This window comes from Cololabis saira, chromosome 3 (genome assembly GCF_033807715.1).
Source record: "Cololabis saira isolate AMF1-May2022 chromosome 3, fColSai1.1, whole genome shotgun sequence".
Classification (NCBI taxonomy): Eukaryota; Metazoa; Chordata; class Actinopteri; order Beloniformes; family Belonidae; genus Cololabis; species Cololabis saira.
This window is the reverse complement of record NC_084589.1, coordinates 41,439,324-41,557,042: the sequence shown is the minus strand read 5'-3', so window position 1 is coordinate 41,557,042 and position 117,719 is coordinate 41,439,324. Positions and strand designations below refer to the sequence as shown.

At 38.9% G+C, this 117,719-nt stretch overlaps 2 protein-coding genes across 9 annotated transcripts; both read right to left on the bottom strand.

Moving 5' to 3' along the window:
• Positions 1-20,790: 20,790 nt before the first annotated feature.
• On the bottom strand, positions 20,791-54,377 carry smarcc1a (SWI/SNF related, matrix associated, actin dependent regulator of chromatin, subfamily c, member 1a). 7 transcript variants are annotated; one of them, XM_061717524.1, is made up of 28 exons: positions 54,140-54,377; positions 51,605-51,724; positions 51,412-51,497; positions 51,211-51,292; positions 51,023-51,115; positions 50,835-50,904; positions 50,533-50,602; positions 50,237-50,312; positions 48,389-48,514; positions 47,357-47,475; positions 46,066-46,196; positions 43,825-43,884; positions 43,677-43,714; positions 42,751-42,872; positions 42,319-42,390; positions 42,081-42,194; positions 40,949-41,102; positions 40,356-40,463; positions 40,158-40,220; positions 39,675-39,933; positions 37,065-37,226; positions 32,740-32,795; positions 31,296-31,467; positions 29,877-30,055; positions 28,793-28,927; positions 27,266-27,620; positions 25,840-25,965; positions 20,791-23,831 (listed from the first exon to the last, which is right to left on the bottom strand). In XM_061717524.1, exons 1-28 carry the CDS (start codon positions 54,326-54,328, stop codon positions 23,740-23,742), a joined length of 3,429 nt encoding a protein of 1,142 aa, XP_061573508.1. In that variant the 5' UTR covers positions 54,329-54,377; the 3' UTR covers positions 20,791-23,739. The 7 variants fall into 7 exon arrangements, with proteins under 7 accessions (XP_061573508.1, XP_061573510.1, XP_061573509.1 ...); XM_061717526.1 differs by having other exon boundaries at positions 31,314-31,467; XM_061717525.1 differs by having other exon boundaries at positions 40,158-40,217.
• Positions 54,378-74,179: 19,802 nt separating this feature from the next.
• On the bottom strand, positions 74,180-108,223 carry dpy19l1l (dpy-19-like 1, like (H. sapiens)). 2 transcript variants are annotated; one of them, XM_061718569.1, is made up of 22 exons: positions 107,915-108,223; positions 107,642-107,666; positions 107,470-107,557; positions 102,036-102,173; positions 100,293-100,413; positions 97,568-97,661; positions 95,991-96,048; positions 95,534-95,625; positions 91,565-91,664; positions 88,558-88,635; positions 86,625-86,711; positions 86,417-86,476; positions 84,634-84,714; positions 83,916-84,017; positions 82,352-82,423; positions 81,144-81,220; positions 81,012-81,036; positions 79,180-79,299; positions 78,316-78,490; positions 77,816-77,915; positions 75,330-75,455; positions 74,180-75,224 (listed from the first exon to the last, which is right to left on the bottom strand). In XM_061718569.1, the coding sequence occupies exons 1-22, from the start codon at positions 108,120-108,122 to the stop codon at positions 75,053-75,055; spliced, it is 2,199 nt and encodes a 732-aa protein (XP_061574553.1). In that variant the 5' UTR covers positions 108,123-108,223; the 3' UTR covers positions 74,180-75,052. The 2 variants fall into 2 exon arrangements, with proteins under 2 accessions (XP_061574553.1, XP_061574552.1); XM_061718568.1 differs by lacking the exon at positions 107,642-107,666 and having other exon boundaries at positions 107,470-107,594.
• Positions 108,224-117,719: the final 9,496 nt, after the last annotated feature.

Sequence of the window (117,719 nt, the reverse complement as noted above, 5' to 3'; positions counted from 1 at the left end):
CATCTGGCTGTGCAAAAACACACGGGTGGAGCCGCGCCGAGCCGGGCTGAGGCGAGACTAGTGGAAAAGTGGCACTAGTGTATCTCTCCGTTGTCTTGAACAGGCTGTGTGCTGCAAAATGTGCTGCATTTACGGGCCGGAATTTCCCGCGCTGTCCTGCAGATGTGACGTCACATGACGCTGCATGCACGTTCTCCCCGTTCTCCCGTGCCGGCTTCACTGTTGGCTGCAGTACCCCTGACGGCCGTCGTGGCGAAGGGTGGCGCTAGAGAGTCTCATTTCTTAAAAGGAGCCTCATGCTCCTTTAAAACTGTAACTTGGGGGTGGTAACTACATGACTGACAAGTTCAAGTACATCCACAGACTGTGCGACTTTTCATGTCATCATTCCATGATGCCGTTATGTTGCTCACTACCGCTACACATGGCAGAAACTGGTATTACGAGATGGACGGGCCGAACCTAGTTCGCTAACTTGGCAGATATCTCAGTAGCCAAATACACACTTTTTGTGACATGACTGCACTTATTTTTTCCTCATTCTCTTGATGTCTAGGTTTTTCGGGATAGTTTAACCTACAATCTTGCACATTGCTCCTTTTAAGAGAGTCTCTTCGGGAATAAACATGGGCAGACACTCAGCAATGTGCACAAAAGTTGTGGCTACAAAATGGGAAACAATTTCACAATATTGTTCCTCAATATAAAATTGATAATAGATCATTTGGAGATATCTCTGTGAGCATGGGGCCGTATTATTGGATGCCCACCATCTTTCAGCCTTAGCTACAACATACATGCAGCTGGTTTTGAAAGATGCTGATTCAGGGGAAAAACGTATCTGTTAGAATTTAACTTCTGGATCCATGACAGAGATTTATACCATAGTTATGAAAAACAAAATAAACAGTAGGAAAAGCAACGGTAAAAGCAAAATCCTTGAGAAACAATTATCCAAGATTAGCTTAAAAAAATCTTCCTTTAATTTTAAACTTCCAGGAACCAATGCTCTTGTGAAACATGCTTCATGGCCAAATTCTGTTTTCATTATTGCATATTTGTCTGAGAAACCAAACAAGCTTATCTTATCTATACCGATTTATAGAGTTTTCGGCCACAAACTAACTATAATTCAAGTATTAAACACTCGGTTCGGTCCAGTAGACTAGTTTGTTCTGTAGGTTCACTTACCTGATGATATGGTAGCCTTTAACTGCATCAAACATTATTTGGCAAAAATAATGCAGGGTGCAGCAGATATCTGAGAAGCAGTTAATGAAGCCAAGAAACTACACGTTTTGTTTTGTTTTGTTTTTTATTTTGGATCCCCATTAGCGGACGCAAAACGCCAACTAGTCTTCCTGGGGTCCATGAATACGTTAATGGCTAAAGATGCAATCTGGGGATCTATCTGACAGAAAAAACACCAACACATCCTTTTTTCTACAGCTTAAAACCAGAACTGTGTTGCTGTTGTCTCAGAACAATCTTACCAACAGTAGTTGGTTTCATGACCCTGCATGGTTAATGTGCGGGAATAAAATAATTGTGACGTAGCCACTTATTACTAATATGTGTCAGATCAAACAACCTAAAGCCTAAAATCTCAAATTATATCATGTCCTTGCTCTCCGTCAACCCCGCTTTATCCTTTCCCAGCACGCAAGGTGAAATGCTCTCTGGCAAACTACAGGCATGCAGCATTTATTTGTTTTATTTGATTTTGTGTGCAGTTGCGTCTTCTGTGTTATTGAGCCACAGATACCCTGACTGTTCAAGGACTTACGCATGGTCGACTCATGGGCAGAGATCTTTTTCAGTTCCAGTGATGTCTTCAAGTCTTAATTTGTTTCTCATGGTTTCTATTTACCTCATTGAGGATTCTGTGTGGTGGCTTTAGAGATATGTTGGCAGAGTGCCCACCTTTAAGAGTAGCCATGGCACCAAACTGTCTCCACACTTGGATTGTGGACTCATGGATGTCTAAATGATATATATCTAAGAGATATACACATTAAAATAATTCAGGTGAGCTCTCTTGTTGGATAACATGAATGGTAACATCAAAAAGCTCAATATCAGATCCAATCTTTCACATTAACATCTCTAGGATTATACCAGTTGTTTTCACTACTGTCCAGACTTGTAGTTCTCGAGACCGGTCTTGGTCTCAAGACCACTTTTTTGTGGTCTTGGTCTTGTCTCGGTCTCAGGTCTCTCCATGTCTCGGAGTCCCATAACTGAGATGCCATTGCACACACCAATGACAGAATCTTGTGATCACCAGTTCTTCCTCTTGTTAATGGACAGTTTTTTAAACTATTTGTATTTTGCATTTGCTTTAATATGTTGGTGCATCTGGATGTGTGTCTGTATTTAATTACAGTATTGTGTTTATAATGGCCTTGTTTGAATAAATATATGGCATCATTGGCCTTTGAATAATATTATCATATCGAAGTGATGCTTATATATACGGTGTAATCTGGCTACTATAATGGTAAATAATGCAATTTCAGGTCGATAATTGTGTGTATCTTTAATATTTAAAATTCACCTTTCATCCCTAAATTAAGTCCAATTTAAATCAGTAACATTTACTATTCATAAACATTTTTCTGAGGTGGAGGGGGGTGTTGGAGGCTGGTTATGTTGTTAGATGACTTTGGGACTAGTTAGTAGTCAAGAGAATCCAAAAACCCACTGGAGTCAATCCTCCAATAGTGTTTATTTGTTTATTTGTTTATTTAAAAAGGATCCCCATTAGTCTTCGCCATGGGAAGACTATTCTTCCTGGGGTCCACACATAGACATACAAAAGATAATATAAAAGATGATAATATAATATTAATATAATAACATAACAATAAAGATGACAATAATCCAACTCAAAAAGGGTGAAACTTCACTATAATTCCTGAAATAATAAATTGAACCAAAATAAAAGATTAGGTAACCAACCATCCACATCATAGAAGTATATATATATATATAGAAGCATAAATATATATTACATATCATAATATACTCATACATTATAATATACTCATACTTCTAAACCATATATACACTCAAAGCCTACAGAGATTTAGAATATATTTACTATTAATTTATAATAGTGTAGAAATAGCGGTAGTGCAGTCGCCACACATATTTGATCTCAGGTAATGGATGGAAACATTTATAGCGAGTTCAACATAAGACATCCACTTCTCTGTGTTATTGTGCTGCAGTTGAATATAACCTCATATGGAAACTAGCTGAACCAGGATGGTGCTGATGTTCTACACCTCAAGCAGGATGACAAATTAACCAAGTTTTTTTTGGTCTCGGTCTTGAACTGAACTAGTCTTAGTCTTGACACTTTCTGTTCTTGGTAGGGTCTTGGTTTAAGCGCTCTTGACTACAAGTCTATCCAGTAGTAAACCAGTTCACCCCCTGTAGCCCCCTCTGCCCCACAGTGCTGTGTGAACGGTACAGGAGAGGTAGCATTTAATTCTGCAGGTGTGATGCCTGGGGAAGTACAGGACTGTCTCAGAAAATTAGAATATTGTGATAAAGTTCTTTATTTTCTGTAATGCAATTAAAAAAACAAAAATGTCATACATTCTGGATTCATTACAAATCAACTGAAATATTGCAAGCCTTTTATTATTTTAATATTGCTGATCATGGTTTACAGCTTAAGAAAACTCAAATATCCTATCTCAAAAAATTATAATATTCTGGGAATCTTAGTCTTAAACTGTAAACTATAATCAGCAATATTAGAATAATAAAAGGCTTGCAATATTTCAGTTGATTTGTAATGAATCCAGAATGTATAACATTTTTGTTTTTTTAATTGCATTACAGAAAATAAAGAACTTTATCACAATATTCTAATTCTAAGACAGTCCTGTAGTAATAGGGCCATAATGAGCGCAAGGTGAATGGGCATTGACTTGGAAAGTATTTTGTATATTGGCTCTATATTCATCTGTGCTCTTAACCCATCCATTTTATTTGCAAGTGATCTTACCGTCCCTTTGGCGCTTGATGGAAGAAAAAGTTCACTTTTTTTCCCCTCCTCCTTTGTCTCCATTTATCTCCTGCCCTATATCAGTGAAGTCTCCTCCTCAGCTCATCGGGGATTCTGGGCTTTTGGAAACTTCAATCATTTACTGCATATTAACAACCCCTGAATAATTCTCTGTAATTCATCCCAAAATTATTAGACATGGAATCAGATTTATTCATCTCTTATGTATTAATTGTCCCTTAGTAGAGAGAGCATATGGCACAACCGTGCAGGTGTATTTCAATCAAAATGACTGTCAATAAATGAATGCAGGTTGTATTGTGGAAATCTTTGCAGAATCCTTTAGACTTTACTCAACGAGGCAGACGATGGAGAAACGACAGGAAAACAAGACAAAAGAAGAGAGAAGGAAGGAAAGATGGGAGTCTCTGTGCCTCCTTCGCTCCACAAGCCCCCCCCCCCCCCACCGTGCTTGTAAACCCCTGGCCTACTTTAACCTTCTCCATTTTTTATGACCCTCACACAGTTAGCAGCAAATGTGCACACAGAGACAGTCGTCATGATGCTCTGCGAGTGTGATTTGCACGGATAGACACAATGCTGCCTCACTGATGCCATTATGAGCATCAAGACCTAGAAATGGAAACATACATGACCAAACAGAGAGAGGATCCCATGCTCAGTCTATATGCTAGACATGTACTATAGACCCATGAATGTGTGTCATGGTGGTTCTGGGAAATCATACTGGCTCTTCAAGTGTCCCGTCTTGTCCCTGGTTTGTCCTTTGTCAGAGAACAGTCATCAGAAGATAGATGGAGGCAATCCCACGCCCAGACAGCTCAGTGTTTGACTAATGTTTTAGACAAAGTCTGGGCTTTTGTCACTTTTAACTCAATGGAGACCCTTATAAAGGCACCGCGGTTCAGTCGCTTTTACGCCGCTGTCCAGGATGACTTGTTTGCTCTTGTTTTGGGTTCTCCAGGCCTCAACGTCCACCCTGCCTGTTTTTAAAAAAAAAAATGTATTTAAAAGGGACAACGCACATTGATTGACATGAGCACTTGAGTCCATCATGTAAATGTGCCAGATTTAGCCAAACAGGCTAATTTACATCTGCAGTCCCTGGCAGGTTGATGGCATATGTAAAAACACACACTAAAACCTTAAAACACAGAGTACAAACAATTAGTAAAACCATGACACTCCGAATAATGACAGACAACATAAAATAATTATAGCACACAAACCCATTTGCTCACATAAAAGCACATAAACACAAACAGGTATAAAAACCATAAACTGAGCCCTATACCAGATTATGACAGCATGTTTGATTATCAAGTAACCACTGTTTTATGTTTTTAGAGAATGAATGAAGAGATGTGATGTTCCTTAGTTGTACAGGTATAGTGTTCCAGGTACGAGCTGCTCGATAGGAAAAGGCCGACTGCCCAAAGGCACTTTTTTTATGTGCAGTTTTATAATCTCCTCTGGTGGCAGCTCTGGTAGATGAGTTTTGATTTTGTTTAATAAACTCATTGAGTGGAGGGGGGGCCAGACCATGAAGGACTTTATAAACAAGTAAAATGTCTGCAAACTTAATCATATTTCCCCAGTTTAAAAAAACATATTTAGTTAAAATATTACAATGATGATAAAAATTAGACTTTTTGTCCAATGTTTTCAAAGCCTGCTTATAGAGTTTTTCCACTGATTGAAATGCGGTCCTACCTGTCTGGACCAGCTGGTAAGACAGTAGTTCATGTGCGAGAGAATCATGGCGTTGATGTATAATTTTGCAGTCTCAGTTGTTAGATTATTCCTGATGTGTTTAAAATTTACCAGATTAAATTTAATTCTATTCACAACTTTTTTAACTTGGGTTTTAAATGTGAGTTTAAATGTGAGTTGTGAATCTATTACTATGCCTAAATGTTTGATGCCATCCAGGAAGTAGGCAAAGTTGCAGTTCATCAACTGACCACATATGATCGACGAATTGATCGCAATAAACAACTTCTGACCTGCAAGTCTTTTAAAAGAAGTGTTACATAAGCAGAAAATAAATATTGCATCGGTTATCAGAGGCCATTATGTTTTACATATTCAGACAAAACAGTAATGTCTCAATTCTACTTCCTTTTTATTTGGAAATGTTATCTTTTAAGAGTTCAGGTTGGTTTTTAACCATGAATTTATTTAATCCTTCAGGTGGATGGACATGTGGGCAGCTACAGTCATCATTAACTCTGCAACCTCCCAGATTTATCTGCCAGACGAAGCCCCGGGAGCCACAGGCACTATAAATATGGGAGCGTTGCTGTGGCAACAGCATCCTCCAACAAAAGGGCAGGGACCTGTGGCTGTTCCAGCTGCAGCAGGATTTAAGAAGCTCACACGCAGCTCAACGCATTCAGAGATGAAAACACACCTAATCACAGAAACACATGAGATAACACATCCAGGCTATGAGCACAGATGGCCGATGCTGCTTTCCATTTGCAATCGAAATTGTATCCCCAAGTTGTTTTCTCAGGCGAAGGCCTGAAGTGACAAATGAAATGTTCCCTGTTTCCGAACTTCCAACTCATCAACTGGAATAAACTTGTAAGACACCGGCTTCAGTAATTATGATGTCCACATAAATCACCTTACTAAAAATCTACTCCAGGTTCACAAACGGTGTGTAAAACTCGGGTTTGAATGTGAGAACATGTGTATATCGTCATGAATGGAAAACACCCACAGATTAACACTTCTAAGCGTAAAAAACCCTGCCCAGGAACCACCACAAAAGGAGGTGTAAAGGTGCATCCTCACCTGCAGGTAGACCTGTAAAAAAGAGCGAGAAAGAGAAGAAGAGACATTTTTCGGATACTGTGATAGGTGTCACTGGTGTCAAAAGCAAACTCAGGATGTTAACTCATCCTCACACACTTAAGCTCATATTAGGCGTTATAGCACTGTACATTGTGGCAGCCAGTGCATGGTTTCTGTTCAACACACATTTCCAGTACTCGAGTTGAGGGGGGATGGCATCCCCCCTGAAATAAAAACGGTCAAAATCATCCCCCCTGTAAAACTGCCATCCCCCCTTTCCATCCCTTATGTCATTTCATCAATGAATGTGGTTTTACTGCTATTTCAACATTTAGAGTCATCACCAGAAAAATAACACCAGAAAAATGTGACAATTTTCACCTGTTTCAGGTAAATTTTCACTTGAAATAAGTAGGAAAATCTGCCAAGATTTATCTTCTTACAAGCAAAAAAATCTTGTTCCACTGGCAGATTTTTCTACTTATTTCAAGTGAAAATCTACTTGAAACAGGTGAAAATTGTTGTTTTGAAAATTGTCTTGTTTTAAGTGTAATGAGATTTTTTTACTAAAATGAGACATTTTAACTAGAAATAAGACAAATATTCTTGTTAAGATTTTGAGTTTTTGCAGTGATCCATTTTATTTATCCTGTGAAGGACAGAGGCATATTGATAAATTAAAAAAAAAAAAGATAATTTCAGAAAACTGTTTTTTATTGTTATGTTTTGATGTATTTGATGTAAGCCCAGTGGATATTTAAAGCTTACAGAAGGCTGCATTTAACTGCTGCTATGTCATTCCTGCAGTATTTCTGCAGGTGTTTTGGTCACTGCTATTATTTGTAATATATTATATTATTTGTAATCAGCACAAATTATCTGTCCCCATATGATAAAATCCACCATCCCCCCTGATTTCTTTTTACAACTTGAGTACTGCACATTTCACAAAATTTCAGGGAAGAAAAAGATTTATGGAACAATTATTTCTTTAACTTTAGTTTATTTGATGTTTGTTGGCCCACAAACTTTCTGCTCTTTTTGAAGCGATAAGTTATTAATCTCCAAACAAAGGGAACTTTCAAAAAACAGACAATACTATGAATTTGTTTATAATTTAATTCTTATTCAAGTATTTTTGTGGTTGGAAGCAATCCCTATTTCAGCTGGCACGTGTCACCTGCTGCTCCTGAACAATGTGAAATTCCCAACAATTAGGTTAAATGTTATATTTTTAATTTCTTCTTTATGTTTAAAGACGATAGTTGAAATGTCACAGACGTATTGTTTGCACTAGTTTCTGACAGATATGATGTTTGCCTGAGTCCCAACTACTGAGTCCAAATAGAACACAGCGTTTGTGACTCTTTCATTTCCACAGAAATTTTCTACTGAAGCTGTTTTTAAAAATGTATGACTTCAGGGTAACAATAAGAGCAATAAGTACCCGAGCTAAAATCTGTTATGCTGCAGGGCACTCTATACACATTTGGGATATAAAAAAAAAGAAAATCAGTCCTCGAGGTTCAACTTAACTGTCTAAAATTGAGAAAATTAAAGGCACCAGATGCAACAGTGATGACAAGACTCAGAAATGTTTTAGGAGTGAATAAAATGTGTCCACACAGCCATCGAAGACAGTCCACACCCACCGTTTTACATCCATGTTTTCCATATTGACAGTGTCAGGTGGAAACTTTTTTTCTTAAATTCAAAGCCATCACATTATTTAAATGTGTATTTCACGAAGAAATTCCTAATAAATATCAACATAAACTCAATCCTAACCTGCAAGAGGTCACAACTCCACCTTGCATCTACTGTACAATGAATGAAGTGACAGGAAAATCCAAATGTCAAATTAGTCCATGATTCCTGAGAAGTAAAGCTCTTTAGCCTTACACCTGAAGCCTAGAAATATTTCAACATTCAAATGTTCACAAATGTACGACGGAGTATTAGGGCCAAACTAAGACAAAAAAAAAAAAGAAGGAAATTACGAGAATAACGTCATAATAATATGAGAATAAAGTCGTAGAATTACGAGACTAAGGTCATAATATTACGAGAATAAAGTCGTAATATTTCGAGAATAAAGTCGTAATATTACGAGAATAAAGTCGTAATATTAAATATATTATTAATATAACTTCACAAGATGCTCGAAGTTCCTCATTTTATCATAGGGAGAAGACTGCCTTTCCTGTTAGAGTTCTCATAAATTATATTCTCATAATATTACGACTTTATTCTCATAATATTACGACTTTATTCTCATAATGTTACGACTTTATTCTCGTAATGTTACGACTTTATTCTTATAATGTTACGACTTTATTCTCGTAATGTTACGACTTTATTCGCATAATATTACGACTTTATTCTCGTAATATTACGACTTTATTCTCATAATATTACGACTTTATTCTCATAATATTACGACTTTATTCTATTACGACTTAATTCTCTCAACATCATGACTTTATACGACTTTATTCTCATTAAATTATGACTTTATTCTTGTAATTTCCAATTTTTTTTGTCTTAGTTTGGCCCTAATACTCCGTCATACAAATGAACAGGGCAACAAAGGTATAAATACCTTTCCACACATTTCCATAAAGCTAGAAATGTTTATTTACACAAATTGATCAAAGTGCACGCTCCCTAACAAAGTAAACATCATCAACTTGAGATGCAAAGCCTTACATGTATGTTAGATGTGGGATAGTGTGCACTCTGAGCATGTCTGGATGAAAGTGTGTGTGCAAGTGAACACACTCTGTCCCCAGAATGTTTCATAATTAACGTGCTGCTCCCTCCAGCATCCCTCATCTGCACTAAATCTGCCACTACTGATGAGCTTTACACTTTACAGCTCAACCGTTCCCTCCATTTCCGTCCCTGCATTTCATCTGTCAATCCGTACAATCCCTCTGCTTTTAACCTCCCCGCCCGGTCCTCCCACCTTTAGCTTTAAAGATAAATAACCTAACGCTGGATGTTCTGCCATGATTTTCACTCCGATGGTATTTCCAGCCTCGACGTGATGCCAAGTAACGTCTCGACATGTGAACAGACATCAGCCACAACGTTCAAGTATATACTGTAGCCTACCAAGTCAAGTGTAAATGTGAATCTACTTATTTATTGAGCAACCGTGACATAACGGTCTACGGTGGTTACAGCTAGCTGACATATTTTGGTGAACTCTTACTGCTTGCTGAACAGTCTGGCTCTGGGTCGGCCTGACGGGGGTCTGGGGGCGTCGGACCGGGGCAGAACCGGCAGCCTGGACCTGCTGAATGGCCTTCGCCCTTTTTAGCTCTGGCAGTACTCGTTTGAAATTCTGCCACCAAAACGACACCTGAAACACGGATGGAGGGACAGATTGCAGAGCTGACAATTTTTCACAAAACCTTGGAGTTACTCAAAGTATTCGCTAAAATAACCCAAGTTATTATAGTAAATAACTGTAAATTATAGACGGAAGATATTTGAAAAAAAAAGGAACTAAAAAAAATTTAAAAAAATTTATAAATCTAAAATAATAGATAAATATAGAACACTAATATAAATCATCTTCATATCAAACTGTCTAAATTATGCAACTTTCTTCCTGCAGCTATCCTCAATCGTGAGCAGAGGTGGACAGAGTACTCGACCCCAGTACTTGAGTAAGAGTACAAATACTACTGGTCAAAATTTACTCCGTTACAAGTAAAAGTAGCTCAGTCAAAATATTACTTGAGTAAGAGTAGAAAAGTACTTGCTTTTAAAGGTACTTAAGTATCCAAAAGTAAAAGCTTTTAAATGTACTTTAAGTAAAAGTAAGAGTAAATTTCTTATTTTCCACATCAGTAAATTTCTTCAAATTCGATGTTGAGTTGTTGAAAGCAGAGAGGTAGTTCTGCTTCGGTAGACACAATAAACATTTGAAAATAAATGTCTGTGGTTTGTCTGTGCCCTCGTTTTTTACTCGGTCGAACTCAAACATTGAGTTAAGATACGGCCAAGGATTTTGTGAAAGTCCCTGCTCCGAGTCCGGCTCATTATCAGACTCAGACGACTCAGCGGATTGTCTTTCTTCTCCTGACGCAGGCGTAGCCATTGCTCTGTCTTGACAAACGCAGGCTACTTTGGCGGTATCGTTTTGAGGAGGCTTGACGTATTTCCGCTTTACGTACATCCCAGTGGAGAGCGTGCACTGTGATAGGTCTCCTCCTTTGACAAAAACAGCTTGTGTCCAATAGGATTTTATGGAAGAAGAAAAAAGAGCAGACCTGAAAGTAACGAGTACTTTTCAGCCTTCCTAGAAATTTACTCGAGTAAAAGTAAAAATATTTGTCTTGGAAATGTATTCAAGTAAGAGTAATAAGTACCAAAGAAATCTAATACTCAAGTAAAGTACAAATCCTCTGGATATGTACTTAAGTACAGTACTCAAGTAAATTTACTCCATTACTGTCCACCACTGATCGTGAGTGACCACATTTATTTTCTTCTCTTCTTTGTTCCTTTTCTTTGTTTTGTTCGTTCGTTTCGTTTTCTTCTTATTAGTATCTTTTTGTTTCTGAAGTCTGCCTTTTGTTGAAAAGGATAGGCAAAATAAGCCATTAGGCTTCAGCCTATACCTTTTTGGTCAAAAAAAAAAAAAAGGAAATGTGTACATATATATATTTATACCTGTGTGTATACATATACAGTGTGTATATGCAAACATCTTAAAATGTAAATGACCAAAACAAACTAAACTAAACAAAAATTTGTGATGGAAGGAAGGATAAGATGATGTATTTCTGTTATTTAATCTGACTGCAGAACAATGGCAGACATAACTCCTACAAAAGGAATCCGGCAGCTACAACGGATGGACGCACTAAAATATCTTATTCTATTCTATTCTCATCCTAAAGATATTTCCATCCATCCATGTTCTACACCTGTTTTATTCTTTGCAGGGACACGGGGGTCTGCTGGAGCCTATCCCAGCTCATTACAGGTGAGAGGTAGGGGTTCACCTAGACAGGTCGCCAGTCCATCACAGGGCCACATACCGGTAGATACACACAACCAGACATACCGGTACTCACAATCACACCTACGGACAATTTTGAATCATTAATTAACCCAGTCTGCATGTTTCTGGACTGGGAGGAAGCCGGAGTACCCGGAGGAAACCCACACAAGCCAGGCCCGGGCGTTGAACCAGGAACCTTCTTGCTGTGAGGCATCAGTGCTAACCACTAAGCCACCGTGCTGCCCCGAAAAATATTTTCCCTACAAAAATACGACATGCCATCGTTTAGATTTTGCCAAAATGCGTGTCATCAGCGATCGTCTGATGAGACTGAAAGTGCTTCATGAACGAGAGAAAACAGAAAAAATCTGAACTTGCTCAGAGTCAGTTACCGTGGTAACAGACTGTATATAAGTTATTTTGCTTTCTTAAACTGGCTAAATTGTACCTCTTCCTGACTTTGTTAAATGAAACAGAGTTTCCCTGAGTTCAGATCCACCATACTCAGAACTCTGGGACACAAAAGAGCCACAAAGATTTGTCCGAAGACAAAGCAGATGACACAACGCCCATTTCAAATTTTGACCAAACATAGGCTACAGTATACACTGCACTTTTCCTTTTTTTTTTTACAACAGTATGGCGTATCTGTTTCTTAAAAAGCTGAATTGCATTCACAAACATTAAACAAGCTAATAACAATTGTGAAACTCACCACTTTAGACGGAGAGGAATTCTGGTGACGTTCTTCTGTCTGATGATGAGCTACGAACTCTCTGAAGCAGCAACGTAACCTTCACGTATCAGTCTGCTCTCAAGCGACATGTGGTCCCTGTATAGGAGCTCCGGTGGTCAAGGGAGGGTTGAGTGATGGCAGGCATGTCATTTTAAAAATCTTTTTTATACGTATATATCCGGGGTCTTCAATTCTGGTCCTCGTGGGCCGGGGTCCTGCACGTTTTAGATGTTAGCCTGCTTTCAACACACCGTGATACAAATGACTGTCATTATCAGACTTGTGCAGACCTTGATGACATAGGTACGATGACGACTGTTAATCAGAATCAGGTGTGTTAAAGCAGAGAAACATCTCAAACATGCAGGACACCGGCCCACGAGGACCGGAACTGACGATCCCTGCGTGTATATGACCGCCACACTGTCCCTCTACGAATAAAAACATCTCACTTTCAGGGCTGAATGTCAATCAACACCTTGTCAATATCACCTCTGACATTGTGAGAAATACCAACAAACATGCGTCAGATTGATAAAATACGTAATTTGCCCGTGTTGAGAGCTTTGGGGGAGATCATTTGCTTAAAATGAGCATATGATAATGTTAGCTAGCAAAATAGGTTAGTATGAAATAAGCTAAATTAAAGCTGCAAGCAGCGATGAACGGGCCCTCGCGCATGCAATTTTCACCCATAAAGACCAAGGACTCAAAACTAAGTCCGATGACACCATTCATGACTCTTTATGTCATACCATTCAAAAAATATGGCAGAAAGTAGGGACTATCAAATATCGACCAATCAGAAATAGGGGCGGGGATAATTCAGGCCAATGAAGGTCAAGTACCCAATACAGAGTCCGATGACACCACCCACGCCTCTGTATGTCAAACCATTCAAAAGTTATAGCAGAAATTAGGAACTACCAAATATGGACCAATCAGATGAAGGGGGTGCGCTTTTTGGCGTCTAACATCGCCACGGTAACGCTTTTGACTGAGAACAGTAATGCCCATCGTTGCAGGATGGAGACGCACATTTTGATGTGTAACACACCTGGGTGCACGTTACGGTTCGGGCCGTATTAACTGCCGAAGAAATGGCATAAATTGCGCCAAAATTACACGATCAATTCAAAATGGCCGACTTCCTGTTCGGTTTCGGCCATGGCGCCAAGAGACTTTTCTTTAAGTTGCAGCATGATACAGGTGTGTACCGATTTTCGTGCATGTACGTCAAACCGTATTGTGGGGCTTGAGGCACAAAGTTTTCTAGGGGGCGCTGTTGAGCCATTAGGCCACGCCCATTAATGCAAACCATTAAATATCACCTTTTTTCGCCAGGCCTGGCTTGCATGCAAAATTTGGTGACTTTTGGGCACGTTTAGGGGGAAAAAAAGGCCCTCATTTCGTCGGAAGAAAACAAATAAAAACAACGAGAACTCCTACAGATACAATAGGGCCTTCGCGCTGTCAGTGCTCGGGCCCTAATTAGCTATCTTGTGGTCGCTGAGGCAAGGTGGGCATTTTCCTTTCAGGTATCAGGTTTGTTATTTACACCCGTTTTTGGATTAACAGGGTTCAGCCTCTGACAGGGTGGTGTCCAACGAAAATGCTTCAAACTACTACTCAGACACCTTTGGGTGACGTCCAGCTCTCCTTGGATGGTCTGATGATTACAGCTTTAGTCCCTTTACGAATTACATATGGCTGAAGTGGATTTCTAGAGAAAGTGACGATCTGTAGGCCTATTTGAGTTCACTGGATTTGATTCTGACCCAAAAGTCAAAGAGAGTCCAACGTTGGTCATTTACATCAATTTAGAGACGCCTCTGCTAAAGCTTCGTCCTGAATCTTTCTCTATGACAACTGTGTGTGTGTGTGTGTGTGTGTGTGTGTGTGTGTGTGTGTGTGTGTGTGTGTGTGTGTGTGTGTGTGTGTGTGTGTGTGTGTGTGTTCAGCATTCACTCAGCTAGAAGAGCAGATTACATCTTCACTCATGTTAACTCCAGGCTGTTGAGAAAAGAAAAATAAAAAGCATTAGAAGTACTCATACTTTACTTTGGTGGCCTATTTTCATAAAAATACCATCCTAAATAGTGCATATTATTGAACTGTGTTCATGCTACAGATGTAGAAGCTCTCAACTTAATCAAAGCAACAGAATTTAGGTGGTGGTTTTAAAGAACTACCACCACTTTAAGAAAGAAAACTACATAGAAGCACAAAGTAAACAGCCTAAGATCAAGAGATAATCTTGCAATCATGAGATAATTTCTCATTACAATACACACCCGTCAGAGGCCTCACATAAAGATGTGTTTTCAAAAGTTGACACTATTTCCTGAAGTTTAAGTTACATGCCTGCGTCACACATCTCCTTTTTGTTTCTTTAGCCATGTCTTTTCAGCTTTGTTCATGGTAGCCAGTTTTGTACACGACAAACACAACATGATGTGAAGTTGTGGTAGAAGACAATTGGGAAGCTTGTTAAATGTACTCCGACCTGGGTCTGTGATGTCACAGGACCCTCCAAACCTGAACCACTCGCTAAATGGCATGTTTTCAACCTTGGGTGGCCCCGAACAAAATCAGAAAGTTTTGTCATCTCAAAGATTTTCTTTAGTTGAAAGTTACTTCAAGCATGAAAAGGTGTTTTTTTGCTTTTCTTCTTTATAATTAATCCCCTTTAAGACCACAGTTATGTTTCTTTCACCCACAAAACTTTCAAGTCACATTCAAGTTTGAAAAGGTTTGAAAAGGCTCTGAAATGACAATTTCCCAAGGTTATGATCTCGCAGGGAAAACATTTCAATACAATTCTTGAGCTATGCTTTGAATCAATGTCTCCCTGAAAGAAATCTGCTTGCACTATTTTGATACTTGATACAGATGAATGCTCACAAGCACAAAAAGTGTAATACATATCCTTTGTGTTATTGAATTAAAATACAACTGACACTAGAAAATTGCCACTATGCAACAGAACTCACAAAGCAGTACTTTGGTCCGACTTTGCCTTTAAGTCATCATATTTTTATGATTCCCTCAGAATCACAGGACTGTACCGAAAAATGTATTTACTGCATATTACAGATCAAATCCTGACAAGAGGACGTTTCAATCTCATGCAGCCGGGTTACTCTCGGAGAATAAGAAGCAGACGCCTCATCACTAAAAGGTCAGTGTTTGAGTCCATGTGTCAAGCTAAATTCCCTGGTGCTAAAACCCCAACCCCTCCGTCTGCATCCCTTGTCAGATATTTTCACTGTGCATCAGCAAAATGAAAAATTGTCACTTTTTGTAGCCTGTATAGGAAACTGTCTTCAGTCCATTTTATGTTCTTTTTTCTGCTTCAGAAACCTGTCCAGGGCAGCAGCAGCGTGGCCCTTTGAGCATCGGTGGGGGCTGGATGGATGCCTGTTTGAATTCCTTGTTGACTGCAAAGTAATCAGTCACACTCTTAACTGCATTTTCCACTGAGCTCTCCACCTTAAATGGAAATGCTTTATTGCCATTGCATCTGCTTTATATTTTCACTTAATAATGATGTTGCTTCAATTCAAGTTAATTTACAACAAATTGAAAGCAACTTCTATTCACTAAAGCGCTGTACATTAAAAATAGTCAGTGAATATATTAGTCAATGAATGAATAGATACGGAAGGAGAAATATTAAGCACCAAAGGCAAAAGTTTTTGTTTTTTTTAAATCAAGGAATAAAAGTGGACCTGTCCAAGGTGTAACCCCATGTTTACCTCTTGACAGCTGGTATTGACTGCAGCAGACGTCCCCGACCCTGAAATGGACTGAAGGAAGGCAGGAAGGATGGATAAGGGCAGTACTCGAGTTGTAAAAAAAAAAAAAAAAAAAAAAAATCAGGGGGGATGGTGGATTTTATCATATGGGGACAGATAATTTGTGCTGATTACAAATAATATAATATATTACAAATAATAGCACTGACCAAAACACCTGCAGAAATACTGCAGGAATGACATAGCAGCAGTTAAATGCAGCCTTCTGTAAGCTTTAAATATCCACTGGGCTTACATCAAATACATCAAAACACAACAATAAAAAACAGTTTTCTGAACTTATCAATATGACTCTGTCCTTCACAGGATAAGTAAAATGGATCACTGCAAAAACTCAAAATCTTAACAAGAATATTTTTCTTATTTCTAGTTAAAATGTCTAATTTTAGTAAAAAAAATCTCATTAGACTTAAAACAAGACTCATCACTGGAAAAAACAACAATTTTCACCTGTTTCAAGTAGATTTTCACTTGAAATAAGTAGAAAAATCTGCCAGTGGAACAAGATTTTTTTGCTTGTAATGAGAAGATAAATCTTGTCCCACTGGCAGATTTTTCTACTTATTTCAAGTGAAAATTTACTTGAAACAGGTGAAAATTGTCAAATAAGTTATTTTTCTGGTGTTATTTTTTTGGCGATGACTCTAAATGTTGAAATAGCAGTAAAACCACATTCATTGATGAAATGACATAAGGGATTGAAAGGGGGGATGGCAGTTTTACAGGGGGGATGATTTGGACCGTTTTTATTTCAGGGGGGACGCCATCCCCCCTCATCTCGAGTACTGGATAAGGGTGTATAAGGGTACATCACTTTCTGTTGCATCACGTCAAGTTGTGCCTCTGTGAGTGGAGCTACGTCCCACAAAGGAAAGGATGAGTATGATATGTGAAATAAGGTAATTTTGCAATAGGAATTGCTACTACCAATACTATTTACAAAGGCCTATCCTGATAAATTAGGCTTCAGACTAAACTTTTTTTTTGTAAAACAACCATGAATCTGAATATAAAAGTAATAACCCTGAATCTGCAGCAGTTACCAGCAGCCTGGGAACTGCATGGGGGTTGAAGAGGGGAAAAGTGCTCATGTTCTTTGAGAGGATGCGGGTAACGTGACCTCCTCATCCTCACCCAGCCCACCACCGTCCTCCTCGTGCACCACAATTAGTCACGTCCATTTTAAATGCTTTTACAAAGCTTGATCCACTATCAGTAGCAGCAGCAGCCATTACTCGGCTATCAGAGGTCCATAAATTAGATCTGTTCAATCCCCTTCCTAATTTATATCAATATCAGGAGTGCTTTTCCCTCTCACGTGTTTAATACAAGTCTTGATCAGTCACGTCAGGCCAAACATCAACCAAACCACAAATCTAAGAAAAAACACTTTAAGAAAAAGCTCCACTAACTAAACAGTACTGGAATATTAACAATGCGAATGTTTGTATTTCTTTATCTAGAGAAGTACAACAGAGTGAAAATACAATGCATTTAAATGATGGATCAGTTGTGTAATTTAGCCTGATAACTCTGATTATGTTTTTGTTTGATCAAATTTTCAAGACTCTTTTCATGACCGTAAAGCCTAAATACATTAATAATAATACATTTTATTCATAACGAACTTTATATTTAATAAACCCACAGTACTACAGAGCAGACAAATAAAACATTAACATTTTTTTAAATATATTTAAAAACAGAGCATATAAAAGATATATTTAGCTATAAGTTTTCTTAAAAAGACGGTCGGGAAGGGCGTTCCCGACCACCTGAGGGCCCCACAGACTGCTAATCTGATATTGATATTAATTCTAATTTAAATAGAAATGTATTTAAAAAAAAAAAAAACAGAATTTAAAGGTTTGCAAACAGGAAAATCAAAAAAACCCACTTTTTTAAATTGCATCATTAGAAGTTAAGTATGTCCAAAGGTTTGATTTATAATTTACGCCCTTAACTGTTCCAGTTTTTAGAGGAAATGGACTTCCTGAAAGACCAAAGTGTTAATGACGTTAATGATCAGGTGCTTTAGAAAATGGAGCATCCATCTATGCTCATCTGCCACTACACACCCCCCCCCCCCCCTCAGTTCTGAGCCCTGGGGGTCGGGGGGGACGCTCTGGACCCCCCATTCCTCTCAATAACATGCTCATGTTCAATCTGCCGGCCAGAGAAATCCCCTCTCTCGCCAGATTACAGCGCGGGTGGGCTGGGATTAGGTTTTCTGTGGCCACGGGGGTCCTGTTATTCTTATTTCAACCAGAGAGATGAGGCAGCACGACAAGCAACACATTCATAAATATCCTGCAGATTATAAATGAAAAAATATATATCTGTCAACATTCTCACAATGATAATAGAAAAAAATACAAAGAGGATTAAAAGAAAAGTAAATGTTCTCAGAAACTCTTATTATTTTCTTCCACAATAGTCAGATGCAGCAATGATGTCATTATGAACTGCATCATTTAGACAATGTGAATGCATCATGTGCAGATGTTGTGCAGCAACATCCCTAATCCTGGAACAAAAGCAAGAGACAGATAATCCAGTTTCTCATCCTGCAGCAGCAGCGAGGGGAAAAACACGGACATGATGACCACAGATACAGCAACGACCAAAATCTTTACACGACAAATCCTGAACATGAAATCCTTCATTAGCAAGTCCGGGGCAGTGGGCCCTCCAAGCCATCCCAAAATATTACACAGAAAAAAATACTATTTTGTTTTGTCTGATCAGAAATGACATGTTCCAGGACGGCAATGCCGTGGTGGGGGTGGGGTGGTACGGGTGCCCTTGTTGGCACTGCATCCACCAAACTAATTGAGCCGACCTCCAATGGTATTATATTATTATTATTATCACTAGCAGTTATTACTGTGATGTTGGAATCCTCATATCTAAATTACTAACTATACCAAAATCATTATAATTATCCATTTATCCTCCTTTGTAGCCCTGTAATCTTTCTCTCAATCATCAGCTTAGCTGTCCTTTTTCTGTTTTGTTCTGCTTTCCGTTCCCTCTTTTGTCAGTATAATGTACTGTATTACATGTCTCCACCCTGTATTTTTTCTGTAGACATTTAAAAAAGAAAAAAGAAACTACTTTACCACTGGAGATTAGATGGGGGTTTTAGGAAGCCCTGGATGAAGAGAGGTGGAGCTAGCGCTCTGTTTTCTTCAGTTTTGTTTAACCATCCACAAAATGCTTATCCTACCTTTAAACTGATTTTTCTTTCCTTTACACTGAATTAATGCTACAGGTCACAAACGAAGGACTGTATAACACTTAACTCTATGGTCACTTAATTATTGGTTTATCAATGGTAACATGTTTTATTGCTCAATGATTTTTATCTAGCTCAGTCGTGTTTTTTAATGTTGTGTTTTGTTTATATGGATGTCATATCTTGTCTCGTATGTCTGCTGGTGTCCGGTTCTGTGTCTCGCATTAATTTGCCGCGGGGACGAATGGTGGAAATTAGCCTGCGGCTACAACCATGCATATTTACACGTGTTCATTAATATGTACGGCCCCTGTTCAACAAATAAAGTCAAATAAATAAACACAACCTTAGCAGTAAGTACTTAATACTTTTTTTTTTTACACATCATTTACAGGACAAAAAAATAAATAAAAAAGGTCGTCTTAGATGCAAAATGTTTGGGTCCTGTTCAGGCATCCTGTCAAACTGCAAACACATTACATGTGTAAATATTATCGTCCCGTAATTAAGGAACACCATCATAAATCAGGAACCATGACATCCATCACTCACTATTTTCTAAAAAATAATCATTACCAGCATCAGACAGACAGCAAAGCTGCAGATCACAAACTGGTGAGATTAAAAAGTGAGATTCTGGAGAGCGTTCCAGATGTCATGAGGCAAGAACTACAACAACTATGCACACTCACACCTAGGTCCAGTTGAGAACCAGCAACCACACTAAAGATGCGTGTTTGGACTGAGGGAGGCGGCGAGTGTAGACTCTGCATCTTATGAAAAACACTCCTGCAGTTTTCTCAGAAAGCTGCTGCTCAACTTGAAAGTTACGACAATGTCAAATTATATAAATATTTTTGAAAAACTTTTCAAAAGTAATTATAAACTACAGGATTTTAGAGAAATTCGATTTGCATACTTGCAGTTTTCTAGCAGAGATCAAATGAGTTTTTCTTCAAGGGTGAACTGAGACAGCTAGTGGTTACAAATCAAAATTAAAATGTACTTAACCTTTATGGAAAAATAACACTCATGCTTGGGAACGCTGGAGTGGCATCTAACTGCAGGAGGAGTTTGGTAGGGTTTAAGCCATCAGAGATGTATGTATAAAATAAAAAAAAATAGCCATGAACATAATAGAAAACAGTTTATTCGACAGTGTCTAGGTCCAAGTACCAACAGACCCCATATAAAATAAAAGAAAACAAATGCTACAAAGAACAGGGAAAACTCCATCTACACAAAACCTGTCATTAAAAATACATTACCATTAACACACAAAAAAAAATCCATTAAGATAATATATGTAAGGAGGAATCCTGTCATATTTAAGTGAAAATACACAAGCCTGGTAAGATGTTACTTATGAGAGGAGGACACGGTGACGAGAAAGCGCAAGTGAACGGCTGTTAAGTGTGTCTGTGTGTTTTCTTCTTCTTCCTGCAGACTGGGACCAGAGGGCAGCAGGGAGTGATGCAGCAGTCACGCGGGCGGGATGGGGACACGAGAAAGGAAATTAAAGGAAAGGAAAAGCAAACAGGAGGTAGCAAAGGGTGTGCAGAGAGGTAGCAGGCAGCAAGAGGAAGATTTCTAAGAGAGGTAGCTAGCAGATGAAGGAGGAAGAGGTAGCCAACAGTGCTGGAGGAGGAGGAGCAGTTTACCGGATGAGTTTACCGGGAACTTGTGTGAAAAGGCTACATTTATGACGCCAACTTGCATGTTGAACATAAATTTACTAGTTGTTGCATAACAGTTTGAACTAATCAGCCAATTTCAAATTATTTTAGGTGCCATTCTTGAGTGAAAAGATGTGAAAAACTAGTATTAATCGTTAATATCGGCCAAATAGTTGCTTTGGCAACCGTTGAGGGTGGGACAACTGAGATAGAAATTGCTCACAAAGAGAAATTGAGAAATGAACAGCACCAGCTTTAAACCAGAAAACAGTTATAAATGTATAATGTCTTTTTCAGGGATCACAAAAGAACTTTCAATCTTTTTATCTAAATAACATCTTAACTCGTGACCAGCAATAAACCACATTTTCTGATGTTTTACAAAATGAATTCATCATGGAAATGCACAGACCACAAACAGGAACAAACTCAAAGACAATCCAAACATCATAGGAACAAAATAAAACCTGCAAGGACCGTTTTATATGTGAAAAATAGCTTTGCCTTGTTCCATTTATCAAAAAAAAAGAAGGTTCCTGATTGATTGATTATTGTGTTTGCGCCCCTTGTTACCTTTGCAACACCAGATGACACAGGATCTGCAAATTCAACTTCTGTGTAGAAATGAGGATATTGCTGAGTTTTACAGTGACTAAAAAGCAAAAAGAGTGAAGATAGGGAGGTAGCGAGGTAGGCATCACTAGGCGTAAGGGAGGTGAGCAGAGAAAAGACGCGGGGTTTCATCGCTACAGTAACAGCACCTAAAACGTTGAGAAGCCCACCGAGCTGAGGACGAGCGTCGGCCGCATCACGGCGTCTCCCCCCGTGTGTGAAGGCTGTGTGAAGGTCAGCAGATCGTGTGTGTGGGTTCAGTGCTTTGTGGCAGGGTCGGGCCAAGTCCGTGTGTGCATGCAGCCTCCAGTGTTCGTCTCAGCTTAACTTACATTTCTGTGTGCGTTAGTGCTGTGGCAGAAGGAGGAATGTTTGCCATCTGTGCTTCCTCTGACGGCGTCTCAAGCCAAATCAGATCTGTAACATTTTGCATTAATGCTTCACTGTTATTCAAAACACTGAAATCCATCAGTGACCGTCTAAACCGAGGTTCTGATTTGCCGATTAGTATTAATCCGCATCTGAAAATATAAGTCCCGAGCTAACACACTGCGATTTGAGTAACTTTTGCACAAACAAAATCATGTTTGTGAGCCATTTTAAAGCTTTATATTTGTGTGGAGGTTAGAACCCATCAACTTTCTTGACCGCAAGTTTGGATTTTTTTTAGACAAAAAAACCCTGCATTGCTTTTTTTGAATTCTATCAAAAAAATAGAGTCAAAAACTAGGCAAAATGTGTTATTGAAAAAAAGAAAAAATGAGCATTTTATTACCAGTATGTACCATGAATAGCAGTATAAAATTGTTTCACACGGTGCTTCCTTACTGCGTAATACAGATGATTAAATGACACTGTATGCAGCTACATTTGCTTGAATTCACTTGTCCCAATGTTATAAAACTACCGGTACTCGTTTATCCGAACTACAACAGCAGTTTTTATGACGTCTGTCCATGCATGCTTTTTGTCTTGTATTTATTTTTTGTTTGTTCTTTTTTCAGCATTTTGAACTAAGCCAGTGCAGGAGTTGAAATGAAAACTACACTAGTATAGAAAAAAGGCACAGAAAGCTACCAGACATCCCTCTTTCTAGCACACACTCACAGACACACACAGAACTACAGTGTATCATTAAAAGATGAGCGAGAGGTAGATACTCGACAAGGGTGAGGGCAGGCTAGGTCCTCCGTGAGTTTTTATAAATGTTGTTTTACTTTCAGAACAATCTTATTAGCTTGTGTTTTTTACAGGTCAGGTTGCCCCGGAAACACAAACCCGTGTCGTCTGACTGGCCCCCCCCTCGGGTATCACTAGCTCCCTCTAGTGTTGGTTTTGGAAAAAAAGAGAGACCAGCCAAAAAGGACGTGTTTTTTTGGGGGGGAGATGGGGAGAGATTACAGTGTCATTCAAAACACCACTGGAGCGAAAAAGAAAGCAAGACAGAAGACTTTTTTTTTCTTTTTTTCTAAATCTTTTGTCTCCTTGTTTGGTTTTCTGTACACAGGGTCATTTCTCTTCAGCTAGAGAGAGAACAGTGTTTATAACTAGACGAACCTTGTTGCTGTGCCCTGAGAGGAAGTCTGCATGTGTGTTTGTAACGTTGGGTTACCTTTGCCCATGAACCCCGAGTGTTGAGTGTGTGTGACAGAGTGTGTGTGTGTGTGTGTGTCCTGATTTAAAGTAAAGGGTGTTGAATTTTGAGGGAAAATATTAAGCCAGTAGCAAAGGTCATCATAAAAAGGGGCTGATGTTTGGAGACAATTTTACGCGCATGTGCTTTTGTGTGTCTGAGTTAGTTGTCGGCCACTCGTCCGCTCTGAGGCGCCGGAGGACCCACGGGGACCGGAGGAACCGCCTCAGCCTGCGCAGGTGGAGGGTTAGGGTCTGCAAAACACACAAATGCAACGTTAGAAGCAAGAAGAATACGCTCATTAAGTTCACAAATCATCAGCACTCAAGTTCTGACTTTAACTAGAAAAAAAATTGAGAAGGTGCCTGTGTCAACAAATTAAATCTGCATGAACACGCGTGAGCTCCTCGGTCTGCTCCAAGTAAGATGGAACATCTAGCTCTCTAAGACAGTGACTGCGTTTACATGCATCAATAACCCTTTTCAAACCCGAATATTAGCAATAACCCGAATTTGCACGGCCATGTAAACATAAATAACCCCTTTGAATAACCCGATTTTGCTCATATTCCGGTTTTTAAAAACCCGAATATGACCCCTGGGTTACTCCTTTTAAAACCCGAATATTTGGTCATGTAAACGCCAAACGGAATATCCCCATCAAACGGAACATGAATTTGTTTACTGCACATGTTCTGTTCGCAAGGAATCTTGGTCTTTTGAGTCCAGGAAGTTCTTATAAATACGGAGAAACGCAAGACCACGCCACACTTTTGGAGTGAGGAGGAGACTAATCACTTCATAAATGTAATGAAGGATATAAACATTTCTGCATTTGTAGACGGTAGAAAGTACCGGGATAGCGAGATTTATAAGAAGGTGAGCGAAAAGTTGCGCAAAGCAGCATTTATTTTCAATTTAGATACAGGAAGAAGAAGCGGAAATGACGGTAATTGCGTCATGATGTTCTCCGTGCGTCGCTGGTTTGATCCAGATATCCCGAATGATTAATTACCATGTAAACGGAATATTCCGAATGTTTCAGTAACCGGAATATTAGCAATAACCCGAATTTTGACTGCATGTAAACGTAGTGACTGAAGCCTGACAGAAAGAAGAGCAGCCACGGGAACACGTTTCACAATCGATGTTAAAGAAAGCACAACGCTTTGTAAACAGACATAAGTCACCATCTCTGGTAAAGGCACAGCGAGTCTGAGGTGACATTTGTAGGCATTTCATACTGAAATTCATCCTAAAGTGGTAGAATGATTGTTTTTTCCTCTGAACAATGAACAAAAAGATGACCATTGTAAAGTAAGCTTAATGTGATTAGCGATGGTAATCAAAAATTGACAAATATCATCAGGTCTAAGGAGAAAAATCAAAACTCAAGGTGACGAAAGATGTCTAAACTAAGTTTAATTTTAGTCAAAAGAGATTAAAACCTCAAAGATGGGCAACTTGGCATTTTAGTTTTTAATATGTGAAATGCTATTAAAAATAAAACTGGGAAAACAGCAGTTGAATTAAAATGTTCGCTTGTCAAACATAAAAGGAGCCATTTATTTCAGCCGTTACGACTCGTGCAACAAAAACACCGTCCAGGTTTAACGTGGGTTGAACTGTCCTTGTGCTGCTGCAGCCGAAAAAGTAGTAAAACAACAGTTTTTCTTCTAACCCCCCACCCAAGCAGAGAAAGACAAAAACAATAAAAAAAAACAACTTAGGTTTGTAGCCCTGAGTTCGTAAATCCTGTAATGTCTTCTACAGTCTTGTGTTGCGAGAAATAAAAATGAATATCATTTCATGGTGACCGGTTTTTTAGACTGGAAAACCACTGTTTATGGAAATCTGCAAATGTAATACTGGAAAGTATATTCCTGAGGTAAACACAGTAATAGCAGAGCTGGATATAAATACAGCAGCTGTCAACAAGACGACGTGCTGCTGACTGGCTCCCTGTAAACTGCAGGCCTGGTGGGTGACGTGATGCTAATGAGCAGCAGCATCCAAACGTTGGGCTCCGGCTGACATTCACGGTAAATACCAACTGTCAGCTTTGGGTTGCAGTGACATGTGGACTTCCCAGAAACCGTGTGTGAACATGGGTTTGTAGAGAGTTTATAGAGACTGCTTTTAGTAAATTCAATGTGTACGTAATAAAAATAAAATGACTGAGTTTGCTGTGTAATACAATGTAGACTTGCAGGTTTTTTCAGTAAATGCAAACTTAATGTGAAGGTGGCTGTGTGCACTCACACATGCCGTTGGGGGCTCCAGGGTGGCGCGGGGGCATCATGGGAGGAATGCCACCAGGCGGGGGACCGGCAGAGGGCGGGCCGGTCAGCATACGCCCCGGGACGGGCTGACTTGGTCCCATTGGTCCTGCAGGGTAAAGATCAGACAAAAGAGACAATGTTGAACAGGTTTTAATCATCAAAGTTTGCATGTGCAATTAGAAAATAAGAAAACATTCAGAGGATTTTATTGTTTTTTTTATTAATCAAACATAATTAGGACTAAATCCCTGATGTGCTTCCATCACTGACTCATTTGTTGTGTTATAAGAATTTAAAGAGTGTTGAGCTGGCTGAGAAGAATGACGTAATATTAAAGAGAATAAAATGTATGTATGTATGTATGTATGTATGTATGTATGTATATAAAAATAGATTAGACAAAACCGTAATGACTTTTAAACTGTGTTTTATTATTTAATTTGATTAAAGAAAACCTTTCCACAAAGGAACTTGCACTATATGTGTGTATATATATATATATATATATATATATATATATATATATATATATATATAAAAAATGGTATATAGAATAATTATTATATTGTTTATGATAAGGTGTGTGTGTATATATATATATATATATATATATTATTTATAATTGTTCTGGTAATAAACAGGTATACTTTTTTTGATAAAGTAAAGCTTGCTGTTTGCAAAATTGAAAAGAAATAAGGGGTAGGACCCAATAAGTTTTTTACTTCTTCCTACTCCTTTTTGGGCATGAATGTTTATTTCCCTTTGATTTTGTTTAATGACTGTTTATTTGTATTCCTTTTTGTTTTGTGAAATTGTTTTTTGTATGCTCGAAATAAAGATTTTAATTCACTATATTTTAAAGAAACCTTTCAACGAGATCGGGGTCATGCTCCGAGCACATCAGCCTAGGGCTGTGCGATTAATCGATTTAAAATTTAAATCGGATTTATTAATCACAATCGATGTTAAAAAAAGGAAAATCGGAAAATCGATTTTCCTTTTTTGCAGCTGGCTGCATTACAGACAGAGCCTGTCTAGTCGTCTTTGTTTGGTCAAGAAAATTGGAAATGTTGTCACTTTACTAAACTCAAGGAGGATTTACAGTATCTTTCAATTGCACTTCATTCCCAATAGGGAAATTTGTTTGCTATTTTTCTTTAAAAATAAAGATAAAATATTTCTTTCTTTCTTTCTCTAATTTATTCCATTGTCTTTTGTACCAAAAAACCAAATAAATTGAAAATCGGATTTTTAGAGAAAAAAAAAAAAGAAAAAAAAAATCGGGATTTTATTTTTGTCCAAAATCGCCCAGCCCTACATCAGCCTGGTGTTTTTAAAATCAAATCCATCTCCCTCTTTGAACAGATTGCATGTTTTGTCACCACATTCCTTTCTGAATCTCTCACCTGTCGGTCCAGGGTGATGCGGGGCCAAGGGGTGGTGGCCCATTGGAGGATACCCAGCATGCATTGCAGCGCCTGCAGGCGGCCCGTGATGGGGCAGGGGCGGTCCATGGTGGGGAGTGGGGCCTACGTGGTGTGGTAGGTTTCCTCCTGGATGCATGGCTGGTGCAGGGGGCCCGGGGTGGGGTCCGGATCCAGGGGTCTGCCCCTGCCCTTGAGCAGCAGCTGCAGCAGCGGCGGCCGCGGCGGCAGCCGCCTGCTGCTCCATCTGCTGCCTCGCCTTCATCTCAGCGTATTTGAGCTGCTCCATGTGGAACGCCTGTCGCTCGGTGAGGAGCTGCTGCCTCTGAAGCTCCAACTGCAGAGACACAGAAAACACAGAGACGCATGACTGACAGAGAAATCAGTTAGAAGCAACACCACAACCAGCTGCTGATGTGATGATAACTAGCAGGGGGGACATATTCAACTGCGTCTGATGTGGTTGCTCTCATTGCAAAGGGGTAAATCTTTAACGGTATACTTGCTTTACTGCACCCGTCCGGCTCTTAATATTTATAACAATTTGTTATGCAGTATTTGAAGAAACAAAAGAGATGAGAAAAGCAACTACGATCTGTGCTGCACAGCCCAAAAGTTACTGGCCAATGGAACTTGAAGCACATCTGCTACTTGGCTTTGAATACACGATGAAACTGACAGTTGGGAACTATTTGTAATGCGGCGTAATCAGAGATTTCCACAGCAACCAAATCGCAAATTCAAGTTGTGGTGGCAATAGCAGTGGAAAGAAAAAGAAATTCAACTAAAGCTAAGAATACTGAATAAAAAACATTCTAACTAACTGGATGTTGAAAGTAATCTGAGGCCAAAAAGAAAGTTTTATCACACTTTTCAGCCCATGAGAGGTTTGATTGTCACCGTTTCTTATTCTGTAAATGAGACTGAAGCATTAAACTCTTAAAACTGTCTTGTTTGTCTTTGCCACCTTAGACTCGAATGGCAACAGCGTTGTTTTCTCTCCAGTCCTCAGAAAGCTCCTTTAACCAGAGTGCTTTTCATGCAGCATTTACAGCTGCAAAACTGGGCTGCAGTCCCGATGTTACCAACGTGAAAACACAGTTTTACACTCCACCTAGCGTCTCCAGGGATCGTCCCCGGCAGCGCGCACACAGACAAACAAGAGCAGCGTTATTAATTGGCCCCATCAAGGCAGGTAACTGTTAAGTGCTCGCATTGCTACACAACGCTTTTCGCTCTGGAAAATATGTTCCTGGCAACTCGGCTCACTTATAAAAAAAACTATATTGTGTGTCTGCTTTAGTTTTTGACAAAGACTTGGACCATGAGGGAAGCAACTCACTGAGTAAGAACATGTGCTGATAAACTAAACATTTACTGCGTACTGTTTACTGGAATAACTGCCTGATGAAAGTCTGCTAAACAACCTGCCCCTATTAATAACCGTTGCTGGATGTTCTTGCTGAGAATCTCTCAACACTGAACCACGACCGCCTCTGACAGACTTACGGCTTCTTTCTCACGATCCATGATGGTCTCCAGCTCCTCAAAGTGCCTCAGCTTGATCTCCAGTTTCTTCATCTGGGTTTCCACCAGCAGGGCAACCAGGGACTTGATCTTCCTTTCCTCGACTGCTGCCAAGTGCTGCCAAGACAAAGGATAAATACGTTTTATCTGGATGTCGAGCTGATTGCATGAACTATTCCACGTTATCCCATGTATTTCAGCTGTGAGGTTCACAGAACAGAAACATTACTCAAGGCGGTATAGCTGGGAGGGAATTCATGAAAATCGTGCACTTGGTGACAAGTTTTTGATATTTGGGATGCTGTTAGGTATGGACATAAGGCTTTCAAAAACCACCGCAAACAAATTGGGACGTCCCCCTATTGGCTGGTTTGCAGAAAATTCTAAATGAATCAATAAGCGAGGCGATAGAGGCAGGCATTGTCGGTTTTAGTGAGTTTAAATATGCACAGCTGATGTTTTTTGTGTGTTATCTTAATAAATTCCTATTCTTTCACCGCGACTTAGTTCTGAGGTTCTGTTAATCTTAAGCCTGAATGAAGGCCACTGTTTTCACCCAATCAGATTATTGACACTACAGCGATGGTGACCTGTCCAATAAACAGAAAATGTCATTCCTTGGGGGTGAAAATAGGATCTAGAGCCAAATATAATCTTTCTATGTGACTTAATTCTTCAAAAAAAAAGTTTTTTGGGCAAAAAAATGACCTTGAAAATTAAATTTGACCTTCAACATGACCTTGAAATAGGAAACGTATCTCAGAATTCAATTCCTAGCACTAAAAAAGTAGAGAAAGTGACAATATACAACAATCTAGGACTAAGAGAAGCTGAGATATGACCTTTGGCCTTTTCGGCGGGTGACATTTTGCATTTTCTGCAAACCGGCCACTAGGGGGCGTTACCATTTGTTTGCGGTGGTTTTTGAAAACCTTATGTCCATACCTAACAACATGCCAAATATCAAAAACTTGTCACCAAGTGCACAATCTTTATGATTTTTGACATATTCCCTCCCAGCTAGTATAAGAGATGTGATGAGTGAAGCTGTGTGTGTTGGCCTCACCTTGGCCTTGGTGGCAGCAGACGCCAGGGCAGCAGCAGCCGCTGTAGCGATGTTTCCTTCCCCGATGTCGTGCTCCAGCTTCTTCTTCTTGTCGTCTCCGTCCTCCGATAACGTTTTCTCCTCCTTGTCCTTCTCCGGCTCTGAAGACGACGTCTCCATGGCTTCCTCCTTCTCCTTGTCTGTTAGAAATTAACATATAGGGGTCCTTTAGTTTTACTATTGACCTTTTTAAAACAGTATTTACCAAAGAGGAAATAAATAAAGAACAAGAAACCCACTACTCTTTAGTTTAATCATTTAGAGGGGTAATCAGATTCAAAATTCACTTTTTATGTGTACACATCCATCCATTGACACATCCATTGAGTGTATGGTTTTAGATTGTATGAGGAGGCACTCACTGTGAACCAAATTTAACCAAGGGTACTATAAATAAATAAAATCTATCTATCTATCTATCTATCCTATAATGATAAAATCCACCATGTTTTTTCCCCCCTCTCTCTCTTTTACACTTGATAAAACATTCCCGAAAATGGCCTGTTTTCACAAACGCACGCCAAACATGATGGCGATAACCAGAGGAAAAAATGTAAACATGCTGTACAGGACTGTCTCAGAAAATTAGAATATTGTGATAAAGTTCTTTATTTTCTGTAATGCAATTAGTTTAAGATTAAGATTCCCAGAATATTCACATTTTTTGAGATAGGATATTTGAGTTTTCTTAAGCTGTAAGCCATGATCAGCAATATTAAAATAATAAAAGGCTTGCAATATTTCAGTTGATTTGTAATGAATCCAGAATGTATGATATATTTATTTATGTGGATTTAAGTCAACCAGCCATTCAGAAAAAACCTGTGCAAATCTTATTTGCCAAACTTCTTCAGCGGCCTCTTCTCGCTGCTCGTCCGACTCCAGTTCAAATTGATATAGTTGCATAATGTCTCTTCAGAGCCTCCTGTTGCTATACTTTCCACAAATTAAATCCTCAACTGTCGTCAAGGCAACACTCCACGTGGGCTGTGTTGAAAAGCCCCACAGAAGAGAGGGCGGAGTGAGCAGAGCTCATTAACATTTAAAAGGAAATGCACCAAAATGGGTTGATGTGTGAGGAGCTGATTTTGACAGACTTCTCATTAAGACTCTAAAGAATCATATGAACTTACAGTTAATTTGCATCTGATGACCCCTTAAACAAATTTTCAAATAGCATTCATTTCCAACACCTTATTAAATCCATTTGTTGATTTTCTCTATATTTTGTCAAACAAAAAAGGTCAAAACAGTGAATTACACATTAAGTATTAGGTATAGGAAACAACTTAACTACAGCTCTAATTATGAGCAGATTCTCATTCAAATGTTTGAGCTACATTTTTAAAACAGCCAGGTGTGTAAAACATTTTCTCTTGCCTTTTTCTTCCGTGTTACCTCCTGAAGGCGTCTTCGCCTCCCCTGCCTCTTCGCTCTCCTCTTCCCGTTCCGATGGCTCCGCTCCCTCTTTCTTCACCTTGTCTGTTGTCTCCGTTTTGTTGCTCTTCTCTGCAGACTCGCTGGGCTTCTCTGCCTCGTCCTTCAACTCAGCCTAAATTATGAAGGAAAAGGTCACCAACGGTAAGACGACATGTCCAGAGGAAATATGAGAAAATGAAGTATCAGAAGTAGGGCTGCAACTGATTATTTATTCATTGTTTTGATTTTCATGCTTTCGATTTTTTTAATTTGCAGTTGTTTTGAACTTCTCATGCAGACTTGAGCATTCCCGCCCGCAGATCTCATCTGTCACGCTGTTATTGCTTTTACCAAATGTTTCATGTTTAAAATCTGTGGTCAACTTAAAAAGATGTTTTTCCTACCGACATTGGGCCTCACTGAAACCGGTACGTTAAATAATTCACTGGCAATATTTCAACTACTTAAACAGTGAGTGCTTCTTGTCAAGTGGAATCATCTTTCCCTTTATCAAATAGAGAAAAACATTAAAAAAAAAAGGGTTTTTTGGGGGATCTTTTCCTTTCAGATTAAAAGCTAGTTACAGTAGTTCAGAGAGCTGAGCGAGACAGAAAGAAAACAACCTGAGCATCATTCTTCCAACCCTCCATTGCTGTAGTGTCAATGGCAGGTTAGACTGTGTGTGCGCACACTAAATATCACTAAATCTCACTAAAGCATAAGATACATGGTGCTGATTTTAAAAAACAAATAACATAGCGACTAATATTAGGTAATATCTTTAGGTAAAATGAAAGGTGACAGTCTGGGGGTCGTAAGGGGTTCAATTTTAGATATATTTTTCAAGGAAAACTAATTTGTAATTGAAAGCCAAATTCATCACTTTAATACTAGGTCTGCAAACAATCTCCATCCCACCTTTTTCAGAACTACTTTTTCCCAATTTTCAGTTAGGTTCAGAGGTCCTCTTTATTAGAACACCTTACCAATCAATATTAGAGAATGCTCGAGCACAAATAATTTCAAAAAACAAAATCACACCTTTTTTGCTAACCAACAACTAATTTCCAGAACTTCTCTGCACATCCTCATCAGATTCCTGTTTTTCTAGTACGGTAATTTAGCTTATTCTCCTTAGTTGTCCTATGTTTTACATATCTCTGTAAATATTGTTTGTTTCATTATAGGAGGACCACTCGACAAGCCCTTATGGGTTTTTTTTCTGTTACATTGTATTTCTTTTTTTTTTTTGTTTCATTTTTTTTTTCTACATACTGTTTGTCTGAATTTTTGGCGGTTGTATACTTTCTTTTATGTGCAAATAAATAATTAAATAAATACAAAATAAAATAAAAAAAGCCAAACCTGTTTAAAAATATTGCCAAGTAAGGAGTGGTGGTCTCACCTTATCTGCTTGATGAGAGTCTGTGTCCGTGTCGATCTTTTCTGGTTCTGGGGTTTCTGTAATTGACATGGTGAAAGAATAAGAGTTAAAAAGTAAAAAAGAAAAAGCGTGATGCAGCCTAAACCCAGCTATCCTAAACACACATATATATACACAGTGTAACCTGTGTTTCATCATACTTAACCATTGCTTAACTATATAGAAATGATTAAGAGGATAATGCAAAATAAACCACTAAGTGAACAGACACACAGCACGACAGCAAGCATTTAAAGCATACGTGACCGGATGACAACACGCTCACGGCTATGAGTTAAACCACATCACGGGTGCATAAAAGCATGTGTTAAGGCCTGGATATTGATTCTGTGCCAGGTTATTGATCTAAACTGCGGTTCAAGAGGACATTTATTCAGGTGGACCACACGCAGGGTTTCCCCACACGTTAATAACTACACAGACCATTCAGGCATATTAACTGCTGCCTATATATTTAGCAAACCACTCAAATAGCTCTGAAAGTTTTAAAACAAAGCAAGTGGGCTTCCTTTTTTCTTCCAGTGTGAAAGCTTTCTCAGTATCAACAAAAGAAAATGAAGTCCAGTTGCTTTATTTCAAGCCTTTGAGCATCACCATGACCCGAATGACTGAAGGTTTACAGCAGCACATTCAAATATATATATATTTTTTTGGTTATTGAAGATGTGAAATCTTTTACTGCAGAGCAGCATAGAGCACACCCCTACCACCTAAAACATGTTAAACTAACCAGTCCCCTCTTCATGCACAGTGATCCATGACCATGGATGGGAAGAGTATTTTGTCTAAAAGAATAGCAACCTTTTCAACAAACATTAATATGATTCTGTGCAAAATTTGGTTCCTCTTTGCTTCAGACAGTCATGATCATACTATGGGCGCTCTCCAAATGTAACATGTTTAACAACCACCTGACAAAAGACATTAATGTGATTTCAGTGAGGACAATTGCCTGTTGATGCTTCTAATATAAAATCAATAACAAAATACCATTAGTCCTAGTGCTGGGCAGTATACCGGTTCATACCGAATACCGGTGTTTATTTTTCTTATGATATGAATTTTTCATATACCGTAATACCGGTGAGTATGTACAGTAGCGTACACAACGTTGGGAACGCCGCTGGACACTGTTTGTGAGGGGACTGTTTAGCAGTAGTGATGCACCGATTGTTCGGTAACCGAAATTGTTCCGCCGAAAATGGCAAAAAGACACTTATATAAGTGTATATAAGGGAATAAGTGGGAAAAAACCGAACAATTAATAACGGCACCACAAACATAAATCGTTGGCCGAGCAAAAAGTAACCACATAAGAATTTTACCTAACATTCACCAGGAGTCGGAACCAAAACGACATAATGCTGGGAAATTGAAAAAATGTTCAGTTTTTTATGTTCAATAAATATTTTCTACCTTGTAATTTTGTAAAAGATTTTTTTCTTTGAAAAGCATGCCTAAATCAAATTTATTTTATTTGATTTGACAGTAAAATAGGCCATTCTAAACCAATTTACTGCAGCAATTCCTTTCCAAATCATTAGAAAATGTGGTTAACACCCAGTTGTGTATGAAAAAAAAAAATACCGTGATATACCGTGAAACCGACATAATTTTAAAAAATACCGTGATATACATTTTTGGTCATACCGCCCAGCATTAGTCCCAACCTCTGCACTGATGTAAGTATTATCTGACATGCAGGTAGACATTGACTCAGGGCTGGGCGATATATCGAGTATATTTGATTGTATCTCGGCTTTTACTCTGTGCGATGTACAAAATGACTATATCGTGAATATTCGAGTATTCAAGCATTAAATTACAGGCTTCTCTCACTCTCTCGTCTTGTCTCTCCTTCTCAGAGACATAAAACAAGCGCACCCTGTTAGATACGTCAGTCACGTGCTGTCGTGCGTGCATCGTTATACGATCAGCAGCTGGTGTCGGCGCTGCTGTCCAGTCCGCCGGTCAGTTCCACCCCGCTTTAACTTAACTTTAACTTTCCCAAACTCGGCCTGTTTGCGCCGTGAGTTCATCCACGCAGTTGCTACGCGCGGCGGACTCTTTTCAAGGCAAACTGGGACGGTTTGGTAAAGACGGGAGGGGAGGTTTTCTCCTCTCACGCCGCGCTGATGCAGCTCCCACTATACCGCTCAGTGTGATACGGGTCAGCGTGCAGCCGAGCTTTTCTCTTCCAGAGCTGAGAAACGTCACCTAGTGTTGCTTAAATGTGGCCACATGAAATCAATCACTATCATCGAAACAAAGTCAAACAGGATTATATGACGTCATATTTCTAAAAGTAAGTGAAAGTGATGCAAAGTAAAGGAGGCGAGGATGAAACACTGCAGTCCCCACACCTACAATTAGTCTTAATATAAAGGTGATCTAAAGGGCACTCCTGCTCAGAGCAGCTCATCCTGGTAAAACCTGGACCAGAAGATGTTCTTCAGACGGGGAGTCAGAGAGATGCAACGTGCACTTTCTGTTTTGAAATGACACTTTATGTTTGTGCCACTCACTGCTTAGTAACCGTTTAATAAATACAGTTTTGGTAAATTTGACTTACCGTAGATGACCATTTAGTAGCCCGGGCGTTTAATATGCTAAATCCACTTGGACCCCAGGCGTTTATAAGAACCAGGCGGGTATTTGCACCAGGCTACAATTTATTTTTGCAATGAGCAGCACCAGACCATTACTTACAAAGAACATATGAGATCACCATAGTACCACTGGAACTAAAATTGTACACACTGTACACAACACAACACCTCACGACGAGCTCCCGATCACGAATCGTGAGGTCGCAAGAAAATCAAGCGTGTTTGAATCCTGGTCTCTCCTCGTGAAGGAATCACAGTTGAAGCAACTACTTCCCGATTTGACTCATCCTTTCGCAGAGAGCATGCACAATCTCTGATGTTACGTCAAAAAATATTATTTGTAGTTTAAGTGTTGCAAATTCACATTACAAATCATGTTTTAATAGCAGAAAAAAAGACCGCATTTCCACGTACGGTGCGGGTCGCCGCGTACCCTGCACCGTAGGCTCTGCGTTGGTGTAACGCGGAACCATAAATCAGCCTTCAGTGTGTGCACTGTCTGCTCTTCAGAAAACCTCTTTTTTCTCTTCTCATTTTGCTGGGACGCCGGTCCCTCCGCCGAGACACAACTTTTGCAGTACGCGTTCTTTGTTGTGTCTAAAAATGATTCGCAGTGCACACACCCAATCAGAAACGGTACAGATATTTTGGGATTTTTTTTAATATATAAAGAAATAAAATTATAAAAAAATAAAGAATCCCCATAACCTTTGATCGGTTTGTCTGTGTAACGGCGACACACGGAGCTGATCAGAGCAGTATGAACGATACTGTACACAATACAATGCAAATCAGTGTTATTACCGGTAGTCGCCCGGGCGTTTAATTGAACCGGCGTTTATTATGCCAAATGGGCTCGGACCCCGGCGGCTATTAGAGCACAGGCGCGTATTTGCGCGCGGGCGACTATTTGGTCATTTACGGTATTCCCCCTTTTTGCATGGAAGTTAGTTAAAATTAGCATATGTAGTATGAACAAGAATGTTTTAATGTAGACATATAGAATCATCATACTGGTGTGACTGTATGCATTAAAGTGTTAATTCAAGGCTAGGGCAAAATATCGAGATATATATCGTGTATCGTGACATGGCCTAAAAATATGTAGATATTAATAAAAGGCCATATCGCCCAGCCCTACATTGACTCGACTACTCTATCAGGAAATCAGTGTATGGAGAGGTAAAAGATACTTTTCAAGAAAGCACAAAGAAACATTGAGCGAGAGCCATAGGCATACATAATGATGACCCAGTTTCCTGCCCACCCCCCCTCACCCACCGCTCCGCCCCATCTGCCACTGTCGTTCTAATCCACTGGTTACCATGGCAGTCAAATCAAACCAATATCTGAGTTGCTCAGTGCCTGCTGGTAAAAGCAGATGTTCACCAGCTTCTGATGTCATGCAAGTGTGCTCATATCTGCCTGATTAAACAGGTATTCTTGAGCAAAAGCACTGCGTAAAGCAAAGACATTGTCAATGCAACTACGCCGGAGTAAACTGCATGCACCTCTCCCAGCCCGGTAACAACTTCTGGATTTTGCAGCCATTTGCTGCCCTCAAGTGGTTGCAACATGCCATAGACACACCGATCCCTGTGAACTGACCTGCTTCAGGTTTTAAACCTGCTCAGTGATGATCAAATGTTCATCATATCGGTTTCAGATCCTACTCACCAGTCTTTTCGGGCTCCTCGGGAGCCGTTCCAGCGATGCCGCTGCTCTCCAAACCAAAGCTAGGGTCCACTTTGCCGGTGTTCCTCGCCGCCTCCTGCACCTTCTTCACATGAGCTTCAACCAGCTCGGATGGGACCTCCTCACGCACACGAGAGAACTCCTCTGCAAGCACAGACAGGACATCATCAATTTATGTTCCTAACTGACATTAACAGGTTTAACCAAAGATCCTCTATACAGAAGATAGCGCATTACCGTTACTGCCAATGGTATGAAATGGCATACACTTCCGGTCTCCTAAGTGGGCGTGGTCGCCCCTCTCCCCACATCGTTTTGGAACATACAACACTAGATACAGTACAACTTTCTTCCAAAAAGACTTAAATAATAAAAAATAACAGTATTATTAAGCAAAGAGGCAAGTTTTATTTTAGTTTTAAACTTCATTTTATCCGATGGGAAAACGATGAGAGCCAAATCTCGCGAGAGTGTGTTGCTCAGACAGAGACAGGTCTCAAACAAAGTTCATTTTCTCCTAATCTGTCACTCTGAAAATTTCCATTTTGGTGTCAGAATGTTCAGAAGGTTTGTGGCTTTTGAAAAATGGGTCCCATATTTACTTAGGTTACTATTGGGCGAAGGAATTGGTAATAATCTGTGCTCACGTTCACTTTTCCCATAGGACTCAATAGACTCAGGACCTACTTCCGGTCTCCTAAAGGGGCGTGGCAGTCACGTGACACAGATACAGGAAACTGAACCATAGTGGGCTGTCTCGTTTATTGAACGTCTCTGGTTTAACTTATTCGTTTACCCACGTTACCCACTTGCAGCCCAAAATTTAGGAAAAACATTTCCATCAAATTCAACAAATCTGTTTCACCTTTTCCCCCAATTCAAAACGGCATTTCTGAAGAAGAAAACACAAACTGAAAGAAACGCCAGATGTCTTTTGTGCTTTAGATTAAAATAGAAAACAACCTAAAATTTGAAATACAGAAATAATAGTCAAATAAAAAAAAAGAAGAAACATTTAAGTCGTAACTACAAATACTTTTAAAACTAAAATGGCACCAGTAATGCAGCAAAGATTAACAGCATGAATGCAGTGAGTAGCACATTGAGCACAGATTGTGTCATGCTGTCACTAGTGTCTCAACTTTGTGGTCAAGACAGCAAACTCTGTTTCCCTGCAAACGTTGGAACGCGCAGAAGGTCTTGCTCAACACACAGCAGTACCTTCGTTGCAGATCTTTCCCTGTGTACGCTTTACATGTCACAAAGAGCATTTCTTTGTCCCTTTCTAGACAACATTCCTACTGGCTGCAAAGTCACAAAAGGGCATCTCTGGTCTTTTGTTTTGAGAATTTAAACCTTAAACTTCCAGCGGTTAAGTGACAGGAAGCCAACTCAAAAAATGTTGTTCCCACCCTTACGTCAGCTCTGGAGTCTGTCACCCACACAAACAGACCTTTGTTTATCGCAGTTCTACCTGCCATTTCAGAATATGGATAATCTAAATTAAAAAAAATAAAATAAAATACAGAATTTGTAGTTGCTCAAAGGTTTTCCCAGTCTGATACAACAGGCAGATTGTTTCAATGGCAAGTTAGATCCATCTGCACTGGCAGTGAGTGGATTTCTGTCAGCTCTGAGAGACGGCAGGATTTATTTCCATCTTCTGGTTTTTCTGGGTTTCCTTCTTGACGCTTTTATTTCACCAAAATACAACAGCAAGAAGCTGCAATTTTAAATGGTCTTTTTATAAACAGTGTTTAGTTTTTTTGTTTTTACACAAAAGTGCTTTACTATTCTTAAATTTCATGATATCTTCCATCTTTTTGCCTCATTGTTTCGACTTCTCGCTCTTGTAGAAAAGCAGCACAAGAAGTAGGTTGACTAGGAACGATGTTATCTCCAATTCTTAATTTATTTTCTTATTCTTCTATTTATGTACAGAAATGGGCAGCAAATTATTTATATATATATATATATATATATATATATATATATATATATATATAGTGTAAATAAGTATATAATATATTTTTTATATTTATAGAAATATTTATATGGGCATGTGTGTACAAATATATAGAAATATTCAACTATGCGTATGTTTGTATACATGTATAAGTATGTGTGTGAGTATAATTACAGTATATAATAATAATAATAATAATAATGTTACTTAGCAGTGTGAGTACAGTGTGTGAATATTTATAAATACAGGTTAAATGATCAGTGAATGGGGGTAGGACTAAATAAGTTTACACTTCTTACTCCTTTTTTGGCACATGTAAATCAAGATAGCAAGTTTTAAAGGATGAAATTCTTTGTTTTGTTGTTGTTTTCTTAAACTTCTCATGAAGTGTTGTTTCTTTTTATGTACAAAAATAAAATAAATCAAATCAAATTCTCTATTATTTTTGGGATAATTATAACTACTATATTTCCAAATAAATACTTCACACTTTCTTCTATGATTCAATCTTTTAACATCAAATTAAAAGCGTTTTGCTTCCTTCCATCCATCCATCCATCCATCCATCCATCCATCCATCCATCCATCCATCCATCCATCCATCCATCCATCCATCCATCTCTCACCTAATGCCGCCCTCGCAGCAGCAGATGCGACTCTGGGGTCGACTACGGAGGCCAGGAAGGCCACTGTGCTCATGACGGGGTTTCCAGACTGGCTGAAGGGGATGGGCTGGTAGGCCAACGGGCCCAGGGAGGACTCCGTGTTCTCCAGGTACGGATCTTCTATGGGCAGCCGCAGGAAATGCAGGATGCACTCATCTTGGGTGCGTGAACCGACGTGCTCCGACACTTTGTTCCAGTCGTCTTTGAACATCTCCAGGGCCTGTGAGGGAACGGAAATACAAGTCGTATTCGTAATACCCTCTAAAGCTAATGAAAATAATGTGACTAAGTGCAGAATATGTGTGGGGTGGAGAGGACTGAGAAATGATGCAATGCAGAGGGGATTTAGGGAGGAAATTGGTAGGAAATATTATTAAAACAGCATGTGAGAAAGGAATATTTATAGAGCATGAAAATATGACTCCTTTGTCTTATGAAAATCACCTCCAACAGCAGTAGAGTCTCCTGCTCGGTCCAGTCCCTGGTGGTGTTGACTGGTTTACCCTGCTGAGAACCAAAACCAAATAATTAACTTGATGGGTAGCTGGATCAGACTAGAAAAGAATGAATCCAACATCATAACATCATTAAATCTTGGATGCAGAGATCCTGTTTGGGATGTGTAAGAGGTTGTTTGCTCACCTTAGTGTTTTTCTTGTAGAGGTCCGAACGGAGGCCAAAGTTCTGCAGGTCCATGGCTTTTTCTTTGCCTTTATCTCCAAAGTTGGTCATTGGTTGTTGAGGAGGGATCTGCGGGGAACAAACAGCTCGTGTTCCTCACAGGCAGAAATTTTACGCTTGTTTTAAACCATTACATTCTTTACCAAATTAAGTTGACTATAGCTAGGAAAATATTGTGTGGAATCCACGTGTATAAATTAGATTTTCTTTCTTTACCAGCATTAAAGCAGGTAAGAGGGCTAAATGAAAAAAGGTGTCCATATCAATCATTTTAGGGAAAACTACACAACATCATCACCGTTTTCAAGTTGGCAAACTCCCTAAAACAGTGACTCTGGTGTTTTTGCAATTTGTAAAGCAGACTGTGTAACACATTCAAATCTAAGGATTTAGCCCACAAAGTTTAAAGAAAAAACAGTGGTTTATTTAAGAAAAAATACATAAAAAGGTCAAGCTGCCTGGATTGTACTCCATCAGTGAAAACAATACACCCAGACTAACCCCGGTCTCTCCATTTTCCGTCTTAACTCCCTCCGGGACACAGTTGTACTCACCGGCGGTGGTCGGTGGTTCAGGGGCATGAGGCCGGAGGGCGTGTCGGCCAGCACGGTGAAGTGGGGCGTGGGTGGGGGGCCCATAGGCAGCGGGCGACTGTCAGCATCAACCTGGTAGTTTACCAAACCCCACTGCTCCAAGAATGCATGAACCCTGCAGATGACACGTAAATAATGATGCACCAAATGTTCGGTAACCGAAATTGTTCGGCCGAAAATAGCAAAAAAAAACTTTCGGTGTTGGGTGGATTAAGTGGTGAAAAAAAATCGAACAATTAATAACGGCATGTTTAGATGACACAAAAGAAGTGGATAAAACAAAATAAAGAAAAAGAAAATCAATCCCTTTCCCATATTAATACTTGTATGGGAAAGGGATTGATTTTCTTTTTCTTTATTTGGTTTTATCCACTTCTTTTGCACTTTCTTCACAATGCACTTTAATGCATTTTTTGTTTTGTTTAAGGCCTATGTTACAATTTTTCAGCAGTCAGTTATAGGCCTAATGTAAACTCAAAGATGGCCAAAAAAATTATTTTGCTAATTTATTTTTTAGGTTATTGTGCTTTGTTATTATATTGTCTGCTGGAATATTTAAAAATTCTGGGAAATTAAAAAATGTTCAGTTGTTCATGTTCAAAAAATATTTCTACCTTGTAATTTTGTAAAAGATTTTTTTCTTTGTAAAGCATGCCTAAAGCAAAGCACATTTATTTGTAATATGCAATGGTGAAAAAATTGGCAAAATAAATGGGAAAAACTGCGAAGAACCATGTTCGGTATGTTATTCGGCCAAGTGTTAATTATTATTTTCGGTTTCGGCCACAAATTTTCATTTCCGTGCATCACTACACGTAAACAAGTAAATATTTGTGTATATTTCAACCTTCTTTAATTTATAAAGAAGTGTTTGTTTTCTTTAGAACTATGCAAATCCTTTTACAACATTTCTTAAATTGTTTTTGGAATTTCTAGGTCGAGGTGTTTTTCCTAGAAAGTTATCTTTTTCCATAAAAACATAAAGTGATGTTGCTGTTTGAACAGCTTCAGCCTTATTTATCGGTTGTACACTCAACAGCTTAACATTAAGCAGCAGGTAAGAGAGTCATCCAGGCCAAAACATCCAGCGCACCTCATGATGGCACAGACGTCCCCAGTCAGGTTTCTGCGGCAGGAAGTGGAGGTGAGGTACTCCTGAGGGTTTAGCCGATACGTGTCAATCATGAAGTTACGGTAGGCCAGGTATCTGTTGAGAAGTGAAAAATAACAACCGCATTAGTATGTCCGAGAGATTTGACTGTGTCCACATTAAAAATAACATATGAATAGCTGAGTGTATGCATGTGTGGGATAGGTTTAGATCGGCTTACATTTCTGGAGTTTTAGACTTGTTTTTCCCATTGAAGAACTCGGGCAGAGCTCTTCTCTCGATCTCATGGATGCTAATAAGAGTAGAAAACAAAACAAACAAAAAAAAGTCAAATAAATGAAACTGAGAAATTAATTTTAGGCAATAAACATGACAACATTCTTTGCACATTTATAGACATGTAATTGCCCAAATATTCAGTGTTTAATGACTTCGTCAAATGTACTTTTGACTAAACGGAGCCACTAACTCTCCTTTAAAAAAAAAAATCTATTCATAGGTGTTAATGGTACTTCAACATGATGGATTGCTTTACACATTTAAGAGCCTTTGAAAACTTTGGGTCTTTTTATTACAGAACACTAAAAACTAAATGTGAAAATTAGATGTTTAAACATTGATCATGTTTTTCTTCCACTTCATCCAAACTTACCAGTTGTAGTCAAACCAGGCAGCGTAGCTGGGGATGATGATGTGGTGCGTCTGCTCCGTCACGTTGTCTTCACTGGCGTCCAGCAGTCGGTTGATTTCTCCTTTGCTTTGTTCCTCGTCATCCTGAGCACAAAGAAAGAAAGACGGATAGATGTGAGACGCTGAGAAATGACAAATTCAAAAAGATTCAATTACCTGATAATATCATGACAATCCTTTATGGTGGAAAACTAAAGGAGGATACGAAGAAATAACAGGAGCTTCCAGTTACAATTTCTCATCTAGGAATAAGGAATGAGGCGACCCTTCAGCAAATGTTTATTAAAGACACAACTTCAAATTCACGATGAACTGTAAAGTGGAAAGAAAGAAAAAAAGTTGTTTTTTTTCTTTAAAATTCCAGGGTAAATTTAGAGTTTACCAAAGCACAAAAAACTAAATTGTGAAATGTTTGTTTTTTTTGCGTCTTCTTACCTTTAAACCTACATTGTGTTCATTTTATTACTAAGAAGATTTACTGTCAGAGAAAAGAAAAAGATCTGCCCATCTGATAAATGGACGTACAAGTGATAAGTGTAATCTAGTTTACGGAGGCTAACACACTCACACACTAAAAACCTAACTTTTCAAGTTACCGTTGGTAGATTACGTGGTTAATGTTTTGAGTTTAGATTAAGACTACATTGATTGAGAAACCAATTTTGCACTGGTTTTATTTTGCGATGGATTTATCTAAATCTAAAAGCCAGCAAAAATATTTTACATCCTACTTAAGATCTTTTATTAATTTATTTTTGGGCTCAATCTTAAAACATTTTACTCGGAAGAATTAGCTGGAAGCCTCCTGAGAAATGAAAAAAAAAGAAGAAAAAAGACATTAACCTGCAGTTTGTTTTGATGAAGACCAGCAGTAATGAATTGACTTACCTTTCCACCAGAAAGCACAGAGTCATCTTCCATGTCATCTGGAAGAACAAAACACACAACACAGGCCATGATTACAATGGTAAATGTTTACAACCAATGACCTCATGAACATTATTCATATAGCTGAGCATGCAAATAAGATACAAACCCAGGTCTCCTACATTTCCTCCTTTGACCGGAGTATTGTCACAGTCTTTCTTTGAATTCGCTGTGCATAGAGCGAGAAAAGAAGAACAAAATAAAATGCTGGAGGAAAAAAAAAAAATTGTTCAAAAGGCAGAATAATTAACCATCACTGGTAAATCATTTCTGTATCATCTTTTGAGGTTTTTTCCAGGTGCTTTGTAACGTGCGCCTCATTCAGCCAGCCGTACAGTACTTTTGATGTATGGAAATTATATGCAGCATGCAACCCTTTTGTCTTTATAAGTGATGGGGCAAAGTGGGGGTTTAGTATCTCACCCAAGGACACTGAAACGTAGAAAACAAGAACAAATCCATGGCAGAAATAACAGACGTTGTGATTTGAATCCAACCACTTACACCTGAGCCACAGCTGCCCCCAAAACAGAAGACTAAAATAGAGTGAGGTTGTGCGTGCTAGACGGAAAAATCGTTTGCTTTTTTGATCAAGAAAAGTGGGACACTGCAAATGGGACTTGATCTAAAAAGGTTTTTTTTTCCTCTTTCCTTTTGGTGCTTGGTTTTGAAGAGAATTTTACAGTCTTGCAGCCTGATTGGGAAAAAAAAAGAAAAAATCCTCAAGCCATTTTGTTTCTTTTGTGCCTTCAGAGAAAGGTTGGGCAATATCCCCTTAAATCAAATAAACATTTCCTCAATTATGATTAATAAGTGATTATTTTAGTTAGTCTTTATTTTGCCTTCACAGGTGCCTGATAATTGTTTTTGTAAACACGCTTAGTTGTTAAAACTGAAATATTTTTGGATGAAAGATTATATATCCATATAATCTTGAAATAAGTGAAGGAAACTTCAATTCAGTTTAGTACTAATTAATTAAAAACTGGAGAAAAATGACAATGAAATGTATAAAATTACATAAATGATCGCAACTGGCCATTTATGGTAATTTTTTTAATAATCTGAACAACTGAAACCAAATCACACATCGCTTGAAAAAGAAACAAAACTGGTTCTTTTGTCACATTTTCGTTTCAATGCAAAATGAAATTTGGTGGGCAAAAAAATGAAACTATCTTGCAAACATCTTCACTTTATACTCGGACAGCCCCATAAAATGGTGACCTCACTCTAGTGCACTACACAGTGAGTGGAGGTGAATTAAGAGACGACCCCTCTCTCTTCTTGAGCCTTACATTGTTCATATTCAGCACAATTTCTGTTCTCTAAATGCTGAAAAAAAGTGTCGGTGTTAAGCTTAGGTTGCTGGACCTTTTTTATGCAGTCTTTGTGTTTAACCCTTTAGTTCAGTGTCAGCTGGACACTGAATCTTTATTATATATTTTTTTTAATTATTAATTCAACCCTTTGGAGTTGCTCTGTTATCTCCGTGTCTTCTCCAAGTTGCCTCCAAGCTGCAGTCTGGACAAGGTTGATTTATATCCATACACGCACTGGTCTGTTTTTAAGCAAGTATTACATGAACTCACATAGTAGGGAAAGTAATAAAAGAAATTCAAAAAATAAATACAAACACTGACAAGGGAACTAGTTGGACCCATAAAAGAGTTCCTAATACTGAGTGGATCACGTGATTATGGCACAAAATAAAACACTTGCACAGGGAGTTGTACACAACCCACCAAAAATTAAAAAATAAAATAAAATAAAAACACAAGCAGGACAAAAAATATGATAGAACATGAGGATTAAAGAAAGAGAAAGAAAAAAGAAAGAGACTTGTAAAAAATCAGTGGAGGTTTGTAGTCAGTAGCCTCACAATGTTCTTTTAAATATTTTATAATTGATTCTGCTCCATTATCACAGAAAGAAAATCCTGAAATGAGATGCAGCTGGAAATGTGCATATATATATATATATATATATATATATATATGTATATAAAAACAACCTATAAAGACTCTTAATATTTCCAATTAAACATTTTTTTAGGTCTATTCAAAGCTGATCTATAAGTATTGAAAACCCAATTATGTGTCAGTCATTGAACAAAGTCCTGTAATGTTGCATCAACATGTATTTTGTAATATTATTAGCTTCAATATGGGAACAATATGCCAAGTTTGTGGTTTAATCCATGTCTGCTCCTCAGTAACCAGATGCAGTCACACTTCCAGACGTTTGTGACAAATGACAAACTGCTGAACGTGATTTTAGAAAGAAAAACTAATTCTGAGCGTGCTAATTCATCTGTTAACTATTTGGAATGGTTTCATCCAGTACATACCATTCTTAGACATGCTGCCCTCCTCCATGCTGGCACCAGCAGAGGAGTCATCCAGGTCTTTTGTCATGTCCTCCTCCGTGTCCTCCTCCTCTCCTCTGTGGCCCCGTCGCTTCCAGTGAAGTCCTGGGTTTCTGAGACCAGCACATTTCAGGTCAGTTACCACCAGCAAAGTGTACAACCCAAAGTGATGTGATCGTTGAAATAAAGCATCATTGAATGGTAGGGGTGTAACAATATATCGTGCCACGAAATTTCGCGATACAAAAACGTCACGATACGTGTCGTGGAGGTGACAAACTGTATCGCGATATTGGGTTATTAATATTAATATATTGTGTTGACTAGTAACGCGCATCCGACCACGCGTGCCGACCGCGCCTCGACCCGCGGACCAAAATCTCACTCCGCTCAGAAGAAACTAGTCCCGTTTTGCGGTCCCGTTTTGGGCTCTGAACCTTTACTTATGTAAGGCTGGTGTAGAGTTAAGCCTTAGCTTATTAAATTAAACCTTTTTAGTAGGATAAACACGGGACAACTTCTTCCGAGTTCGAGTGTACTTTAATGTCCGCTCAACAGTGTAGGATTTTAGAACGTCAACACAACACCTAGTGCCGTACTGTGGCGTATCACTCCGCCCAATCTAAAACAGACTAATCACTACAGATAAACTGACTAGTGTCATTATAGTCCCTGATTTACATCAGAATATAAAGAACATATTTATAAAATAATGAACCCTGAATTACCAAAATAACCTTCTTAACAAAAATAAATCTGAGCATGAATCAATATTTTTTATGATGTAAAATTGTATGGATTTATTTACTTGTATTTATTTATTTAATTATAGTTGTTACATTTCTGCAAAATTAAAAAAGTAAAATCATACATGAGAGAAACTATTCAGTTTGTGGCAAAATATTTTTACTTGTATGAAACTGAAGATCATAATGCAAACCTGACATTTACTTTTAGTTCAGTTTGTGGAAAATGGTTGGCCTGGCTTTCTCTTTAAAACTTTAACAGTTATAAAGCATTACAAACTGTAACAATAGGGCAAACACACAGCATTGTTTTGTATCTTTCACATAAAAGACTATTTTTTCCCAGTCATATGTTCCTCATTCAAGGTTGTTAAAAAAATACTGCTATAATATCGTATCGTATCGTTATCGTGACCTCAATATCGTGTATCGTTATCGTGAGATTAGTGTATCGTTACACCCCTATTGAATGGTTTGTTCCATCCAAGCTCACAAAAATGTGAAGTGGTTAAAACTGTCTCTCTCACCCCTTCTTTCCTCCCTTCTTTCGAGATTCGACGGGGGTGCTGGGTGGTGAGGGGGAGCGTCTCCTCTTCTTACCGGCAGAGTTGGCCTTGCGCTCCTTGCGATCGGGTGTACGGGAAGACTGATCAGACAAACCCGTGCAGCGCAGGGAGCGAGGGATGGAGGATGAGAGAAAGAGCCGCAGAATGAGAGGATGGAACGTTTGCACACACAAGGAGGGGAAGCGGTGGGAGAACAACAACTGGGGAGGGGATGCCTTGGTGGGCGGTGGAGGACACAGCCAGGGTTCCTGTACACAGTCCTCTCTCTAAACTATTTCTTTGCAGATGATTTATTGCGCTGCAATCTTCAATCTCTCTACAATTAAGTTTTGGTTGTTTATTTACTTTGTTTAGTTTTGACTGTCCCAATTCTGCCAGCCCTAGTCAACTTCTTATTCATTATACGCCAGTTTAGTCATAATGGAAACCATAATGACATTTCCGCGTGGTAAGAGTGACCATGCCATGACCAAGAAAGATAAACTGTAATAAAAACACAAAATATCTTTCTCCTTGTGGAAATCATGCGACTCCTGTTAGTAATGAGTGGTTAGTCGTGTTTTTATTCAACTTGACCAACATCTCGCCTGAATCACAAGTGCATGTAAGGGATATAAGTCCCTCCTGGCTAGAACAGGAACCCTGAAATACGCTGAAAGACAAAGTGTGAGGAAAAGTTTGGAAAGGATGAGCAACAGACAGAAGCCAGTTCTGGACAAAAGGAGGACGACGAAGCACAAACAGAAAAGCTGCATGCAACGAAGCACAAACTTGCAACAAAAACATCTTCTCAAACATGCGCTCACACATGTTTTTAGGTACAAACTTTTGGATTTACATATTTGAGAAAACACTGATTATAATAACTACTAAATCACAACCAGGAAAGTTGTTGACAACAACTGATGTTTCTATGTTTACTGATGGTACAAAAAATAATTAATTAAAAATAATAATCAGATTTTCTCAAATACCCCCAGAACCAACGCTTACCTCTTCCTCCTTGGGGAAGATCCTCTGTCGGAAGTTGACGGGCTTCTTGTTCTCGTCTACTTCATAGTCCTCCTCATTCATCCACTCATTAAAGGCATCGGTGTCTAAAACCCACTTGGCGTGAACCTGATTGGTTGATAGAAATAAATGTTTGGCATACGTCTGTTCACCACAACAGCTTCTCACGTTCTACAACTACAAATTCAGAACATCCTGTGTGACATTTACAGGGGGAGGAGATGTTAACAACAGCTTCACTTTAAACAACCCCTAACGATGTATCACCTCAAACATTAGGAAACAGCTATCACGCAAACATCAACAGCCATGCCATAAGTCTGTTGATATTACGCTTAGATTTGTGCAAAACCCAAATATTGATAAAGAAAACCTGTAAGGCTCTAATTCTAAAAAAACTCCCAAATGTCATAAAAACCTTTATACGCTTTCACAAGGTGGTTTTTCAGGTAATCTGATAGTGTAAAGATGTAAAAATGTAAAGGAGATGCTTTTTGGACATTTCCACATCTCTGGCAGCGCTGGATGTGACGTCGCCGGTCAATCTAAAGTCACCAAAATCTAGTTTCCAGGTGTTTTTGGTCTCAATAATACAATGTAGTTGTGCTATAACACTACGTAATCATCATACATTACATACAGGCCTTCATGATCTGTCTATTTTCCCAACGGCGGTAGCAGCAAACTCGACTGTGACTGTGTGTACATAAGTTAAAGAGCATGCTAAAAAAAGTGTAACTTAAGGCGATTGTAAACATTCATATCATGTAATCTAACTGATAATGGCTCTTGATACAAGCCTTTTGGATCAGATTGGGGCTCTTTCAAACCGGACGACTTTGAGCCAGAAACAGAACTCGCTGATGTGTTTGTGAATCAGCGAGCAGTCAGAAGTCATTTCCCATGTGTTTTGTTGATAAAGACCGTATTTCCTGAGTCAGGTGACTCACTCACTGTCAACATTGTCAAGTGCATGACTCTTCTATGGCAATCATTCAAGAAAATGTGCATCATGTAATCCCAACAGACCATCTATCAAAAAAAGTGCACCAGAAATCCTTTTCAGTTCATTCATTTTTAAAATCAAGCCTTTAAAAATGATTTGGTTCATCCCATGGCTACTGAGTGGGTTTCCCTCTAAAGTTAAAATGCCAGCATTTCTTTATGGAACATTTCCCCCTTTTGACTGTCACGGTGCCTTGTATGCAAGAACCACCTTCCAGAAAGACGTAAAACCTGATCACCTGGTTTTTTTGTCCCTCGAAGTAGACAAAAAGGAGTAAAAAACAGAGAGACTGCTCGTGTATGCAAGGGCCCTCCCCCCAATCTGTAACCGAGTGAGAAGTGTGAGAATATAACAACTTTCTGATCATGGTGTACACATGCCGACCATATTTGTAAGCACGGAGGAGATACACTTCGCTCCAGGAACGAGCAGCGCTCGTAGTTAAAACCTGCTCGCAAAAGAAGCAGCAGTTGGTTAGGGAGACCCGGACGCTTCCAGCTGGAGGAGCTGCAATGCTTTTATTTACTTTTATGATAATGTACACGCAGCTGAATCTGTCAAGTTACACTGTTCAACCCTTCCTGGTCAACTTCTCGGTCAACACATCAGTTTGCCGCACAAACACAGCGTCGCTCTCTCATCCACGCGTATGTAAGGACACATGCTCATGGGATCTTTCTCTCTTCCTCGGGCCAGTATGTAAAGGCCAGTGGATTAAAATTGGTGGCCAGCTTTTACAGAAATGTTACAGAAGGCCAGTATGTAAAGAGCCTACGTCGTCTTATTTCTCTTCAAACACCTCTAATACGACAAGAATGCCTCACCTTCCAGGGTCTGTCATTAGTGGGTGGGTCCTCCACATCTCCATCCACCTCACTGCCTGATACCCAGGTGTCATAGCTAAGAGGGAAAAAAAGCCAAGACAGGCAGTAAACCAAACATGCATTAAAACATATTTCTTTGCTGTACAGAAAAAAATATTTGTTTAATTCTTTAACTATGTTGCTGCTATCTTGGCCAGGTCTCCGTTGTAATAGGGACTCCCGATCTCAATGGGACTAACCTGGTTAAATAAAAGTAAAATACATTTGTGAGTTTCTCTGAATTCATTTCTGCTCACCTGTCCGGATAAAAGCCCCAGTGAACAAGAACCTGCTTGTCTTTCCTCATCACAGGCCGCAACCACTCCTCTGCAAAACACACAGAAAAACCCCAAAACAGTCACATTTTTCACATCACACATATCTTTGCCATTTCATGCATCTTGCAAAAAGAATTGTATATTACTGCTGTATTTTTTTATTTTAATCAAAGTTGTTGCTACAATAAAACACTTGACATTTTAAAGATTATGAATTTAACTTTATCTATGAATTTAACAAAAACACACAAATTGTAATGTGCAAATTACAGTAAACCAACCTTCTTCTTGCGGGGAAGGAGAGGGGTAAACGTGGTGGGTGGCCTTTGACTTGTCCTCAGTAAGGGAGCCCTGAAGAGGTGCAAGGAGGGGAGAAAAAAAAGGACAATTTAAGAAACAGATACAGCACTTTACTCAGCATTAATAATTATTTCCTTAACTAACATTTCCTGGTTTGATGCAAACTCACCTGGTGCCTTTTGATGATGTCTTTGAGCTTACTGGCCTGTTTCTGCTCAATGTCAGTTGACAGGAAGACAATGGGTCGTGTCAAAGAGTTATTCTGAAAGTAGAAAAAAACGTTTGAGTATTACATTTAGGTCTTTGTGCAAAAATAATCATAAACGGGAAGCATCTAGAACACTTTGGATATCATACCTGGAACAGATTTTTCTCCACATTTAAGAACATTTCCACATTCCTGTCCATCCGGGAGGGATTCTGCAGATCAAATCTTCGCCTGAGAGTGAGAAAAAAAACAAAACAAAAGAAAACGACCACTTAGTCAACAAACTCATGTGTTGAGTTACAGGAGGAGTCCAAACTGGACCTATTGAAGTTAACCACAAATATACTTACCAGCCCTGCTCGCTCTTAAACTTGTAAACCGAGCCCAAAATATGACAGAGACCCCCTCCAGCCTTGAAATCCAGGAAACACTTGGACTGAGGAAGGAACAGGAATCATTTAGATGTCAGATTTAATGATTTAGCTTTTGGACTGTTAAAGTGATAGTAGGTGCTTGTTTTGGAGATAATGTCCATATGCTTACAGGCAACTTGGTGAGAGCGGGATTGTTGACTCTGCGTCCAAATGCATCCTCCTGGAACTGGAGCAGCTGGACCACCAGGCCTGCCAATGATTTACTGGATGGGGAGTCGTTCTGAACATGCTGGGATCAGGAAGAAATGAAAGTGTTAATTAAAAGATGCCAGTGGCACTGGCACAAAGATCTGAGGCAAAAACCACCATTTGGCTGTTAACAATCACAAGGTATTGTAACACTTCTAAGATTAGACGTCACTTTGGCAACACTTTAAAGAAACTGCACATATAGTATACCGTATGCACTGCATACTGGTCTAGTTGTTGTTGATGGTACATAGTATGCCACTAAAGAACAACTATACTACGACATGAAAGAAAGCCAGTCACATGACTGCTTTGAGCAGGTCCCGCTGTAGTGATGCATTAGTGATGGATAGGGATGTTATTTTCAGTGTACAAATCACCAGAATCAGTTCATTCAAAAGATATTTTCCAAATATTAATCCACCAAACCCTTCAGTGCGTGATTGGAGCTCCGACTACACATCAGAATTTATATATCCCAAACTGAGACAAGACTGAACAATTCATGTTTCAGCGGCTCATGATTCTCATCTTCCACCAGTGCTGTCACTTTCACAAACACAGCAAACTCCACATGTACATCTTGACATTTCCTTGCTCAGTGTTGGAGATGAACACTGGCTTTAAATAATTTCAACTCTAACAACATAACATCTCAGCTCTTAGACTTTCTTGGCTGACGCTGGCCGTTTTAAGTCACAGATTATCCCTAGGGACCTAAAAAGAGTACCTGCCCCCACCGAAAAAAACCCAAAACATTGTCACTCAACCCATGCAACACTATGACAGTGCACGGTGGGATAAACTGGGCGGGTTAGTCTCCTCCACTGCACACTGGAAATGATCCCAGAAGTAGAAAGCCATCGAGGTGATGTTGGCATATTGCAGATTGTGGAGCTGTTTGTGCAGGTGTTTGTATAGTCAATACTATGTATTACATTTTAATAATATATAAAACTGCATTAGTGGTAAAGTTCAATGGTTTAAAAAACACCCATCTGCTAAAATCAAGTTTCCACAACCAGGCCTGCTCACAGTAGCAAACGGACAATAACAACAAGATGTGCAATATCTCCCTACCTCATACACATCCTACCGGCTTTTATTTGCACAGTTTCTTCTCGTACTGCACTACTTTTATTCCACTGTATATATTTTATAATTTTTACTTTTTTCATCTTTCTTTCACTGTATGTGTGTGTTGTGTGTACTGAATAGAATAGAAGACTTTATTGATCTCCCAGAGGAGAAATTCAGTCATGGAGCAGCCAAAACACACACACACACACACACACACTTTATACAAAAAATTTAAAATAGAAATAACCAATAAGTAGTTAAATAATAAAAATAGCTATATAAAAAGTAGAAAAAGAGTATGTACAAGAGAGAGAAAAATAGTAAACACCAAAAAAAAAAAAGGATAATATTTACAAAACATTTACAAATATTTTCAAAAATACTTGAGGTATTTTCTGCTGCTACACAAAGCAAATTTCCCCAGAGGGATGAATAAAGGACTATTTAATCTATCTAATCTAAAAGTCTTCAGTTCAAATAACTCAATAAGAACTGCATAGTGTTTTTCCTTAAATGTAAAAGAAAAAAGTCCCAGTGTTGATACACACAAGGTCAAACTGAAAAAAACCCCGCAATCATCATATTACTGATTTAAGATAAACCTGAAAAAAGTAAATAAAAACATTGAAAAGGCAGACACTCCTCCAACTTAGGGTGTAAACTAACTTAAGCCAAGTTCACATGCTCAGCTTCTGTTTTATGTGCCCTAAAGCATGACTAGGCACCAGAAAAAGTGCAGCAGACACCCGTTTAATGTGTAATCTACCTCCACTTTTGTAGTATTACAACGTCAACAAACTAAGCGTGTCAGAGGATTTGGGATCATAAAGAGAGGAGAGGACCAGTCTTTGTTTGGCGCTGGAGCCCACACTGTGCACAAAACAACACACACATTGCTCTTACACTCAAAATAGGCCAGCAGCACCCACAACATGCACTTGATGATTGGGTTTAGACATGAGCATCATTTGAGGAAAAGGATGAAAATCAGCGTGTTTCTGCATGAGGGGTCCCGTGACTTTTACATTAGCTCCCAAGGCCTGTTAGCGTGAATAAAGGCTGATTCTTGGTCCTGCGTTAAACCGACGCGGCGACGCGCACGGTACGGTGCGTGTCGCCGCGTACCCTACGCCGTAACCTACGCCGTAGGCTCTGCGTCGATGTATTCAGGCTTAAGACTTTCACTTTAACTTTTTACCGGTGTTAATAATCACAGCAGAAACGGTCTTCATTTGAAACCTGTTTATAAACCCTTTATTATCTGCATTTGTGTGTAACTTGGTCCCTTGTGGCTGCAGCTGAGCGGTATCTTAGCCCTCCATTGTGCCAGCGCAGCGCGGGCCGCCATGCGAGTGGACGGAGCAGCTATTCTCACCTTCTTGTAGTGCTTCCCGATCCACAGCCGCACCGTCTCCAGCTGCGATATCGTCTCGGAACTTTCCCAGAATTTCGTGGAAGGTCCTCCGTCTTTCTTCCGCCCCACCACTGCGGCTCCGCCGCCGGCCGGACCGCTCGCCGGTCCGCCGGAGCCCGTCCCGCCCGCGGTGCTCGCCGCCGTCGCCATTGTACGTTCAGCTCGCTGCGTCGTCTTTCTCCTCCACAGCTAGCGCTCCCCTCCGTGCAAGTTTTTGAATGATATTGCGCAGCCGCAAACATGTCGAGACGACTCACAATCTCGCGAGGTTTGATGTGAAATGCTTCATGGGAATTGTAGGTCTATTTTTTTTTTTTTTATTGAACCTTTATTTACCCAGAACAGCAATTTAAGAACAAATTCTTATTTGCAAATGTAGCCTGAAGAGAGGGGGCGGGGAGTGCTAAAATAAAAAAAACAACGTTATATAAAATTGCCTAAAATACTTTTTATTTTTATCTTTATTTTTTTAATCTTTATATGGGTGTTTGGCTTTTAGAGTGTGAATGGAGATATCAATTTCCCCGAGGGAACCTCCCAAAGGGATTAATAAAGTCATCTGAATCTGAATCTGAATCAGAGCAGTAAATCAATTGAAAGAAAAACATTTTATATACTTTTTGTATATTGAAAACATTCAAAATACTGCATAGACCTATTATCAATTTAAGTTTTTTTTGCACTGTTTCTTCTCGTACTGCACTACTTTTATTTTTATTCCACTGTATATATTTTATAATTATATATTTTTTACTTTTTTCATCCTTCTTTCGCTGCATGTGTGTGTTGTGTACTGCTGCTGCACAAAGCGAATTTCCCCACTGAGGGATGAATAAAGGACTATTTAATCTATCTTAAAAAGTCTTCATTTCAAATAACTCAATAACTACTGCATATAGTGTGTTTCCTTAAATGTAAAAGAAAAAAGTCCCAGTGTTGATACACAAGGTCAAACAGAAAAAAAAACTTGCAAACATGATCATATTACTGATTTAAGATAAACCTGAAAAAAGTAAATAAAACATCCTCATTGAGACGGCAGACACTCCTCCAACTTAGCTTAAATTTTTATTTTTATCTTTATTTTGTAATTTTTTTTATCTTTTTATCTTTATATAGGTGTTTTGGCTTTTGGGGTGTGAATGGAGATATCAATTTCCCTGAGGGAACCTTCTAAAGGGATTAATAAAGTCATCTGAATTTGAATCAGAGCAGTAAATCAATTAAAAGAAAAACATTTCATATACTTTTTGTATATTGAAAACATTCAAAATACTGCATAGACCTATCAATTTAAGTTCTGACACTTACTGTATATTAACACTCTATTTTTTTTTTTTTTTTAATTTAACCTTTATTTACCCAGGCACAAGTAACTGTCATCTTGTTGGTTGTTTGTTTATTTCGGTCATTTCCAAAATAAGAATTCAAATACAAAAAAATGAAAGAAAAGAAAGCAACAAATAAACATGAAGTTAAAACTAATATTGCATTAGACCAAAATATATAAACAAAACAAGACTGAAAAGGTGTAGGCTGAAGCTTAGCTTATTACCCTTTTATAATCAATTTCTGTCCGTAAGTATAGTTTCTATTTTGTTTTTAATAGTTTGAAAATGATATTGCGCAGCCGCAAACTTGTCGATGCGACTCAAATCGCGCGAGACTCGATGTAAAATGCTTCATGGGAATTGTAGGCCTATAATGAAAATCATGCCAATAGTTGCAGTATTGGAACTATTGGAACTTTACCAATAGTTACCTATTAATCAAGTTACCTTTAATCAAGGCAACTCATTATTTTCTTTTTTCTTGATTGGGATTCAGATTCAGATTATTTTATTGTCATTCAAGCATTACATCTAAGATGCACTGCAGAACAAAATTATTTTGCGTATATACAAAAATAGGTGGATAAACACCAACAATAAAGAGCAAAAATAATAAATACATTCAAAAAAAATAATAAATAATGGTTTAACATCTACTAAAACAACAGTTTTAATTAATTTAACTTTATAAGGTAAAAGTGTCCACATTTGAACAGTGCAGAGATGCATAACACCTGCCAACTGTCTTAAATGTTTAACTTAGAAAAAAAACTGAATCCCAATCAGAATCATGTTTTTTTTGGCCAAGTCAGGTCAAACAAGACAGGGGAATTTGACTCGGTTATTTTCGCTCACTGTACAGTAAATAGACAAATGGCAGCTCTTATTAACATGAATACAATTTTTTTTTTTTTTTGTGAAAGGTGCAGCAGTATGAGGTAGACATGGTTATTGAAAGGTGCATTGTTACAGCATATGATTGTGGTTATTATTATTATTATTATTATTATTATTATTATTATTATTATTATTATTATTATTATTATTATTATTATTATTATTATTATTATTATTGCACAGTGGTTGATTACTCTGAGACTCTATGAGAGTTCATCAGAGCAACAGCTTGGGGGAAGAAACTATCTCTGAGTCTGGAGGTTTTGCCGTACAGAGCTCTGCAGCGCCGTCCAGAGGGGAGGAGTTCAAACAGACTGTGTTCTGGGTGTGACATTTTCCTTCAGCTTCAAACAATAAGCTTCAAACAACACTGTGGGCTCCTGAGTGAGGCCCTTTGCCCACCCAACTTCACCCCAGGCGCCGGAAAAATGGCAGTCCACTGCTTCTAGTGCAACAAGTGATGGGTTAAAAGCAAAGGACTAATTCTGGTGTGTTTCGTGCTGACAAATAAAGATAATTCGAATTTGAGGTATTATGATGCCCAGTAGTTTTCTATTTGATCAATATGTGTTCTCAAGAAAGAGGGAGCGTTTCTCAGCAGGCATGGAGTTCTTGAGTAACACTGGCGGTGCACATTCACGGGAGAATTTGCTCAGCTCATCGAATAAGGACTTTACCAAACATAAGTGGCCATTTTCTCAGCCATAGGTGCCTTTCTAAATTCTAAATTAGTGGCCATTCTTCAGTTATGCCAGTATGTTAGGTTGTAATCCCTCTGTTTTGACTATTTGGTTGAGAAACACCAGTTTCTGTTCTGCAGAGACCTCAACTTACGCCACAACTGGAGTGGCGCAAGTTGAGGTCTCTGCAGAACAGAAATAGGCGTTTCTCAACCCCCAGAAATGTTTGTTCTTCACTCACAAAACGTGACTGGCTGAAAGAATGAAAATCTGTATTTACATCTTCAGAATAATAGCCTGTTGGTTCTCTTTTCTCTCCATTTCCCCCAAACGGACGAGCCTATTTAAAGTCACACTGAAAAAAAAGAATCTAAGCGCAGGTAAAACATATTTAAATCTGTGATATTAACAATTAAAAATGAAGTTTGTTGCTTTACATGAATACATCTAGTTTTGAACTTAATCTGCATTTGTTCAAAAAACAAGACATTGTGCATTTTTTCCTTAACAAGCAGTATTTATGTAAAATTAACTTTTCCTTTAACAATTATAATCTATTGGGCAGATTGACCAACGTTTAGAGGAAATATGCTTTATTTGTTTAAGTAGAACACCACAAATTAAGGCAACTTTTTCGCATGAGATTTTTATGTAGATCAAGAAAGACTAGTCTACTTAATTTGTAGTATGTACAAAATTCATTTGCAAGTAAAGTCAACTAAATTTCTTTTCTTTCTTTTTTTCCTTTTTTTCTTTTTTTCCTTTTTTCTATTTTTTTCTTCTTTTTTCATTTTTTTCTCTTTTTTTCTTTTTTTTCTTTTTAAAGTTAACTTAATTTTGATAAATAAAGTAAACTTAACAAAATAAAGTTGACTGTACTTGCAAAATGTATTATTTACATACATAAAAGTAAGTAGTTTATACAAACACTAGTCTTTCTTGATCTACATAATAATCTCATGCAAAAAGTTGACTCATTTTTTTTAAGTAGATCAAGCACAATATTTGTATCAGTGCACCCTTATTGCCCAAGCAAGTCTTGGGGATGTCATAAAGCTGTTCTTCTTGGGTCTGGAAATTCCTTGCCACTAATTTCTGCTATGGAACAAAAAAAAAAAGCGTTTTTCAGTCACCAAGGTGACTTGCTTCATGCAAGGGTAAGAGGTAAATATAAGCATAAACATAAGAGGTAAATTTTCAATTTAACTTCTTTCTTTTCATTCCATTTTATTTCATCTTCAACAGAGAAAAACCTGTATTCTTGTGGCACTTTATGACTGTATCCTTCACAGGACTCAATATGTGTGCAGTCTTAAGTTGGAGCTGTTCCAGTTGGTTGTCATTCTGAACTGCATGCCATAAGTTAAACTGGCTGAAATGTTTTAATGCTGTGTAAACAATCTTGGTGTGGGTGTTTTTTTCTAACATTCTGGTCAACAATTAACAATCCATCAGTTACTCAGGCAAGCAACCTAGTTTGCACCTTATAACCATGCCTACATGCGGTTTAGAAAACAAATCCAGCTAAACAGCCTCCCATACAGACTAAATACAACCTCTTTTTAAAAGTTACTCTGTACAGGTTTGAACCAGCCAGAACATACTCCAGATACAGCACACTCAGAACAACTCCACACCGTCACAGTTTAAATCAGGATGATGTGAATCACGCATCTGCAGCAAGCAGAAACTTCTGGGACGGACCCAACACGCAGAAGTAAGAAAAGCTGCAGTTCCTCGATTGAAAACTGGGGGCTGACTCCAAATGTGGGAAAAAAAAATCTCTTTCTACTCTCATGTTACAACGTCACAACTTTGAAGCAGAAATAAACATATTTAGAGCGTGGTTCAGGTGAAAAGCAGCAGATTTATGATTATAATTAAGGGCATGGCTTTTCGATTTGTGGCAAACATATATAACCTTTGTCTGGTGTTAGCTTTCTGTTACCATCTCCGATGTTAACGGTCGGTTTTGACCCGTGTTTTAAATCATCTCTAAAATACACTACAATCAATTATCCATCATCCAATTTGTTTCTCATCTCTTGGTTACATTGTTAGGCTTCCTTATCCAAGAAAATATTGGTTTTAATATTTTTGGTGTGGCCTTTGGGCCTTTTTTTTGTCAGTATAGCCCTAGATTTCAATTTTAAAAACTGGTAAAATGAGCCTCAAGGGAATCATATAAATAAATAAAAGGTTGTTGTGTTACCTGGCTATTACTGAGGGGTATTAGAACACATCTCTTAAATACATTTGCTTCATTTATTTTTTCATTTTAATATTATTAACTATGGTAACATCTATGGTGTTATACATTTACTTCAAGGAAATGGGGAAAAAAAAGTATTTTTTTAGCAATAGAACTTTAATATAAACACAACATGAAAAGTCATATCACAAAATATAGATTTGTAAGGTCAAACAACCAATCAAGCATATATTCCAAAATTCCAAATTAGAAAACTAATAAAAAACTAAATCAGAGTAAAAGTCTCTGTGTGCAAGAACATGCATATGTATGTGTTTATATGTGTGTTTAGATGCATGTGTGGCAAAAAGACACACTTTTTGTGTGTTTTTTGCAGATTGAAATGTCTGAAGTGACATTGTTGCCCAGAAAACTTTTCAGGTAAACTAGAAAACAAAAATCCAAAATGAGAATCAACTGAAGCTCACATGACTGGGAGAGGAGATGCTGTCTGACAGTGCACTTATGATTTCAGTTTTGGCTCTAATTATTGCTTTATAAGCTTATTTTATAACCGGGTCGAAACCGACCCTAACGCCACAAAGGTAACCATTTCAACCAGAGCATTTTATAATTTAGTGAAAACATTTTTTTGGATATTATTTTGTTGAAATAGAGGTTCCTGACAAAGTCTTGATGCAATAAACGCATCTTTGTGGTAGTTTTATGAATTTAAAACCTAAGAACGGGTCGGTGGCAACCCTAACAACAGACGAAATAATACAGCTACCTGAGATCCCCTTTGCTCAGCTCTTAGACCTTTGAGCATAGTCATTCACCTTTTAAAAGAGAACATGCTGGGCTGATAATTGTACTAACAGACCAACGTGACTCGCTGTAGGTTGGCCTGGAAGGGTCGGAGGGTAGAGCTGAGAGCAGACAGCTTGTGCTGAGTCTCAGCTAAAAATAATGACTACAATAGGAATTTTAAGTAGCCCCAGATCTGCTTTAGAGCTGGTGGCTCTTCCTTACACATGGCATGTTGTGAGAGAAAGTTGTCCCTGGGGATGGGGCTGCTGGTCTGCGGGTCCCCAGGTCCACACGCCTTTCAGCCCCAACAGCCACCATTCACACATTTCTGTCATTTCTGTTGATCTGATTTATAACTGCTTTCTTTTTCTTTTTTCTTTCTTTTTTTCTTTTTCATTCATTCATTATCTTACCCGCTTTATCCCTTGCGGGGTCACGGGGGTCTGCTGGAGCCTATCCCAGCTCATTTTAGGTGAGAGGCAGGGGTTACACTCTGGACAGGTCACCAGTCCATCACAGGGCCACACATAGAAACACACAAACCATGCTCACAATCACACTCACGCTCACACCTACGGGCAATTTTAGAATCATCAATTAACCTAGCATGCATGTTTTTGGACTGTGGGAGGAAGCCGGAGTACCCGGAGAAAACCCACGCAAGCACGGGGAGAACATGCAAACTCCACACAGAAAGGCCCCTGCCGGGCCTGGGAGTCGAACCGGGAACCTTCTTGCTGTGAGGCAACAGTGCTAACCACTAAGCCACCGTGCTGCCCTTTTTTTTCAGACACAGAAGTCTTATTTTCAGATCTGCTTTGTGTCACTTTGGATTGGATAAATACTGTCTTCAGACCAGGGGTCTGCAACCTGCGGCCCTATAGCCGGCGCCGCATGCGGCTCTTTAGCGCTGCCCTAGTGGCTCCCTGGAGCTTTTTCAAAAATGTTTGACCTTTTTTTTCCTTCTTTTTTTTCTTTTTTTTCTTTTTTTCCTTTTTTCCTTTTTTTCTCTTTTTTTTCCTTTTTTTCTCTTTTTTTTCCTCATTTTTTCATTTTTTTTCTTCATTTTTTCCTTTTTTTTCTCTTTTCTTCATTTTTCCGTTCCTTTTTAATCTCGACATTTTTCTCGAAATTTTGACTATTTCCTCGATATTTCGACTTTTTTCTCAACATTTCGACTTTTTTCTCGACATTTCGACTTTTTTCTTGAAGTGCATAATGAAAAAAAAATCTTCTCCCAGTTATACCTAATATAGAAACATGCAGCATGTGTTGTCTTCATTCTAAGGCTTATAGGCTACAAGACTTGATTCGTTTTTTTGTGTTTTTGGTCCAATATGGCTCTTTCAACATTTTGGGTTGCCGACCCCTGCTTTAGACCATGAATCCCAACACGCTTTGTCAAGAAGGGGTTAAGAATATTGAAGCCATGTAATCTTGATTAGATGACTTGCTGCAACAGACGCATCTGCAAAGCTTTGTGCTCTTCCTGTCACACGTGGCTGTATCTCGGCAGCAGGAGATAACAGGATAGCCGATGGCTCGACAGCTCGCAGCACTCAGGGATATGACAACCAAACCGTCTGAACAATTATTCAGAGGATAAATGGCCGTGGTGTGAAAAGGTCAGCAACAAACGACAGCCAATTCCCCGCAGAGTGGAACTGGAGGAAAAATAATCGCCCGGTGATTGAATTGAATCCTGGGACATTTGAGCCACAGTAATGAAATGGCTGTTGTTGTGACCTGACTCTTTTCACCTTCCTGAAGATTTTTTACCAGATTATAGAGCAGACAGCAGAGGCGACTATTTGCCTACAGGAATACACCTAATATATGTGCATACTTTTGTTTTGTCAATGTAAATCCCCATTATCACAGCTGCTTGTGAATATTACATGTCAGCATTCACCTGCAGGACCGACGGGGCACCAGGGGGCCGTCGCCCGAGACTCTGATCTACGTAACTCCCGTTATTATCTGCTCTTCTAAACAGTTGTGGGAGAAACCTGCACTATGCTGTGCAGCTTTCTCTGAACATCCTGCAATGTTCATTAATATACAGATATTAAATTATATTATTTTCATTGTACAGTTTATATTCATATACATTGTGAATACTTGTACGCTGTTTACACTTTAATTTATTCATATAATTTAAAAATGGGCTCATTATAAACATAGGTAACATGACGGCATATGAATCAGTTAAACTTTATTAAAGTAAATCAAATTAGTCAAAGTGCTCAACAACTGACAGATTTACATTAATGCACACAAATAAATAAAAGTGTTAAATGAGAATTTATTTATTTATTTATTTCAGATCCCCACTATTCTTCCTGGGGTCCAACAGTACAAAATTACATTTCTATAAAACTTTTACAGTACAATATAAAATGTTAGTTAAACAGAATAAAACAGTAAATAACAAGTACAAAGAACAACAACTAAAAAGAAAAAAGACAAAAAACAAAAACAAATAAAAACTAAAGATAATAATAAGCAGAAAACAGTGAAGAAAAGAAAATTAATTTTCCTAAATGAAAAAAAAAACGAAAATGAAAAGAACAAAAAACAAATAACAAATAACAACCAAAAACAGATAGATTCAAGATAAATCCAAGTACAACTAAAGATAAATGGCCCTCGGCAGGAGGGTCCCCCCTTATGAGCCTGGTTCTGCTCAAGGTTTCTTCCCTCCTAAAGGGGAGTTTTTCTTGCCACTGTTTGGCTTAAGGTTTTTCTCCCACTAGGGGAGTTTTTACCTGCCATTGTTTATGTAATAACTGCTCGGGGGTCATGTTCTGGGTATGGGTCTCTGGAAAGTGTCTAGAGACAACTCTGTTGTATTAGACGCTATATAAATAAAATTGAATTGAATTGAATTGAATAAATAAGTGCATACTAAATGAGGCAAATACAAAAACAAAAAAAATGTATTTCAATAGAAGAAAATTTAAAAATAGTGAAAATAACCAGAAACGTCACAAAACTTCAGCACAGAACAGGTGGGAATTTATAGTACTGTCATAAGATATAAATAATAATAATAATAATAATAATAATAATAATAATAATAATAATTATTATTATTATTATTAATTAAAAAAAAATAATAATAATAATAATAATAATAATAATAATAATGGTGCCATCTGGTGGTGACACTGTCCTGCTCGGACTCGTGTTTGTGTGATATTTAGTTCTGACCAGATGAAAGCTCAGCTATGTGTGAGGAACAGCTGCTTCTCACTTCAGTTTGTGTTTCTTTTTTAATGCAGGACCATCAGGTGGAGCAGGTTTACACCCTCTCCTGCACAACAGCCATCACAGGAAAACCATGCACAGTAAGAAGATTAGATATCCATCACCTGATTCACTGAACACTACCGTACTTGGACACAGGTGTGGCTCTTAACAAGGGCCGTGAGAGAACCTACAACCTGCTGGTTTGCAGTTGGGCATAACCACTAAAATATACAAACAAAGCTAGACAAAACCATCCAAAAGGACTCACAAACATAACTGAAGACCTTTCAGTGTTTGTAAGGTTTTTTTGGATACAAAAAGACTTTAAAACATTGTAATCACTAGCGACGCTGGCGCGGGTTTCCGGGTTATAAAAACCCAATGTCAACAACATTTCAAAGTAGAGGGCCCCCCCTCTGCCCTAAGGGGGGCCCAATGAGAGGGCCCCGTTTTGTGTGATACGTTCATATATAATCGTAAAATTTGTAGGTTATAATAACGATAACATGTGCCTTGTGCGGCCAGTGTAGGTTAATTCTTACTTTACAACTGTCCTGAACGCATCAGGGCTGTGAGCCAACCTGATTGGCTGGAACTTAACTTGTTTCGTTTTTTTACATTTGAACTAACTCGTCTTGTATGTGAGACTGCGGCATTTTGGAGGGAACTTTGAAAGAGGAAAAATGGAGAAGAAAAAGCACCAGTCTGGATCGTTAAAAAGAAAGGTAAAAGAGAGAAAGGAGAGGCTAGTTGCTTCGTGTCCGCGGCGGAGGTGTGAGGAGAGCGGCGGACAGTCCGCCGCTCACCTCATATTTTGCAGCGGCGCCGGTGGCTGATGAGGAGGCTAGTGTTAGCTGGAGCGGCCGTTACATTGTTTTCCACGTTACTTGGAATATTGTTCGAGCCGAGGATGATGTTCTGGAGTTCGGAGTCTGAATTGGTCCAGCGGCAACAAGCGAGACAGCAATCGGTGAGCACATAAATAATGATCAGAATGTTGTTATTGCCTTGACCACCTTAATGTACCTTGTGTTGTTGTCAACTGTAATAGACCGCCGAGTCTATTTTCTATTTTCTATTTGAATGCATATTGTGTGCAGTTGATACATTTTTAATAGGCTATGCGTTTTGTTGTGTTTAGACCGCCATGTCTATTTTCTATTTATAGATCTCATTAATGGCCTTATAGACAATTGTGTCTATATTCTATCTGAATAGATTGTGTAATTGTAGTTTACATTTTATGTTTTAAGTTGTATTAAAGTTTGGCTCAGACCCTGTGAGTCACCGTCACACCAGGACCAAGGACAGCGATGCGCTCAGATTGACGGCTGTCAGGCTGCGTGTGTGTGTGTGTGTGTGTGTGTGTGTGTGTGTGTGTGTGTGTGAACTGGTTTGAGGCTTTCTGAGGCACCTAGGCTTGCTTGGCTCAGTAAACGTGAGCATTTGTGTTGTTTGCTGGGTATGATGAGGTGTCCGTTATCTTTAAGTTGTTGAATAGTAAAATAATTATCATAAGGGCCCATTGAGAATGCTCCGCCCCCTCTGTGAAACCCACGCTCTGCCACTGGCGGAGGCTAAAAAAAACAGAAGAAATCAGGAGCACAGAAACGAAAAGATAGAAAAAGCCATTGTAATGGCACCTTAAGTTGTTTTATTGTAATTTTATTGAGTATGTCAATTTTATTTATATGCTGCTATGTTGGTCAGTCATGTGTTTTTTCTTATTTATTGTATTTATTTATTTTGCCATTTTGTATAAAATACCAGTCTGAGATGGATGTTTGTTTAGCCCTATATGATGCAGTGAGTTGGAACTTGGAGGTCATTGATATTTTGCTGAATGCAGCAATAAAATGAGGAGGATAATAATTATAATTGTTGTCATGACACTTTCTTTGGCTTTCTCGTTTCTCATTCAGTTTTTACTCCTTATATTGTCTAAAATTGAATAGGGGAATACACAGAGCTTTGCCCTGTTGCACTATTCACCACCCTGCAGTTATTATTATCCTGTGCTATGCATTCATCTGCTGATCTGGAATGGTCTTTTTTGTTATAATCATTGAAGCTGCTTGTGGCTGTCAATCTGTTTCTAAACGACTTAAAGTCATGCAAAGTTAACCAATCCGACCCGTAAGATCCCAAAAATTTTGCGCGCGCGCTTTGCGCGTGCACGCAGTTTAGGCCTCCGCTATGCAGGGGCCCCTTTGGGCTCAGAACCCATAAGGGATTACACCTGGCGACGCCCCTGATTGTAATGTCACAACTTAAACTCCGAGACTGCAGTTAATTTACCTTTACATTGAGACTATCCCATGCTAAACCAGCTCATGTCAGCGCATCCACCCAAACATCAAACATCCACCCAAACATCAAACATCCACCCAAACACACAAAGGAAATTGAGATGGGTGGATGAAGGCAATCAAAAATGTTAAAATAATAGTCAGTCATGATGCAAGGTGCATTTCTGGGAAAGTGTAAATCAGTTGTAGAGTCTCAGTCTCAAAAGAGATCAAATATGCATTTCTTTCTGAAATGAAAAGTTCAGACAGTTCTGACACTGACCTGATGGTGGAGACCTAGAGCTTTCTATGATTCTGCATCTCTTTTCCACAGAGCTTGTAAATTTTGCTATCACAGTTGATTTAGTTCATTTTATATCTTTGCTGACAGATAATATGTCTCTATACAGTACATGTGATGAAGAGCTCTGTAGAGTCGTGATCAACACATTGGTACTCTTTCTTTACATTCAAAACAGCAAAAAAATAATAATCTGGTCCATATTAGACTGAGTCATTATTGGATGAACAAAAATAGGATAAATAGGGACATAAAAAAATAATGTAAGACTAAGTAGACCCCATTTGTCAGCAGTTTTAGGCGTGTATTTCCTGATTTATAACCTTGAATCAAAAGAGGGAGCAGTAACTTTTGAACATGACTGTATTCCAAGGAAGTGTGTACTCTGCAGAAAATGGAGGCATTGTAAATCTAGTCAAAATGAACAGCAGCATTGTTTATCGACATCATAACATAGGACCTCAGTTGTGGAAATGAGTAATGTATACCAAGATTTAGATTTGAAAAAAAGATAAAAAAGCAAGTCAATTTTGGTCGACTCAGCCTTTTCTGTCTCTGTTTTGGCCACTGAAGTATATTTAACATGCACTGTGCTTTGTTTCGAAAGAACAAGTGCTCTATCTTTCATGTCTGTATGATTTTATGGGCTGCAGACAGATAATAGCCCAATAAAACCTTAAATCCTAAACCTATCATAAAAAAATAAATAAAAGAAACAACCTAACACAACACCTGCCCATATACTGTACTTGACCTACTTGATTGCTGAAATGAACCTTATCAATTTCTGAGATAGACACAAAGCTGTGGGTGGTAATCATTAATAAAAACAGGACAAATTTATCTGATAGATTCAAGTTTTTTCATTGAAATGATAAGACTTGCAGAGTTGGTTACAGAGTTATTTAGTGTTCTGTGAGTGAATCAATGTCTACTTTCAACCTGCTTCCGTTGGGTGATATCATTAGACAGCATAGTATAAACTTCCTTTGCTTGGTAGACGATACTAAACTGTACTTAATCACGAGGCCGTATTAAATCAATGAGCTACACTTAAAAGATTATCTTAACCCTCAAAATGACCCAAACCAAACCGAAGGGAGGGCTTGCCTGTACCTTAGCGCCGGCAAGGGTTCAAGCCAGAAGGGACTTTTCAGAACAGTGTAATATTTTATGAAAGCTACCATGATGCACTTGGCAGGTTCTCTTTACTCCACCTGCACTTTATTTGTGCCGCAAAGGAAGTCATCTTTTGCATAATTGCTGTCATTAACTCTATTTTTTATTTCACATTGCAGCTGTCCCCGACCTCTTCTTGTTGTGTTTGTTGGCACCACTGCTTTTTTCTCCCTTACCGCTTTTAAAGGTCGTGGCACAGGACACAGACTGATCCATGACTTGGGACGCAACGTTCCTTTGCAAACATTTTACTCAAATCAGCCTTATTGATCTTGAACATTTCAAGCATAATTTCAACACAAAGCGGGTTCAAGTAGCAACATTTAAACAGTTTGGTAAGATTATTGGAAAGGCATTAAAGCTGTCTCACAGAAAATGGGGTCTTGCATGGATTAATGAGCCAGTCAAACCAACGAGATCTTGAATTTGCATCTGCAGAAATTCATATCAGCTACTCTTCATGAGACAATAGTGCAGGGGTTCTTAACCTTTCTGACCTTGGGGCCCAATTTTTTCAGTACAGAGTGGCCCGGGGCCCATTAAATATAAACACTGTATAGCAGGGGTATTCAACTAAAACTTTAAGAGGTCCATTTTGAGAAAATTTACTCAAGCGAAGGTCCAGAACATCATAATATATATATATATATATATATATATATATATATATATATATATATATATATATATATATATATATGTGTGTGTGTGTGTGTGTGTGTGTGTATATATTCAAGTAGCCTCATAGTTGTATCTGCATCTGACTGTTATATTAAAAAAAGTACATATTTGCCAATTAACATGTTTAACTTGAATTAAACATATTTTTTTCTCTTAAAAATAAAGTAGATTTTATTTTATTTTTCAAATGCTATCTTATTTTATTTCTCTACCAGCAGTTTGAATTTCCCCTTTTCTTTGTTAATTGTCTCAACACATTTTTATACTAAATTAATATAAACACATCTTAACAATTTAACAGTTTTGCAGTTTTTTTTCTTCCCCTCTTATAATCTTATGCCCCCACTTTCTGTCGTTCAGTGAGAGAACTGAGGTCTAATTTCTTCTGTCAGGACTTTAAATCTGGGCTGGATGGTGTCAGGTTCTCATATGCATGTGGAGGTGCTCATTGTTGAACCTGGAACAATATTTAGTTTTAATTATGTTCACTGTGGAGAAAGCTGCTTGACAGCTGTATCTGGACCCAAACATGGGCAGGATGTTTTAAGATGCTCAGTTTATTTTTCTGTGACTTCAATTCAGACTTGAGTGGATATGTTTGATGAAAAACTTTGTGTTTTGTTTCAGTGGCGTTTCACTTTCGCACTTTGAACGCCACGGTCTCTGAACGTATGAGACACTGGTTTTGTCCCAGTGGGAAGACTGAACAGGATGAATTTGTCCATTCCGGGTTGCATATTTAAAAATACAGCGAGGACAAAACTTAGTTTGCTTTTACTTTAAGTTATTTACATTAATAAGTTGTCAGGACTCAGTGTGTCGGGTTCATCCGAGCCTGATCAGCTGCGACGGGCAGAGCCAGCACCGCAGCTCTCTGGTCGCGCTGCAGCAGTTACTTTCCGATGCTTTTTCGAAAGCCCGAACAGTCCAGTCCAGCAGACACGACAGCCCACGCATCTACATCTACCATCCTTCAGCAGTAACGACGGAGCCCGCAAGCCCGAGCGGCAGCCTCAGCCGACCTCCCCGTCGCGGGGACGCGCCGGGATAAATGAGCACGCCGCGCTCGCTCGCTCTGGGCGCAGACCCAATTAATCGATCCCTAATCCTGGCGGATCTAAACCTACTCTGTGCAAAATGAAGGATTTTCTCTGTAAAGACACACCATTTCTCTTACTATTACACGTACACGTGTCTTCTTCTCCTCATTTGGTTGGGAGTTGTTATGCAGTCCCGCGGCCCTCGCGGCCCACACGTACAAAACTGAATTTGTTTTGGCGGCCCACTAGGTGGCGCTCGCGGCCCAAGTGTGGGCCGCGGCCCTATGGTTAAGAATCATTGCAATAGTGGGTTTCCTCCGGGTTTTCCGGTTTCCTCCCACAGTCCAAAAACATGCATGCTAGGTTAATTGATCATTCTAAATTGCCCGTAGGTGTGAGTGTGAGTCATGGATGTATTATATAACTGGATACAGGATCGAAAATGGCCGCCCATTCATTTCAATGGAGTTTGCTCACCCAGCGCATCCGCCGAAAAAATTTCTGACTTCCTGGTTTACTTCCTGGTACACGGGCCCATAGAGCATGCGCAGTTGAGTCACCTCCCATGATGCTCTGGGGCCTCCCATCATGCCCCGGGGCAATGTGAACGAGCGCTGCGCGCTCTGGACAGGCGCTGCGCGCTCATGAGTCCTTTAGACCGGTAATGATAGATGTACACAATGAAATTAGGGATTTATAGGGCAAATCAACCGATGCTGTTCTCAAAGTCATGGTTATAGACTATACATGGTTCATTTGTGTGTTTTTTTTTAATTAAAGATAAAACGAGTCATTTTTATTTAAGATGAGACACCCCAGGTTAATAGGCTAAAATAGGGTAAAAATGTAAATAGCAGGTATCACCATGAAACTTCCCAAGTTTATTACTTACATTAAGACAAATATTTTTTGTATTACAAGTTTTGTCAAGTATTATGTTTAAATATGTCAAATATTATGTTTAAATGTGGTTAATTTGTGGAGTTTAATTTTTTTGAGTAAGGATAAAACGAGTCATCTTTATAAAAACAAACAAACAAAAAAACACATGGGATTCCCCACAATAACACAAGCTGTCATATGCTATTTATCTATATACCTTTGGGTAAATCTTTTTGTCTATTAATGATCGTGCAGTCCGAATGTTAGGCGTAATTAACTTTGCATTTTCTCTGATTCTTTTACAGCTTCTGGGCTCACATTAAGTGTTATTCCTGCCTGATATCTTATTTTCACAAACCATACACCGTTGGCTACAACGGAAATGTTTAAGTACAAGAATGACAAACCATTATTATTCTTGCTATTAAACATTTCCGTCTGTGATCCCCCTGGTCAGGGCGTTAGACCGAGTGTGACCTGAGCGTCCCACCTGAGCTCTGTGCCATAGCGCGCAGCTCCAGCTCAATGAATGACAGAGGGTCTCCTGCTCAGCTGCTGCTCAACACGGATCAGAGCAGCTCCCCCTCGTTTACTGAGGTTTTATTATAAACCCAATGTCTTTTGTCATGGAAAAAAAAATTAAGAGACCACAAAAACACACCTTTGAGCCGTGTTTTCCACTTTTCTGAGTGATTATTCCGCCGAACGGCTTAGATTCAGCCATGCTCGTTCCCGAGACACACACGACCGCGCTTTGCGAGTGCACGGACAAAGCCGTGACGTCACGCCCAGAAAGAGACTTTTCTTTGACTTTTCTGGCCGTTATAAAACATTTTTGAAGGATATAAAGTCCATGACTTAAAAATATAGAATACAAAGATTAGTAATTGCCGGTGATTACAGCTGGAGGTGTCCTGTGAACAGTTTTAGAGGCTTCTCTTTTACTATTGCGGTCTATGGGAAAAAAGCTTTCTGGGCCCCATGGGATTTTTTGTTGCAGTACCGCGGCTGGCCACTGGAAAAAATCGGCGTGCCTGCTGAGCGCGAGACTGGGGGCCTGGTGTGAGTGTGCATGGTTGTTTGTCTGTGTATGTGGCCCTGCGATGGACTGGCGACCTGTCCAGGGTGAACCCCCGCCTGTCGCCTGAAAATAGCTGGGATAGGCTCCAGCAGACGACCATGACCCTGCAAAGGATAAAGCGGGTATAGATAATGGATGGATGGATTAAAGCTGTCTCACAGAAAATCTGGTCTTGCATGGATTAATGAGCCACTCAAACCAACGAGATCTTGAATTTGCATCTGCAGAAATTCATATCAGCTACTCTTCATGAGACACTACAGTTTTGCAAACTCAGCGAGAGCCAACATGAATGGTTATTGCATGTTTAGAGGCAGGATGGACTGTTGATATTTCCACATTGTCTTACTTTGAATAAATGAGTATTTGTACCCACGTGAAGTTTAAGGGCAATAGATAGTAAGATTTTACGAGCTGAATGATTCAAATACCAAACTTCACACCCTAATGTAATATTAGCACTTATATGGAGTTATTTTGTGACTTTTGCTTCTCCTAAAGAAAACTGCAGTGATAGTGCACCATAAATCTGTATAAAAAGCTAATTGTTTTCTCCTAAATTTGATCAGAAGAAACTGGCACAGGATTATCAAAACCATGAGAACCATTGTTTGTTCACATGTGTTAATATACAGAAGTTATTTAGCTTGTCCACTGTGATGTAAATGTGGGCAATAAAACACGTGTCAGTACAATTAAAGACCTGCATTAGAGATATCACACATGTCCACCTGAACCATCCATTAACTGAGTTCAGGTTGTGGAGCGAGCAGTAAACCTTCCAGGGTTTGTCTTTGGACTGTTCCCTCATCCTGGTGAAGGGGTTTCTGTGCCTGAATGATCCCAGGAGCCGTGTTGTCGGGGGCAACGGCCCTTGGCAGGCCTACCAACTGTCTTATATCACAAAAAGGTACGTTTTAAAATGACTTGTATGTGTATTTTACATATTTGAGTTTAACCCTTGTACTGTCTTTGGGTCAAAATGACCTAATTCTCCTATCCTTCTTTCCTCCTGCTCTCCCCTTCCTTCTTCTCTTCCTCTTTTCTCCCTTCCTTCCTTTTTTCCTCCCTTCCTTCTTTTCTCCCTTCTTTCCTTCTTTCCTCCTGCTCTCCCCTTCCTTCTTCCCTTCCTCTTTTCTCCCTTCCTTCCTTCCTTTCTTTTTTCTTCCCTTCCTCTTTTTTCCCTTCCTTCCCTCTTTCCTTGTTTTCTCCCTCTCCTTCCTTCTTCCCTTCCTTCCTACTTTCCTTGTTTCCTTCCTTCCTTCCCTCCTTCTTTCCTCCTGCTCTCTCCTTCCTTCTTCCCTTCCTATTTTTTCCCTTCCTTCCTCCCTTTCTTCCTTGTTTTCTCCCTTCCTCCCTTCCTTCTTTCTTCTGTCCTTGACCCAAAGAAAGCACAAGGGTTAAGAACATCCATTTGTTCATCTATCCATGGTCGCAGGGAAAGTAGCCAAAGCAGAAAAGTCCAGATTACCTCTCCCTGGTCACCTTATCCAGCTCATCTGGGGGGATCCCAAGGTTTTCCCAGGCCAACGTGTTCTGGGTCTTCCTTTGGCCTCCTCCCAGTCGGACATGGCTTGAATCCTCAACAGTAACATTGCACAGATCCACCTGCCAATCAAACCTCTCCATTCTTCCCTCACTCATGAACAAGAACCCCGGGTGCTTGAGCTCTTCCACTTGGGGAAGGATCTGATCCCCGACCCGGAGAAAGCCCTCCCCGCTTTGACCAATGAGGGCCATGGTCTCGAATTTGAAGGCGCCGATTCTCATCCCAGCCTCTTCACACTCGGCTGTGAACTGCTCCAGTGAGAGTTGAAGGTTATGGCCTGATGTGGAAAGAACCACATCATCTGCAAAAAGCAGAGCCCCAATTCTGAGGTCACCAGACTGGAACCCCTCAATGCTCAAGCTGAGCTGAGATATTCTGCCCATAAAAGTAATGAACAGAATTGGTGACATAGAGCAGCCTCGGTGGACTCCAACCCTCAATTGAGAGCTGTTTTAACCCAGGGATCTTAATTTAAGACCAGATACGCATGGGCTTCCTTTTCTTGAATGGCACAGATGATGCTCTGGCTCCAGCCGAAAAGAAACAGAAAAGTCGGGCGTTCCGGCGCAAATGGAAAGAGAAATATCTCAGGCTGAGGTTTGACATCATCGATGGATCAGAAAAAATGTTTTGCAAATACTGATAGAGTCGGCAGCACACTGATCTATCAAAATGGTGTGAGCCAGGCCTTCAGTTTCTTTATGTTCATGTTTAAAGAGCGCAGGCTTGTGTAATTTAATTTTATTTATTTATTTTAGAAGTCACGCCAGTGACTTAATTGACGGTACTCATTGTATTTAATATAGCAGCCTGATTTTTAAAGGAGCTTGAGGCCGGATTGAGGCAGAATTTATGAAAAAAATTTGTATACGTTTTAAGTTTTCTAGTAATAATGTCAGATGAAGCGTTCCAAACCAAAAAGAATCAGCCCTCTAGTGTATCTCTCCGTTGCCTTGAACAGGCTGTGTGCTGCAAAATGTGCTGCAATTCGGGCCCAAATTTCCCGCGCTGTCCTGTGGATGTGTCGTCACATGACGCTGCATGCACGTTCTCCCCGTTCTCCCGTGCCGGCTTCACTGTTGGCTGCAGTACCCCCGATGGCCATCGTGGTGAAGGGTGGCGCTAGAGAGTCTCATTTCTTAAAAGGAGCCTCATGCTCCTTTAATTAAAATAAATATCATAAATCAACATGCCTTGATAATTATTCTTATAGAGCCTCAGCCTGCAATGCTTTATCATTTTAAGCTTCACATAATATTTAACTGGAATTTTTCCTAGCGGAAACCCAGGGTCACGTACCTGGTTACTATCCAGCCAGCAGTGGCAGATGAGAGTGCAACGACCTCATTGCATCAGGGTTTCCCAATCAAGATGTTTGAAAGTTTGCAGTTTAAACACACCGTTTTTAAATTATGCTGCAGCCCTGAACCTACTAAATTGCTCTTTCCCATTTAGAGGCAGAGCACCAACTGTTCAACTGGCTCTTACTGCAGTTGATGGCTATAAATATTGCACCCCCAATAAAGAGTCTTAGAAATCATGACAACCACTGGCTGATTTATCTACTGTTTTGGGGGTTATATCCCGGGCCGATTCTCATTATTCTTCTCTAGAATCCATCAGATGCATCCGGGCGGTTAAATCAGCTCTGACCAAAGTCGCTGGTACTAAAAGTTTGGATTTACTGATATATAACTTTCAAGGTTGGGTTTTGCCTCTCAGTCACTGAGGGGAGAAAAAAATAAATCATGCGCTACAGTACCCTGAATATCCAGCTTTAATAACAAGACTTCCTTTGGCAACAAACAATAATTCAGGAAGCAAAAAAAAAACTCGTCAGAAGATAAACATCAGTATTTTATAAAACAACAGTTTACAAAACAGCTGTAAGAGGGCAGTTTTGAAGAAATCTGTGCATTTTGTTTCATATGTTTGGCAATAAAAACTCCATTTTGCTCTTAAATTAAGGAAAACGGCTCTTTTCTCATTTGAAATCCAGTAAATTCAGTCTACACACAAATACTTTATGATATGCACTACAATTAAAAAAAAGCGTTTTCTGCTCAGTTTTCCAAAGACCGATAAAACACTGTTTGGTTCAAAAGAAATGATCCTACCACAGAAAAGTTGCATAAAAATGCTGGAACAAATAAATTATAAAAATACTGTACTACTGAAAAATCTTCTCAGAAATCAAGACTGTGCATAACGACAGAAGAAGTCAGTCAAGTCTGCAAAGGATATTGCTTCACAGTATGTGGACATCACTGATTGGTCCTGCTAGACAACCAATACTTCTTAGGCAACAGTCAAAGGAAATTACAGTGACATTAAAAAAAAACAATACAATGTATGAACAGTGTCCTTTAAAATAAGGAATCAGAGTAACAGAAACGATGCGACAGAATTAATCAGAAGTTACAACAGCTTTTGGCTTTCACTCGGACACCGACAGGAGCATAATGACGACGCTACTGAGTCACAGTGATGCAGCAAAAAGGATGACTGGAGAGACGCTTTCAGTCGCAAATACTGAGAGCTGTGAGGCCGCCAAGTACGGCCTACTTCTCGTCCTCAGGGAATAAGGCGTGAAAAAGTGAGAGTGCAGGGGTTGGTTTTGGGAACAAACAAATTTAAAAAAAGGAAATGAGAAAAGAAAGAAGTCGTTGAAAGAACGAACATGTTTTGTGCAGTCCTGTCTGTCCAGTAATGTTATCTGAGATCTTTGGAAGATTTAGGGACTTTGAGGACTTTGTAAATGTCGTTAGAAAAGACCGTGATGAAGTGGGGTCGTGAGTTCCTGGACATGTGGGTGCAGAGGGGAACTTTACCGACATTTTCAGGATCCTCGATGTCCCAGATTTCTGGCATGCTGCAACCAGGCCTACATAACAATAAGGAAAAGAAATGAAAGAAAGGAAAATAAAAACTTTGGATTCTTTTTTTAAAATGTTGTGCACACGCCTCCTGAACATCACAACTGAGATACCTGGTTCTCCTGGTGCACCAAGAATCCTCCAGGACAAAGAAATCCACTCCCAACTTCCCCAGGTTCCTCTTCACGGTTTCCCCGGACATGCGGCTGTACATGGAGTAGACCAGCTTGGTTCTCTCTCTGTGAGGAACAACAAAGACACTGAACTCTTTGAAAGCAAATCATCAATAACTGACTCGATGCAGACCCTAAACTTCTGTTCTGCATTTACTTTTTTTTCTTCCCCCAAGTGAATAAAATGGAGAGAAAAAACATAAACATCTTTTACTTTCTATTTGCAACATGTCAATTTTTATTTATTTAACCTTTATTTAACCAGGAGAGAGTCTCGTTGAGATTAATAATCTCTTTTACAAGAGAGTCCTGGCCAAGACAGGCAGCAACATGGTTACAAAAACAAATAACATAAGAACAATTAAAACAGTTTTAACAAAACAGTAAACAGATCGCAAAAATAGTCAAAATCAACAACAATCAAAGCACCTACAGCTAAATGTACTTGCTTCCAAGTCTTTCAGGAGAACTTTAAAAGCATCAAGTGAGACCAGATCTCTTAATTTTAAAATTTTCTGCAACTCATTCCATGCATAAGGAGCAGCATAGCTGAAGGCCCTACTACCTAGTTTAGTGCGGACCCTAGGTACAGACAATACAAATAAGTCCTGGGAGCGAAGGTTATGACTCCCAGTGCTTTTTTGAAAAACATAATTTCCTAAGTAGAGTGGAAGTAGGCCAAGAATGGCCTTATAAACAAAGACATGCCAATGATAGAGTCTACGGGTGGACAGAGCAGACCATCCGACCCGAGTGTACAAAGAGCAGTGGTGAGTACGAGATCTAAAATTTGTTATAAATCTCAATGCTCCATGATAGACAGTATCCAATGAGTGAAGACATAGAGCAGATGCATGCATGTATAGGACATCGCCGTAGTCAAGCACAGACATAAAAGTGGTGGCAACAAGTCTCTTTTTGGCTTCGAAGGAAAAGCAAGCCTTATTTCTAAAATAAAAACCCAATTTTAGTTTCAACTTTCTTACAAGATGTTTGTATCAATTAGAAAATTAAAGCTGCAAGCAGCGATGAACGGGCCCTCGCACCCTTGTGCACGTTCAGGCGTGCAGTGGAAGCTTGTATGACTTGCATGTAGATTCTTCAGGCCTGGACATTTAGCGGATGACACCACCCACGACTCTCTATAGCAAACTATTCAAAAGTTATGGCAGAAAGTAGGAACTATCAGATATCGACCAATCAGATGAAGGGGGGGGCACGCTTTTTAACGCTTTTGACTAATAAAAGTAATGCGCATCGTCGCAGGACCGAGACGCACATTTTGATGTATAACACACCTGGGTGCACGTTACGGTTCAGGCGAAGAAGCGGCTGAAGAAATGGCATAAATTGCACCAAAATGACACGATTCATTCAAAATGGCCGACTTCCTGTTCAGTTTCGGCCATGGCTCCAAGAGACTTTTCTTTAAGTTGCGACATGATACAGGTGTGTACCGATTTTCGTGCATGTACGTCAAACCGTATTGTGGGGCTTGAGGCACAAAGTATTCTAGGGGGCGCTGTTGAGCCGTTAGGCCACGCCCATTAATGCAAACCATTAAATATCACAATTTTCGCCAGGCCTGTCTTGCGTGCAAAATTTGGTGACTTTTGGGGCACGTTTAGGGGGGAAAAATAAACAAGAAAAACATTTCCTAAAGATACAATAGGGCCTTCGCACTGTAAGTGCTCGGGCCGTAAAAATGTGTGTGACACAATTACAATCCTTTTTGTGTTGCCTTTTATGCTGCTTCTTGGCCAGGTCATCATTGTAAAAGAGAACTGGTCAAAACTGCCCCACCTGGTTGAATAAAGGTTAGAGAATTGATGCTATGAGAATAAAAAAGAACTATCCAAGATATAGATATTTTTCTACATTAATGAGCAATCACATGTGCTATTTCCTTTTACGTGGTACGGCTATACAAGATTGAGCGGTTCTCTGCCTCTCCACAGAAACAGCTGAGGATCGTCTCTGTTCACTTCATGAAGTCAGTTTTAGCTGAAGTAGTACTAAAATACTAAAATAAGTTCCATGGCACAATTAAAAACCAAAAAGAGGAGGAAGAAAATACAAGCAAAGTTGAGTTGAGGTGGAAGAGTAGTTCATCTGTTTTAGTTTTGAAGTCATACACCAACATTGAACAGAGGAACAATAAACGCAGTTTTACTTGTACTGTAAAGGATGCTCATGACCGATAGATAAATGTCAGTACTTAATAAAGGTGATGCTTGTAAGAACTAGTTCAACATCTAACTGGATTCCTCAGAGACAAATCCATCTGCATTTGGGATTATAATACCATAAACTGATTAGGACCTGCTGCTCAGAGCAGGATGGAAAACTGCCTCTCGTCAAATGTTGTGTTGATGGGTTATCTGATGAGGGGTCAGACTATTTTCCTCTCGACTGATTGAACTGACCTGAGGCCGGCGTCTTCATAGTGGGGGTGGTTGACGATAGGTCGACTGGTGGACAGCTTGATGCTGGCCATGGTGGGCATGGCTCCCGCAAATACAGACTCTGCAGCGATCACACAAAGAGAAAAAACAAACATGACACCAGAATAAGATGGCTGTTGTGTAGAATGAGCTAAACTACCGCATCTTTCTCTAATTAGTATTTAGACTTTAGTACAACAACCAGAGAATTCCCTTTTTTTAGCTCAGCTTACATCAGTTCATCGAGTACCCAAATCCAGAAAAAAAAGTTTTTGAGCTTTTGATCTTTATTTCAGTGTGCAGCTCATGAAGAGGAACCAACAGAGACACAGAACTATTGCATGTGGCACTAAACATTTTGGAAATCTTTCTTCTTAATTCAACTTCATTCCCTTTATTAAACCTTTATTAAAATCAGAAAAATTCATCACATTCATCAAAAGTCACCACTGTATCTATGACAATGGGATGACCCCCCCCACCTGGACTGGTGTTTTCCTGGATCCAGTCCAGCAGCTCCTCCTGCGGCAGGTTGCTGAACTCTCCGATAATGGCCCACTGGTTCTGCAGGTTGGCCACTCCCTGCACGGCCATCAGGGTCATGATGGCAAAGGCCGCAGTCTGGTGTTTGAATTTCTCTCCAATCCAACCAAACAACTGACAAGAGACAAAGAGAGTGCACAGAAACTCATTAAATATATTATATTATTATATTATATTATATTGGAATATACTGATTAAGAAAGTACAGTGCAGATTTTGTTTAAAGCTATATAAAATGATTCTACATTTTAAAATAGTTTAAATGTCAACTGAAGGAGGTCTCACATCGCTACATTTGACAAAGACTCCCAGTCGTCTCAATGCTTCAATGCTCAGAGTTTACTTTTCTAGGATTTTGAAAAGGTTTCACCAATCCATCCATGTCGATATCAAATTGATAAGGTCGTCTGGATAGAAGGTGAAACAACTTCCAGAACTGAGAAAATGAAATCCAGTTGCCTTGATTGAAAGTCTTGGACTCACATCCGTCACCTGGATGACTGAGAATCAACACAAGAACATCGATACCACAGAAACCTGCGCCAGGAGGTTTAGTGGACATTGACTAAGCGACTGACAGAAAATGAGAGACTGACAAAAAAAAAAAACACAAAAAAAAAAACAAGAGTAAATCCTAAAACAGTGTTGTAAAAGTGACTTCATCGCCACACCAACAGGGGGAGCCTCTGAGCAAAAATATGTTACAAATGTTCCTTTGAGCTGCTTCAAGGTGTTTTTGTTGGTGGGGGAGGGAAGAATAGAGAGAAGGAGAGGGAGAAAGAGAAACCTGAGATGACACAGACCTGTTTGGAGCAGATCAGTGAGGCCATGATGCACATGTGCGGCGTGAGGAAGAGCTTCAGGCGCATGATGAGGATGGCCAGCACGGTAAAGGCCACCAGCTGCAGGCTGTGGTACACCAGCTGTGGAGCGACAAGTTAACACACAAAACTAGCAGCGTTTCATACCAACAACTGTCTTACAACCTTAATAAACCCGAGTCGAGAGTTTCACTCGAGTATTCACATGGATGGTCAGATGAGATTCAACAGGTTTGTCAGATTTCTTTGAAATTACCTACGAAACATGGGAAAAATGCAACACTGACTTTGTAAAGATCGGTTAAAACGCTGCTTACTCAGCTGCTGGGTTGCTATTTCTCACCTGAGGCGAGATATCAACATGACTGATTATTTTGGATTAAAAATAGACAAAACAATTAAGAGACAAGCTTGTGACTGTTTGCAAATTTGAAATGCAACCAGATTTGCAGCATATTTGAAGCATACTGCGACTAGCCCGTATGAACCGCATTCAAGTAAATGGGTCCATGTTCGAGCTCTAAATCAACAACTCTCTTCTAAAGAGTGACAGTTGTGATGATGGGTTATTTTCGGAGAAGCTGTGATCTCCTCAGAGGTTGTAATCTATATGAATCCCCAGTGAACAGACGGCAGCTTGACATTTACATGATGCCTATGATATAAATCTATTTTAAACCTAATTTTTCCTGTGTACACTGAGAGTCAGTCACATAGACTCACAAATGCCATCAATGAGCAAACGGCGGCTGGTAGATGAGCGTCTGAGCGCTTTCCTGCCCCGAGGTAAGACATTACAGACAAATGACACGAAGCAGGAGCGACAAAGCTTACAAAAAGCCGCACAGTTGGATTTCGTAGCAGAAGAAGAACTGGCTGTCATTTCTCTGTAATGAGGATGGGGATGAAACTCATTTAGGGATACAGGAACTGAGCACATGTCACCACCCTGGAGAAATGCGCTCTAATCAAACACGGTCAGAAAAATGTTCACATGGAGGCATGACCAGCAAATGATTACCCTCATATGTTAAATAGTACGACGGAGTAATAGGGCCAAACTAAGACAAAAAAAATTGGAAATTGCGAGAATAAAGTCATAATATAATGAGAATAAAGTCGTAAAATTACGAGAATAAAGTCGTAATGTTGCGAGAATAAAATCGTAATAGAATAAAGTCATAATATTACGAGAATAAAGTCGTAACATTACAAGAATAAAGTCGTAATATTATGAGAATAAAGTCGTAATATTACGAGAATAAAGTCGTAAAATTATCGAGAATAAAGTCATAATATTACGAGAATAAAGTCATAATATTACGAGAATAAAGTCGTAATATTACAAGAATAAAGTCGTAATATTACGAGAATAAAGTCGTAAAATTATCGAGAATAAAGTCATAATATTACGAGAATAAAGTCGTAAAATTACGAGAATAAAGTCGTAACATTACGAGAATAAAGTCGTAATATTATCGAGAATAAAGTCGTAATATTACGAGAATAAAGTCGTAATTTATGAGAATAAAGTCTTAATATTATGAAAAAGTGGTAATTTATGAGAACTCTAACAGAAAGAGCAGTCTTCTCCCTGTGTTAAAATTAGGAATATTGAGCATCTTGTGAAGTTATATTTATATATTTATAATATATTACAACTTTATTCTCATACTATTACGACTTTATTCTCAAAATATTACGACTTTATTCTCAAAATATTACAACTTTATTCTCGTAATTTTTTGGTCTTAGTTTGGCCCTAATACTCCGTCGTAAAATAGAAACATGAATGCAAAACCTATTTTCCTCACCTCCCCTTTCGCCACTATTTCAGACCTGCAACACAGAAAAGAGATAATAAGACCACTTGAGAGAAAATGTCTTGATTTCCAAAGAACAGAAGGACAGTAAAAGCAGCAATAATGCCAGCGAGGAAGCCTCACCCCGCAGCTTCATCAGTGTCTTCACTTACAGACACCGTCCTCTCCTGCCTCAGAGTGTGGATTATGTCCTGAAAAGTCTGCAGAGGACAAATAGTTAAGATGCATTCCTTGTCCTTTTGTATGACATGTTTTTAGCTCTGTATAACAGCATTTCTTTGGCTGATCTCCCCAACAGCTCGCTCATGTACTGCCTCCTGAGCTCTGCCAAATCGCTTCATGTATTCTTAGCTTAGCGTGGGTAAGGCATAATAAGATTAAACTGCATAAAGAGCAAGTCCTTCAATGTCTTTTTTTCCCCTATGTTTCTTTTCTCAAAATGACTCCTGGTACAGGAATCAGGAATAAATCTCTCTGTTCTTCTTTTCCTTGCAATATATTTGAGCAACAAATGTATGTATCAAATCCAAACCAGTGCAAATAAAACACGGGGAACTTCCTGAAGGTGTAAAAGCGCAGCATGAATTTTTAAAAGCCTCTTCATATGTTCTGGCATGAATAAACTGCATTTGTAGTAATGTGAGCTGATAAGAGCAGCAGGTCTCTCTGTCTGCAGCAGCTGCTGCTGCTGTGAAGCAACGTCTCAGAAAGTCATTTCATCTTCACGTCTGACAGCCTGCTGTCTTGGTCTGAGAGAGGAGACGGGTGCGTCTTCATTTTACTGCTCTAATCGGCTATTTCTGCTACCGCAGGCTAAGAAGAAAGAAAGAATAAAAAGAACTTCAGAAACCCTGAAAGCAAACTCTCTTTTACTCCTCTCAAGACTTCAGACTTCAAGGGGGAATGAGAAATTTATCCTGCGTAGTTTCTAGTTTTCTGATAAATTAACACGGAGCCTAAGGTAAAGCTGACATAAGTGACGTCTCATTGTACCACGGTGTGCAAGTGCGGGTTTGGATTTAGACTACCGGGCTTCTCTACGGCTGCTTCAAACAAAGACGATTGAAAACCACAGCTACTGCATCACGCTGGGTTTAAACATGCATAATGGTACATATTTAATTTACTGATAGCAGTCTGTCAAACTGCTGTATTAAACTTTTTTTTTTTTTTTTTTTAAATGCAGACTATTTTTCTGCAGATTTGAAAGGCACAGAGGCTGTACCATATTTTATTTCCTACCTGGGATTAAAGTTTGTGTTTTGTGTGCTAAAATGCATAAGATTTGTAGAGTTTATTTCAAGGAACATTTGAAAAACTACCAAACTTACCCTGACAGCCACGACAGTGACCACCAGCAGGTTGACCGGCAGCAGCAAGGTTTTTAGGTAACGTACCGGTGTCTGGAGAAGAGACAGCGAGGAAAGAGAGGGAAGACAACACATTATCCAAAAAATGAAATGGTTAATCCATAACATTGATCACTTCATCCGTACGGAAACTCTTATACAACGAGAAATTAATTCAAAGTAAGGAAAATATAGTCATGCAACATTTAAATAAGCTCAAAGTAGTTAAAACTCTTAGGCCGTGTATAAGAGTTTAATGCCCTAAAATAATTATTAATTCAAGAACAGAGTAACAAAAATCCTGTCAACCAAGACGGTGCATACTGAAAAGAAAATGGGGATTATTACACTAAAAATAGACGCTGCATTGTCCTTTTCTTTTCAGTTTAAAAAGATTGCTATTATAAAGAATTAATCAAAAAGAGAAGTAAGTAGATTTAATTTGGTGTCTTTTGAACTTGATTGCTGTCTTTGTTAAGTGGCTCAGGATTTGTTTTTAATTGTGGACTGCAGCTACACAAATTAATAAAAGCTAAAAGTGAAAACCTTTTTTTTTTTTTAAATAAAGCAAAACTAAATCCCTGCTATTGACACCCAGTTATTTTCGGTAATTTCGCCAAACAAACACCATACATGAGCTAGTGGAAATATCCATACAGTTCGTAAAGTCTGGATTTTAGTTGACATACAAAGTTGGCAAACAAATGGACTTTACAGGACGATATTATAAATAGGATAGGCTTTTATAAGCATTTTGCTTCAACCTATGCCTTTTTAGTTATTGTTCAACACATTTTTTTGGTTTTGTATGAAATGTTAATGCTGTGCACAATGTTTTTTTGCTGTTGTTTTGTGTTGCAATGACTGAATAAACTTCATTCATTCATTCATATTAACAATCTGGAATAACTCTATGAAAACCAGTTTGATGCTTTTGATCAGTGGATTCCTACGGATAAAAGGAATATAAATAACTGAGGAATGGACACATATTACGGCAAAGGTAGGTACAGAGTTGCCATGTGTTTCTTGTATCTTCCGTATACCATGCTGGTAAAATGATTCATGGTTTGTTGCTCATAATTTCTGCAAAATTAACTGGAGGAGTGAATTGTGGAGATTCTACCCTTTTTAACGACATATAGTATGTCTGTTGAGAGGTTAAGGCTCGAGCCAGTTGGTCAACAGAACTCCAGATTCAGTTTTTTTGCATTTTCATGCGACCTTTCAAGCTGACAGTTTCACTTCACGGCTCCTAATGAGCTGCCAACTTCTGCTACCAGGTTTGTGTTTCCTGTGAAAACACATCCAAACCCTGACAGCTGCCATTTTCATACTTCTGACCTTTTTATTTTTATTTTTAAGAAGGAACTGTGACATTCTGTAAATGAGCATTTTTATACCAAAGTGCCTGAGATGGATGTTCTGCAGAGGCTCCTGCACAGTGAGCAGAAATCAGTACTTAGATGGTAAAAGATAATTGTCAGCTGACAAAAAAAAGATTTTGGTTAAAAATAAATCATATATAAAAAAAAAAAGATATTACCTCAAATTCCATGAAGTCAAACTCAGCAGCACACGTGTACATCAGCGTGTGGAAGTCCTTGTAGCTCGTAAACTTTGACTTTATCAATCCACTGATGTGAGCCTGAGAGAAAAAAGAAGATGAAGTGATCTACAGCACTTATCCCATCAACTGTTTGTATTTTTTGCTTCAGTTATAAACATCCTTAACGTTGACACGAAACCTTTTATCCCCCCGCCCCCGGTGTGTTTCATGACACGTCAAATCTTTGTAGATCAACCACAACATTATGACGATCCTTTTGATATTGCGAAGCGCCTCCTTATGCTCTCAAAGAGCTCCAGCCAGTCGGCTTCTGAGCGTGAACTGTGGTGTTATCAATCGATCTTCTGGATCCCGTCACTTGGTTCAGATCAGATTCTGGGGATCTTGATGACCAAATTAACTCCTAAAACTCTTTGTTGTGTACTTATAGCTGTTAACCCTGAAGAATGTGAAGGAGGCAGCTTCTGTGAGGGAATGATCTCGTTATGTTGGGGAGTTTTAAAAAAAATAACGTGCATGTTTTCCCACAGAAGATTCCATCATACCAAGATGAGTTGTTATTATTCCTGTTACCTATCAATGGTCATAATGTTACAGATGACAGGAGTAATAATAATTGATCACAAAAAGGTTTATGTGCACAAGAAATACACTCATCTTTGAAATTTTGAGATATCAAATTACAGTAACTTACATCATCGGAGGCCCCGAGGACTGTGGAGAGCATGAATTTGAGCAGAAGTGTGGAGCCAACCCAAGCCAGACCCTGCATGACCTGTAGAAAAGGGTAGGGGTCCATACAAATTAATCAATAAATAATTAAAACCTGCCACAAGCCTGTGTCACATGACCAAACATAAAGTGCTGCAGACTTTGGGCGAGTCACAGCTGAAAACCAGAACTACAAAGTCTACATTGAATAGAACTGTGGTTACCTGCGTGGGCAGTTTACTCTCAAGCACAGCGAGCACAGCTGGCTGTGTGATACTTGATTATAGTGGTGTCATTGGGACAGAGATCTTTTTGTTAAAAAAAATATCCAGTTGAAACTGGTTTTGTTTTAATGTGGACGAAGCCTTAGTCGTGTAAATGTGATTCATCTCTCAATTCAAATGATCTGCCGTAATGATGCTTGCAGAAGATCTAGTGCACGGTTTCTGCAGGTTAATGTACCGGTAGACAGATTTAAGATGTTCTTGAATGCCACTTAGAATGAAATTGAAGATCAACCTCCCAAAGACAATGCTTGGATGAAAAGTCCCAGATTTAAGGATAATTATGTCAACCACAGCTTCCCCAGGTTCAGTATGTGGCGCCTCTGTTTCTACGGCTGTTGTTGTTGCCAACACTTGCTGCTGCTCTGCGCCGCTCACATCCAGCGTGGGATTCCTCACCCCCGTTTCCCTCTGTCGCCACTTTGAAGAACTTGAAACACCACAGCGAGCCTCGTACTCACTGCCTTGAACCAGTTTCAACCACCAGGCAAAACTTTTTTCATTAAATTTGCACATCTCCATGACTAATTAGTTACTGCACTAGCTGCCAACAGCAGTCATTAAGTGAAAGTGCTAGGAGGAACTTCCTCAGAAAACAGAAGAGGGGATTTAGTCCTACTCACCACAAAACACAATTAAATCTTATTTTCATGGTCGGCGGTATTTCTAAAAAATTTTCAGACATAAAATTAAAATTTTAAGATTATTTTTAAATCATTTAAAACTTTTTTCTGATTAGAAACACAATTACTGCAAAATAATTATTTTGTGGCTTTAAAAATACTTCCATTGCAATAGTTTTTTACAAGTTTGAGAGCCTTTCTAAGCAATCTTCTGTCGCATGTTTTACATCGATCTGCAGCAATACTAAGATCACATGTTCAGGGAAGTCATCAATTTTCTAAAATCCTATACAGGATCTTGGGGCAGGGAAATCATTTGTTATGACATTTTTAATTTGTGAAGAGCTCCCCTGCTCCTTAAAAACAGGGAACAGTTGAACATGACACGAATGCTGGATATTCAAGAGCTCAGTTTGTTTGGAGATGTCTGCTTCAACATAGACCACAAGGAATTAAAAACGTTAATGAACTTACTACTCTCACTAATATTTGATTATTTTAGCTTAAATAAAGTCTACATAAGGTCTACATAAGGTCTACAGGATGTTGAAGTAAATATCAGATTATTTGAGTTGATGTGCTTAAAGGATTTAACATGAAAAAGTGCCAAAATTAAAAAATATAAAGGGGTATTATATTGAAAGAAGTAACATTGAAAGCAACATGTACTGTTTTTTTGTCTAATTATTTGTTTCCATTTCGTAATGTTTCCTTTAAACATCCTCTCTTTCTTTTTTTCTCTAAAAAACTATAAAATGATGTAAGATGTCTGGAATAATGAGTATCATCATGTATAAGTAGGAGTTAATCTACACTCTCGTAGTGAAGTGCAGCAGAGCAGCAAGAGGATTCCTCATACCCAGATGATTATTCCAGGTTTGAAGACTTGAACAAATCTGTCCCTCAAAGCGATGATCACCTGAGAAAACACACAGCAGTTTGTAGTCAGGTTCTTGATGAAATTCTCAACATCAGCAGCATCATTGATCAAACTATTCTTAGACCGACTGCCCCCACTTAATCAATGCATCGACAAACATTGTAGCGAGGTTTGCAGTGGGACTTACCCAGATGGAAATCAGGGAGGAGGCGTGGAAGGACGTGAGCAGCATGGAGTTACCAAACATCAGGACGAAGCAGACGCCGAGCGTGATCTGCATGACACAGGCAGAGGAGGATGTGGCCTTCATTTCAATCCCCGTGTTCACTCAGGTGTACACTTTGCATCGCAAGCCATCCTCCACCCTTATGCTTATGAGCCGTCTGTGTAATTTCAAACCGCTGAGCATAAACGCTTGACAGTAATCTGAGGCTCAGCCAGCTTCTGTGGTTCCCACTGGTTTCATAAAAACAGAAATAACATCTCTGCCACAGTGCAGCAAGAAGGTGGTCTGAGATGTCCCCACTAAGCATCAATAACACGTCTAACAAATGAATTAAACTGTGAATTCACAGCCACGAGGAGGATATAATCCTATTCAGTGACGTCTTAATACTTAATCCCAGGGAAGAGCAGAACACTGAATCACTCTGCTTTATGCAACGAAAAAAAAGAAAAAAAGTGATTAGCAACCAGGGGTCCTAATAATGAAAGGGCTCTTCTGCAGTGGTAAAAGGGCGTTAAGCTAAAAGTAATGAATAAAAAGCATAAATGAAACAAAAAACACTGAATAAAAACTGAGGGAAACTCCAAGACTTCAAAACATATTTGGTTTCTATGCCTAATCACGTTTGATATTATTTGAAGGGATACTCAAACGTGCCTTGAATGCTTACAATGGTCACATAAAATAAAACGTTTAATGCTGAAGCATAAACTGGCTTAAATGTGACGATCGTTTCAGGCTGCATCAAACATTATTTTTGCTTTTATTTGCTTGTTGTTTTACTAATAAATTCTTTGGTCTAACAAATGTCAAAATAACCATAAAAAACCCCATAACTGCTTTTTCTCAAAACACTTAATAATATTCAGATGATGATTTATATCAGATCTGCAAATGTTCCCATTTCAAAGCCTACTGGCACAAAATATCCTCCCCTTCCAGCTCCATTAATGTGGTTATTTGTTGCTTTTCTAAGATTTATCATGATTAGAAAAATAATAATAACAACTTTTATCTGAATGAATTCATAGATGTCTTTTTTGTGGGTTTTTTTTTTTTTGTTGTTGCTGTTTTGGACATTTTTCAAAGGTTACCAGTCAATTCATCAAACTAACCACCATATAATCAAGCTTATGAGAATATTTGCAGGCCAGCGTGTGTTCCTGTTCTCTGCCCGAACTCACCAAGAGTATTTTGGGTTGTAAAGGATACGCACTCACGCCTGTGTTTCTATTCTTTTACACAACACACCATCAAAGCCACCATTGCCAAGTGTTCTAGGTTATGCTGAGCCATATGTCTTCCTCTGACACAAATCTCCACCATCATACCATGAAAGCATTTATCTTTATCTGGGGAGCCCACGGGTCCTGGCTGTCAGCCTGGCATGCGGAGAGGATTAGCAGCAAAGAATGCAGAAAACAGGGACAAAGGGCCAGAGAACAGGCAACAGACGCAGACTCCAGAACTATCTTCAGCCTCGGTACAGGCCCTGAAATAAGCTGCAGAGATCTACTCGTGTTACGTGCAGCGGCATCAGCAATGAGGAAACTCATCCGTGTTTCTGGTGGTGTTCTCCTTCCAGCTACAAGAGCTGAGTCAGAGCAGAAAAACGGAGACAAAGCAGGTTGCAACTCAAACTACAGACACTGTGCACAGCTTCACTTTTGCTGCTTTTGTTGTCAGGCTCAACATGATCTTTTTTTCCTCCCCCTTATTAATTTTTTTTTCTCGTCTAACCTGCAAAGATTGCCGTCCTTTTTTTGGTATAAATTCCATCACCTTTAACCAATCGTCTTTTTCAGATGCAGCTGTGGGAAATTAACTTGGCAGCGGAGACACTGCAGCAGATTGATGGACTGATGTAAAGGTTTGGGAAGGCCTTCTACTGTACCATGTGAGTGACGAGGATGGACTGCATCTTGGTAGCGGCGAGGTAACCGAGGATGTATGACGCAAACAGAGAGGCCACCTGAAAAAATACACAAGGAGAAAACTTACAATCCAGACTGAAATGTTCCCATACCATTTCTAGCTGCTGTGTACCGATACTGATACCTGGGCCTTTGGTATCCAGCAATACCAAGTACTGATTCAATGCCAGTTTCATTTTAGACAAAGTTTGCCCCTCCCACCCCCCCGACCCCAACACAGACACACACATCAGCTTTCATATATTGAACATATGTGCGAAAAGACTGTCCATCTCTGTAAAAATAGATTTTCAACCTGACCAGCTCACAGAGATTGAAACAACAACAGTACAAACAGGAGCCAAAATCTGAACATTTGCTCTACAAAAATTACACCTTTAATCCCCACATCTTTTCAGTGACGTGAGTGGGCTTGCTTCATGTGTGCAACACATTTCTTTTTTTTTCCTTTTTACTGTACAATACAGTATGCATTACTTTCAACATATTTTTTCCCAAAATAACCAGCTCCCCGAGGAAAAAAAACCAGCAGCAACAGCTAAACAAATAATCAAAATTTCAACAATTGCTCTGCAAAAATGTCAGCTTAAAAATGTCAGACCATTAGCCTACTTCATGTCATTCCCCTTCTCTCTTCCCCCTATTTCCTGTCTCTCTCTCACTGCACATATGTATTGAAGGCAAAATCTTAAAGAAATAAAAAATCTTAATTTTTTTTTTCATTAATCTACCTTCCAACCTCGCCGCGCCCCCCAGTTTGGGAACCACTGCTCTAAGGTAAACTTCAGAGTTTGCTGCTATGGTTCCATCTTCCCCTTTGTCTTCATACGATCCATTTCCCCTTTCCCCCGATGGCTCGTTAAATATTTATTTAGGCTGCTTGTGTGAGATCTAGAAAGCAAACGTGCAGTTGTGGGTACAACTGTGATGTCCCTCGGATGGCAGCTTGGACTTTAAAGCACTTGTTACAAAGCACACGGCATTTCTTTCACCATTAACAGTGTGTTGTACAGGATGTGTTGCCAAGGACATGTTGTCAAGGACACATTAGTTTAAGCTTGGATGCAGGGAGTCAGGAGGAACTGGAGGGTGCTAAGAAGAGTGGTCAGCTTATTTGGCTTTTTCATGGGAATCTTAATTTACTTGACAGTCAGTTAGACTCGCTTGGACCGCAGGACTCACAGAGTTTCCTCCCTTTTTTCCAACTGAAACCTAGCTCGATGAAAACCTGCCAGCATCTCAACTAACCAGACATTCCAGGTCGGGGATAAACACAGGGTCACATCTGCACTGGTGCACGAAAAAGCAGCTGGATATCTCAAAGTAACGTGCTGTGTTGCTGCAGGGTTAACTCCGGTTAGCCCCATTTTACAGAAGTTCAGCTGCAAACTATATTTATTAGAAAGAGGAACACAGATTTGTACTTTTTATTTTGAAGAAGCAGCTCTTTGCTGAGGCACTTTACAAGTTTACAAGTTGCCTTTCATTGATCTCCTTCATGCAAGGTACATCTAAAGATACTTAGTGTGAAAAATGGGACTCATTTTAGGGTTGAGGCTCTTACTTGAGCACGCTCGACATGGAAACAAAAGAGGCTGAGTGTGTGTTATTTTATTCTATAATCCATCTGGTTTTCTCTCCTTTACACATTTCAAGTTAAACATGTAACAATGTGTCTCAAACGACAGCGAACACCAATGTTACATCCTTTTCCCCTCATTTCACCATTTAGTTTAGTTTTGCAGTTTTTAAAAATATACAGGAAATATCAAATATAAATACTATAGGTGCAGGAAGAGGCAAAAAACCCAATGGGCTTATTTGAAGACTCCACCGAATGTACAACAATTACATTGGGAAAACAGTTACAAAACAGCAGTCAAGTGGTCCTTCAAATGTCTTTTGTAACATTTCAAAGAGGAAGAGCTCTTTGCCAAGTGGGAAAAATCATTCCACAATTTAGTCCCTAAATCTCACCGAAAATTGACCTCTGCAAGTGAGAAATTTAGGAGGATGAAGATCTGAGGATTGTCGAGTTGAATAAGAATGAACCTGTGAATTTAATTTAAAGTAAGTCTTGAACTGTCCAGGAATATTCCCTTCACTTGAATTTAGCTTATAAATAAAAACGCATATTTGAAAAATATTGATATCATAAATGGTAAGAATCTGGAGTTTGTGAAATAAAGGAGTAGATGAAGCGTGTGACTCTGATAGAGTTGCAATCCTAACAAAACGTTTCTGTAGAACCAGAATTTTGTGAAGATTTGTAGGAAAAGTATTTGCCCAAACTATATTACAATAGTAGTATAATAGTTTGGTCTTTCTTATCTCCAATGATGGCATAAACTTTCACTCATTTCCCCCTAGACTGTGGTAACACTCCAGCAAGTTAAAGTGAATTAAATTAGCAGATTTCACAATGAGATCTTCTAAGTTTCTAGTTTAGGGCTACGCAGATGAAATGTTAACTGTGCAATTCTACAGTCTAAAAAAAATCTGACGTCTCCTTCCCTCTGGACGCATGACTAAGCAGCGTGGGTGGATGTATTAGGCTTTGAGCAGCTTTCTGCATGCAGGATGAGAGGCGAATGGGTTCAATTACCAGCTTTCAAATGCAAAACAACATAATGATTTCTGGGATGGTCCGAAATTGTCATACGTTCAGATCTCTGCACCAAAGCACGGTGCCCCAAGCACTATAGTTTAGTGGTTCAAAGATCCCTTCAACTCTGCAGTTTGTCAGCCTACATATTTAACGAAGTAAATCTTTATTCCTTATATATGTGGAGTGAGGATGCTTGATGAAATAAACATGCAAATGGTGTATTTATGTAATACCTCCTGCCCTTTTTGCTTCTCCTGCAGCCTTTTCTGTCTCTTTATTTCTGTCTTATCATGTCAAAGCCCTCCTTTGATGCAGCTTCTGTGCCAGAGAACCAATCTCGTTTCTCGAGCTCCGCTTACCTGGGTGAGCAGCACAAACTGGGCGAACTGCCAAGGCAGCATGAAACACAAATTGGAGATTCCCAGAGCGACCGTGGCTGCTCTGCTCGGATTCCGTGTCCTGGAGAAGAACAGAGACAAACGAGGGGGAAATAAAATAATTAAATAGTGAGGGAGGTTTTGGGTAGGTGCGATAAGGCAAGATCCATTAAGACCCCAAAGAAAATACAAATGACACGTGCACAAGGACGCACGTTTAATCTTGCTGTAAACACGCGACAGAAACCTCATTATGTAACACGTTAGTAGCAGACAAATGAGACAGATCATTTTCAGTTCACTGTCAAGCTGACAGCAGTTTCTTTAATGTTCTTTACACATCAGCGCGTCTTCCACAATCTGATATATGGTATGACATGACAAGATATGTTTCTATGAAGTAAGTGCTCCAGCCCAACAGTCTTCCTCAGTCTACCACTTAGCTGAGAATTGCAGCAAATGTGTTTCCATCTTCATTTGGTATTCTTCAGACAAAACTTTCAAGAACTGTTATAATTGGACATGTGAAGTCATTACCAATGTACTGCACGGTGCCATATATCTATTATGAAGCTGCAGGCATTAAGACAGGATTTTATGAAGGACCCAGCACTGAAATATGCAGTCATCACCACACTCTTTATGAGAAGCATTTACTTATTTGCACTTCTTCTTTTCAGAACTGGCAATGATGAGACAGCTTAAGAGAAGCCAAGTGCTTCTGTTAATGCTCCCAAGAACAGAGCAGAATGAAGGGAGGTGGGGGTGGGGGGGGGTACTTTTGAAGTGGCTAATCTCCTGATTTTTCACACCACAACAGTCTCTAGATTTTATTCTTAATGATGAAAAACAGGAACTATCCGGTGAGATGCAGTTCTGCAGAAAGAGACAGGACTCGGACTGTTTGGAGCCGACAGAAAGGCTACAATAACCCAGAGAGCTTCTCTTTGCATCTATGATGAGCACAAAAGCATATGTTGGACACATTCTGAAACAGTTTGACTTTGGGTTATACTGGCCTCAATGAAAAACCTTTGGTTGCATAGTGTAAAGAGTGTAAAGGCTAGCAAACAGTACCCTGCAGATAGGGCTGGCGATATATATCGAGATTTTAATATATATTGATATATTTTCAAACGCGATATGGTACGAGACAATATCGTTTATATCGATATAGCTTTTTTTTTTTTGTAATGATTTTGATATAGCTTATTTTGTGACAAATTGACTTGAATGTTTTATTTGAGATTTGCACAAATGTTTTGTTATTTGCACAACTGTCAACCTCAGTGGAAAAGTCTGCCAGTTACTGTCTACATTGTATTAATTGCACAGTGTATTTTAAATTTAATTGTTATGCAGGAAAGGGATATTTGTTTTATTTTATTTAAGAAGCATTTTTATTCTATATATGCAGGAAGTTTATTTTTATTTCATTTGTTTTATACATTTTGATATTGTGCAGACCTCTGTTAATAAAGGAACCTGTGTGACATTTGGCACGAGGCTTTGTATTAAAACTGACTGTTTTTTTAAGGGTTTGCCTCAGAAAAAAATTATGCTAACAGAGATGCTAACAGAGATGCTATGCTATAATGCTTTGGGGGAAACCCCAATTATGTCACAGAAAAAATATCGATATATATCGAGTATCGCCATTCAGCTAGAAAATATCGAGATACGACTTTTGGTCCATATCGCCCAGCCCTACCTGCAGAAGACTGCATCTGTAGTCGACCCGCATTTTGAGTACCCATAACAATCAATTATTAGGGCCCGAGAACTGACAGCAGCACTTTTAATTTTAATGTTGGAGTTGAACCTTATGTTATACAAATATTTACAAATATCTTGGCTTCACCCTGGATGAACACTTACAGTTCAAAGAAGGTATTAATATCCTTGCTGATATGGCAGGCAGAGCGTTAGGTTCCATTGTACCGGTAAGTAAAATGAAGAATTGTAAACATCTTAGTTATACTACCTTTTCAAAGCTTTATGGGGCCTGTGTTTCTCCAATTCTTTTGTATGCAGCGGGGGTATGGGGGGGAAAGAGTTATCCAGAGTGAATGCTATTCAAAATCGGGCTATTCGATGTTTTTTAGGCGTGCACAAATTTACTCCTGTGCTGGCTTTTCAAGGTGATAAGGGTTGGGAGCCGTGTTTAATCAAGCAGAAGGGGGAAATGCTTAGACTCTGGAATCGTCTGTCTTCTATGCCAGAGGCTAGAATAGCCAAAAAAGTTTTTAATTGGGATAAAACACATAACTATCCTTGGTGTCAGGGAATAAATGCTATTTTTAATTAAATTGATCTACAACATATTTTTATAAATGGTCAGCGGTGAAATATTCAGTATGTGAAGCGTATGTTATTCTTTGAGTATAAAGAAAAATGGGCCAATGACATCCGGCATAAACCGAAACTTAGAACTTACCGGTTGATGAAGAATATTTATTGTCCTGAACCGTATGCGACTTTACCCCTGGATAGATCAAAAAGATCATTATGTGCTCAATTGCAAACTGGGATTCTCCCTCTGGCCATATAAACAGGTATAACTCTGTTCCTGAAGAGGAAAGACTATGTAGTGTTTGTGATTTAAATGTTGTGGAGGATGAACTTCATTTTTTGTTTTATTGTCCATTATATGATGAAACCAGGCAGCTTTTATTACAGAAAATGCAAGATTTGAAACCTGAGTTGTTTTGGACTGAGGATGATGCTAAGTTGGAATGGTTTTTCAGAGAGGAGGTTTTCTCTATAGCTACCTTTATAAAGAGAGCCTGGAAACAGAGAAAGGACTAATTAATGGAAACTGAGAAAGGATCTGTAATTTGATCTGTAATGTATAAGTGGAATTTATAATTTTGTGTTTGTACGCAGCTGATGTTTGTTTGCTGGCATAGGGTATCTGTGTCTTGTAAGCCCTTATAGGCTGGGCACCTTAGAGGTGTATGACACATTAATAAATAACAATTCATTCATTCAGTCAATTCAGACAGTGCGAAGGCCCTATTGTATCTGTAGGAGATGGGTTTTTTTTATTCTGGTTTTCCTCATTTTTATTTTTCTTCAGATGAAATGAGAGCCTTTTTTGCCCCCCTAAACGTGCCCCAAAAGTCACCAAATTTTGCACGCAAGCCAGGCCTGGCAAAAAATTTGATATTTAATAGTTTGCATTAATGGGCGTGGCCTATTGGCTCAACAGCGCCCCCTAGAAAACTTTGTGCCTCAAGCCCCACAATACGGTTTGATGTACCGGTACATGCACGAAAATCGGTAAACACCTGTATCATGTCGCAACTTAAAGAAAAGTCTCCTGAACAGGAAGTCGGTCATTTTCAATTAATCGTGTAATTTTGGCGCAATTTATGCCATTTCTTCGGCTGCTTCTTCGCCCGAACCGTAACGTGCACCCAGGTGTGTTATACATCAAAATGTGCGTCTCCATCCTGCGACGATGGGCATTACTTTTCTCAGTCAAAAGCGTTACCGTGGCGACGATAGACGCCAAAAAGCGCGCCCCTTCATCTGATTGGTCCATATTTGATAGTTCCTCCTTTCTGCAATAACTTTTGAATGGTTTGATATAAAGAGTCATGGGTGGTGTCATCGGAGTCGGTTTTGAGTCCTTGAACTTCATTGGCCTGAATTAGCTTGCAGCTTTAATTGTAAATGCATCCCTTCATCTTCCTTTATAAATTTAACGTGTCACATGGTAAGGAATCCTTCAGACTGATGAATACATGAGACTAAGAACTGAAGTAGTTTTGAGTGGAAAGGGACGCTTGACATTGAATTAAGCATCGGCATAACCTTCCTGATAAAGTGCTCAGTGGGGGTGTATGATGCAGGAATTAGAAGGACATTGAAATATCACATTGAACAGTCAGAAATCCTACGACCCATTAAAAGCAACAAAAGATAAGATACTGATGGTGAGTTTACCGCAAAATGTGGGTGAGAAGAATCATCTGCAGGACGAGAAAGGGGTATGCAAAGCTCTCCCTCAGCGGCGGAGTCCACATCACACGAGTGCTCTGATTACAGCAAACAAAAAGAAAAATATTCAACCGAGTGGGTGGAAAAAACATCAGTTAATGTTTCTGCACAGGAAAAACACCTACATCACACCTTTGCAGCTTGCAAATAAATGAAAATGTCTTATCTGTTGTACACAACTGCAAACATTGAAGTTCCTGGTATTTTACAAACAGGTTGTTAAGAAGGAAGCTGGAGAGAAGGTAGCTACTAAGACTTGACTTTAACAGCCAAATCCAACTTTAAACTGCTTTCAAATCCTTACTGATGATTCCCTTCCCTTTTTAATTTAAGTTCCAAACCTGAAAAGATTACACGAAATTGAAAACCGTTCCCGATACATTTATAAGGATACTGCACTCACCTCGCCATGATTGAAGAAAAAACAGACTGCGGTAACGATTCCACCCAGCCGACTCCCACTAGTGAGAAAAAGGTGCGGGAAAGATGTGACGAAGCGCGATAAGAAAGACAGAGAGAAGAGGATCGACAGAAGTCAAATACTACTGGACAATTTGAATCCCTGAACCAAGAGACAGAAGACAAATAGTTCTTGCCTGACACCTCACCGACTACGTTTACATGGGCCAGAGTACTCCCATTTCAATCAATCGTTACACATAAACATCTTAATCAGAGTAATTTGATTTTTTTTTTGCATTTTGTATCAGTATATTCCACAACTCTTCCACCCCGGTCTTTACTTCTACCGCTGAGTAGGGATGGGCGATATTTTACCGTTCACGATATACCGTCAAAAAAATTCCCCACGGTAAGAATTTGTCATCTCGCGGTAAAAACGATAAATTCCCGTTGATGATGTTTTTGTGTAAAGCTGATTTATGGTTCTGCGTTAAATCCACGCACTACGTACGTGTGCGTGAAGGAAGGAAGGAAGGCAGGAAGGAAGGAAGGAAGAGCCAGAAAGAAAGAAAGAAAGAAATATATGAGCAAGAAAGAAAAAGAAAGAAAGAAATTAACCTAAAAAGAAAGAAAGAAAAGAAAGAAAGAAATGAGCCTAAAAAGAAAGAAAGAAAGAAAGAAAGGGAATAAAAAAAGAAATGAGCCTAGAAAGAAAGAAAGAAAGAACGAAGGGAATAAAAAGAAATGAGCCTAAAAAGAAGGAAAGAAAGAAAGAAAGAAAGAAAGAAAGAAAGAAAGAAAGAAAGAAATGAGCCTAAAAAGAAAGAAAGAAAGAAAGAAATGAGCCTAAAAAGAAAGAAAGAAAGAAAGAAGGGAATAAAAAAAGAAATGAGCCTAGAAATAAATAAATAAAGAAAGAAAGAAAGAAAGAAAGAAAGAAAGAAAGGAATAAAAAAGAAATGAGCCTAGAAAGAAAGAAAGAAAGAAAGAACGAAGGGAATAAAAAAGAAATGAGCCTAAAAAGAAAGAAAGAAAGAAAGAAAGAAATGAGCCTAAAAAGAAAGAAAGAAAGAAAGAAAGAAAGAAAGAAAGAAAGAAAGAAAGAAAGAAAGAAAGAAAGAAAGAAAGAAAGAAAGAAAGAAAGAAAGAAAGAAAGAAAGAAAGAAAGAAAGAAAGAAAGAAAGAAAGAAAGAAAGAAAGAAAGAAAGAAAGATAAATTCCCGTTGATGGCGTTTTTGTATTGGTATTTTTTTTATCGTTATGGGGTTAAATGCCAGAAATTATCGTGATAAATGTTTTAGTCCATACCGCCCATCCCTACCGCTGAGTAAAGAAAGGTTGCAGAAGGACAGTACAGCGACGTGCTGCTGTAAAAAGTGTATGCCGGCATCTCCTAAAAAGTAGAACATTGAACATAAGACGCAGTATAATTACACTGGGGAACTCTTCGTTTCAGTTATTTAGTTTTCTGAGAGATTAAGGTCAATAACCAGATTACTGTGGTCCATGTAAACAGTGATGAGATGGACTTGTACACAGGAAAAAACAAGCTCCTCTCTCATGGCAGGGGACACTTACCTGAGGTACGCACCATAGATGAAGAACAGACTCATCATGGCACCGTTCAGCAGGAACACGCAGGTCACATAGAAATACGCCGGGTCACCCATCCCTGACAAGCACCACACACAAAAGAGACAAACAAAACCAGTATTGAGAGTTTATCCACATTAGGATGAACTGATGTAGAACTGTATCAGCTATTTTAATAACCTTTATGACTTTGACAAGGAAAACATAAATTACATTTCACTTTAGTGCAATAAAATATGATAAAATATGATAATTCATGTGAAAAGTGAGGCTTTTAAAGTGCTGAAAGTGAGTGGGGAATCTGGCGGATATTACAGAGAAGAAACGTTCATGTTTGCAGGACTACTGTGCTCTCACAGCTCATTTTGCACAGTTACAGCATGTTTAGCTGAGTGAGGATGGAAGGCGCGGGTCTCCTTCAAGCAGCACTGCTTGCATTTTGAGTGCGGTATAATTTGGGATGCTTCAGCTTGAGAAAGCTAGGTCATGGCAAAACTAGTCCATGAAGGCGGTGGCATATCTGCAGAGCTTTGCTACTTCGCACTAAAGCCCCGCTGTAGATTCTGTTCAAAGGTTTTACTTTCAACTCTGTTAAACCATTGGAAATTTAAAAAAATAAGGAATCACACATTATGGCTCTTTTAGTTCACTTTTGTTTCTGTATCGTGCATTGTTGCATGACGCCGAAAATAATTACTTTAAGCAGGCAGGCCAAGTTATTAACAGATAGACCTTTGTTTTGCTCTTCAAACCTGGTCTTTTTTTTGCCTCAATTCGATAAAATCTCCCCACTCTCTACCGTGTTATTCTAAATCACAGAAAATAATGCCCTGGTTGAGTGTTGCAAAAACTGAAAGACGGCTTGCATCATGTTTATGTAAACACTGTGAGCACTGTGACAGCCTGCGTACAATGACCCTGCGATGTCGACACTACTGAGACTGACGGAAACAGCATGCAGCTCCACAAAAATGACTGACACCAGTTTTTGCCCGTTATACCGAGCAGATTGATCCTTTATGAAATGTAGACCAAATAAAAAATATGTTTGTCTGCAATAGGTTTAAAGCTTTTTTAATCACCACAGGGTTGCTAGGACAGCCTTTATGTTCATTACTTTGTGTGATGACACTATAAGCTGTTTCTCAATCTCACCTCACTGACTGGAAGACTGAATTTATGCCCATTAAATAGGATTATACAGCCAAAATCTTTGCTTGAAGCAATGTTCAATGTTACCGCTTTATAACACATATTACACAGTCTAGCAAGTAAAAAAAAAAAAAAGTCCTTTGGTACATTTTCCCCACTTGTCCGATAAAATCTTCTTGGTCCATTTTCTCTGTACACTAATGAGCCAAAACAACAAAACATGGTTTGCAGTTGGGCTGCCAAAACAAGCGTGACTGCAAAGACATGAATGGATCTCTTAACAGTATTAAATAAGATGCTGGTTGAGAATATTTTGCTTCCTTTGATTTGTTCTGTTCGTTACTGATCTATTATTATTATTTCCTTTATTTAACCAGGCAAGCAAATTAAGAACAAATTTCTTATTTCTTATATCTAACTGATATCCACTGCTAATTTTCCTGTACATTAAACCCTATTTTGTAACTAATGCAATTTTTTAAGGTTTGCATGCATCACAAATTCAGACAGAGGAGGATAAGCACATCACTAACCAAAAATGCAAAAGTATTATCAGTTATGCTGCAACAGAAGAAAAGCACTTAGAAAAGGTCTACTGGCATTAGTCACCCACTAATTTTGATGATGCAATCAGTAAAGTCAATTTTTTTAACGATACATATGTAAAATGTTATGTTTTCATTAAGCAAATAGAGCCTATATGACCCTCCTGTTTACTTTGACATGCCAGCAAGTGAGGGATGAAGCCCACCGACTTCTTCAGCATGTTGTATTTATTAAACCTAAAGCAGCATCTCAAAATGATCAGTTTCAATTTAACTTGAATATTTCCTTACTTTTATTTAGCATTGTCCAGCTTTTGCCATACCTTATCATCATTTCCCATCCTAACTATTGGCAAAAATAAGCTAAAGTAAGTCTGGATTTTCATTCAAATCCCATCTTGCAACTATTGTGCATCACATCACGAGACGATGATAAAACCAGCTCAGAGAGCTGGAGCAAGTAAGAGATCGAGAATGATTGAGGAGACAATGTCAGCCCGAGTAAGAGACCAAACAAAGAGAAAAACCTTGAAACGCATTATAAAAGTAAAAGCTGCTCAGTTAAAACCTTAAATGCTTTTGGCCTCAAACACCAGTGGCCCCAATATTACTCAAATACCTTGTTACACACAAACAGGAGGAAAGAATCACGCACCCAACTGGAGTTTATGACTGAAGTGTGCACGTCATTCAGAGCATAAGACAGAATATATGACAAAATAGTTGTGATTTTTTTGTTGATTATATATTTTTTTCTGATCACTGACACCCAAACTTTAAATCACAATTAAAGCTCGATCCGTTGCACAGTCCAAGGACATAATGTCTTTCTATATTATCAACTATCGTCATTAATAAGAGACCAGTTCGATGTGTAACTTGATCACGTCATTGCACTAAACTGCCCGTTCAGTGTGTCTGTGATGTGCAGATATGTGGGTGAAAAAATAAAAAAAGGTGAATATTAAATTAGGTTGTTGGCTGTTCAGGGCCTGGTCTCCATGGCAACAGACCTTCACAGCTGTCCACGGGAGACAGTCCCTCCCCTCGGTTTATGGACCAGCACATCTTTGTGGGAATTCCAAAGAATCCCATTACACCTGTGTACATGCGGTACCAGCTGGCCAGGACCACCTGAGGAGAAGACAAACACATCTCAAATAGCCTCTCTGGTCCACTGTCTCTCAACTGCAGATAAAAAAGACCTGGCGTTCTATTTAATTGGGTTAAAGTCATCCTTATTTCGCAGACTCATTTGTACACGAATGCATGATCTTATTTGACTGTTTTTGTTATTTTCTAATCATTTGTACCACAAGTATACATGTGAAATTAAAAATGCTGCGGGCAGAGAGAGCGACAATGATGAGGCCCTGACAACAGAAGAGACAGTAAAAAATGAGGCAAGACATGCTGGTACTCTGATCAAAAGCTCAAATATTCCCAAAGCTTATTCCAATAAGTACTCTGTAAATTGTCTGTTTTGCTGCGAAAGACTGCTGTTGGTTTTTCAGTAAAAATGTGTTGATCTAACCTGTTATTAGAAATTCAGCATTTATCTTGGTTGCCTTGAATAGTGGATGCTCCTGGATGAGTCACTGCATAAAACGTGACTGCACCCCAATGTGATTAGTTCAATATGTTCTGTAATGACTAAAATTCAGACGCTTTTGCTGCAAATAGAAACAAAAAAAACAAAACAATATGAAGGCATCCAGATGCCTGCACATCCAACCATGCAATCACTATAATGAATACTAATTTGAATTTTTCCTGCAATGCTGAAAAGTAGTGATGAACCGAAATGAAAATTTGTGGCCGAAACCGAAAATAATAATAAACACTTGGCCAAATACCGAATAATACCGAACAATGGTTCTTCGCAGTTTTTCATTTATTTTGCCAATTTTTTCACCATTGCATAAATCAAATAAATGTGCAGTGAAATACCCGCCAGTCACAATTTGTCTTACTGTACTTATTGTATTTTTTCCTCATAATCGTTTTTCATTTTCTCCCGTTCAAATCAAGTTAATCGGGTCGTGGTGGGGTGGGGCTGATCTCCGCGATTTGAAGACTTGTATAATGATTGTAAAAATCTGGGTTATTTTCTTGGAGGATCTTGTCAAACATAGACAGTGAGGGTTCACGCACCACATCAGTAGTACGGGCCCTTTTCTCTGTGCTCTCTCCTCTTTCTCCTGCGCTGTGCGTCCCGCGACCGTCTCCATCACCAAGCGGCTTTCCCAAATCCAAATCAGTCTGGATCATTTCTTGTGTCCTCTGCTTTTTCCCCACATCCAAGTAATGATCTGACATGCTGACATGTTTGCTGCGTTTAACACCGCTCGCCCCTCACTCCACGCAGTTCGCTGTTTAATTGCGTCAACACACGCCGTTATTAATTGTTCGTTTTTTCCCCCACTTATTCCACCGAACACCGAAAGTGTATTTTTGCCATTTTCGGCCGAACAATTTCGGTTACCAAACATTCGGTGCATCACTACTGAAAAGTAAAAAGTCATGAGCACATTACAGAAGGAATCTCACTCTTTCAGATGTGATATGAAAGATCAGAAACTGATAGATGAGGTGTGTCTAGAAGTGAGATCTAATCCATTTCCTAAAACGCTCAAAACTCTCGGATGATTTCAGTCTAAGTGAGAGTGAGTGAGTGAAATGTGCACTGATATGATATATGAGCAGTGCGGCACTCAAAAGAATTTGAAAAGCATGCCAAAAACTTTAAAAATCACCTCTGGGTAGAGGTTGAACCTCTTCAGTGTGTTAATAACCAAGGGATACTCTGTCAGTCGATCGTTCATGATCATGTGGAGGCCGTCCAGGAAAGAAGGAGCCTCAATAATGGTTTTGTAGTAAGAATAGTAGAGACCCTGGAATGACAAAAGAAAGTTAAATAAAGAAGATTTAAAGGGGAGAGGTTGACTGTCAAAAGTCAAAAGAAACAAGGAACATAAGACCAGTAGAAATATGCAGACAGAAACAGGTGCAGATGGAAAGCAAATATGACTTTTAAATATAAAGCACAACTCAAGAAATGTGTTGGAAAGGCTCAGCAGATGGCAGTGGCTCGTAGTCCGTTTGCCAGCACACAGCAGGGGTGAGACTAAATGCTTAAGTTCTCACCTTTACTGTCATCACTAATATCAGCAGCTTTTACAAAGACACAGTGATAGTACACACTGCTTGAATCAATTGATCATGTACAGGACTGTCTCAGAAAATTAGAATATTGTGATAAAGTTCTTTATTTTCTGTAATGCAATAAAAAAAAACAAAATGTCATACATTCTGGATTAATTACAAATCAACTGAAATATTGCAAGCTTTATTATGGCTTACAGTTTAAGATTAAGATTCCCAGAATATTCTAATTTTTTTAGATAGGATATTTGAGTTTTCTTAAGCTGTAAACCATGATCAGCAATATTAAAATAATAAAAGGCTTGCATAATTTCAGTTGATTTGTAATGATTTCAGAATGTATGACATTTTTGTTTTTGTAATTGCATTACAGAAAATCACAATATTCTAATTTTCGGAGACAGTCCTGTATGTCAAAATAACGAAAACATACCATCATCATTTCCACAAATCAGTCCACTCCCCCTTTTAAACCTTTTAAAACCCCAAATACTTCAAAGCTGATATATTTCATGCACAAATAATTTTGTGGACTGATGATGACAGGCCCTTAAGCAATCATTTACTCACTCTTAAAATATTTCAGGCCCTTCAGATGTTGAGATTGCTTATTAACTCATGCAGCTATCACACAGATATCTAATCTGCACCAAGTTAATTCTGCAGCAGGAGAGAAACAACTTGAAACACACACACACACAGCCAGAACAGCAACAAAAAAAAAGGGAAATTATATTCAGTTAGAGGAGAATCATCAATGTCCCGCAGCAGATGGTAATGTCTCCACAGAGCATCATGGAGACAGTCTAAAGTCCCTTTTCCTGGCAGACTAATATGTTTTTATTACACACATGTGTCCTATGGGTAGAGTACAGGGTAGTAATGGGAGGCGGGTCAAGTTTGATTCACCGCTGAGATACCTCAGAGATAGTAACAGATGTTTTCTAAAAGCCAAACTGGTGTGCAAGTGCAAGAACGAGCCGGCATGGAAGAAAACACCGCTCTTAATAGCTACACTTGTTATCAGTGACATGAAGAAACAGAGGAAAAAAGATCTTCCCAAGGTTTGCCTAGAGTTATTTTTCTTTTCTAATTAAACTCCCTTTACTCTCACTGCCCAAGCATTATTGCACGATTATAAAGCTTTCGGAATACATGCAGCTTAATGTCCAGCTATGACTGTAAATAAACTCAAAACAACACAAATACTATATCTGAAAATATATGCACAATATATGCACAAATGTGCAATTATTTTGATGATTTAGTTGTCATAGTTTAGGACAAGTGGTTACCAATCACTGGAATCACAAGTTGGTAAAAATAAAGGAGATGATTTCACACTGTCTAATATTCTCAATACTTATTATTAAAGCAGTAAAATAAATCTGTTAATAAGTGCTGCCATTTACAGGATCATTATTCTCCAATGAAACCCAGCTTATATTGATAATAATCTTTCTAGGAATACATCAGTCTCATATTGTATATTGAGCTTGATATTGTCTAAACATCAGATATTAGATCAAGATATCGGTTATCGGGTAAAGGGAAAAATCCAGATGCCAGTCTTTTAGCAGTTGTGCACGCAGCGTGTGCAAACCCTTTAGAATCAGATCGTTTACTGCATTAATTAACCATAAAATATGATCTGATCTTCAACAAAGTCATAATAATAGAGAGCCTTAATGTGAAAAGGCTGATAATTGTAATTACCGGTACTTATTTCTTTATTAAATACAACCATAAAAATTCTCAGTGCTGCTGGAAAAAGTAAACAAGCCTATAAACAAATATAAGTTCCTGCAGAAAAACTAAATTCAAAGGGGTTCACCTAGCTCTTCTTACTACTTGTGTTTTAATAATAAAAAAAACATTCAGTATATTTATACCTGTGTGATAACGTGTTACATTTTGGTCCCATTATTGGGCCCCGGGAGATCCAATCACAAGTGGCCGAAGTTAAGTTAAAGTGATTACATCTTGCAATAAAAGTGTACATAAATGTGTCATGACTGATCAATCTGACCCTGCCGCTTTATATGCAAATAAACACACACGCCACTTCCACTTGCAAACACCAAATCCCTTTTTACCGTCAAACACCCGAGCAAGCAATCCAATATAACTAAGTGTAAATTGCAAGAAAGAAGAAAAATGCAGGATTAAACAAGAGGAAGAAGCCTAAGATACTTTTTAAAAGAAGATCTGACTGAAGTCTTTGTTTCACAAATTGAAAAAACAACAACTCATGTTTAAGTCAAGCCTGGTTCTTCCTGTGTCTTTCACCCATCAGTGGGATCGGCTTGGTTCAGGTATCAGCCGATATGCAAAGCCTCGGTACTGGTGAATAGGGTATCAAAAAATAGGACAGATGCATCCCTAATTCTGTCTCAATTTCTCAAATATGCTTCAGTATATCAACTGCTGAAAGTCTGACATTAGGAATGAGCAGTGGTGGACAGTAACGGAGTAAATTTACTTGAGTACTGTACTTAAGTACATATCCAGAGGATTTGTACTTTACTTGAGTATTAGATTCCTTTGGTACTTATTACTCTTACTTGAATACATTTCCAAGACAAATATTTTTACTTTTACTCGAGTAAATTTCTAGGAAGGCTGAAAAGTACTCGTTACTTTCAGGTCTGCTCTTTTTTCTTCTTCCCTAAAATCCTATTGGACACAAGCTGTTTTGGTCAAAGGAGGAGACCTATCACAGTGCACGCTCTCCACTGGGATGTACGTAAAGCGGAAATACGTCAAGCCTCCTCAAAACGATACCGCCAAAGTAGCCTGCGTTTGTCCAGACTTAGTTGGATGGTGCAGGTTCATTTGGTTTCAGTTCATGATCTGCATCTGCATCATCTGCTGTCCTCTTATGATCCCATTCATTTGATTTGTTTTTGGTGTTTCTGCAGGTTTCATATAACATTGTGGTTCTAAAAGCAGCACATCAGTGCAGCTGGTTTCAAAGAGTTAATTCTCAGAAACAAGAGTTAAAAGATCCTTAAATTAATTTAGAAAAAATATAGTAATTTACTGATGTGGAAAATAAGAAATTTACTCTTACTCTTACTTTTACTTAAAGTAAATTTAAAAGCATTTACTTTTGGATACTTAAGTACCTTTAAAAGCAAGTACTTTTCTACTCTTACTCGAGTAATATTTTGACTGAGCTACTTTTACTTGTAACGGAGTAAATTTTGACCAGTAGTATTTGTACTCTTACTCAAGTACTGGGGTCGAGTACTCTGTCCACCTCTGGGAATGAGCATCATCAGCCTTTTTTTTTTTTTTAAGTTGCATGTGCATCCCTGATGAAAATAAAAAATATTATTTACCATTTCCTTCTCCAGATTATACAGATGTGAAAAGTGCCTGTCATTCTCAAAGAGTTGTGACAGGTGATGCCTAGTTGCAGAAGGAGTAAGGACTAAACAAGGGGAAGAAGCCTTGGCCACTTGGGATTGGATATCCTAAGACATTTTTTAAAAGCAGATCTTTGTTTCACAAAGTGAAAAAACAACAACTCATGTTTAAGTCAAGCCTGGTTCCTCCTGCGTCTTCCAGCCATCAGTGGGATCGGCTTGATTCAGGTATCAGCCGATATGCAAAACCTGATTACTGGTGTCGGAAAAGGGTATAAAAAAAATAGGGCAGGTGCATCCCTAATTAACTAAAGTATATTAACTGCTGAGTGTCTGACATTAGCAGTGAGCATCATCAGCCTTTAAAAAAAAGTTGCATGTGCATCCCTGATGAAAATAAAAAAGTATTATTTACCATTTCTGTTACCATTTTTGTTTGAAAAGCCATTTCCTTCTAGGAGAGGTGCATCCCTACATCTGTCTCAATTTCTGGTGGACAGTAACGGAGTAAATTTACTCGAGTACTGTACTTAAGTACATATCCAGAGGATTTGTACTTTACTTGAGTATTAGATTCCTTTGGTACTTATTACTCTTACTTGAATACATTTCCAAGACAAATATTTTTACTTTTACTCGAGTAAATTTCTAGGAAGGCTGAAAAGTACTCGTTACTTTCAGGTCTGCTCTTTTTTCTTCTTCCCTAAAATCCTATTGGACACAAGCTGTTTTTGTCAAAGGAGGAGACCTATCACAGTGCACGCTCTCCACTGGGATGTACGTAAAGCGGAAATACGTCAAGCCTCCTCAAAACGATACCGCCAAAGTAGCCTGCGTTTGTCAAGACAGAGCCGCAACAAGTCAAGACAGAGCCGCAACAAGTCAAGACAGAGCCGCAACAATGGCTACGCCTGCGTCAGGAGAAGAAAGACAATCCGCTGAGTCGTCTGAGTCTGATAATGAGCCGGACTCGGAGCAGGGACTTTCACAAAATCCTTGGCCGTATCTTAACTCAATGTTTGAGTTCGACTGAGTAAAAAACGGGGGCAAAGTTTTTTGTAAAGCAGTGGTCTTTGAGGGGGATCCAGAGTTAGTTGGATGGTGCAGGTTCATTTGGTTTTAGTTCATGATTGTTAATAAACTCTGCATCATGTGCTGTCCTCTTATGATCCCATTCATTTGATTTGTTTTTGGTGTTTCTGCAGGTTTTATATAACATTGTGGCTCTAAAAGCAGCACATCAGTGCAGCTGGTTTCAAAGAGTTAATTCTCAGAAACAAGAGTTAAAAGATCCTTAAATTAATTTAGAAAAAATATAGTAATTTACTGATGTGGAAAATAAGAAATGTACTCTTACTCTTACTCTTACTTTTACTTAAAGTAAATTTAAAAGCATTTACTTTTGGATACTTAAGTACCTTTAAAAGCAAGTACTTTTCTACTCTTACTCGAGTAATATTTTGACTGAGCTACTTTTACTTGTAACGGAGTAAATTTTGACCAGTAGTATTTGTACTCTTACTCAAGTACTGGGGTCGAGTACTCTGTCCACCTCTGGTTAAATATATCAACTGCTGAGTGTCTGACATAAGGAATGAGCCTTTTAAAAAAAGTTGCATGTGCATCCCTGATGAAAATAAAAAGTATTATTTACCATTTCTGTTCGAAAAGCCATTTCCTTCTCCAGATTAGACAGATGTGAGAAGTGCCTGTCATTCTCAAATAGTTGTGACAGGTGATGCCTGTAGTTGCAGAAGGAGACATGTGTGAAGGAGGATTCTGCAGAGAAAGCATCTCATTGTAAGTGTTGTGCTGGTGCATCTTACCAGTGAAAATATCCAGCCAGACCAGCTGTGGAGAGGAAAACAACAGTTCAATGCAAGGGGTTTACTTCTGTGCATTTAGAGAGTAAATCACAAGTGAACTTTGCCTGAAATCCACGTGTCTGGCTAAGGCTGATTTATGGTCCCGCGTTACACCGACGCAGAGCCTACGGCGTAGGCTCTGCGTCGATGTAACGCGGAACCATAAATCAGCCTTTTAGCCTGGTTAGCTGGTGGCTCAGCTGGGAGCTAACGAGGCTAAAGCCCGGGACTCACCCAGCAGAAACGTGGTTCCCAGCCTCCACGCCGCCGAGGGCGTGAGTCCCAGCCGCTGGCCGTTGGGGTGCGGGCCGTGGCCGGGCTTGCCCTCCCTGCCCGGGCGCCGGGCGCTACTTTTGCCGGGGGGAGAAACAAAGGGGCTCCTGTCGCGGTCGGGCTGGGCTGCCGCGGTCCTGCCGCCCTGCTTGCGCTGTTTGGTCACCATGATGGCCGGGGAGGATGGTCAGCAGCTCCACTGTGGCTCGTAGATCTGGTCCTCGGATCTGAACCTCCAGTACCTGAGTGATGTTTGACTTGTTTCCTCGGAGGAAAGCTGGTCAGTCGGCGCCCCCACGTGGCAGCGTGGCGCCACTGCAACACGCTTACACCTGTAACCATGGCAACACTGGCTCCCGAATTCCTTAAAATATTTAAAGGGAAAGTTCCGTTTTTTTACAACCTGGACCTTATTTCTGGCATTTTTTATGGTCGTATACTCACCCAGAAAAGTTTGGTGTCATTTGGAGTCCTTCGGAAGATATTAGGGGTTTTTTGCGAGCCGCTTCTCCATATAACGGTAGTGAACGGGGCACAGCGGGACACAGACGATGCAGCGTCTAAATAACACATGATTGCCGTGAAACTCTTCATTTCTTTTATGAATTACTAGATCTGCTTCCAGGACCTGTTGTCTACATCCGGGGCTGTGTGTGTAACAAATAAATCAGTTTGTAAAGACCTCTGACCTGCATGACGTCATGCGCGTATCGCAGACAGGTACAGCTAGACTTTGCTATCGTATACTCTGGCTCAAAACGGTAAGGACGTCCATCATATTCAAAGTCGTCGTCCACAACCTCAGAATTTGACAAATATTCAGACATGTTTCAAATAACTAACAGTAAACTAACAGTAGCGAACTCCAGCTGTACACGGAGCTGTGTCTGGGATGCGCGCACAGAGATGACGTCATGAGGTCAGAGGTCTTGTTTACAAACTGATTTATTTGTTACACACACAGCCCCGGATGAAGACAACAGGTCCTGGAAGACGCGCAGAAGCAGATCTAGTGATTCATAAAAGAAATGAATGAGTTTCTCGCACAAAACTCCTAATATCTTCCGAAGGACTCCAAATGACACCAAACTTTTCTGGGTGAGTATACGACCATAAAAAATGCCAAAAATAAGGTCCAGGTTGTAAAAAACTGAACTTTCCCTTTAAGCTGCAAGCAGCGATGAACGGGCCCTCGTTATGGGCAGAAATATGTGCCACTAGAAACTGAATTTGAATAATTTATATTTGCATTTGTATTGTTTAATTTGAATCATTGCATTGAAAAACTGAATCTACATTCAGTTTTCACAATTCAAATTCAGTTCTTGTAATTCAATTTCAATTTTACTGTGCCAGACATCCGGGTCTTCCGAGGAACAGCAATCGAGTGCAGATACAAAGAACTCCTTTTCACATAGCCTACTATAACCTCTATTTTCTTTCAACAATATAAACGACCAATGGGAGCTAGATATTTCGAAACTTATTGGGTTTTCTCCATTCTGTGTAAAAAGTGTAGATTTATATCTTGCCGTTTTATAGAAACATTTCTGCTGAAGAGTGTGTGATGAACTACACCTAACTAGACCCGGATGTCTGGCACAGTAAAATTGAAATTGAATTACAACAACTGAATTTGAATTGTGAGAACTGAATGTAGATTAAGTTTTTCAATGCAATGATTCAAATAAAAAAATATAAATTCAAATTATGTGATTCAGATTCAGTTTTTTAATGCAATTATTCAAGTTGAGCAATTCAAATTCAAATATAAATTATTCTAATTCAGTTTCTAGTGGCACATATTTCTGCCCATACCTTGCACCCTTGTGCACGTTCAGGCGTGCTGCAGTGGAAGCGCTTGTATGACTTGCATGTACATGTCTTCAGGCCTTGACATTTAGCGGATGACACCAGCCACGACTCTCTATGTCAAACCATTCAAAAGTTATGGCAGAAAGTAGGAACTATCAGATATCGACCAATCAGAAGAAGGGGCGGGGCTAATTTGCACCAATTATGTTCAAGGACTCAAAACCGAGTCCGATGACACCACCCACGACTCTCTATGTCAAACCATTCAAAAGTTATAGCAGAAAATAGGAACTATCACATATCGACCAATCAGAAGAAGGAGCAGGGCTAATTCATGCCAATGAAGGTCAAGTACTCAATAACGAGTCCAATGACACCACCCACATGTCTTTATCACAACCCGTTCAAAAGTTATGGCAGAAAGTAGGAACTATCAAATATGGACCAATCAGATGAAGGGGGGGGGGGCAGGCTTTTTGGCGTCTAGCGTCGCCACGGTAACGCTTTTGACTGAGAAAAGTAATTCTCATCGTCGCAGGATGGAGACGCACATTTTGATGTATAACCTACCTGGGTGCACGTTACGGTTCAGGCCATAGCCTATTAACTGCCGAAGGAATGGCATAAATTGCGCCAAAATTACGCGATTAATTCAAAATGTTCAAAATGGCCAACTTCCTGTTCGGTTTCGGCCATGGCGTCAAGAGACTTTTCTTTAAGTTGCAACATGATACAGGTGTGTACCGATTTTGGTGGATGTACGTCAAACCGTATTGTGGGGCTTGAGGCACAACGTTTTTTCTGTCTGAACCAATCAGATGAAGGGTCGGCGCGCGTTTTGGCGTCTAGCGTCGCCACGGTAACGCTTTTGAAAGAGAAAAGTAATGCGCGTCGTCGCAGGATGGCAATGCATATTTAGATGTTTAACACACCTGGGTGCACGTTATGGTTCGGGCCGTATTAACGGCCGAAGGAATGGCATAAATTGCGCCAAAATTACACGATTCATTCAAAATGGCCGACTTCCTGTTCGGTTTCGGCCATGGCGCCAAGAGACTTTTGTTTAAGTTGCGACATGATACAGGTGTGTACCGATTTTCGTGCATGTACGTCAAACTGTATTGCGGGGCTTGAGGCACAAAGTTTTCTAGGGGGCGCTGTTGAGCCGTTAGACCACGCCTATTAATGCAAACCATTAGATATCAAATTTTTCGCCAGGCCTGGCTTGCGTGCAAAAATTAGTGACTTTTGGGGCACGTTTAGGGGGAAAAAAGGCCCTCATTTCATCGGAAAAATAAAAACGAGGATAAAAATACAAACAACATCTCCTACAGATACAATAGGGCCTTCGCACTGTAAATGCTCGGGCCCTAATAAAAAATGGGTTAAGTAAATAAATGGCAATGAAGCTTAAATGAACTGCTTCATGGAATAAATAAAGCAGTATTGATTTATTAATCTGCACTATGTACATACATATTTATACATGTATATATATATATATATATACATGTATATATATATATATATATATATATATATATATATATATATATATATATATATATATATATATATATATATATACAATAAAGTTGAATCTAATCTAATCTAAAGGCAAAACACGTTGTCTAAATCAACAATTTGTGCCACAGAGAAATGAACACTAATATGTTGACAAATGTCTTTTTTTTGTTGAAAGGTTGGTCAATTTATTTTATTTTTATTTAACCTTTATTTAACCAGGTAAGTCAGTTGAGAACAGTTTCTCATTTACACTGACGACCTGGGCAAGAGGCAGCACAAACAGTCAAGCACATACAATCACAGTGAGACAAACAATCAAACACGATATATAAAAAACACATTATAAAAAATATGTGTAAAAAGTGGTAGCGCTTGTCCAGAAGAGTTACAAACATGTGCAATGATCACATATTAATGTTATGAGTGTATTTTTGAAGGAGGAGAATGGGATGAGTTTCATCCTCAAAGAGACAGCCAGCTAAAAAAAGAGTTTAATCATTTCCATCATTAAGCAATGACAAAGAAAATGACTTCAAAGACTCATAAATGCCAGAAAAAAAGGAAAATAACTGCAACAGGATGTGAAACAACTGCAGAGAGACATGCAAAATGAATAATTAGAAATCTTGTGAACACTTACATAACATTAGTTACTATGAACAGACCCTGAATGACTCAAGAGTGATGTAAATTGACAACAAATAAGGCAAAATGCACAGAAAACAAAGCAACCACAAAGTGACATAAGCTGAAAAGATCACTGAACTGTCCCTGAGCAGGACACTGAACCCCTTGCTGCCCCATTGCCACAGCTACTAAGGGGTCACTGGCCAGCGGTGCTCCCATGCCTGGATAAATGCTGAAGGTTGTGTCAGGATGGACATCCATGTAAGAGAAAAAACACTTTTGAAGTAGATAAATGGCAATAAAGCTTAAATGAACGGATTCATGGAATAAATAAAGCAGTATTGAAATGCATGCAATTACAAAAACAAAACGCCTCATCTAAATCAACAATTTATGCCAAAGAATGACTACCAAAGTTATTGAGTTTCATCCTCAAAGAGACAGCAAGCTAAAAAAAATTCATATCATTAAGCAATGACAAAGAAAAATGACCAAGACTCAAAAATGCCAGAAAAAAGGAAAATAACTGCAACAGGATGTGAAACAACTGCAGAGAGACGTGCAAAATGAATAATTAGAAATATTGTGAACACTTACATAACATTAGTTACTATGAACAGACCCAGAATGATTCAAGGTTGATCTGAACCTTCAGTACCTGAGTGATGTTTGACTTGTTCCTCGTAGAAAAGCTGGTCAGTCAGCGCCGCCTTGTGGCAGTCTGGCGCCACTGCAACACGCTTCCACGTGTAACCATGGCAACATTGGCTCCCAAATGTCTTTACAAAAATGGGTGATAAAGAAGTAGATAAATGGCAATAAAGCTTAAATGAACCGCTTCATGGAATAAATAAGGCAGTATTGAAACGCAAAAGCAAAAATATGCACTCACAAAAACAAAACGCCTCATCTAAGTTAACAATTTTTGCCACAGAGAAATGAATCAGAATCAGAATCAGAATCAGCTTTATTGGCCAAGTATCAATATGCCAGACAGGGAATTTGATTCCGCTTATTTTGCCCACTTTACCCATTATTTAAATAGTGGCAAACAGTAAATAGACAAATGGCTCTTATTAACATATATAGACCTAATTTAATGGTTATTGAAAGCTGCATTGTTACAGCATATGATTGTGGTTATTATTATTATTATTATTATTATTATTATTATTATTATTATTATTATTATTATTATTATTATTATTATTATTATTATTATTATTATTAGCACAATGATTGATTACTCTTGAGTGATGAGAGTTCATCAGAGCAACAGCTTGGGGGAAGAAACACTAGTATGTTGACAAATTTCTTATTTTGTTGAAAAGTTGGTCAATGACAACCAAAGTTAGTTTAACCATTTCTATCATAAAGCAATGACAAAGAAAATAACTTCCAAGACTCAAAAATGGCAGAAAAAAGGAAAATAACTGCAACAGGATGAGAAACAACCGCAGAGAGACGTGCAAAACGAATAATTAGAAATCTTGTGAACACTTGCATAACATTAGTTACTAAGAACAGACTCTGAATGACTCAAGAGTGGTGTAAAATGACAACAAATAAGGCAAAATGCACAGAAAACAAAACAACCACAAACCACAGTCGCTGCCATCACTGAAGTGTCCCTGAGCAGGACACTGAACCCCTTGCTGCCCCATTGCCACAGCTACTAAGGGGTCACTGGCCAGCGGTGCTCCCATGCCTGGATAAATGCTGAAGGTTGTGTCAGGATGGACATCCATGTAAGAGAAAAACACTTTTGTAAAATCAATAATCAGTTTGTGGAGCATAATAATCCATGGTGGAGATCTTTAAAGGGAAAAGGCCAAAAGAGGCTGTTAGTTGAAGGTTTTTATCCTTAGGTGAAGCATATATTCATTGAAAATATGTTTTATATCCACTCAGCACATTAACTAGTGTTGTGTTAACAACATTCATGTCTCTTTCTGAAAATATATAGAACAAATATTCTGATTCTTATTATTGTTAGTTAGAGACGACGACGACAATGATGATGATGATGATGATGATGATGATAATGATAATGATGATGATGATGATGATGAGGATGATGATGATTGACCGAGCTGCCTCAAAATAAAACTGAATTGGCAGATACTAAAGCTTTACTACTAATGCTTAAATTCCTTATCTCTTAAAATATTTTACCACATATAGGACTGTCTCAGAAAATTTGAATATTGTGATAAAGTTCTTTATTTTCTGTAATGGAATTAAAAAAACAAAAATGTCTTACATTTTGGATTCATTACAAATCAACTGAAATATTGCAAGCCTTTTATTATTTTAATATTGCTGATTATGGCTTACAGTTTAAGAGTAAGATTCCCAGAATATTCTAATTTTTTGAGATAGGATATTTGTTTTCTTAAGCTGTAAGCCATTATTATTATTATAAAATATTTGGCCACAAGTAGCCTGAAATGAAATGGAGATTTGACCCTTCTCAGGAAAGTATGAAGCTTCCCCACATTAGACCAGTAGGTGTCACTAAAAGACCAGAATATATCTGCAGTCTGGACTCAGGTTTCTGGACTTCCTGGTTGGCTGTTTCCAGGTCTTCATTTCTTCTGCAGTTATTTCTTTGTCATAAAAAAAGTAATTTTTCATTTGGATCTTTAATGGTAACATCAGTCAGACTGCTATTGCAAAATCCCTTTGTCATCAAAATTAGTTTTTATATTGATTAGAAAATTGGCTCAGAAGCTATTCTATTTGCCATTTCTGACCACATGGAGTCAAGATATATCTACTGTTACAAAAGAACCACTGACACTACTGTGCTGATGACAAGGGACGCTCTGGTACCGCTTGTAGAACACATTAACTCTCTAGTGATATGCTGCCCACACGTGGTGAGAAATCGTATTGCTACGTAGAGTGGCTTTAAAAAACAAAACAAAACAAAACAGGAGTGTAGTAACTGTGAACGTGATGTATCTGGGCTGAGAGACAGCTGTTGTCTCAGACGAGATGGTGTGGCGTCACAGACAGGAACAACAGCTAAGATGAGCTGATCTCATTTGTTTAGCTTGGACCAAAGAAGAGTGATGGAAGGAAAACTGTCCGACCTCTGGTGGTGACGTACTGACGCCTTCCCTCTAACTCCACAAATAAATCATTCCAGCTCAAGGTGGGTGATGTGGCAGTAGGACTGCACGTGGGTGAGGAAACCAAAGTGGAATGCAAAGTTTTGGGAGGTGCTATTCTGTTTTCAAAGTCTACATGAAAGAATCTGTATCAGAGAGAAACACGGAGGCAACATCTGTGCACAGATCCGAGCAGTCAGGTGTTTCTTAAGACTGCAATACTTTCATGAACCGAGGATCAAGTTAATCTAACTGATATACTTTCGGACTGTGGCGGGAAACTGGAATAAAAAGTAAGGGGAAAAGCGAGCACGCTCCTCTCAGAAAGGCCCCAACTGGGATTTAAACCAGGAACCTTCTAGCTCTGAAGCAACGGTGAAAAACCCTTTAAAATATGTTTCATTCACTAGAGACAATATTATGGGTCATCCCTCTGACTTCACAGAGTTGCGATGGCTTTCAAATGGTTGGTGAAACTCTAACTTGCCATGTAAAAATTATTTATAACATGTAATACACAATAAAATAATATAAGTTGCTGAATTCAACAATTTTGTCGCCATTTAAAAATTCCACTTTCCAGCAGAATCAAGCATCTTTTGTGGAAAAAAAGACACTGTTTATCACCTCATAATACCTCATCATTCATGAGACACCTCATGATATCACAATTATTAAAACTAAAATAAAATAAATAAATAAACACCAGAGAAGATCAAATCTATCCATGTCTCATGCATAGAGACATATTATTCTATTCAGTAGTTTACAGTCTCAAAAAACTAATTTGTCTCGTGTGTCTTTGTAGGATAACAGATCTAAATAAAACAACATACAGATATATGAATTGCAATTAAATACACTCGGGAACAAGTACATTGGTACTTATTTGACTTCACAAGCTCTTCCAGCTGAGCTAAACTGTGTCATTTTTCAGCGTTTTCATGTGATTGTGAAAGTGTTGTTCACATCCTTATTTAAACAGGCGTTCTCTCTGGCCACACACATCTGAAACTCTGCTTATTGTTGTACCACCCTCAGCAGTTGTTGTAGGCGTTTGTGCCCTCGCCGCTCCGTCTGTCCAAAGACGTGGCTGGAAACCGCGAGCACATGTGGACATCACATGGGATAAAAGACGTATCGCTCATCATTGAACCTTGTTTCCAGTCATCAGAAGCAGCAGCCTGCTGCTCTTCTTCACCACCTCAGTGTTATTCTCCAAAAAGCCCTGAAGATTTGAGGTGGCCGGTGTGAGCCAAAGTACAATAACTGAGGCCCAGTGGTCGCCATGGCTGTCAGAAACCCCGAGGTGTTGCTGGATGGGGTGCCGGTGAGGGACGAGCTACTGAAAACTGTTAGCTCAGCTTGCTATTGCACAGAGGGAATTTGTTTTTACTGCAAACACAGAACGGCTAGGTGGGTACTGAGTGACAGAGGTTTTTGGCTGAGTCAGTGTTGTGGATGAAGACTGACAACTCAACAACAACTCTGTCTATCCAAGACACTTGGATTGTTGTGTGTAATGGACCACCTGCTAATTAATGATACCTGGAAAACACAAAAATACATTTTAAAACACACTGCATGATTCTTTACATTACTGCAAATTGCTATCTGTGAGCTGTTTTTGACATTCCTTCTTTAACCTCTTCAAAACGTAAGAACTTCTAACGTGAAGATTGCCTTTAAAGTTCAACTGATTCATTTAATTAGTCTTATTTACTTCTAAAACATAAGAGCAATGTAACAAGTGTAATCATTAAATTATTTTTTTGTGTACAAATTATTATTCGCAAGTCCAATTAACGTTGAAGCCTAAAGATAAGATCATGTGGTTTTCATATTTCCACTACCGTCTCTTTTTTTTTTCTTTCACAGTTCAGAATTTAAAATTTACAATGAATAATACAATAAGGGAAATACATATTTTTTTTGCTTTTTACCTTTAACCTCGTGTTTTTTTCCCTCTGCAAATTCTTAATGTGAGACCCTTTTTAGAAGCATGCTAATGTTTAAACTGAATGAAGTTATTGAGAAAAATGCCAATCTCGTCTCATAGGAAATGTCTAAAATAGCCATAACCTCTTTAAAGGTCCCATATAACTTTTTCAGACTTTCAAAAGTTCAAAATTGCCTATAATCGAGTTTTCAGATCATATTTACAGGACGTAATAACTAATAAACTGTCATGGTTTTGAGTTTATCTCACCGTTTTTGGGTTTGTTCACAGTTTTTGTAGTTAGGTTCCTGTTTTTATTTTGAAATCCCATGTCCTTGTTAAAGTTTTGTCTTGACTTCCCTTGTTCCCATCTGTCTTGATCGTTTGCGCCCGTGTCTCGTCAAGCCTTCTGCGTACATCTTGTCTTGTCTTTCCCTTCCTCCCTGCTGCTCCGTACTGTTTCTTCCGCCATGTGTCATGTCATGCTTTTAGGTTTTTCAAGTTTATGTTCTCATGTTTTTTGGTAATACCTGATCAGCAGTTTTTTTTTTTTTTTTTTTTTCTGTTTTAATAAATCACATTTCCTGGAACTACTTTCGTCTCCTGCATCTCGGTCCAACTCCAGCCACATTGTGACATAAACAACGGAGGATTCTTACTTACTAGGAGCTTCCAGAGATTATTTTTGAAAACGATTTTCTGCTTACCCAAGCATTAACTGTATCTGCAGATTTGCCTTCTT

Coding starts and splice junctions, on each gene's coding strand:
- dpy19l1l (XM_061718568.1), bottom strand. CDS start 108,122: ATGGTGACCAAACAGCGCAAGCAGGGCGGCAGGACCGCGGCAGCCCAG. Junction 95,626..95,990: donor TTTTCTTCAATCATGGCGAG/GTGAGTGCAGTA, acceptor TGCTGTAATCAG/AGCACTCGTGTGATGTGGAC. Junction 75,456..77,815: donor TATGAAGACGCCGGCCTCAG/GTCAGTTCAATC, acceptor TGTTCCTCACAG/AGAGAGAACCAAGCTGGTCT.
- smarcc1a (XM_061717524.1), bottom strand. CDS start 54,328: ATGGCGACGGCGGCGAGCACCGCGGGCGGGACGGGCTCCGGCGGACCG. Junction 50,603..50,834: donor TCCTTCCCCGCAAGAAGAAG/GTTGGTTTACTG, acceptor TGTGTTTTGCAG/AGGAGTGGTTGCGGCCTGTG. Junction 42,873..43,676: donor CTGTGCTTTCTGGTGGAAAG/GTAAGTCAATTC, acceptor CTTTGTGCTCAG/GATGACGAGGAACAAAGCAA.